This window comes from Silene latifolia, unplaced genomic scaffold (genome assembly GCF_048544455.1).
Source record: "Silene latifolia isolate original U9 population unplaced genomic scaffold, ASM4854445v1 scaffold_119, whole genome shotgun sequence".
Lineage (NCBI taxonomy): Eukaryota > Viridiplantae > Streptophyta > Magnoliopsida > Caryophyllales > Caryophyllaceae > Silene > Silene latifolia.
In genome coordinates this window covers 356,237-499,688 of record NW_027413127.1, presented here as the reverse complement: position 1 = coordinate 499,688, position 143,452 = coordinate 356,237, and the positions used below count along the sequence as shown (strand labels likewise).

Sequence of the window (143,452 nt, the reverse complement as noted above, 5' to 3'; positions counted from 1 at the left end):
ACTTTATATGTGATTTCCGGAGAATTTTGTTCGGGAACCCCGAAATCCCGAAAAACCGTGTATTATACACTTCTATTTCACCGCCCCGTTCGGAAGGTCGTGCGGACCTGTTTCTTTTTCTCCTATATTTCAATCACGCGTCCGAGCTCATTTCAGAAATCAACCTGTTCGATTTCAGAATCAACTTTGTTCGATTTCAGCCTCAAATAACGAGCTTTAACACATTTTCACGATAATCAGAGTTTCTGGCGAATCTTTGGTTTGTACACCGGCACCCCCAAATGTCTTCCGTTGGTGCTCAAACTTTGCGTGGCCGCTTTATCTGACTCGAGGAACTTTCTATATGATTTCCGGAGAATTTTGTTCCGGGACCCCGGATTCCCGAAAAACCGTGTATTATACCCTTCAATTTCAGCCGTTCGGAAGGTCGTACCGGACCCTGTTTCTTTTTCTCCCTGTTTTTCAATCACGCGTCCGAACTCATTTCAGGAATCAACCAGTTAAATTTCAGGAATCAACCTGTTCGATTACAGCCTTAAATAACGAGCTTTAACACATTTTTCACGATAATCCGAGTTTCGGCGAATGCTAGTTTTTTACACACCGGCACCCCCAAATGTCTTCCGTTGGTGCTCAAACTTTGCGTGGCCGCTTTATCTGACCCGAGACACTTTATATGTGATTTCCGGAAAATTTTGTTCCGGGACCCCGAAATCCCGAAAAACCGTGTATTATACATTTCAATTTGAGCCGTTCGGAACGTCGTACCGGACCCTGTTTCTTTTTTGCCATGTTTTTCAATCACGCGTCTGAGCTCATTTCAGGAATCAACCTGTTCGATGTCAGGAATCAACCTATTCGATTTCAGCCTCAAATAACGAGCTTTAACACATTTTTCACGATAATCCGAGTTTCGGCGAATGCTAGTTTGTGGTACACCGGCACCCCCAAATGTCTTCCGTTGGTGCTCAAACTTTGCGTGACCGCTTTATCTGACCCGAGGAACTTTCTACGGGATTTCGGAGAATTTTGTTCCGGGACACCGGAATCCCGAAAAACCGTGTATTATACACTTCAATTTCGGCCGTTCGGAAGGTCGTAAATGGGACCTGTTTCTTTTTCTCCTTCTTTTTCAATCACGCGTCCGAGCTCATTTCAGGAATCCACCTGTTCGATTTCCACCTCAAATAACGAGTTTTAACACATTTTTCACGATAATCAGAGTTTGTGAATGATGGTTTGTGGCACACCGGCACCCCCAAATGACTTCCGTTGGTGCTAAAACTTTGCGTGGCCGCTTTATCTGACCGAGGAACTTTCTATGTGATTTCCGGAGAATTTTGTTCCGGGACCCCGAAATCCCGAAACCGTGTATTACATTTCAATTTCAAGTAGTTCGGAAGGTCGTGGGACCACCCTGTTTTTTTTCCGTGTTTTTCAATCACGCGTCCGAGCTCCTTTCAGAATCAACCTGTTCGATGTCGGAATAAACTGTTCGATTTCAGCCTCAAATAACGAGCTTTAACACATTTTTCACGATAATCCGAGTTTTTGGAATGCTAGTTTGTGGCACACCGGCACCCCCAAATGTCTTCCGTTGGTGCTCAAACTTTGCGTGGCCGCTTTATCGACCCGAGGACGGGATTTCCGGAGAATTTTGTTCGGGACCCGGAATCCCGAAAACCGTGTATTATACACTTCAATTTCAATTTGATTCGGAAGGTCGTCTAGGACCTGTTTCTTTTTCTCCCTGTTTTTCAATCACGCGTCCGAGCTCATTTCGAGAATCAACTTTGATTTCACCTCAAAAAACGAGCTTTAACACATTTTTCACAATAATCCGGAGTTTCGGGGAATCTTTGGTTTGTGGCACACCGCACACCCCAAATGACTTCCGTTGGTGCTCAAACTTTGCGTGGCCGCTTTATCGACTGAGGAACTTTCTATGTGATTTCCGGAGAATTTTGTTCCGGACCGGAATCCAAAACCGTGTATTATACACTTCAATTTCGAATTCGGAAGGTCGTCGGACCACCTGTTTCTTTTTCTCCCTCTTTTTCAATCACGCGTCCGAGCTCATTTCAGCAATCAACCTGTTCGATTTCAGCCTCATATAACGAGCTTTAACGCATTTTTCACGATAATCCGAGTTTCGGCGAATGCTGGTTTGTGGCACACCGACACCCCCAAATGTCTTCCGTTGGTGCTCAAACTTTGCGTGGCCGTTTTATCTGACCCGAGGAACTTTCTATGTGATTTCCGGAGAATTTTGTTCCGGGACTCCGGAATCCCGAAAAACCGTGTATTATACACTTCTATTTCAGTCGTTCGGAAGGTCGTACCGGACCCTGTTTCTTTTTCTCCCTGTTTTTCAATCACGCGACCGAGCTCAATTAAGAAATCAACCTGTTCGATTTCGGAATCAACTTTGTTCGATTTCAACCTCAAATAACGAGCTTTAACACATTTTCACGATAATCCGGAGTTTCGGCGAATCTTTGGTTTGTGGCACACGGCACCCCCAAATGTCTTCCGTTGGTGCTCAAACTTTGCGTGGCCGCTTTATCTGACTCGAGGAACTTTCTATATGATTTCCGGAGAATTTTGTTCCGGGACCCCGGATTCCCGAAAAACCGTGTATTATACACTTCAATTTCAGCCGTTCGGAAGGTCGTACCGGACCCTGTTTCTTTTTCTCCCTGTTTTTCAATCACGCGACCGAGCTCAATTCAGAAATCAACCTGTTCGATTTCAGGAATCAACCTGTTCGATTTCAGCCTCAAATAACGAGCTTTAACACATTTTCACGATAATCCGAGTTTGGCGAATGCTTTGGTTTGTGGCACACCGGCACCCCCAAATGTCTTCCGTTGGTGCTCAAACTTTGCGTGGCCGCTTTATCTGACTCGAGGAACTTTCTATATGATTTCCGGAGAATTTTGTTCCGGGACCCCGGATTCCCGAAAAACCGTGTATATACACTTCAATTTCGGCCGTTCTGAAGGTCGTACCGGACCCTGTTTCTTTTTCTCCTTGTTTTTCAATCACGCGTCTGAGCTCATTTCAGGAATCAACCTGTTCGATTTCAGCCACAAATAACGAGCTTTAACACATTTAACGATAATCCGCGTTTCGGCGAATGCTGGTTTGTGGCACACCAGCACCCCCAAATGTCTTCCGTTGGTGCTCAAACTTTGCGTTGCCGCTTTATCTGACCCGAGGAACTTTCTATGTGATTTCCGGAGAATTTTGTTCCGGGACCCTGGAATCCCAAAAAAACCGTGTATTATACACTTCAATTTCAGCCGTTCGGAAGGTCGTACCGGACCCTGATTCTTTTTCTCCCTATTTTTAAATCACGCGTCCGAGCTCATTTCAGGAATCAACCTGTTCGATTTCAAGAATCAACCTCTTCGATTTCAGCCTTAACTAACGAGCTTTAACACATTTTTCACGATAATCCGAGTTTCGGCGAATGCTGATTTGTGGAACACCGGCACCCGCAAATATCTTCCGTTGGTGCTCAAATTTTGCGTGGCCGTTTTATCTGACCCAGAGAACTTTCTATGTGATTTCCGGAGAATTTTGTTCCGGCACCCTGTAATCCCGAAAAACCGTGTATTATACACTTCAATTTGAGCCGTTCGGGAGGTCATACCGGACCCAATTTCTTTTTCTCCCGGTTTTTCAATCACGCGTCCGAGGTCATTTCAGAAGTTAACCTATTCGATTAAGCCTCAAATAACGAGCATTAATTCATTTTTGAGGATTATCCGAGGTTCGACAAATGCTGGTTTATGGCATACCGGCACCTCCAAATGTCTTCCGTTGCTACTCGAATTTTGCGTGGCCGCTTTATCTGACCCGAGGAACTTTCTATGTGATTTCCGGAGAATTTTGTTCCGGGACCCTGGAATCCCGAAAAACCGTGTATTATACACTTCAATTTGAGCCGTTCGGGAGGTCGTACTGGATCCAGTTTCTTTTTCTCTCGATTAATCAATCACGCCTCCGAGGTCATTTCAGGAGTTAACCTATCCGATTCATCCTCAAATAACGAGCATTAAACGAGCATTAATCCATTTTTTACGATTATCCAAGTTTCGACGAAAGCTGGTTTATGGCATACCGGCACCCCCAAATGTCTTCCGTTGCTACTCAAATTTTGCGTGGCCGCTTTATCTGACCCGAGTAACTTTTTATGTGATTTCTGGAGAATGTTCCGGGACACTGGATTCCCGAAAAAACGTGTATACACTTCAATTTGAGCCGTTCATGAGGTCGTACCGGACCCAGTTTCTTTTTCTCCCGGTTTTTCAATCACGCGTTCGAGGTCATTTCAGGAATTAACCAAACCAATTCAGCCTCAATTAACGAGCATTAAACGAGCATTAATCCATTTTTCACGATAATCCGGGGTTCGACGAATGCTAGTTTGTGGCATACCGACACCCTCAAATGTCTTCCGTTGCTACTCAAATTTTGCGTGGCCGCTTTATCTGACCCGAGGAACTTTCTATGTGATTTCCGGAAAATTTTGTTCCGGGACCCCGGAATCCCGAAAAACCGTGTATTATACACTTCAATTTCAGCCGTTCGGAAGGTCGTACCGGACCCTGATTCTTTTTCTCCCTATTTTTCAATCACGCGTCCGAGCTCATTTCAGGAATCAACCTGTTCGATTTCAAGAATCAACCTCTTCGATTTCAGCCTTAAATAACGAGGTTTAACACATTTTTCACGATAATCCGAGTTTCGGCGAATGCTGGTTTGTGGCACACTGGCACCCGCAAATGTCTTCCGTTGGTGCTCAAATTTTGCGTGGCCGTTTTATCTGATCCGGGGAACATTCTATGTGATTTCCGGAGAATTTTGTTCCGGCACCCTGGAATCCCGAAAAACCGTGTATTATACACTTCAATTTGAGCCGTTCGGGAGGTCGTACTGGACCCAGTTTCTTTTTCTCCCGGTTTTTCAATCACGCGTCCGAGGTCATTTCAGAAGTTAACCTATTCGATTAAGCCTCAAAGAACAAGCATTAATTCATTTTTGAGGATTATCCGAGGTTCGACAAATGCTGGTTTATGGCATACCGGCACCTCCAAATGTCTCTTGTTGCTACTCGAAGTTTGTGTGGCCGCTTTATCTGACCCGAGGAACTTTCTATGTGATTTCCGGAGAATTTTGTTCCGGGACCCTGGAATCTTGAAAAACCGTGTATTATACACTTCAATTTGAGCCATTCGGGAGGTCGTACTGGACCCAGTATCTTTTTCTCTCGATTAATCAATCACGCCTCCGAGGTCATTTCAGGAGTTAACCTATCCGATTCATCCTCAAATAACGAGCATTAAACGAGCATTAATCCATTTTTCACGATTATCCGAGTTTCGACGAATGCTGGTTTATGGCATACCGGCATCCCCAAATGTCTTCCGTTGCTACTCAAATTTTGCGTGGCCGCTTTATCTGACCCGGGTAACTTTTTATGTGATTTCCGGAGAATGTTCCGGGACACTGGAATCCCGAAAAAACGTGTATACACTTCAATTTGAGCCGTTCATGAGGTCGTACCGGACCCAGTTTCTTTTTCTCCCGGTTTTTCAATCACGCGTTCGAGATCATTTTAGGAATTAACCAATCCAATTCAGCCTCAAATAACGAGCATTAAACGAGCATTAATCCATTTTCACGATAATCCGAGGTTCGACGAATGTTGGTTTATGGCATACCGGCACCCCCAAATGTCTTCCGTTGCTACTCAAATTTTGCGTGGCTGCTTTATTTGACCCGAGGAACTTTTTATGTAATTTCCGGAGAATTTCGTTCCGGGACCCTGGAATCTCGAAAAACCACGTATTATACACTTCAATTTGAGCCGTTCGGGAGGTCGTACCGGACCCAGTTTCTTTTTCTCCCGGTTTTTTAATCACGCGTCCGAGGTCATTTCAGGAGTTAACCTATTCGATTGAGCCTCAAATAATGAGCATTAAACGAGCATTAATCCATTTTTTTCGATTATCCAAGGTTCGACGAATGCTGGTTTACGGCATAACGGCACCCCCAAATGTCTTCTGTTGCTACTCAAATTTTGCATGGCCGCTATATCTGACCCGAGGAACTTTCTATGTGATTTCCGGAGAATTTTGTTCCGGGACCCTGGAATCTCGAAAAACCGTGTATTATACATTTCAATTTGAGTCGTTCAGGAGGTCGTACCGGACCCAATTTCTTTTTCTCCCGGTTTTTCAATCACGCGTCCGAGGTAATTTAAGGAGTTTACCTATTCGATTCAGCCTCAAATAACGAGCATTAAACGAGCATTAATCCAATTTTCACGATTATCCGAGATTCGACGAATGTTGCTTTATGGCATACCAGCACCCCCAAATGTCTTCCGTTGCCACTCAAATTTTGCGTGGCCGCTTTATCTGACCCGAGGAAATTTCTATGTGATTTCCGGAGAGTTTTGTTCCGGGACCCTGGAATCCCGAAAAACCGTGTATTACACTTCAATTTGAGCCGTTTGGGAGGTCGTACCGGACCCAGTTTCTTTTTCTCTCGGTTTTTCAATCACCCGTCCGAGCTCATTTCAGGAGTTAACCTATTCGATTCAGCCTCAAATAACGAGCATTAAACGAGCATTAATCCATTTTTCACGATTATCCGAGGTTCGACGAATGCTGGTTTATGGCATACCGGCACCCTCAAATGTCTTCCGTTGCTACTTAAATTTTGCGTGGCCGCTTTATCTGACCCGAGAAACTTTCTATGTGATTTCCGGAGAATTTTGTTCCGAGACCCTAGAATCCCGAAAAACCGTGTATTATACACTTTAATTTGCGCCATTCGGGAGGTCGTACCGGACCCAGTTTTTTTTTCTCCCGGTTTTTAAATCACGCGTCCGAGTTTATTTCAGGAGTTAACCTGTTCGATTCAGCCTCAAATAACGAGCATTAAACGTGCATTAATCCATTTTTCACGATTATCCGAGGTTCGACAAATGCTGGTTTATGGCATACCGGCACCCCCAAATGTCTTCCGTTGCTACTCAAATTTTGCGTGGCCGCTTTATCTGACCCGAGGAACTTTCTATGTGATTTCCGGAGAATTTTGTTTCTGGACCCTAGAATCCCGAAAAACCGTGTATTATACACTTTAATTTGAGTCGTTCGGGAGGTCGTACCGGACCCAGTTTCTTTTACTCCCGGTTTTTTAATCACACGTTTGAGGTCATTTGAGGTATTAACGTATTCGATTCAGCCTCAAATAACGAGCATTAAATGAGCATTAATCTATTTTTCACGATTATCCGAGGTTCGACGAATGCTAGTTTATGGCATACCGGCACCCCCAAATGTCTTCCGTTTCTACTCAAATTTTGCGTGGCCGCTTTATCTGACCCGAGGAAGTTTCTATGTGATTTCCGGAGAATTTTGTTCTGGGACCCTAGAATCCCGAAAAACCGTGTATTATACACTTTAATTTGCGCCGTTCGTGAGGTCGTACCGGACCCAATTTTTTTTTCTCCTGGTTTTTAAATCATGCGTCCGAGTTTATTTCATAAGTTAACCTATTCGATTCAGCCTCAAATAACGAGTATTAAACGAGCATTAATCCATTTTTCACGATTATCCGAGGTTCGACAAATGCTGGTTTATGGCATACCGGCACCCCCAAATGTCTTCCGTTGCTACTCAAATTTTGCGTGGCCCCTTTATCTGACCCGAGGAACTTTCTATGTGATTTCCGGAGATTTTATTCCGGGACCCTAGAATCCCGAAAAACCGTGTATTATACACTTTAATTTGAGCCGTTCAGGAGGTCGTACTGGACCCATTTTCTTTTTCTCCCGGTTTTTAAATCACGCTTCCGAGTTCATTTCAGGAGTTAACCTATTCGATTCAGCCTCAAATAACGAGCATTAATCCATGTTTCACGATTATCCGAGGTTCGACGAATGCTGGTTTATGGCATACCGGCAACCCCAAAGGTCTTCCGTTGCTACTCAAATTTCGCATGGCTGCTTTATCTGACCCGAGGAACTTTCTATGTTATTTCCGGAGAATTTTGTTCCGAGACTCTCGAATCCCAAAAAACCGTGTATTATACACTTCAATTTGAGCTGTTCGGGAGGTCGTACCGGACCCAGTTTCTTTTTCTCCCGGTTTTTTGATCACGCGTCCGAGATCATTTCAGGAGTTAACCTATTCGATTCAGCCTCAAATAACGAGCATTAATCCATTTTTCGTGATTATCCGAGTTTCGACGAATGCTGGTTTATGGCATACCGGCAACCCCAAAGGTCTTCCATTGCTACTCAAATTTTGCATGGTCGCTTTATCTGACCCGAGGAACTTTCTATGTTATTTCCGGAGAATTTTGTTCCGGTACCGTGAAATCCCGAAAAACCGTGTATTATACACTTAAATTTGAGCCGTTCGGGAGGTCGTACCGGACCCATTTTCTTTTTCTCCCGGTTTTTCAATCACGCGTCCGAGGTCATTTCAGGAGTTCACCTATTCAATTCAGCCTCAAATAACGAGCATTAAACGAGCATTAATCCATTTTTCATGATTATCCGAGGTTCGACGCATGTTGGTTTATGGCATACCGGAACCCCCAAATGTCTTCCGTTGCTACTCAAATTTTGCGTGGCCTCTCTTTATCTGACCCGAGAAACTTTTTATGTGATTTCCGAAGAATTTTGTTCCGGGACCAAACCGTGTATTATACACTTCAATTTGAGCCGTTCGGGAGGTCGTACCGGACCCAGTTTCTTTTTTCTCCCGGTTTTTCAATCACGCGTCCGAGGTCATTTCAGGAGTTAACCTATTCGATTGAGCCTCAAATAACGAGCATTAAACGATCATTAATCTATTTTTTTCGATTATCCAAGGTTCGACGAATGCTGGTTTACGGCATAACGGCAACCCCAAATGTCTTCCGTTGAAAAAGAACATTCATTAATTTTTTTCTTCCTCGTCGACACTCAAATTTTGCATGGCCGCTATATCTGACCCGAGGAACTTTCTATGTGATTTCCGGAGAATTTTGTTCCGGGACCCTAGAATCCCGAAAAACCGTGTATTATACACTTCAATTTGAGTCGTTCTGGAGATCGTACCGGACCCAGTTTCTTTTACTCCCGGTTTTTCAATCACACGTTCGAGGTCATTTCAGGTATTAACGTATTCGATTCAGCCTCAAATAATGAGCATTAAACGAGCATTAATCCATTTTTCACGATTATCCGAGGTTCGATGAATGCTAGTTTATGGCATACCGACACCCTCAAATGTCTTCCGTTGCCACTCAAATTTTGCGCGGCCGCTTTATCTGACCCGAGGAACTTTCTATGTGATTTCCGAAGAATTTTGTTCCGGGACACAAGCTCCAACAATACCGGCACCCCCAAACGTCTTCCTTTGCTACTCAAATTTATCGTGGCCTCTTTATCTGACCCGAGGAACTTTCTTTGTGATTTCCGGAGAATTTTGTTCCGGGACCCTGAAATCCCGAAAAACCGTGTATTATACACTTCAATTTGAGCCGTTCGGGTGGTCGTACCGGACCGAGTTTCTTTTTCTCCCGGTTTTTCAATCACGCGTCCGGGGTCATTTCAGGAGTTAACCTATTCGATTCAGCCTCAAATAACGAGCATTAATCCATTTTTCATGATTATCCGAGGTTCGACGCATGTTGGTTTATGTCATACCGGCACCCCCAAATGTCTTCCGTTGCTACTCAAAGTTTGCGTGGCCGATTTATCTGACCCGAGGAACTTTCTATGTTATTTACGGAGAATTTTGTTCCGGGACCCCGGAATCCCGAAAAACCGTGTATTATACATTTCAATTTGAGCCGTTCGGGAGGTTGTACCGGACCCAGTTTCTTTTTTCTCCCGGTTTTTCAATCACGCGTCCGAGGTCATTTCAGGAGTTAACCTATTCGATTGAGCCTCAAATAACGAGCATTAAACGATCATTAATCCATTTTTTTCGATTATCCGAGGGTTCGACGAATGCTGGTTTACGGCATAACGGCACCCCCAAATGTCTTCTGTTGCTACTCAAATTTTGCATGGCCGCTATATCTGACCCGAGGAACTTTCTATGTGATTTCCGGAGAATTTTGTTCCGGGACCCTGGAATCTCGAAAAACCGTGTATTATACACTTCAATTTGAGCCGTTCGGGTGCTCGTATCGGACCCAGTTTCTTTTTCTCCCGGTTTTTCAATCACGCGTCCGAGGTAATTTAAGGAGTTTACCTATTCGATTCAGTCTCAAATAACTAGTATTAAACGAGCATTAATCCATTTTTCACGATTATCCGAGATTCGACGAATGTTGGTTTATGGCATACCAGCAACCACAAATGTCTTCCGTTGCCACTCAAATTTTGCGTGGCCGCTTTATCTGACCAGAGGAACTTTCTATGTGATTTCCGGAGAATTTTGTTCCGGGACCCTGGAATCCCGAAAAACCGTGTATTACACTTCAATTTGAGCCGTTTGGGAGGTCGTACCGGACCCAGTTTCTTTTTCTCCCGGTTTTTCAATCACCCGTCCGAGGTCATTTCAGGAGTTAACCTATTCGATACAGCCTCAAATAACGAGCATTAAACGAGCATTAATCCATTTTTCACGATTATCCGAGGTTCGACGAATGCTGGTTTATGGCATACCGGCACCCCCAAATGTCTTCCGTTGCAACTCAAAGTTTGCGCGGCCGATTTATCTGACCCGAGGAACTTTCTATGTGATTTACGGAGAATTTTGTTCCGGACCCCCGAATCCCGAAAAACCGTGTATTATACACTTCAATTTGAGCCGTTCGGGAGGTCGTACCAGGCCCAGTTTTTTTTCTCCCGGTGTTTAAATCACACGTCCGAGTTTATTTCAGGAGTTAACCTGTTTGATTCAGCCTCAAATAACGAGCATTAAACGAGCATTAATCCATTTTTCACGATTATCCGAGGTTCGACGAATGCTGGTTTATGGCATACCGCCACCCTCAAATGTCTTCCGTTGCTACTCAAATTTTGCGTGGCCGCTTTATCTGACCCAAAGAACTTTCTATGTGATTTCTGGAGAATTTTGTTCCGGGACCCTAGAATCCCGAAAAACCGTGTATTATACACTTCAATTTGAGTCGTTCGGGAGATCGAACCGGACCCAGTTTCTTTTACTCCCGGTTTTTCAATCACACGTTCGAGGTCATTTCAGGTATTAACGTATTCGATTCAGCCTCAAATAACGAGCATTAAACGAGCATTAATCCATTTTTCACGATTATCCGAGGTTCGACGAAAGCTAGTTTATGGCATACCGGCACCCTCAAATGTCTTCCGTTGCTACTCAAATTTTGCGCGGCCGCTTTATCTGACCCGAGGAACTTTCTATGTGATTTCCGAAGAATTTTGTTCCAGGACCCTAGAATCCCGAAAAACCGTGTATTATACACTTTAATTTGCGCCGTTCGGGAGGTCGTGCCGGACCCAGTTTCTTTTTCTCCCGGTTTTTAGATCACGCGTCCGAGTTCATTACAGGAGTTAACCTATTCGATTCAGCCTCAAATAACGAGCATTAAACGAGCATTAATCCATTTTTCACGATTATCCGAGGTTCGACAAATGTTGGTTTATGGCATACCGGCACCCCCAAATGTCTTCTATTGCTACTCAAATTTTGCGTGGCCGCTTTATCTGACCCGAGGAACTTTCTATGTGATTTCCGGAGAATTTTTTTCCGGGACCCTAGAATCCCGAAAAACCGTGTATTATACACTATAATTTGAGCCGTTCAGGAGGTCGTACCGGACCCGGTTTCTTTTTCTCCCGGTTTTTTAATCACGCGTCCGAGGTCATTTCAGGAGTTAACCTATTCGATTCAGCCTCAAATAACGAGCATTAGTCCATTTTTCACGCTTATCCGAGGTTCGACGAATGCTGGTTTATGGCATACCGGAAACCCCAAAGGTCTTCTATTGCTACTCAAATTTTGCATGGCCGCTTTATCTGACCCGAGGAACTTTCTATGTTATTTCCGTAGAATTTTGTTCCGGGACCCTGGAATCCCGAAAAACCGTGTATTATACACTTCAATTTGAGCCGTTCGGGAGGTCGTACCGGACCCAGTTTCTTTCTATCCCGGTTTTTTGATCATGCGTCCGAGGTCATTTCAGGAGTTAACCTATTCGATTCAGCCTCAAATAACGAGCATTAATCCATTTTTCGCGATTATCCGAGGTTCGACGAATGCTGGTTTATGGCATACCGGGAACCCCAAAGGTCTTCCGTTGCTACTCAAATTTTGCATGGCCACTTTATCTGACCCGAGGAACTTTCTATGTTATTTCCGGAGAATTTTGTTCCGGGACCCTGGATTCCCGAAAAACCGTGTATTATACACTTAAATTTTAGCCGTTCGGGAGGTCGTACCGGACCCGTTTTCTTTTTCTCCCGGTTTTTCAATCACGCGTCCGAGGTCATTTCAGGAGTTTACCTATTTGATTCAGCCTCAAATAACGAGCATTAAACGAGTATTAATCCATTTTTCACGATTATCCGAGATTCGACGAATGCTGGTTTATGGCATACCGGCACCCCCAAACGTCTTCCTTTGCTACTCAAATTTTTTGTGGCCTCTTTATCTGACCCGAGGAACTTTCTTTGTGATTTCCGGAGAATTTTGTTCCGGGACCCTGGAATCCCGAAAAATCGTGTATTATTACACTTCAATTTGAGCCGTTCGGGAGGTCATACCGGACCCAGTTTCTTTTTCTCCCCGTTTTTCAATCACACGCCCGAGGTCATTTCAGGGGTTAACCTATTCGATTCAGCCTCAAATAACGAGCATTAAACGAGTATTAATCCATTTTTCACGATTATCCGAGGTTCGACGAATGCTGGTTTATGGCATACCGGCACCCCCAAACGTCTTCCTTTGCTACTCAAATTTTTTGTGGCCTCTTTATCTGACCCGAGGAACTTTCTTTGTGATTTCCGGAGAATTTTGTTCCGGGACCCTGAAATCCCGAAAAACCGTGTATTTATACACTTCAATTTGAGCCGTTCGGGTGGTCGTACCGGACCGAGTTTCTTTTTCTCCCGGTTTTTCAATCACGCGTCCGAGATCATTTCAGGAGTTAACCTATTCGATTCAGCCTGAAATAACGAGCATTAAACGAGCATTAATCCATTTTTCATGATTATCCGAGGTTCGATGCATGTTGGTTTATGGCATACCGGCACCCCCAAATGTCTTCCGTTGCTACTCAAATTTTGCGTGGCCGCTTTATCTGACCCGAGAAACTTTTTATGTGATTTCCGAAGAATTTTGTTCCGGGACCAAACCGTGTATTATACACTTCAATTTGAGCCGTTCGGGAGGTCGTACCGGACCCAGTTTCTTTTTTCTCCCGGTTTTTCAATCACGTGTCCGAGGTCATTTCAGGAGTTAACCTATTCGATTCAACCTCAAATAATGAGTTTTGTTTTAAAGGATCTGAACTATATTGTACACATTTAAACATAAAAAAAAATACTTTTATACAAGTCATAAAAATTACACATAAACTCGGATAAATGTATAGTGGTTGTACAATACGAATTATACAACTAGGGTCTGAGAGTATAGTAGTATTTGTGGACCAAATACTCAATTTTTTTCTTAGATCATTTTATTTTCATGAACGAAATGTAAAAGTAAATTCGTTTAAAAAGGTTGTAAAAAATGTAAATTATAATATGGGTAAATTGATAACTTATACCTTATAGAACACTACTTTCCAAATCTTATACTATTAGGCCCGCTTAGTATTATCTCGTTATGGGCTTGGCTTTAATGCCAACCCTAATTTCGTATGTTGTATAAATACATCGCTTATTATGAATGAAAGAGATACTTAATTTTCCCAATACTATCTGATTCTTAGCATGGTATCAGGAGACATAAAACACAAACCCTCGAAATTAAAATCCTAAAATACTTGCCTGCAGCCGCCATGGTTAACGGCGACGGTAAATCTTCAGGGTCGCCTGGTCCGCCCCCCGAGAAGATCGATCCTTCTTCTCCTTATTATATTGGAAACCACGATAAACCCGGTGAGTTTATTACTACTGCACGTCTTAAACTTAATAATTTTGATGAATGGGCACATGATGTTAGAATTGCCCTCAAAGCTCGACGCAAGTACGTGTTTGTGGATGGCACCATAAAGGAACCGGCTGCTCCGTGTACTCCCTCAGACTGGGAAACGATCCATTCCATGCTTGTTTCATGGCTTACTAATATCATTGATCCCGAGGTAAAGACTCTTCTCCCGCGTTTTGAGAATGCTAGGCTATTGTGGGAAGAGCTCCATGAGCGATTTGAGGTTGTTGATGGACCTCGAATTCAGCAGATAAAGCGGGCTTTACGTGACTGTACCCAGACGGACTATGTCTGTTGCAGTCTATTATGGTAAATTATGTCAATTGTGGGATGAATTAGATAAATATGAACCCATAATTACCTGTAAGTGTGATGATGGTGTTGTTGGTAAGCGTCACCTTAAACGACGCGAGTCTGAGCGCCTTCACCAGTTTCTACTTGGTCTCTTACCAGGGCCGTATGGTACCATACGCTCTGTTTTGCTCGCACAATCGCCTCTTCTAACTGTGAACCGTGCTTTTCATTTGCTTAGTCAGGAGGAGAATGTTAAGGACGAGGCTCGTATTGGTTCTACGCCGCCTGTCACTTCCGAAATTGCTTCGTTTTCTGTACATCCTTCACCACGTTCCGGTGCTTCTGGAAATTTTCATGGCTCTGCTTCTCGGCCATCTTCTTCTACACAGTCACTTCGCCCGTCATCTGAGCTAACTCGGACAGAACGTCAACAATTGCGTTGCACTAATTGCAATAAAAAGGGACACAATCGTGGGATGTGTTTTGATCTGATGGATGAAATCCCGGATTGGTGGTACGAGCTTAAAGGCATTAATCCACCCAACCGTCATGGGACTCCTCGACGTGCACCATCCACTCAAGGCCGGGGTGGAGTCAGGGGGGGGTCTACTAGTGGCGTAAAAGGTGAAGCTAGCCACGCTGTTTCCACCCCTTCGGGTGCGGCTGGATCATCCACGCCTCAGGTTACCGTTTATGGCACTCCTACTCACACCTTCTCGGGTAAGTGGCTTATTGATTCGGGTTGTTCGCATCACGTAACAGGAGCGTTGGAGAACTTGCTAGATATCCGGACCATTCCCAGTCGAGTGGTTGGGCTGCCGGATGGGACACAAGTTCACGCCTCCCAAGTCGGTCGCGCTGACCTTACTTCAAAAATATCTCTTGACCCTGTTTTATATGTTCCGCAATTACGTTGTAACTTAATTTCGGCTTCGCAATTGTGTGATGCGTTGGATTGTGAATTTCTTACTAATTCCAGTACTTGTCTCATTCAGGACCGATGTACGAGAACGGTGATTGGCAAGAGTGACCGGCTGGATGGACTCTACTACCTACGACAAGAACCACGCATAATCACGAGTACTATAGGCATTACTTCGAGTTTTAGTTTATGGCATAACCGGTTGGGGCATCCCTCCGGAAAAATAATTAAGTTGCTTCCTTTTGTTAGTCGTAAAAGTAAGGACACGTTGCCCAAACCCTGTGAGGTTTGTCATCGTGCGAAACATTCTCGTAATACATTCCCGTTGAGCAATAATAAAAGTGGTTCTATGTTTGAACTTGTGCATTGTGATCTATGGGGTCCGTATGATCCACCGTCCTCTAGTCGTGCTCGTTACTTTCTTACCATAGTTGACGATTTTTCTAGAGGAGTATGGATTTATTTATTGTCTAATAAAACGGAAGTGTATGAAAAATTTCTTAATTTCCTTGCTATGATCAAGCGTCAATTTTCCTCCGACGTAAAAATTGTCAGAAGCGATAACGGTACTGAATTCCATTGTTTACAATCATATTTTGCCAAGACGGGTATTCTTTTTCATAGCTCATGTGTTGGCACCCCTCAGCAAAATGGGCGTGTTGAACGGAAACACCAACACTTGCTTAATGTAGCTAGGGCTCTTCGTTTTCAGGCCGGGTTGCCTATTAAATTTTGGGGTGAATGCGCCCTTGCTGCAGCCTACCTAATTAATCGAACTCCGTCTGTGCTCTTACATGGAAAAACGCCCTATGAAGCTCTCTTTGGTACGCCTCCCCCATATGATCATTTACGTGTATTTGGGTCTCTTTGCTTTGCCCACAATCAGCGTGCCAAGGGCGACAAGTTCGCTAGTCGCAGTCGTAAGTGTGTATTTCTTGGTTATCCGTCTGGTAAAAAGGGGTGGTATCTCTATGACATGGAACGGCATGAGTTTTTTGCTTCTCGTGACGTTATATTTTATGAGGAGCAATTTCCGTACCTTACTCCTCAGCAGCCGGGTAATACTCTTCAGAATGATATGATGTTTCCTCATGATGATGTTGTTAATGATCACAGTGATACGGATGTGCCCGTAGCCACTGAAACGCCCGCTGCCGACACATCTGATGAGCCAGACCCGATTGTTGCTTCACCACGTGAGAACCCGGTTGATGATGCCTCGTCACCTGTCCCCCCACCCGTGACTGATCCGGCAGCCAGCAGTAATATGGGGCGAGGATATCGTGAAAAAATACCGAACTCAAATTTGCGTGATTATGTCGTTGGTACAACTATTCGTGGTAGTCGTTCATCCACCGCTTCTCATGTCACCTTGTCATCTCCAATCTCAGGTAAACCTTACCCACTTGCTAATTATGTTACTTGTGATAAATTTTCTGCCGATTATAAGGTTTTTTTAGCTGCTACCATGGCACACAAAGAGCCTGTATCGTACAAAGAAGCCGTTAAGGACGCGGGGTGGCGTGCGGCTATGGATGCGGAAATGAAAGCCTTATCTGACAATGGAACATGGACTTTAGTGACTTTACCTCCGGGGAAACGAGCTCTTGGCAGTAAATGGCTATATAAAATCAAATACAAATCAGACTCTACCATTGAACGGCTTAAAGCAAGACTTGTTGTCTTTGGTAATCATCAAACGGAAGGTATCGACTATGCTGAAACTTTCGCTCCTGTCGTTAAAATGACCACTGTTCGCACCTTTCTTGCCCTCGCCGCCTCCAAAAATTGGGTCCTCCATCAGATGGATGTGCATAATGCCTTTTTGCATGGCGATCTACATGAAGAGGTCTATATGAAGCTCCCTCCTGGGTTTCACTCGGACACCCCTGGTCTCGTTTGTCGCCTTAAGAAGTCTTTGTATGGGCTTAAGCAGGCACCTATCTAGGTGTTGGTTCGCTAAGCTGACTGATGCCTTGAAGAAGTATGGGTTTGTTCAAAGTCAGTCTGACTATTCCTTGTTCACTTACACTAAGGGTTCGATTCAGGTTAATACTCTTGTGTATGTGGATGATTTAATTATCTCATCTAATGATTCCGCTGCTCTTGCTACTTTCAAGACCTACCTTAATACCTGCTTTCATATGAAAGACTTGGGTCCCCTCAAGTACTTTCTGGGTTTGGAGGTTGCGCGTAATGAGACCGACATTTTCCTATGTCAGAGAAAATATGCGCTCGATATTGTGGCCAAGGCTGGTATGTTAGGATGTAAGCCTTGCGCTACACCTTTGGAGCAGAATCATCGTTTGGGTGCTACTACTCCCAGTCCCGCGCTTGTGGATGTGGAGTCTTACCGACGCCTTGTGGGTCGTCTTGTCTACCTTGCGGTTACGCGTCCTGATTTGACGCATGCTGTTCATATCCTTTCTCAACATATGCAATCTCCCCGACAAATACATTGGGACGCTGCTTTACGTACTGTCCGTTATTTAAAAGGCACTCCCGGGCAAGGTATTCATTTTCGTTCTGATTCGGATTTATCTCTTACTGGATGGTGTGACTCCGATCTGGGTACTTGTCCCGATTCTCGTCGGTCCCTTACTGGCTGGCTTGTGTTTCTTGGTTCCTCCCTTGTGTCCTGGAAGACCAAGAAACAGCCGACTGTGTCGTTATCTTCTGCTGAGGCCGAGTATCGTGCTCTAGCGGCTATTACTTGCGAAATAAAATGGCTGGAAGGATTATTGCTCTCGTTGGGTGTTCTGCATCCAAAAGCAGTCTCGGTGTTCTGTGACAGTCAGTCTGCTTTGGATATTGCTCACAACCCCGTCTTTCATGAGCGTACTAAGCATATCGAAATTCATCTTCACTTTGTGCGTGATGCTATTAAGGAGGGACTTATTACCACTTCTCATATTTCTACTGTTCACCAGTTGGCCGATGTTTTTACAAAGGCTCTCGCTGCTACTCGTTTTACTACTTTGGTTAGCAAGTTGGGCACTCTTAATCCGTATGCTCCAACTTGAGGGGGGGTATTAGGCCCGTCATCTTATTAGTATTATCTCGTTATGGGCTTGGCTTTAATGCCAACCCTAATTTCGTATGTTGTATAAATACATCGCTTATTATGAATGAAAGAGATACTTAATTTTCCCAATACTATCTGATTCTTAGCATATACCTAACATAATTGTTTTTCAAAACTTATAGCACAAATGTCCAAATCTGATAAACTTAATATCAACTGGCAAATCCTATGAGAAAAACTAGAGAAAAAACAATCTTTTTAAAAAGAGAATTATGATCTACAAAACAATACTTCAATTCCCTAATATTAACACTCAAAATAGATATCTATAAAACATTGTACCCTAATATCCATCTTGATATTTTATTTTCTCAAACACTTAAAATAGATATGAAAATTAACATAAATGTGCATACTCCATAATGTATATATACTCCGTATTAAGATGATAGTACTACACCACAATACAAATTTAAACTTGAACAAATACTAGAGATAAAATTCGAAAAATGAGTTATTTAAGCGATATTATGATCACCCTCCTATTAATAATTTGTCTCGCATTCGAACCATCTTATGGTGAGGAGAAAATAAAAGTTTATTTTTCAAATAAGATGAGTAAAACACTTCAAGTTGAATGTGTAGAAAATGGGCAAAAAACTTTACCACACAAGTCACTTAAAAAAGACGAACATTGTGAATTTAAGGTTCAAGAAAAGTTATCTGATAAGAGTCATAAGACGGAGTTAAAATGTACAGCAAGTTGTTCTTACGGAAGCGTAAGAAATTTTATAGCATATTCGAATAATGGTAAATTTACCGATGAATGTCCTGATAAAACATGTGTATGGGTAGCTAAAGATGATGGAATGCATTTGCTTTTTTCAGTCAGTGAACACCTCAACAGGAAGAATTTGAAGCATGCTTGGGCTTCGACTTCGGGTGGCCATGTTTAGACGGGTGCGATCGTTGTATGATGCGATAGCTAAAAAATGACTATTCTATAGTAATAAATGGTGATCATTACTTTATATCAAAAAGTGACCACTATTAAGAAGTTTTATATATAAAAAATTTAAGGTGGTCACGTTTATACATAGAATGAAAACTTTTACTTTAAAAATATTACTTTTTAAGTGGTCACATCGTACAACGATCTTATATTGTAATATGTATTAATAAATAAATAAATCATTCCCAGATTACTGGGAGGGTATATTATATACTCCGTAGTAGTCTATGCTGTTTTATAATGTTAAAAACAATAAATAAAAATATTATTATCACTTAATGTGTGTATAATCGTAAAATATGATGACCTCTAAATTCACTACGCTAGCTTTAGTAACACAAATAGGATTATACATCCAGTTGTACCATAAACATTGTACAACCAAAGTATAAGAATCCGAGCTTATATATATTTTTTCTGAGCTAATTCAAAGTTCATGTTTTAAATGTATAAATGGATGAGTTCAATACTTTCTAATAAAGCTCATACGTAGTATTATTTAACATAAAGCTCGGATACCTTAAAGCCCAAATTTTACACTGTACAACATATACAACTGGTTATATAATTCATGAATTGCTTTAGTAAGCATATGAAAATGTTGTGGGGGCATTGAGAAGTACAAATACTACTATTTCATCAGTTGTATAATAAGTACTGTACAACCACAATATATTTATTCGAATTTACGTGTACTTTTTTTTTGAGTTTTTCTAAAAATTATTTTTTTATATTTAAGTGGTTGATATCAAATACTTTACAATATAACTCAGATTCTTTAAAATAAAACTCGAAAACTTTAGAATGGAGCTCGGATTTTACACCATACAACCGATGGCATAGTATATTAATTGAGAAGCAGAAGGGAGAACGCAAGGAACGATAATGAAGGGCAATTTACTTTCGTATTTAACTTTGGGTTATTTCATTGGAATAATCCATCCTATACCCCCTCTTCGCAGATTAATATATATATCCTCGTGTTTAACTGAGAATAATCTCATCTTTGACGTCATTTAACTTATACTGATCCCTTGGAAGGGATACCTGTAAAACACGGTTACAATTACCTTTTCTCTTGAACTATTTCATTTGAACGAGAAACTAAAACATTACTCAACATCTTCATCCCCTTCATCAATCAAGAACCCTAAATTATTTTTCACGTGATTCCTTAGCACTTCTTCATACTTCATCCTCCATTAACACTAACATTTCATCACCAGTTCTTCATCCTCCATTACAACCATAGCATTTAACACTCAACCAAAGCAAGAAATGTGATAAATCGATACCTATTTACACTCAATCCAAGATGATTGGCGTTTGACGATAAATCTCCAACATCCACAAATGTAGGTTAAGTTGATTTGGTCAGTTGCTCCATTATCTTGACCCGTCATGGGAGATTGCTCAACATTGACTGCAGAATGATGTCTTCGATTATAAAAATTGAAATTGGAATCACACTCGTAACACACCCTACACTTTGATCCGGCATCCAAAAATCCTTAGACACATTGGTTGACTTGTTTTTCCGACTACCCCAAAATTTCACTCTAACACCCCTACTTCTTACCCGACCAAGGTAATTGGGAGATGTTACCATCTCGATTTTCCGAGGCAGTGAAATCGGAATTAAAATTAAGAACTTCATTTAATAAATGACAAGTTTAGTTATTACAAACATAAACTAATGAATAAAATACAACTCATGGCCACTATACTCATCTAACCAATTCAACTATACTCGTCTCGTGACTCGTCAAGCTCGTCCCGTCTCCCGCGCGCAATCCAAACAACCTGTACTTAACCTGCTCCCCATATGATCGAAAATATCATATGGATCGACACAGGCCACCCCGAATATAGGTGACAATTACACAGACACACAAACATCAGTTTCAATAAACAAATAAAGTGCGACACGACTCAAATGTGTGAATATGCAACATGACGAGGGGTATGAATAACACGCTATCAAACATCTACCACTACCACAGTATCGGGACACGCCCAGGTATACTGACAACTACACTGGTACCAGGACACGGCCAGACATACCAACAACAACAAACAGGTACCGGGACACGCCCAGACGTACCGGGTTCGGAATCCAACTGGATCCCCTACTAGACGTCGTGTCTCAACCATACGAGTCCCTCTGTGACTGAAGCCATTAATGTTCACATCCCCCTTGGAGTGGGAAGCTCCAAGAGGCGACTCAAGCGTAAGACGGTCTCATAACCGTCTTACGTCCCCTCAACAACAACACATCCTCCACATACATAATAATAACCAATACATGAAATACAACCCAACATATCATAATCATCCTCTTAATGATGCAATTAACACTAAACATGTTATAATGCAAATGTCCTAATTATGTGAGACTAATTACAACATCAACATTGTAATACCTCATAGTCCCTACACCCTTTTGTTAATTTTTTTTTAAATCATTTTTAGAAAAAAAATATAAATAGTAAAACGAGTTTTCTAACATGGGCGACCCGAAAGCTCGACATGAAATTTAAGTTAGTGAAGTTAAAGTTAAGGGGGTTGTGAAATTGTGAGTTGCGACTCATTTATGTGACTAGGTAGTCTAAGTTGGTGTGGATTTCAGAACACACGGAATATATCGAATTAAGGTTGAATTTTTCAACACAAAATTGATAAGAATGAGTTATTTATCTAAATTGATCACAATATGTTGGTTTAACTCCATAATCCAACCAATTTGCTTAAAAAATAATGTTTTTTTTGTCTTTTCAGGTAAATATACATAATTTTGTTGGATGAACTACATAATCCAACCAATCTACTTAAAAATAAGAAAATTATTTGTCATTTTTAGGTTATTAAGGTTAAAAATGTTTATATTAGGGTTTGAACTCTAGTCATTTGTTTGCAATAGGAAGTTAGAACCTACTCTACCACTTCAACAAGTTAATTATATAGTTATTAAATGTTAATTATCTTATTGAATTGGGGTTTTAAGACACAAATAAGATTATACATCCAGTTGTATCATAAGCATTGTACCAAGTATAAGAATCCGAGCTTATATGTATTCTTTCTGAGTTAATTCAAAGTTCATGTTTTTATTGTGTAAATGGATGAACTCAATACTTTCTAATAAAGCTCATATTCTTTAACATAAAGTTCAGATAATTTATCACAAAGCTCAGATTCGACACCGTACAACATATACAACTGGCTGTATAATCCATGAATTGGTTTTAAGACCATTAAACATGGCATGCCACCAGACCAACTACAATAATAGACTATACCACCAGTTGCATTACAACTGGTGGCTTAGAATTCGAGTTTTGTACTAATTAAAGTGTTCCGGGTGTAATTCCGGAGCAGGATTTGTTACCACGTAAGCTTGGTGAATGATGACTTTGCTTGACTCTTCCTTTCGGCCTCTCCTGAAACAATGAACAAACTGAGAGCTCGGCTTCGTACCGAGCGTACTCACTCCGACGCTCAAGTCAGTAAACTTAAAGGGATTAAGTTGTGTGTTACTTGGCAAAGTATATTGTAGAGAGATAAGGGAGTTTATACCAGATTTATAGTGAGTATTAGGGTGAATTGTGGATCATTGGATCGTTTTCTCAATGAGGATTGAGGAGTATTTATAGACTTTCACCTTTTGTCACGTAGTGGCCAAGTGGCAGAGCAGGTGGAAAGACTGTTCTACCCTCGGCCGAGGGACCCATGGCGGGCCGGGGCCGGCTGGTTGACTCCATGCCGAGGGACTTGGATGTGAGTCTGATATGCCTCCCGGTGGCTAGTTCTTGAGCCGAGACCAATGACAGCCGACAGGATGCGTCGGTTAGGCTGTCTAATACGTTGACTTGCTGTGGATGTCTTTGACCTTGCTCAATATGTTGACTCGGTCAGCGGGTGCAGAATATGCCCCATCAATTTGCCCCCAGCGTAGTCTATGTCGTGGTATGGACCTTCGATGAGTGTTGAGCGTATTCTGCGCAAGAAAAATTTCTTCCCCGGCTTCTTCTTCCTCGACTTGGTTCTGTTCAGGCCGTACCGTATCCCCCCTCCACATGGATGTGTAATGGACATCAAATGTGGAAAAGAAAATGGCGTTGGCTGAGACCGAGGTTGTGAGTGCCGTGTGCTTTTGATTGCCCCCGGCCGGTGCTGCCAAGCTTGGTTGAACAGCGGGCCGTTTGGCAAGTAGATACCAAGGAGCGTGTTTGAAGAAGATACGTCGATTGGCATTCTGTCAAGGAGCGTGTTGAAGAAGATTTGTAACTGTATGTCGATTGACATTCCATGGCTGCATGCTTGACACGTGGCTCGGTGTTGATTGGTTGACGCTTCATGGGCTTTACCCTGATTGGTCCGTTTCCTGGGCTTTGCTCTATAAATAGAGCAGTTAGCCCCTTAATTTTCCGCACAAATTTCATTTTCTCAAAAAATTTCTTCTCTCTAGCTTTCTTCGAAGAAACTTCTCTCTAGTCTTCAAAGCGTTACTCGGCGTAACACTTTTCCAAGGTAAACAAACAAATTTTTCAACTTTTATTTGTTAAGTATTTGTTGTCATGTCTTCTGCTGATGCTGGACCCAGTCTTCAAAGCGTAACACTTTTCCAAGGTAAACAAACAAATTTCGAGTTTTATTTTAAAGAATCTGAGTCATACTGTAAAGTTTCTGAACTCACATACTTAAACATAAAAAAATTAAACTTTTAAACAAGTCATAAAAATTACACATAAGCTCGGATAGATGTGTAGTGGTTATAATGCTAATTATACAACTGGAGGTATAATAGTATTTGTAGACCAAATATTCAAATTTTTTTTCTTAGATTATTTTATTTTCATGAACGAAATGTAAAAGTAAACTCATTTAAGAAGGTTGTAAAAATGTAAATTATAATATGGATAAATTGATAACTTATACCTTAAAGAACACTACTTTCCAAATATTATACCTAAGATAATTGTTTTTCAAAACTTATACCTCAAATGTCCAAATCTGATAAACTTGATACCAACGGGCAAATCATGTGAGAAAAATTAGGGGAAAAACAATCTTTTTTAAAATAAAATTATGATCTACAAAACAATACTTCTATTCCCTAATATTAACACTCAAAATAGATATCTATAAAACATTGTTCCCTAATATCCATCTTGATATTTTATTTTCTCAAACACTTGAAATAGATATGAAAATTAACATAAATGTGCATATTACTTAAGTATATACTCCATAATGTATTTATATTTTAAGATGATATGGGTACACTACACCACAATACAAATCTAAACTTGAACAAATACTAAAGATAAAATTCAAAAAATGAGTTATCTGAGCGACATTATGATCACCCTTCTACTAATAATTTGTCTCGCATTCGAACCATCTTATGGTGGTAGCAGCAGCAGTAGCAGTAGTAGTGATAGTGATCATGATGAGATAATAAATGTTTTTTTTGCAAATAAGATGAATGAGACACTTAACGTTAAATGTATAAAAAATGGTAAAAAAACTTTTCCACTCAGGACACTTGCACCAAACGGACATTGTGAATTTAAGATCAATGGAAAGTTTTTTAGTGAGACGAAGTTACACTGTACAACAAGTTGTTCTAGAGGAAGCACAACTTTTTTAGCATTTTCGGATAATAATAAGCCTGAATTTGATACCAGTGAATGTCCAGATGAAACATGTTATTGGGTAGCTAAAGATGATGGAATGCATTTGCTTCTTTCAGTGGGTGAGCATGTTCGCAGGAAAAATTTGAAGCATTCTTGGGGTCAGACTTCAGGTGGCCATGTTTAGACGAGTGCGACTGTTGTATGGTGCGATAGCTAAAAAATGATTATTTTATGGTAATAAATAGTGTCATTTTATGTCAATAAGTGTCCATTATTAAGAAGTCGTTTGTTTATTAAAAAGGAATGTAAGGTGGACACTTTTACACATAAAATGATACTTTTATTTTACTTTAAAAATGTTATTTTTTAATTGGTCACACCGTACAACAATTTTGTATTGTAATATTATTATTAATGAATAAATCATTCTCAAATTAATGGGAGTGTATATTATTATATACTCAATAGTAGTCTATGGTGTTTTATAAAGTTAAAATAAGAAATGAAATATTAGCCTAATTCGTCCTTATTCTCTTAAACACAAACTTAACTATCTTAGTGTGTGTTTGGCCTACCTTGTAAAAGTATTTTTGGACTCAAAAATACTTTTTGGCCAAACACATCATTTTCTAAAAGTTAAACAAAAAAATTCTCAAAAGCTAAAATCCATATTTTTGATCATAGAAATAGAAGCAACAATCTGTTGCTTCTGCTTTTGAATAACACTTTTGAAAAATTAAGCTTGATAAACAAAAACCTATTTTTGAGAATCGAGGCCAAACATACTCTCTCAAAAGAAAACTAAGCATTTTAGCAACCAATCCTCCCATCCCAATATTTAAAGTGATGAAAAACTGAGTACACCCGATTAAAAAGCGACACCTATCCAAAAAAAAAAAAAAAAAAAAAAAAAACCATCCAGATACACCAATTTTGCTCACTCTAGCCTAGACCTGGCAAACGAGTCAATCAGATCGGGTTCCGACCTGGTCAGATCTGGTCCGGTCAATTTGGGGTTTGCTGGCTTTGGGCCGGGTTATTTCGTGCGGGTCATTTTCGCGTCGACTATTATCAAGTTTTTCATTGCAAAAATAAATATTCGGGTTAAGTTTGAGTCTTGAGTTCATATGTCGGATCGAATATAAGTCGGGTTATTCGGATCTCAATTTTGCCAAGTCTAGCCTATAGACCAAACAAGACTACATGACAAGTCTACATTAAGAAACTGCCAAAACTATAGTACAAATAAATGGTAAAATTTGACCAACAAAATCTGCAAATTCTACAACCGTTGATGACCCAAAAATTCCACAAAAAAGTGACTGTTCATAAAGTTATGGCATGCAATTCTGCTCTTTATTCACATCAAATTCCTATTCTTCTGCAACCATTTATTCAAATCTACATCCCGCCACCACTTTTTTACCTACTGTAGAAACTACAATTCTAACATTCAAAATTTATTTACCTACTTTTTTTGCCGTTTATGGGTAAATTATTTAATGCAAATGCTACATCTACTTTGTCCTAAAATTATTGTCATGCTACTATTCTTTTCCACCCCCTCTATAAAGTATAAAACCTATAGGTAAAAAAGTTCCACTAATACGTACGGAGTAAATTTATTGAGTTATACGATTATAAGAATATTAATTCGCTAATTGACCTCGGTTGTTACTTTAAACCTTTGTTTGGGATGATTCCTTTATTAAAAATATTGATTAAGTGGCGTTCATTACAAATCGTCTAATCATTGTTTTATACAATCCGACTCAACTCAAATTCGGTTTTTAAATCACGTGTCATGAGTCTAACAACCCCAAATTTTTAAGTTAATCCACAAATTGGAGACGTGGAATTTAGTGGTTAAAATTTGGATGAAAATTCCTATGATTTCAAGTTCACAACCTTTTTAAAGTAGTATTAGAGGGGTTATTATTTAGGGTGATGCTCATTCATGTACGAGTTTTACTCTTTCATGGACATAAATGACCATAATACCTTTTTTGTTTTAATGATTTTCATTTTAATACCCTTCTCTCATTCTCTCTCTATCTCTTTCATTTACTCTTTACCATCCAACCACCACAACCCGTTAGCCACCATTCACCACCCTTACTGCTGCCTCCATTATACCACCAACCGTCTTGACAACCTCCTCAGACAATTAAAAAAAGAAATACTCCCTCTGTCCCGGTCATTTGTTGTCCTTTTCCATTTTTGGGTGTCTCAGTCATTTGTTGTCCTTTCTATTTTAAGAATGAACTTGATGAGTAGTTTGATCATTCTCATTCAATTTGTTCCACTTGTCATTTAGTTATTGACCCTTTTCTCTTTCATTGGTCTTTGTGCCAAAACGAAAGGACAATAATTGACCGGGACGGAGGGAGTACAAAACATTAAAAAAAAAAAAAAAAAAAAAACCAAAATGAAAAACGAAAAAATCAAACAAGCAAAAGGAGTAAGGCAGTAACATTGTGTTCAATCTATTCATGGTCTGCCGCCGGAAAGTACTCTATACTCTTCTATGGCCGTCCCTCACGCAAATGTCGGAACAATTTAAACAAACCCTAAATTAATTAGGGTAAATCAATTCTATAATTTGATACTTTTATAATATAATTGATAAAATTAAGAATTAGAATTATTACTCGATCGATACGAGAATTACCATCCATAATTGTGTAATTTGACGGATTTGACTAATTTTGTGGATTCGATTAAATTTGTGAGGGAGAAAATTAGAGAGTTTTTTTGTTTTGTTTCTAGGCAAAGGGCATGCTATGGAAAAATAATGAAAAAAAGTCCATGAAAGAGTAAAACTCGTCCATGAATGAGCAACTACGATTATTTATGGCCATCGCTATGCCTTCTATATTTCGAACATGTCCTGTCGTTAGTCACAATAACTGACAAATTTGATCCATCCCGACAAAACCCCCAAAAAATTAATAGCCCAAAACCGACCCGACCCGACCCATTTGCAACCCCATACCCTATATGACCCGGTGACCAGTGAGTGAGTGACTCAAACCTAACCCGACCGAATACGAACCTGACCCAATATTGACTTAATTATTGATGACCAGACAATTATTAAACTTAATATTAATCAAACTGAAAGTGATTGAAATTCATTTAGTGTTTAGTTTGATATGTATTGCTTATTATTAAAAAGTTGAAGCAATGCGATAAAGTAACTAGACTCGATAATGACCCAATCAAACCCGACCCAACCCGGCACACCAAGCAACCCAAATAACCCGATCTGATAATGACTTGGCCCAAATCCAACTCAACCTAAAACAAGACTAAGTGATATAACCTTGCCCAAACCAAGTCTGACTGACCCGATTACCACCTCTAAAATAGTGAAATGTCTTTGTCATAACAAATTATCAACTTACTTTGACCACCCTCTCTTTCACAATTCACAGTTTCACACTTGACACATTCTTTTACTGATCCAACATAATCTTTACTTTATCATTCTTTGCCCCCTTTATATCACTACACATTCATTCAAATTCCTCTTTTTCCCCTTCTTTGCTTTTTCTTCTTCCGGTTTATTCCATGCCTTTTCCTTTACTTACAACAGCTTGAATTTCAACAACACTCCAAAATAAATAAATAAATAAATTAAAAAAACCAAGAAAAAATTATTCTTTCATTTTCTTCTTTCAAAAAAAATGAAGTTTAGTCCATCTTCATCTACTTCTTTCAGTCCAAATTTCTGCACCAATAAAGGCAATGGATTGAGTTGTTTTTCCGGGTTTTTGAGTCGAATTCTCGGCTCAAAAACCCCACCAACTTACCCTTCTGACTTCGAAAACCATGAAGAATTCTCTAAGATTGAGAAACTCGTAGACGGTTCGGCTACACCCAATTTAGTTGCTAGGCTAATGGGGTTGGAATTCATGCCGGAGTTAAGTTCAAATGATGATCAGAAAAGTTGGAATTCGATATTCCGAAGTAAATCAATGGATTCTGGGAATTTCAGAGACGGAACAGAGAAGATGCAGGGGCAAACCGGGCAAGTCGGGCAACACAGAAGGGTAAAAACATCGTTTTCGTTCCGAGAAACGCAGAATTTCTTTGAACTTGAAGGTGATGATTTCTTAGTTCTAAATTTCGATGTTAAATCTTGTAAAAAGAAGAAAAAAGTTTCGAACTTTGGCGAATCGAAGACGGCGAAACGCAGGGGAAAACAGAGGATAAACAGAGAAGAACAGAGGAAAAACAGAGTGTTTACTGATGAAGAGAGGGTTAGTTTGGGGATTTCACCTCAAATTAGTCAAAGTTATAAACTTTCTCCGTTTAGAGATAGGATTAGTGTCACGAAAACCGAGGAAGACGGAATTAAGGTGAGGAAGAAGAAAATGAAGGAGAATTGTTTGGAATTGAGTAAAGGTGAAGTAGAGTGTGAGTTAGATAATTCGAGTCCGGTTTCTGTTCTTGATGACAGTGAATTTATCAGTGATGCTGAAGTTACAGTGTCAAGTAATTCAGGTAAATTTTAGTTCATTTAACTGCACTTTATATTAACGATAATTTTTGTATAAAACCGTTTTACACAAGAATTTCTAGAACTCACAATTTTTGTCGTGTCCTAGTTGGTCGAAACAACTTTTGACCCAAATTTAATCATGGGTTATTCAGAAAAAGTCCATCTGTGTTTAAAAACCGGGAAATGTTGCATACATGTGACGCCTTTATTTCGCTATGGTCTATAGACGAGGGAATTTGAGGCACCGGGTTAATGCTGTAGACCTTTAGTCGATTTCTTAAGGTCTACAGCATTAACCTAGGAAATGTGTAATCATGTATGCAACATTTACCGGGTTTTATATATTATTGCGGTAGACCTTTAGTCGATTTCTTAAGGTGCATCTATGTTTAAAAACCGGGAAATGTTTCATATATGTGACACCTTTATTTCGCTATAGTAAGTCTATAGACGAGGGAATTTGAGGCACCGGGTTAATGCTGTAGACCTTTAGTCGATTTCTTTAAGGTCTACAGCATTAACCCGGAAAATGTGTAATCATGTATGCAACATTTCCCGGGTTTTATCTATTAATGCTGTAGACCTTTAGTCGATTTCTTTAAGGTGCATCTATGTTTTAAAACCGGGAAATGTTGCATGAATGATTACATGACACCTTCATTTTCGCTATAGACGAGAGCATTTGAGGCACCGGGTTAATGTTTTAGACCTATAGCCGATTTCTTAAGGTAATTTTTCGTATTTCTTAACAGAAGAAGACGCGAAATCAAGAGGATCGGAGTGTGACAGCAAAGAACTGTCGTCTACTAGTAACGGAAGCTCGAATTTGGATGATACTGAAAGGGAAAAACAAGGAAATGAAGAACAAAAAGGCGGATTAAAAAGACGAGATTACAAAAAACATGAAAACGCCGAGATGGTGAGAAGAGTTTGCAGGTTAGCTGAAATCGATTTTAGTAATTCAAACTGGAAGTATAGAAGAATGTTTAGAGCTGAAGAAATAGATTATTTTGGATTACATTTCAGTCAATTGATCTTTGATCAGTTAATTAATGAGTTAGTAGATCAGTTTTTCGAGATTTAATGGTGGAAATTAATTAGTTATCGTCTTATTTTGTAATAACTTAATTCCGTCTTGTTACTCTTGTACATTATTATAAATATAATGAAATATACATATTAATTGGTCTCTTATAAGACGGTTTTACATACTACGAGTAGTCAAGTAAGAATCATCACTACCATTTTGGTTTTACACTGAACAAATTTATCGGTTAAACTAACATCTGCCCGATTTACAATCACATGTAAATAACAAGTCTTCATAGTTTTTCCTTCCCACTGGTTTTAAGGAATGATTCATGTCAGTCGACTCCAAATCATTTTGGTATTAAGACTTGATGTTGTTATTGTCGTCTTCTAACAATAGGAAAGCAATTAAGAGACAAAATCATTCTTAAAAAATATATCTTGAGGACCATATATTTTTTTTCTTTTGCAAGTACTTATTTTGATTTCATGGGATGCTTCATTTACCAGCATGCCTTTGAACTTTGATATATACTGTTGGTCTCTAGCTCATATAGTAGCCACTAATGAATAATGATGAATGTTCCTCAAGTTTGCATGCGTAATTATCTAGTACACAGTTAATTTTAACCATCTGTGAAAAAATTATTCCAATATTAATCCTTAATCATCCTCGAGTTAATACGAGATAAGCAGGTTAGATGCACGCAATCAGGGGCGTCTTAAAGTAAATGAAGGCCCGGTGCACCACAAAAAAAACGAGGCTTCAGATATAAATGTATAAGTGTACTACACGTTGAGGTTTATATTGAATTTTATTAGTAAAGCTTATAAATTCGGTGGTCAAAACTGGAGGCCCGGTTCCGCCGCCCGGGGTATTAGACGCCCCTGTACGCAATCTTGCCCAAGCGATAATTTTCACATATGACGTTTCTAAGACCGTCAATAGTATATATATATATCACTAATGAATGCTCATTACTAACCGGATATATAAGTTATCTTAAATCCGTTTCACACTTACAACCGTCTTGAATACAAGAAAAGTGGTTTGAGCCATTCACTAGTGTACAAAAGTGGCCTTGTTGGGTGCTCACCTAAACACTTAACAAATTAATGCTGTTTTCACTGTCAAAACAACTTTTGCATGCTTTAGACTTTAAGTTACTGCTTGCCTTTAACTTTTTTAACATCAAAGAAACAACTGCAATCCTAAACTTATTTGGAATCAAGTGTATGATAAACAAGGACAACTTTTAAAGGTAGACAAAGAGAACAAGTATAACAAATTTAAGACCTTGCATTCTCTTATACCAAGATGTCTAGATTCAAGATTGTATCTTCCCTACTCGAATGACGAACGACAAGTCTGATAAATGAGGAGCTGGTTTTGTGTAAAACGGTTTTATACTAAATTAGTGTAAAATCATTACATTAAAGACAAATATACCCGTCACAAAACATTGGTAGCTAATAAGAGACAGTCCGTATCATTGAAGACGGCCACTATCCGTCACAAGCTGAAGACGGATAGTGGCCCTCTCACAAAATGCAAGTGGGAGGGTAAGTGGGAGTATCCATTTCCCCCCACTTGCACTATCCATTTACATTTTGTGAGAGGGACACTATCCGTCTTCAGCTTGTGACGGATAGTGTCCGTCTTCAGCTTGTGACGGATAGTGTCCGTCTTCAATGAGAATTTGTGAATAAGAGAAGTTAATAAGGGGATGTCTAGGTAAAATGTAAGGTGAGTGTAAAACCGCCTTACATAAGAATTATTGTTAAAAATAATGGATACGATTCAAGACAACTTGAGGCTTCAGATCGAGTACTAGTGTTCAATTGTTCATGAGCGGTACTTATACTTAGACCTGGCAAATCGGGTCAACGGGTCGCGTTCGGGTTGGGCCAATTCGGGTCGGGTCGGGTCATTTCGGGTTTCTAAAATATTCGGGTTAGTTCGGGTCGGGTCGGGTCATTTCGGGTTTATTGGCCGGGTTGTTTCGGGTCAAGCGGATCGGGTCTTTCGGGTCGGGTCATTTTCGGGTCAATGATTAAGAAGGAAAAAGGCATTTCAAGTCTTTTGGGGCCAATTAAAGTTATGTTTTGTCGGGTCATCTGCGGGTTGGGTAGTTTCGGGTCGGGTCATTTCGAGTCGGGTTAATACGGGTCTATGAAAGCTCGGGTCATTTTCGGGTCGGGTCGGGTTAATTCGGGTTTCGGGTGTCGCTCGGGTCAATTTCGGGTCTCGGGTCAACCTTTTCGGGTTGGGTCAATCGGGTCGGGTTGATTTTGCCAGGTCTACTTATACTGCCCATTGGACCCGGCCTTTTCGGATGGCAAAAAAAGCCGGAAAGAACAATGCATTTCAGACATTTACAGGGGCCGGGAGTCGGACTGGCCGGTTATCAAACCCGAGCTCATATTTGATCATCTCATTGGATATACCCGTCTTAAATGAGAATTTATGAGAACTGATATTACGGGGAACCGAGGAAGCTGACTGATCAGTGATCACTACCATCTGACACCGTCTTTTCGGATTATAATTCATCTCTTAGTCTCCTGTCTTTCTGTATACCAAAAGAAGGAAACAATAAAGCCCCTATGTAAAGAATACTCTTACAAATCCTAATCATTTTGTATAATAAAATAACCGTTCTACATAAGACTAATTGTTTACGCAAAATTAGCCCGATTCCCTTCCTTTTTTCCTTACCCTTTTGTTCCAATGACGGGTTTGATCGAAACACAATCGTAATTTGAATCATTCAGAAACATTCTCTCTATTATAGGAAAATACTACGTAAACCCGACTGTTTTATCCCTTTATAGTCAGACTATCAGATGTATGCAGCCTTACCCTTTTGCTAGACTGCTAGCAACACAAAGAGCTGTTTCCGAATGACAGTATATTTTTTCTAAATAATTTGTGGGGAAAATTCATGTTCGTGCATGCAACTATAAATCATCCAATTAATTATATTAATCTCAACTACTTGACCATTTCTACACTACTAATGATGGTTGTTAAATATTTAATTAAATAATTAATCATAAAAATACATTCATAGTTGGTATCCTTTCCTAAGAACAACCTGCAGATAAACAAGGTTTATTTGACTAATACTCCTGTCTGCTGTCTGCTGTCTGCTGTCTGCATTAATCATTTGCTTCATTCTTTTGTTCTTCTTCATTAATGGGTCTTCACTCAACTCTTTCCTTTTCCTTTTCCTTTTCGCTTCTTCGATCATTCTTCGCTTTCTTGCTTCCTTAAAACATTCCATGAGGATCACATCCATATATGTTTCCTGTTTCGTGAATAATGTCGTTTTTCTTGCAGTTTTTTCACTGCTAACAAAGGTTACTGGCCTTGGCTCGTCCTCTACGATTGCTGTCACCTACGGTTCTAACTCCGTCTGTAGAATTCTCGTTGAAAATTCTTCGCAAAGTATCCAATGTTTCCAAGGAGACAGAACATTTTCCGTCTTGCCAAATATCTCATTCGACAGACTAGCCGGTGGGAAGAATATGTTCTGTGGATTGACTTCAGATGGTGCTGATATCTTCTGTTGGGATAACTTAACTTCTCGAGTCGAGAATATATATCACAACCCTCTTTCCACATTGACTGATCTAACTGTCGGAAATGATCGCGTCTGTGCATTACAGGCTAAAACCAGCATTATCCAATGCTGGAAAAGAGGATTCTCGGGTCGGCCTGTATTTCTACAGCCTGAGGGAGAGACAGCTTTCCTGAGCATCACATCTGGTGACGGGTTTTCCTGTGGGATAGCGAGGGAAGATAAAACTGTCTTGTGTTGGGGTGAAAACGGAATAGGAGACTCTATCGAGGCTCAATTTTGGAATATGTCAATGTTGAGCGTAGTTGCAGGGAAATCGCATGTCTGCGGGATTTCTGTGTCTGGTATATTAATATGTAAAGGGAAAAATGATGCAGGACAACTGAATATCCCTTCAGTTTCAAACACCCCTTTTTACTATTCTGCCCTTGCTCTCGGCGGGGCCTACACCTGTGGGCTGACGAGAAGTAATGGCTCGGTAGTTTGTTGGGGTAGGGGCGGTGTTGCAGGGAATGTACCAGCTGTCTCGTTCGTCTCCATAGTTGGTGCCTTAGATTTTACATGTGGGTTGAGAACTGATAACTTCACAATTTTGTGTTGGGGTTCGGGTTGGTCTGTGATTCCCGGTCCATTACAGGTCGGGCGTAGGATGGGATCTCGCGTAAAATACTCGGAATTTGCAGGTCCCGGAATCTCACCTATGCCATCACCTGTTTCAGTATCATTACCACTAGCAGAGAAAGATTACAGGCCGTTTTGGGCATATGAGGTATTTGGGATAGTCGGAATGCTGTCTGGGTTTTGCGCGCTATGTTACTTCATATACCTGAGAAAAACGCGCTCACGAGAGAAAACGGTGAAGGAGGTAGTTAAGGCAAAGGAGCTTACTTCCATTGGTAGTAAATCAAGCGTGGATTATTCACCTTTCATAGAAAGCAATCCGTCTAGCGCGCCTCAGTCAAGATCGTCATCAATCACTCAGTTAAGCTCTTTAGCTTCAGGACGAGAGAGGAATTGGGAGAACGCATTCAAACATGTTGAGAAAGCCGAGGTATTCACCCTAACGGAGTTAGCTCGTGCGACAAGGAACTTCTCCTTGGAGAACAAGATTGGGAGAGGGAGTTTCGGGACTGTGTATAGAGGTAAACTCCCTGATAATCGCGAGGTTGCTGTCAAAAGGGAAATAATTTGCAGAACAAAGGAGAGGGAGTATGCTTTTGAGTCGGAATTGACCTTGTTGTCTAGGGTTCATCACAAGCATTTGGTGAGTTTAGTCGGGTTTTGTGAAGAAAACAGTGAGAGGCTTTTGGTGTATGAGTTTATGGCAAATGGTGCCTTACATGATATGTTGCATAACAGTCCGAGAAATGAGAACGCTTGTCTCGATTCTTGGAAAATTAGAATTAAAATCGCGTTGGATGCTGCAAGAGGGATTGAATATCTCCATAACTACGCGGTTCCACCTATAATCCACCGAGATATCAAAACCTCAAATATACTTTTAGACGGGAATTGGGTTGGGAGAGTCTCGGATTTTGGGTTGTCCCTTAAGGGACCTGAGAGCGAGGAAGGGAGTATGTCAATCAAAGCGGTTGGGACAGTCGGGTACATTGATCCTGAGTACTATCTGCTCAAGGTCTTGACCACTAAAAGTGATGTCTATGGTTTCGGAGTTGTTTTATTGGAACTTTTAACAGGGAAAAAGGCTTTGTTTAAGGAAAGCGAAGGGAATGGGCCGACAGGGGTAGTAGAGTATGCGGGACCCTTCATCGTTGCAGGGGAAGTGCGGAAAGTGCTGGATAAGCGAGTAGTACAGCCGGTGATGAATGAGGCTGAGGCCGTTGAGCTTGTCGCGTACACTGCAATGATGTGTGTCAATTTGGAAGGAAAAGAGCGGCCAACGATGTCTGATGTTGTTTCTAACTTGGAGCGGGCGTTAGCTCTCTGTACTGGCAGCTCCGGTACATTCTCTCCGAATTTTTATTCCTTCAATTAGGAATGAAGGAGTTGCCTAGACTTGTTTTGGTAGTCTGTAAGTTTTTACTTTCAGGATATTTTTTCTTTTTATCTTAGTTTGTATTTTGTGATGGTACAAAACAAATCGGTTTTAGTCTTGATCCGGATTCATTGTCTTAGCCATGGATGCTGTAGTAACATTCAAAACTCTTGCAAATCTGTCAGACAATGTGGTTGCATTATGCTTAGACCTGCCAAAAGCACCCCGACCCAATTGACCCGGCCCGAAAAACTGACCCGAGACCCAAAGTGGCCTGAAAACCCGAATTGACCCGAGCTTTCTAGACCCGTAAATGACCCGATCTGAAACCACCAAAACCGAAAATGACCCGACAAAATATTATTCTAATTGAACCGAAAAGACTTGAAATGACTATTTCTCTATTATTCATTGACCCGAAAATGACCCGACCCGTTTGACCCGAAACAGACCCGACCAACAAACCCGAAACCCGAAACCCGAAATGACCCGTCCCGACCCGAATTAACCCGAAATCAATGAGAGACCCGGCCTGAACTGGCCCGACCTGAACCTGACCCGTTGACCCTTTTTGCCAGGTCTAAATTTATGCTGCATTACTGCTTAAATTTACAGAAACTACAGAATGCACAAGAGAAGTTTTCATCAAATGAGTTCTTATCATTGAATTAGTTGTTCAGAATCGAACCGACATTATACACATTTAATTAGTTGTTCAACATTATACAAATACAATCAAGTTGGATAGCAAACTAGCTGAAGATCATCTAGACATCTACAGTACAAAACCTTTTTCACATTGTGTATCTAAGTATGATTTTAATGTCTAAAATACATAATAGTAACCTCAGATGAACTGAAACTGTATGAGTAATTTTACATACTTGTATTTCCGTCCTTTTTTGTCGTACAAGGGAATTGCTCGAATACCACTGCGCAATTCTGACACTGGCAAGCAAGTTTGACCTCCAAAATCATGTCTTCCACTCATGTTATAGTCCCGAACTTCAATTCTCAAAAGTGCGAGTTCAGGCACTGTTAATGGGAACTCGAACTCTCTGTTCCATGTCGGAATCCATTCATCCTCCATAGGCTTTGTCTTTACCTTCTTATTATCAGCTGGCACTCCTAATATTTGAAGCTAGCCAAAAAAAAAAAAAAAAAAAAAAAAAAAAAAAAAAAAAAAACTTTCTCAGTATAATGCAAAAACCCTGTGAGTACTGTACGAGACAGTCTTACACGTGAGAACAACCTAAATCCGTATTTATTCTTCATTTAATTATTTACTGAGATCTTTTAGCATCTGACCTTAGCAAAGAAATCGGGTGGTGAGAATGCATCAAAATGGGTGCGCCTGAATTCCAAATGCCATCCGTCTCCCATGTATACCTTCACCTGTTTATCAGTACAAAGATTATAAAGATGGCAAAACACACATTTGCTTGTGAAAAAGACCTAGTAGTAGACGAACCACTGACCTTCAACGTTTTCTTGACTTGGCGACTTATGTTTGGGTTAAAAACCCCGTTTTTGGGACTGGCATTCAAAAGCAAATCTGGCTTTTTCACATAACCACACCCTCCATTGGCTCTGAACATTCCTTGCATGATCCAAAGGTATTTTCCGTAGCCCTGTAGTGTACAGAATGCAGAAATCAGAAATGACTGTCAGCATATAATACTCGTCAACATTAATCTATTGCCTTAAACATGCCCGACTAAGGCACATGCAATATTTTTCTGATGTAAGAAGTGCAGAACTACAGAAGTGAGAGATGTAAACCTGCATATTGAAAGCAACCATTTGAACACCATGTGTCCATCCGAGGAGAGGATTGTAATTTGAAGATAAAATTCGCGTACCCTTTGGGTATACTCTGAGTAAATTCGTCTGAGTAAACCTACAGGAAATGAAGCAAAGAGATACGTCTCAAGGTCAGTGAGTCATCTTACGTTATTCCATAATCTCTAAAGCCGAAGAACTGTATTTACTGACCGAATGATATCAGGTCCATGAGTTTTGATAGCATTCTGAAGTTTTTGCTCTCCAAGGCTCAAACGAGCCGCTCTCTTAGAATCACCTCTCAGCAAGTTAGCCAATCCACCTTTTCCCTTGACCTTATGAACTGAAATCAAGTCTCTATACTCGGAAACCGATCCCTCTTCCTCTTCTTCCTCCATCTCATTTTGCTGCTAAAACGGTTTTTATTAATATCCATTTGACAGAATTTAAACATCGAAAAATTCAGGCAACAAGGACATTAAGCTAACCTTGTCCTGTATAAGAACTTCTTTTCTCTTTGTGAACCCACCTCCATTTCCTATTGATTTTCCAGATATATTTACACAACGATACACCTTTTGCTCATTGTTTTCTTCTTCTTTGAGATTGTCAAAGGATTCTTTCGGTGGTTTGGTTGATATCAAAATCTTCCTCTTTAATGATTCAGGTGAAGGGAATTCCTGGAAATCCATGCTTGGGAACAGCATATCTCCAAATGTTTTAGTGACCATCTGAATTACACGGAAGATCGAGTTAACATTGTTAGACCTAACAAAACTGACTCGATCCAAATTGACCCGATATGAACTAAAAGACCATCCAATCTGACTTAATCAGACCAGAAATGCCTCATTTTACACAAAAACCTTCATACCCGCGACTCAAAAGTGACCTGATTGACCCGACAGTAGCTGATGACTCATATATAACCGTACCCAACCGGCCCAAACCACCATTGACTCTACCCGAGATGACTAATATACAATAAAAACATTTTAACCATGACCCCAAAAAGGACCCGATTGACCCGACTAATAATTATTGACCTGAAAATGACCAAACTGAACTAGAGTAGAATGAATCTGCCAGGTCTAGTTACAGGTTACGAAACAGTGGACGACTGACCTGAGCAACTTTAGCCTGAAGCAAAGCGTCTAAGTGATCTTCAAAAGTAATAATAACAGGATACTCCGAAGCATAAAAAGCATTTTCCTTAATTGCCTCCAAACACTTGATTAATTCTACTGGTGAAGTCATAGTCCTGTAATGTTTACAGTAAGTTCACATTCACTTACAGTAACTCAAAAAAATCCTCGGAAATTAAGTAGGAAATGAAGAGGCATACCCTCCATGAAAAACTTCTACATCATTCTTTTTAGAGTTAGGCCATAAATCAAGCTCGATGACCCTTACACCGGTCCTCAACGCCTTCACGATTGGATCGATGCTGCTGTCACTGCTCAACTGATTGCCAGTCAAGTAGGAATTATGCCCTGTGTATAAGAAGTAATGAGCCAATGGGGATGTCATGTCCTGGTGCACCTGTAAACATGAACATAGAATATGTTCAGAAATCAGAATTAGTGTAAACTCGCGACAAAATCTCTGTTGATGTTTAAACATCATATGTAGACAGTCACAAAGGTACTGAAAAATAAGGGCATCTCAGTACCACCCAGCGGCACTATCTCACAGCTGTCTCGATGTTTTCATTATTAAATTCTCGATGAACCATTCTTGCACAATATTACAGACACGGATCTCTGAGGCATTAGGGCAATGTCGATGTTACATGAAAATAATGTACTAAAATGTGTAATCAGAAAGAAGGAAAGAATAAAGATGTTACCCCAAGAGAAGCAAGAGGAGAGTTCAAGTCACCAAAAAGAAACCTAAAAAAGTGATCAAGATGAAGGCCTCTCCTATGGAAAACATGTAGATGCTTAAGACTCTGCAAAATAGCTTGAGCATCATCGACTGTCGCCTCGTCTTCTCCTTGAAACTCCACCAGAAACTTATGCAGTTGTTCTACTGTCATCACTCCATTCTCTGAATACTGATTAAACAAGTTCACAACGTCGATAGGAGGCTCAGCTATGTTCAGCTTGAACATCTTCCTAAAACAAAAACAAAACCCAAATGCCTGTTTCGACATTCTTTTACTCCGTAAATCTTATCTTATCAACTCTTGAAAACATAGACCAGAAAACAGTTAGATGATATTCTGAAACATGTTTCAGAGTTCTTATATTATTTGCATTTTCGGAATAATCTTTTTTGCTAAGAAAGAATAAATTCTTCTTGTGTCTTAATCTCATTTTGTTTTTTATTCATCATTGGTCACATTTGTTATTGTTCTTATTGTATGATTAAATCTGAAATTATTGAATACAAAAATCCTGATATTTTTTTCCATGAAAACTGAAAAGACACGGTTCAGATAAAGTGTAGGAGATTCCCACTATGGTCTTCCACTCTTCCTTTTGATGTCTTTGTTTTTTATTAATCAATCTTTTATATGAAGAGAATTTTCCATGAAACCCACATCAACAAAAATAAATAACATTTACGCCCTATTTTGCATGTCGCGTCTTTTTCAGAAAACCCGTCATGCAAAATGAGTTGTCTTACACTCTTACCCGTTTCATAGTCCTATACGACAAATAGGGTATAGCGATTTATTTAGCATTATTTAAAAACGATCCAGTTCAAACCGAGAAAGGCGCTTTAGATTGTATACCCGGAAAGTGTTGATCTCGTATTCTCGTACAAAGATCATTGAAAAATAAAGTGTGAATTCAAGAATTAAAGACAACAAAATAAGAAATACAAAGTAGCCTAAAACTAGGGCATGTGTTAGATCATGCAGTCTTAACTTAGTTTATTTTTAGTCAAATAGATCTGAGAATGCATATTTCCTGGAAATTTTCAATACTTTGGTGCAACTACTCTGTTAGATTATTGTGCAACAAAATAGAGAACCACTATTAACATCAACAAACATGAAATTGTGGGTTCAAAACCGACCCCGTGCAGATGTCAACTAGCTTAGTTAGTAAAACATAAGAGGTGGTACTCATAACCTGGGTTCAAATCCCGTCAGCATCAAAATTGACCTTTTGGGTTGTGGCTCCCTTTAAACCCAAAAAAAAAAAAAAGAAAAAAAAAAATTGCATGAGTGCCATTGAGAGTGATGTAAAAGACGCGTTGGGGACTATACTCGCAGACTCCCAGTACCGCACTTGAGAGAGTGCAGGAATCAATCATATAAGTGTAATAATCACGACTCAAATAGAAGCACCCGAAAAATAAGACTCAAATATTTGTATCAGACAGTCTTGTATGTGAGATCAACCATTAATCTAAAAAATTGAATTGAGGATTAAATAAACATTTTGATTGCTCTTATAGGTGAGACCTTCTCGTACAAAACTCGTTTGTAATTTGTAAAGATAAAGTTACAATGATAAATTTCGCTATGTAAAAGAAAGTCAAAAACCGGTTAAACCAGCATTCGAAAATTCTGCTTCAACTCAGCAACTGTGATTTGCTCACTGCCCATAATTTTGCATCAGTGCAAAATACAATTCTATGATCTACAGCTATCCTAAACAACATGAGTATAACTCCATACTTGCAATGTGGAGCGTAAACTGTCAACTTGGCAAGACATGTTACAGATCCAACAACCTTATTATATGCTATCTCCTGCACATCGTCTGGTTTTTCTGGTGTAAATCTATTTATTGTGGGACTTAAGTTTGTCTCATGATATCATTACTCACCTTTTCCTTCAGCTTTTTCCACCGACTGAGGATCTTGCCGTCATTATTAGGCATGGCACATGGCGGTGATGGTGAAAGAGATGTGGCCGACTGTTCAAGAAACTGCCTTAGCTTTGGTTCAGCAAAACAAAGCAAAGATTCGGCACAAACTTCCTGTGCTGAAGGAGGTGCTAGTGGCTTGAAATCAAGTAACTTTGCATACTCTGTTATTAGATGATACATGTAATCGTATACACGGTCCATGTTCAACGAATCCATGAAATCTTGACCCGCTTGACCCATAGCCTCAGCCTGCTCCAACAAAATTTCCGGGATCATTCACATGCCCTCAGTGGGTCTAGTGAGTCTTGTATGAGACAGTTTCACCTATGTGTGCTCATTAATTTATAGAATTAATGGGTTGATCTCACATGTAGGACAATCTGTTGTAAGTTTTTGTAATATGGGTCTAAATTTAAGCAAAACTTCGGTAAGACAGCCATACTCATACGGTAGTATCACATCCATACGGTAGCGTAAAGTGAGAATTTAAGGTGCAGTTCATCCCACGCCTTAAAATTTTACACCTCCCTATTTGTAGCTAGATTTATATACCAAACAAGCTGATAATACTGAAGGAAGAAACATTTTACCTCAGAAGGATGCGCGTTACCCCAGTCAACAGCGCTCCTTATATTTCTACATAGATCAAAAGGTGGCACAGGCCAATAGTTTTTCGTGGGGAACAGACCACGGCTGAAAAAATCTTCATATTGAGGAGTTATCAGCAGTGTAAGAGAGCCACATGACACAATATACTTCAGGCTCACTGACCAGGCATAACCTTCAGCATAAATTTTATACCTGGAGATAGTTAACAGTTAAGCATCACTGCACCAGTGAGGCAGTAACCAGTGTCGGCGTGTTGCCCTTAATTTTTCTAGCACAGGCATCTTCTCGATATTTGTTTCCATTTCCAACCACGCTAAAGATTCACTAGTCTAGGTTTTGGATTATAATATAATAGAGCAAATTGGCTGGCTAAATTGGTCACACCTCTTTTTATTGTGTAAGTCATCACCTAGGTAGCACCAAAACGGACACGGATACGGACACGGACACGGACACGTCACGGACACGTGACACGGCATCCCATGAAATTTAGGACACGGGACACGTTATTTAAATTTAATAAAATATATATTTTGTAGTTATATATGTGTGATTTTATTTTTGAAAAAGTATTTGATATTAAATTTAAATAAATGAAGGTAAAATTTGACGTTAAATATAACTTATTCTCATTTCTAAAACCAAAAACCAACTTATAATCAATCTATTTCGACATCTCATTACTTGTCTAAAGAACATCATTTGCCGACCAAATTCAACCATATAACAATTCACGTCATTTACCTTAAATTCAACTTTCCGTTTGAAGATGTGTCCAAATACCATGGACACGGCTCAAAATACCATGGACACGCGTCGGACACGTGCCCAAATAAAAGATGAAAGTTAGACACGGCTTGACGTGTGTCCGACGAGTGTCGTGTCCGACACGGGAACACCGATTAAGAGGAGTGTCCGTGCAACCTAGGTCATCACTCATAAATGCAATTCAGGACTTAATTTTTATTACGGGTCATCTCAAAACATATTATGTATCTTAAAGATGGGTAAATTTGAACCCCTTCTACCCAACCAGTTGTGGGAACACTCGCGACACTAGGGTAACATCGTTGTTACCGTGGCATCTTCTCAACTCTTTGTTGTTTATGTATCATCATACTTGCATCACACAAGGAATTTCTATAGCTTCAAGGGAAATCACCAACTGGTACACCAGCATATGATTGGTGCAACGAGTTTGAAACACAAGAAGCCGATTGCATTTTAGGTGAGCAATAAAATTTTACTTGTGCCAACTAGATGTCAGTCTGAACAATTTTATGGAACCATTTCAGTGTTATGTTCCGAGTTTGTGTTTGGTAAATTATGCAGCTTTCCTAGAGACTGAATCTCATTGAATACTTCTACCGTCACAAAATTCTCATTTGTGTGTGTGTGTGTGTGTGTGTTTGGAGTGGGGCCATGGGGTCGGCATGGAGAGAAGCACTCTATCTCAGAATGGCCATATTGTTTCTAGAAGGAATATAATCAGTATATACCTATGTTTGCACTGGTTAGATAGCTTTGACTGCATGTACCCAGCTCTCGCTTCCTCTCCCCAGTCCTGTAGAATGTGATGGAACTTTTAGATGGTGTGTTGAACAGGCTACTGTTGTTAAGAAAAAACAAAAGTAAGAACATTTATTGGTATTCCACCTGACGGAGGATTTGTGCTCTCCATTCCTTGGTATCATTACATTGCAGTAACTCTGAACGAAGTGGAGACGCGACATCCGGGTTTCCTTTCCAGTAAGCGTAAGGCCATTTCTCGCTCCAACTCTTAGAGTGCGAACCCTTTTTAATATCTCTGAACTCTGTATCCCAAGGTCCTATGTTCACCTCTGGCCTGAAAGGCACATGTAAGTGCAAAACTAGTTTGATTTCAAATAAGAATAGAATAGTTAACATTGGAATACTATTGGAGTCAATGGAGTACTATAAATTTGGGAGGCAGTAATAAACAAGGACAACAGCTACATGACCGAGAAAAATGATTGCTAGTTACCCTCCCTAGAAACACAGGGCTAAAAAACAGAACTACATGAAAAGATCTGTCAACTAAGTTACGTCCGATTTTTTTAGAAAGCACCAGATAACATCTTTGGGTCATCTTACAGTCAGTAGCTGTTTCATACTCAATCTTTTAGCCATAGGAATAAACCAATTCTAGCCATGAAGTTGTCGAGTTGGGAGGTGAAACGGGATACAGTGTAAAAACTAAATCCCTATGGAAAGATATAGAGAGAGCAATGAGCTCGCTTTCGATTTATTAGTCAGATGGAATATGCTATAATCTTATCTACGAGCCACGAGTTCCACCTACTGGGAGGCACTGCATAAAATGTCAATTTCATATGACAGCAGGCACTGCCAAGCTTCTGTGAAACAGTGCTAATAAATATACGTAACAACTGCAACCAAACACCTTAAAGTGAAATTATGTAAGAAACTTACCAACCCCAGAAAGACCAATCAGGAAACGGGATGTCGAAATGCTGGTTGGTCGTGCAGTACCGGAAAAGAGGCAAAGGTCTAGAGCTATGCTCAGTCTTGTTAATTGCAGGCTTGTCCATACAATCAAACATGAGATCAACATCAGGGACCATGCCAGGATACCGTTTAAGAAGCTGTAATAACCCCCATACAGTAAACATCACTCTACTCTGCACACAAGCATAATACATGTCGATAAACAAACGGCCCCCAACTATTATAACCCGAAAAGCAGCATAATCCTTAGCTTCCATCAAATGGTCGAAACTTATCCTGCTGTGAGACCATGGCTCCAAATCATGGTGGATCCATCTGAAGAATTCTGGGCACGAGATCAGTTTGGATGGGTCAAGTAATGGAGGGATGGGATACGCATAAGAGCGACACTGAAAATACTGACATTGTAAGATTTTGGTTGCTCGGGAATAGCTTGTTCCTTCATCTAGGATTTTTGGCTCAAACAAATGCCATGGTGTGGGTTTTAAGTTGTGTCCAGCAACAGTTTTGGTTTGGTATGCAAAATCACTAACCTGTCATACAACAAATACACCATCTGATCAAATAGTGCATTAACAATAAACTTCTATCATCCTAACTACCATAAGGAAATAATCATATTAACATCCATATAACTCATGGTGATCATCCACGTTACTCCGACAAATCAAACACAACTGTAAATCAATACATGATCAGATATCACAAACTTTCTATAAGACGACCTTACACATGAGTCCAACACATTAACTAACCCTTACAGGTATATGCATTGGTCTTGCATATAAGATCATCTTACTTAAAAGTCAATTAGCAAAACCGGCAACTACCCACATCGTAATAGTCAAAAATAAAACTACCCATCTACCTAAACTTCTATCAACCTAGCTGCCTAACGAAACAATCATATTAATACCAATGTAGCTCATAGTCATAGGGGACATGCACGTCACTCCTACAAATCAAACACTACTACTAATCAATATATGATCAGAATTACTGCAAACCTTCTATAAGACGACCTTACACATGAATCCAACCCATTAACCCTTACAAATATACGCATTTGTCTTACATGTAAGATCATCTCATTCAAAAGGCGATTAACAAAACCGGCAACTACCCACCTCCTAACTATCAAAAACAAAACAAGCCACCTCCCTACATTTCTAAACAGCTCAAAATTCTACAAACCCCTATAACATATTTGGCGAAATGCCTCAGTGAACAAAAATCTCAAATAACAAAACCGACAACTACCCACCTCGTAATAGTCAAAAATAAAACTACCCATCTCCTAATTTGTTACCCGACAGTAAACAACTCAAAATCTACCTAAACTTCTATCAACCTAGCTGCCTAATGAAACAATCATATTAATGCCCAATACCAATGTAGCTCATAGCCATAGGGACATGCACACCACTCCTACAAATCAAACACTACTACTAATCAATATATGATCAGAATTACTGCAAACCTTCTATAAGACGACCTTACACATGAATCCAACCCATTAACCCTTACAAATATACGCATTTGTCTTACGTATAAGATCATCTCATTCAAAAGGCGATTAACAAAACCGGCAACTACCCACCTCCTAATTATCAAAAACAAACCAACCCACCTACCTACATTTCTAAACAGCTCAAAATTCTACAAAGCCCTATAAGATGTTCGACGAAATGCCTCAGTATAAGAGCATCTTATTCAAAAGTCGATTAACAAAACCGACAACTACCCACCTCCTAATTATCAAAAGCAAAACAACCCACCTGCCTACATTCCTAACACAATTCAAAATTCTACCATTCCCTATAACCTGTTCGACGAAATGCCTCAACGAACCAAAATCCCGAAACAACAATCGCAAACATAACCATCGAAAAACAACGCAAAATTGTTATCCAAAATGCAAACCTTAAGAAAAAAGAGGGCAGCAAGAGAAAGAAAAGCCAATAAACAAACAAAAGGGTAAAGATATGGAGGAGAACGATGAATCCCAGAATTGCCATGGTGATTGAATTTAGACCTAAATCCCATGAGAAATCAAACAACAAAGATAAAACTTTGTTAAGGGTAAAATCATAGTGACCACACAACAACAAAATTGTCATAATTTTCGGGTAATTTTTGTTAACTAACGTATCGGATCTTTCCCTAATTAGTTTGATTGGATTGTATTGTATTGAAATGAGTGTGTTATAAATTGGTTCGAGTACGATCGAGACAACCACAAATTATAAAATAAGACGGTTTTATGGGTGTCTTTCTTTGGCTATACGTGGACGTGGTAAGGTTCATCTGCTGTTTGTTGCATGGGAATTTGAGGGACTGAGGAAGTGTCTCCTGTTCCCTTTTTCCGTATTTAAGTTTAATTCGGTTTAGTTCGGTTTAATTTAGATTGTTTAACTTATTTTTATTTTTGAGTTTAATTCAATTCAGTTTATTTCAATTTTTAGTTTTAATCTACAAGAATAAGATTACCTGAACTTGAGACAACTTTAGCTTTTGTTTGAAAGGTCTCGAAATGTTCTAAATAAACTCAAGCTTAGTTTTAATCTAGTTGAATCTGAAGCTTTAGTTTTTATTAAGATTGAGGGTAATTCAAGGTATTTAGTGAACGAAATGTAAAGTTGAGGATTCAGAATAATTATATGAAAGTTAATTTTGAGGAATTTTTTCAAAATGTTTTTTTTCTTTTCAATTTAACAAACCGACATTCCCTTTAATTTAATTAGTCATTTATATTTTTATTCTTTTGTAAAAATGTACTTCAATCAAAAATAGTCAAAACAAAACTGGTGCACTGAAAGATAGTATTTCGTGTTATATATAAACCACTCGTTACCTGCGCTTTCAATGTATTTTTCTTGGCAAAATGTTTTTTTAGTTCCGGTATGATAAAATTCTCGACTATCTGTAGATGATATGATAGTTAAAATGATGTACTAAACCAGTAGAAAATTACACTTATAAAATCATTGAAGATCAGAATACTAGATCTTTTGCTAGCTTAAACAACATTATATAGTCAGCTTAAATGCTTAATCACCCTTACACCAAAAATATTCTCCTCACTTGCTTGATCTTCCTACGGCAAATCGGACAAATACCCGCTTCTTCCGCAATTCTGTACATCAATTACACATGTTAATCGCCTATAACTATTTAAATTCCGCTTCCTATAGGTTCAGTTCAGTTAAATTCATTATACTGTCGTAAAATCGAAACAAAATCATCATTCTAATAACTTTTGCAAGTTTGCAACATGTCGCAGCTTTTGGTAGGGTGCGGTCTTGAGACCACGTAACTTTTGAAACATGTCGTACCAGTACTAAAAACATATAAGTACCTATCGGGATATTTTGATTAATCAATTTGATGGTACCTTTAAAATTTCGACCCTCTAATTATTTTAGCCACGCCACAATCCGAAAAAATAAGGGGTGATAATGAAATATGGAGTAATATTTACCTTGAACCACAGTTGAAACAAGCAGCAGAATGTCCACAAGGAATAAAAAAACAATCCTTAGGGGCATCAAAGCAAATGGCACATAAGTGAGAGTTTTTGCTATTAGATCCTCCAACTTTTGTACTTTTGCCTTCAAGCCCTCCCTCCGTATTCCTCTCCTCCTCATCATCTTCGTCGTCACAAGGCGAATCATAAGGCGATCCCATACTAGAGCTTTGGTCACTCTTGGGGGAAACTAATGGTTCTCTCTCGGGTGCAATTTCCCTTGTTTGGTTTCCCGTGTCATATATAATGTCCGATTGGTATTTGTCACATAGTCGGAACATTACTATTATAAACACTGTTATAATACCTGCTTGTCATAATGAAATATGTTACTCCGTATTAATTTAAATACAATTCTTAACGCAATTTTTATTATAAAGTACTTCAATTGGAGGGAGCCTAAATTAGGCATTAGGGTAATGTCAGAGGTAGACTAGGCAACCGAGTCATTTCAGATGGATCATTTTCGGTTCACTGGTGACAACGGATTCATAGGGCTTGAATTGGGTCGTAACTAGGTTTTTTTTTTTGTGATGACCAAGAGTATCCCTACCGACAGCTGGGCAATCTCCTTCGGGGTACTGAAGGCAATTTAATGGGTTGACCCCTCCCAAGTTTGACTTTTTTTTTTTCTTTTTTCGAGTACTAGGTTTTTTGAAAGGTCTAATTCAACGCGATTCTAGAAAGAAGCATAAGCCTTACCTGATCCGATACAATATGTGAGCCATTGAGGTCCAAATGAGACTTCAAAGTAAAAATCAGCGTCTACGCCGACCTGTATACAGTTACACAGAAAATGTTACATTGCATTCATTGTACTCGAAAAAATGAGCAGAATCAAAGGTCAGATTAAGATTTAAGTTAATCACCTGTCCTGGCCCGGGAGTAGTTAATATAGCCACATTCGGCTTCAGAAACTTAACCTTGAAGCTACAGGCTCGACTGCGTAAATCACACTTAAAATCGGCACTGCTGGTATTATACAGCAGAGACTGTATTGTAATGTTCAGGTTTACCTGTCATATAATGAGAATACTAATGAGATTCGCTGCTGATCGGAAGTGCATACCGACCAGCAACTCAGCAACTGACTGAAGGACCCGTATTAGAAAATTACCTCAACTGCATTCGAGTTCAAGTTTCCAACTGCGATGTAGTAAACGTCAGGGTATGTAATGTGCTGAGTGATACTGCCACTTTCTGCTTAGGGTTTTCGACATAAATTAAATCAGGAAAAAAATATTGAAATTATCGAAAAATTTAAACAATCGGCAGACGGCAATACCATATATAATGTTCCAGGAGAGAGTTGTATTAGGATAGGAAGGATCATCCAACCACAGGGCTAAATTTTCTCTACCTGCAGAAATTATGACAGCAAACTGATACGATATGGTATGATACTTATACACTTCATTTTACGCTAAAACGCGGAAATTGTTTCAGTACCTTGAGCAATTACAAGAGACAAGGGATTAAAATTAGGCAATTGAACATCATATTGTATTTCAACTGTTGAACCGGCATTTAGGTAATATGCCCATTCCTGTAATCACAAAAATCGATGTTAACAGATCGACTTCTGGTATCCAATAAACTAAACTTAGCAAGTCTTATTGAAGACGGGCATATCTGTCACAAGCTGAAGACGGGTCAAGTAATACCCAAGTGGGTAGATAAGACAATACCCACTTGGGTATTACTTGACCCGTCTTCACAACAGCGTGACGATATGCCCGTCTTCAATGAGAATTTGTGAAACTAAACCGAGGCTAAGCTTGTAAATGCTGATTACTCTGTGGAAGCCGGGGTGTACAGATGCATTGTGGATTGCAGACCAGGTAGTTTCGAGATCTAGTGAAGGAGACTTATGAAATCCGTACAAAATAGGTCCCGGTGCTTGATTATCGACTTCTTGTGCCTATATACTCGAACAAATTTGGCATTACTTTACATTTTAGCATATTACATAAATTTAAGAACAAATTAAAAGCAAGTCACCTTAATTGAACGCGCAAACAAAGGATTTGCTCCGATAAAATAAGAGGAATTCGGCCCCAGCTGTAAATCGAATGATCCATAGAAGCCCAGCACCAGAATCATGCAAGCTGTTGAAGAGCAAAACACGTAATTTCATCTCATAAACGTACACTACAAGAAAATATGATTCGGGCGACTGAAAACAGTCGCCAAGGTAAAATTGGCGACTAAAACTGGTCGCCCAGTGTCCAGTCGCTGGCCTTAGTCGCCTAAAGGAATTCGGGCGACATAAATCAGTCGCCATTATTTATAGATGCTCGAAATCAGAATTCTTGTAGTCGTAGAGACCAAAAAGCAAACGTAATGAATTGACTAGAACGGAAAATGTACTAACCAAAGGACCAGAAACTGAGAATCACAATAGTACAAGCCCAAGCCTCAGTTGCGACTTCAGTGGACCGAAAACTCAAAAACCGTCTCTGAACCCTTTGTAACACACGAAAAGGAATCCAACGAAACTCCTGATGCTCTTCCTCAACACTACTACCATTCAGTACTACAGCTACAGCATTGTCTGTTACTACCTGCTGAACTGAAGCATTATCGGAACCAGAAGGCGAAACACAATGTCCCACTTCATTGTTACATGCCATACAAGGCAGTTCATTATGTTGGCTCTCGCTTTGTTCTTCCATTTTTAAAGAAATATAGTGATTAAATTAAATTTCTTTAATTTTCACCGCGTAATTTTATGAAATTAAGATGATAAACTGAGAATTAAGGTTTAATGAAGACTGATATGAGGAAAGAGTGATAACAAACAGTCTACAGTTCAGTTACAAGAATGGTAGTTGGAGAATGTTAGTTGGATTCTATACTGTACACCTTATTCTCTAAGACAAGAATTTATGTTTCATTTATATTTTAAAATTTAATTTACATTATTACACGTTTTTTTGAAAAATAGCGTTTTCAAAGACGGTTTTATTTTTCTCGCACATACTGACATACATACGGAAAAATGAGATTTAACATTAATACCGAGTTTTGGCGTTTTGGTAAAACTCTCTGACTCTCTCACATGTAGTAGAATGTGAGCCGACCTATTTTTCTCAATTAGTCTTACTATAGACGGATATATCCGTCTATGATAAAAGACGGGTCAAATATTCTTAAAGTGGTGATATTTTTGGGCCCCATCATACAACTTGTTGCTTGTCTTATGCTTACAGTGGGTGGACATTTGGCTCGTCTATAACTATAAACGGATACTCCCTCCATTCAACTCCACTTTGCATATTTCTCTTTTGTACACTATTCACCAGCGGACATTCAACTTCAATTTTCTCTCGATACATAAGTTAAAATATATTCATGTGGTATCTTATTTGATTCGTCTTTAAAAGTACATTAAAAATATCTAACTTTTATAATTTTTGCAAATACGTAGCTAAAGATATTTACCGCGTAAAAGTCGCGTTGGCAAACGTGATAAAGCAAACATGTAAAGTAGAGTTGAATAGAGGGAGTATCTTTTATCTATAAGAGCCAAAATGAAGAATTGAAAACTCGGTTTCACAAGGGTCAACTTCAAACAAGTATATCTCGAGTTATAGACCTCGTATCGATGCAAGGCCAAGTGGAGATGAAAGCTTGTGATCTTAGCTTTCCAACGGTAGGTCACACGCCTTATTTGTCCAAGAAACGAAGGAGATATGACTCTCGCAAAAACGCGCTGCAAGGCTGAAATGCGCAGGCTGCGCTTTATACTGTTTAAAGTCTCGTGATTCTCTAATTTGAAGACCCAATTTTGCCTTAACTTAAAGCCAAGAGCCAAAGGTATAAATACCCGCATTATGAGATCTTAGAGACAGTCTCCTTACCACCAAACACATCATCTATCATTCAACAATCAAACTTGTATGTTAAGTAGGAATTTGATATTATGAAGATAAAGGTGTAACCTTTATTTTGGGATTTTGATGCTAATTTGTCGACAAATTACTTGTTTAATAGGTTAATTCTAGCATTTACGACAACCGGTATTTTCCTATCACACATCTTATTCTCTCTATGAGAAATAATAAAACCCTACCTGGTGTACTAGCATACAAATATTTTCTTATATTGCTAGATATTATTGTGTAATTTGATTGCCCTCTTTATTTTAATTCTGATTTTTAACATGCATTTCTTTATTTATGTTTATATTTAATTCTGATTTTTAACATGCATATGATCCTGAAGGAATTTGTTCTTTAAAATCGTTTTAAGTACCGACAAATCCCTTCAGTGTCTACATTGTGTATGTGAGAGGATAATACTGAAACTCAATGTTATCACTGACGCCCTATCATTATCCTTTATTTATTTATTCTTATTTTGGTGTATTAAGATTGTGACTAATTTTATACCTACCAACTTGTCAGCTTCTTAAAACGAAATGTAGGATCAAACCCCATCAACATCAAACTAAAAATAGTGAAGTTAGTTTATAAAGTTAGGTAATGTGGTACTCATGAACTCGGTTCAAACCTGTCAACATTAAAATCGTCTTTGTAACTCTTTTTACACTAAAGAAAAAATATTCACACGCAAAATTAAATTTTCACATATTAAACCCTCTTATTATTTATTTCAAGATACGTCACCGGTACAAAACTTTGACAAATAGTGAGAGGGGTACATGACTAGCATGAGAGTGCAGCTCCATAACACACCAGCTCATCAAGTTAACATAAAATTATTCAGTTAGTCTTGCTGAAGACGCGCGAATCGGAGCAAGTGACGGATAATGTCACTCACAAAACGAATATGGGGGACAAGGTAGGGGCACCCCCATGTGCTTCCCTCTCTCCTCTATTTGGGTCATTTGTGAAAGGAAATGGTATCCGTCACTCCAAAGTGACGGATACGTGCCGTCTTCAATGAGATTTTGTGAAGATTATTATTCGTATTGGTTGCCAACTTGCTATGAAGAAAATCACTTGAAACGTACAATTAAGCTACACCACTAATCTACTCCCAAATACTATTATTATTCAATAAGTCTTGTTTTAGACGGATTTATTTTCAGACCAGAAAATGTCACAATTTTTTTAATAAAATGTAACCATTTAATGACAAAATGTTATAACTCATTTTTTATCCTGAAAATAATGGTAACATTTTATCTTAAAATAACTATATTTGGTCTGTCGTATAATAACCCGTCTAAAATAAGAATTCGCGATTATTATTTTTATTATTTCTACAGAAATTGTGTAACCGTGTTTCTGTTGATAGACTTGGACTTATATTAACTATTCAGTAAGTTCGTCATCTTACAGCTAGAAGATTAATTAAATAATGGAGATAATGTTTTTTTAAATTAACCAAGCAAGGACATTGCCTTTAGATTGTCTGGGTTTAGAATGACAGTAGAATTTAGTGATCGATAACTTCTTAAATTTGCGTAATCTATCAGGAATTCAGGATATGTGGTAGGTGACGGATTCAGGATTTGTGATTAGGAGGATAAAGATTTTAAGAGGGCGAATTGCTAATAAAGAAAATATTCAGGAAAAAAAAAGGCCGAAAAGTTTAGCTAAAGGGGATTGCACATGCTAGCCCCCTCGCTCCACAACTAGGGTTAGATGATAGTGCTTTGATAGTGTACCCCCTCGCTCCACTAAGTAACGATAAAATCCTACTACTCCGTATATACTAAGAGAATAAAACTTTTTTAAAGCTTTCTCTCCAAAGTGTTCAAGCTTATATATGGAAACAAATTAAATTTTCACTTATTAAACTAGTTTTCCACTTAAAATAATCTTTTCATCATTAAACTTAAAAATATACTATTTTAACAAAAATAAAACAAAATTGGTATAAAATTATAATCTATAGATATAAATTGTAGTATCTCTTATTATTAACTTCGTGACGAAAAAAGAATTTATTAAAATAATTTGAGGTAGTTAAAATATTTTCATAAAAAACACACTTCATGGAATTACTTAATTCTTTGATTAATTTTAAGATTAATTATTTTTTATAAAAATTCATGAGATAAATCTAAAATCTATAGGTAATACAGTACTGTATTTACCGCATTTTCGCGGGATCTAAACTAGTGACTTAACAATATGTCATCACTTAAAATGATCCAACATCATTTAATTAAGACAAGTTATTTTACAAGAAAGAATAACGAGCCAAAAAAAAAAAAAAAGTAATGCGATAACAGATAAGACACCTGATAGATGAATTATCTCAATCAAAACCTTAAGGTGATGGTTGAGGCTTAACTATTAGGAGTATATTTATATCCTATCATGCCCCCTCACTCGAGTGTCCATTGAGCTCAAAGAGTGGTTAGTGATAGATAAATCATCTCAACCAAAACGTTAAGGTGATGGTTGAGGCCCAACTATTATAAATTTTCTTATTACGCTCCCTCATTCAAATGCCCATTGGGCTTGAAGAGTGGTTGGTTGTACACCGGCTCCCCCGTACTGGCTCTGATACCATGATAGGTGAACCAACTCAACCAAAACCTTAAGGTGATGGTTGAGGCACAACTATTATAAATATTCATATTAGTTAGTGCATAGGCTATGGTACCATGAGGCGCTGATACCATGATATATAAACCATCTCAACCAAAATCTTAAGGTGATGATTGAGACTCAACTATTATATTTATATCCTATCAACGTCATTGGAGGTTGGAGATCTGCACTTTAAACAACTTCATAAAACATTGTACTCCATTTTATCTTAATATTATTATATATGGCTAATACTTGGACATCATCAATGATGTCACATAATTAATACATACAATTAGAGTAATAGACCCTTAATTAATTAGCTCTCCTACCAAAAAGAATACCATATGTAATTAACAAGTACTGTAGCTGCCATGGAAGCTTCATACCGATACCGTGTCGAAAGGCGTCAGGTGATTAACTTAATAAAGTGCAATTAGAACCACTTGATTAATCTTTAATCATACTTAACTAACATGTTGCATGCTCATGTTAGGACCAACAACAAATGAGCTAGTAGAAGCTGTCCTATAATGACAAGCCATAAGTACTCAGAAATTAAAGATTAAAGTGTTAAGTACCCTTAAGTATAGATCAAACTGTCCCACAAAGTACTCCAAAAGTCTTAAAAAAGTTAAATCATTTATGAACAATTATGGGATTATTTTCATATTTTGTCTTTTCTTCATGTACGGTATCTGCTATTTAAACATGACAAGCTTGCAAGGGACCTCTATTACTCAAAATGTTGGCCTTTATTACTCAAATGAGACCACACTTTATAACAACATTACTCTAATACCTCACCTGTAAATTACGAGGTGAGGAGGGTCAGATATACACAGCCTTATCCATGTATTAGCAACACAAAATGACATTTTGAATGACCCAATATGAAAATTACGTCAAGAAAATCGCATTTAGTAACCACTTCACAATAATAATAAAGGGTAACCAGTTTAGTAAAAGTCATTGAATAACGAGTCTTTGGCTTCATAGTAGCCTGCTTTTAGTTTTTGTGTCCTATATGAATATGATGCAATCCCCTCAAAATGCGGTTATAAACCGCCTCAAACTATGGCAGGCACGAGTAAGGGTACCTCGTCTCGCCCCGGTTACATCCCTACTTAGTTTTTGTAAAGAATATTATTATACTTTAGGGGTTTGCTAGGTAATATTTGGTCAACTAAGAAGTTGACTACCAAGTTGTACTTTGTGAATGATTAAAAAGAGTTCACACTAATAATTAACTAATCATCAATTCATCACAGTCCAGATTCACGTGAATACTTCTCACGTAAACTGCAAGCTTGCATAAATCCCTAGAAAACTCCTCTAAAATAATAAAAAAAGCCACAACTTAATAATGATTTAGATTTAAATTAAGGAATATGAAATGATGCCACCAGGTATACCAAAATGAGATGGTGTATCAGGGGATACCTAATCTCGAAACCACCCTTTCACACGCAACATGTTGGGAGACCACTAAAATGATTGGCCTACATAAGGACATGTGAGAGGGTGGTACCGAGATTGAGTACCATCCTCTGATACTCTTATCATTGTCTTCTAAATAATGTGTTGGCATTCTTTAAATAAAATACTATTACTAGTAGGCTCATAAAAAAATCAGGTGTGTTTGCCTACATATATGCATCCTACTACCAGCAAACCAATACAATTAAATCTCATCCCACAAAGTCAAAAACACAACCCATAAACCTCTTAAAATGGCCCTGAAAAAATCCAACAAAAATCACAAACGATCTTCGACGAAGCGAGTGGCCGCCATTTTTGGCGTCACAGGGCTTGTCGGAAGAGAGCTTGCTCGACAATTGAGCTCTAAATACTCATGGAAGGTGTATGGTATAGCTAGAAGAGGGGAACAACAAAGTTCCGTCCAAGAAAAGAATGGCAATTACCATTTCATTTCTTGTGATCTTCTTGATCCTGTCCAAACCCGAAAAAAGTTGTCTTTATTGGAAGACGTGACCCATGTTTATTGGGTCACTTGGGCTAGCCAATACCCTCTTGATAGCCCGGAATGCTGTGAGCAAAACAGGGCTATGCTGTCAAATGCACTGGATGCAATCCTTCCGAATGCACGGTCTTTGAAGCATGTTTCGCTCCAGACGGGAATGAAGCATTATGTTTCATTACGAGGTTTGGTCGAAAAGGGACATACTTCAATCTATGATGAAGAATGTCCTAGAGCTTCTACAGGGAATAATTTCTATTATGTCCAAGAAGACTTGTTAAAGGAGAGGCTTGGAGAGTATAATGTAGCGTGGTCGGTCCAAAGGCCGGGATTAATTACAGGGTGTTCAACTAAGACGACGTATAATTTTATGGGTTGTCTTTGTATATATGCAAGTATATGCAAGGAACTGAATCTCCCTTTTGTGTTTGGAGGGTCAAGGGAGTGTTGGGAAGAGACTTGTATAGATATCTCAGACGCTCGATTAGTCGCCCAACAGCATGTATGGGCTTCTACAAATGACGGAATATCATCGGCTGAAGGTCAGGCCTTTAATGCCTTAAATGGGGGTTGCTTTACATGGGAGGAAATATGGGATTTGATAGGGAAGAAATTTGGGCTACAAGTTCCGGAAAATATGTTTTCAGACGAGTTTTTGTATTCCACGGCTATGGCGGATAAGGCCGGAGATTGGAGGGAGATTGTAAAGAAGAGAGGGTTGGTGGAGACGAAGATGGATGATTTGGCTAACTGGGTGTTTTTGGATATGTTGTTTAGGTGCCCATTGAAGCTACTGGGAACGCGAGCAAAAGCGGATCAAATGGGGTTCAGAAAGAGGTATACAGCACTAGAATCAATATCATATTGGATAGATGAAATGAGAAATGAGAAATTGATACCTTAGAAGGGGTAGAAAATGGGAGAGATCAAAGCTTCCGGGTTTCAGCCTTTTCTGAGTTTGCATATAACTCACAGAAGCCAGTTCGGGTTTCGATTTTCCTTCTGAAATGTTCATACAGACTGTTTTTCTTCAACTCTGCCAAGAAAAATAAGGACTAATTGTAATTTGCAGTATTTTAGTACTAAAAAAATGTAAACCAAGTCTTCTAAAAATAAATGTTACTGTACTATAATTGAAATACATACCCAGAAATAAGCAATAGCGCGCGATTTTTGTAGATTCCTGTAATTTCACCTTGTCTCTCTTCAACGCCCACTCTTCTCCGATACTGAAGAAATCAGACAGAAACCAATATGAACAGAAAAAGCACAAGGACCACTGAAAAAGCGTGGCTCGTACCTTAAAAACCTAAGCTCATTGCATCCAATGCTCTCGGCTATAGCGAGGCACGATGGTCTGGTGAAAGTTACAAAATATTAACAGTAAAAAATGCTTAAGTGACCCAACAAAGAACAAGGCAATATCCATCAAGGAAAAGTTGTAAACTTATGTTCAAGTGCATTAGTTACAATGTTAACAGCACCAGCCTCTACCGCTTATCCTAACAAAAAGTGTGCTACGGTAGGCCTACCCTTCTAACCTCAACTTCTCTTTAACCCAAAAACGCAACTATTAACTACACCGTACATCACATTTATGTATAGATCATCGAGTTTTCGTTTTTATGGAAGCAACAGATTTTGTCTTCGACATCTTTCCCTTTTTAGCACTGAAGGATTCGTCTTCAGAATCATCACTGTCACCCCCAAACTTCTTTTTTGATTTTTTGTCGCCCTTTCCACACGTAATAATTGTTCTCCTTTCATCACTCTGCACAGCCTCCGATTTATCCTTAGGCCTCCATATGAACAGAGACCTGAAAATAACACCAATGAAATGATTCACAAACTGCTCTTTTCAAAATACATGACAAGATCAATAAAACAATAATATCGGAGAGCCTCAAAGGCCCACGTCCATGGAAGGAAAAGGGGTCGAATGTACATACTCGTACTCTCGTTTGTCGCCAGAAATAAACTGTTTCCAAATGACCCATATCAACTATCGACGACTTTTACTTGACAAAATAACAAACACGGACAGTATAGCTAGTGATTTTGTTTTATTACACACGCGCGCGCACACACACACATAAGTATATAACAACTAAGAATACCAAAATGACAGTTAATTGTAAATAGTAAAACCTAACACCCTTTTGGTTTATTTTCATTTCTTTTTCTTACCAAAAATGATATCTCACACTTGTTACAGCTTAAAACAGAAAGTAGGGAGAGAACTCACCTTGAACTACCAGATGCCAAAACATCATCTTTAGGATGCAACTTATTCACAGGAGTGATAGTTGTGATATTAGGGTCAAGCACCTCAGCAACTAACTGCCCTGTGCTGACATCTATAAAATCAATGGGATGGAGCGCAATGCCATTGTAATTCTCACTGATGTACCGTCCAATGACAGCCAGAGATTCTGTGGTATCCTGCGCAGATGAAAAGAGAGTTTTAAGATCTCCTATAAATGCTAGATTGGACGATGAATGCAATTTTAATTCTTAAAAAGGTAAACCTTTGGATCCCATTCAGCCCGAAAACCAGTTAAATGTCGGTTGAAATCATGGCTGTGTACAATTTCTCGGCTTGGTGACTCCATATTGCCATAGATTGAGTCCCAAACACGAATACGATTATCTTGTGCAGTAGTTAGAATTTTGCTCCCTGTATGTGGGGAAAAATACGCAGAATTCACTACACGGCGATGTGCAAGATCAGCAAATGAAGACCCGGCTTCCAACCGCCGTATATCCCATAAACGAGCCTGTAGAAAGCAACAAGATTAATATCTAACCCAAATACGCTGAAAGATGGGAAAAACCAAAACAGAAAATAGAGAAAAAAAGATTACATAGTGATCGTTCCCACAGCTCAGGAGAACATCTGGTTGGACAGGATTACAGTGCAGTCCAACAACCTTACTACCCTTTTTGTGAATCAAGATAGCCTCGCCTACTTGTTTCTTGGTACGTGCATCCAACCTAGGGGTATGGTTGAATATCAATCAATACAGATCTGTTTATTCAAGTTTATGTGAAAGATATGCAAAGAACACTAAAACCATTCTTCCCATTTCACGTTACTGCAAACAAATCATGCATTCGAAAAGCAGTTTAAACTAAAATTACCCTTCCTATTTCTTTTCTGTAGACTAAAATTAGTCTTGCACTTGTGGTCTTATCCAGCGCGAATGCTGACTACACTAAATGGTTTACACCAAAAATATAATAGTCAGCTCAGCATTAAGCTTTAAGCAGATTTCCGCAAAACTTTGTCCACAATGAATATGACAAGCCAAAAACAAGGCAACCTGCATAAGGGTATCCATATTTAAGAAGGCATGTGTTGAGGTTTCAATATGTGTGTGAGGCATTGTCCCACATCGGTAGAAAAATAGTGAAGGGAGTAGCTTATCAGTAAGTGGACTACTCCTCCTATCACCAATTGGTAGTAGGATGGAACTTCACTTGCTTGTGGGTCGGTCTCATGCACCTATTTCTATAAGCCCGCTGCAGAGGACTCAACAGCACGTTTTCTAAGTCAACAAACTCCCACTAGAGTGTGATTTTGTGATATTAGTGAAAGTGATAATAGCATTATCATTGCCCTTTAAGAGAGCAGAATATCACTACATATTCATGATTAGAGCGGCCATATGAGATTCTCACAAGATAACAGGAAGGAAATCCCGAAAAGGTTCCTCAATCAGATATACTTCAAAGTTCAAACAATCAATGACAAGATTGCTCATTAACCATAGATGCATTATTGGCGTGCTGTCCTCGTCCAACTGAACTGCTAAGCATACTTACATGTACAGAAAGCCAAAGTTATCTGAAACCAGAATTAGCCCTTTCTCTGAGTGAATATCCAGTCCATACAGCATCTTCCACTTGTTTGGCCCCTACATAACAACATAGAGTACCTGTTAACGAATCAATACCACTCAAGCCTGCCAACCAAGAACACAGGATAAGAGCTCGTCAGAGGGTAAAATTATTATAAAGTATAAACCTGCCAGCCATCAGGATTGAGGTCCATCAATGACTCAGAAATACCAGTCTCTAAGTCAGTATAACTAGCAGTTCCATCAGATGATGCACCAAAAACAGCTCCATCATTAACGGTGCTAAACCTGATTGACGAAAAATTACTGTCAGATATTTCACTCCAAAACAGTTCATCTGGAATCCGACAAATAGGAGTCCTCTAGTTTCAGCCTCCAAAATATAGAAGCGAAATTTAGCCAGACGGACTAAAAATCTTACCTCATACTGTTGAGTAGGCAAGAGTGAATATTCCCATAAACAGTCTTCTCAGATACCTTATCAAAATCCCAAACTCCAAGTTGTCCTTTCTGAGAAAATAAAGGGGGGAAGCATAGCCAAATCAAGATATTTAGATACCAACCATGCTAACCAAACAAATAATTTTCAAATGAAGCAGCAAATGAGTACAACCTTATCCCCGGATAAAAGAATATTGTTATTTGTGGGATGAAACTCCAGACAAGTCACTCGTCTACTATGATATCTGATAACGCCACAGGTCACTTGATCAGGGATCAGGTATTCTGGCTTAATCTAAGTTGAAACCAAGGGAAAAGTAAGATAAACAGATGATCAGGCTAGGTAAGGATTAAATGCAAAGACAATTGCACACTGAAGTCACTGAACTAATTGTAAGTCCACTAAAACACTTTACAACAAAACCGAAATGTCCCACCAAAGAAGACATAAAAGAGGTTGGTCGACTTACAGCAGGAACATGGGGTCTTAGCTGGCGTTCAAAGATATAATTCACTGAATGTTGAGTGCTTCTTCGAGGTGCTGGAATAACACCATGCTCCATAGCAACTCGATGAGGACAAAACATTGTTGTATGGCCTTCGTCACCAGAACCGATAGTTACGAGTCATATCAGAGACATTAGTGTTGTACTGACCACAAAATCTCTTTCGAATACCAAAAAGAACTTCCAACGAATTGAAAGTAGGAAAGGGAAAAAAAAAAAAAAAAAAAAAAAAAAAAAAAAAAAAAAAAGCATTGCATGCCGTATCATATAGCAAAGCAACGTGCATAAGACAAATCAAATTTTAGACTAGTACCATTGTAACAGTACAAAAAGGTTAATAACCTAGTAGGAAAATCGTGATTAAAGGGTGATGATTTGGCTAGAGAAAGTCATTCCTCTTCCATGGACATTGGATGCATTACAGAAAAAACCCATGTCATTTCAACCAGGAAAACTCTGGAATAGTCCACAGTGACAGTGGCATTATGAGCCCCAATTTAAACGGAATAATGACGATAGGGATGATCTATTTGCGCAAAAACAAAGATGAAACTGCAATCTTTTTATGATATGAAGGGAGGATCTCTTAAAGTGAGTACATATTCTATAACCGAAATGTGATCGCCCTTAATTGCAACTAGACCACAAATTTAACACGTCTGATAAAGATCTCACCTAGCACCACAGCATATATATACTCTATATATGTACTCTCATCCTTATACTCATAACCACATAAATCAACTTCCGTCAAAATTCAGACCCTTGATGGCTTGATGACCGTGATCAGAATATAAAAGGCAACAATAGTTTGCAACATCATCATTCACTTCTATAAGTCACTAGCTTACCAATTAATAAAATTTATCCCATTCCACCAATAAGTCAAGTCGTTCATGCCCATAATGATCCTCGCAATCAATTAGCTCCTACAGAACGAGTGATACAACCACAACCTTACCTCCAATGCTTCAAGCACTTCCACAAATACTAATGTAAGGGGTCAAATACTAGACAGCCTTAATCCTATCTTAACAGCACATAGAAATCGTTTCTACATGCCCCAAAACAAAATTTACGTCAAGAATTGCATCGAATAATTACTAATCCACATCAAAAGAAGCTTGATCAGTTTAGTCAGCCATTTTGCTTCAACCCATCCTAATATAGAACTAAATAATTGACTTTGGGTGCATTAGAAATGGCTCCTGCTGAACAAACTATAAGACTACGAATTACATAACTATGTACCAATCACAACTTCCAAAATGTGATGCTATAACACACTGATAAAGTTGAGAAATCCAAAAACAAAACATACCGGGCAATTTACATAGGAAACAAGGTTTCATAGGACAATCAATGTAAGTAGCCCCTTGAAATCCCGCTTGATGTCCCCGCTTCTTACACACCTACAGTGACGAAACCAGAATTTATAGTTACCCCAACAAATTTTTCAACAAGCAAATTAGTAATACAATAACGTAAACTAAAAAAAAAAAAATTGAAACTTTTGCACTACCTCCGCTTCAATCATTTATTTACCTTTTTTATTCTATAAGCGTGGTAATTTAATCAAAGGCAGACAAATAATTGGGACGACAATAATATATAGTTACCCAACAAAAATCTTCTCCCATCAAATTAGTAATGCAATAATGTAAACTAGAAAATAAAAATTGAAACTTTCATACTCATTTATTTACCTTTTTTATTCTATAAGCGGGGTAATTTAATCAAAGGTAGACAAATAATTGCGACAACGGGTGTACAATTAAACTAAAAAGCTTCAAACTTTTTGAGCGCCCCAGCTAGCCCTCTAGTTCCGCCACTAAACCCCTAACTAAAAATACGCGTATTTTGAAAAACGTAAACAATTAAATGAAACGACAAAGTATTAATTCAAAAAGGAACATACTTTACAAACATTTGCAAGTGAAATTGTAATTGGTTTTTTCTCCTTTTTCTTAATTTCTTCAACAATCTCTTCTTCTTCTTCTTTTTCATTAACAATTTCTTCTTCAAATTCATCTTCTACTAATTCTTCATCATCTGAAGAGCTTTGTTGAGGATCTTCATCGTCTTCTTCTTCAATTATGAATTTTGGCGAAACTGCCCTTCTTGTTCTCGGAGGCATTTTGGTCAATTCACTTTCCAACACACTGAATATGTAAATTAGTCTTGTGTGAGACGGTTTTACATTAGTCGGCACACTTTTTTTGAATCGGATTGGTTAAAAATGGGAGGGGGCAGTGAAGGAGTGTTGGGGTTAATTTGAGGGAATGTGTACCGCCTTTGCTTTGGGAACTGTGAAGTTTTGCCGTTGTGGTGAGTTGACTGTTTTACCCTTTTGTGTTGGGTGAGTTTGGGCGGTTATGTGAGGGGTATTTTGGGGATTTTTGAGGTTGAATTGGCGGGAGATTACGTGGCTTTCTGATTGCCGTATACATTTACAACTACCAGTGGGGTTTGTAGTTTGTACGGCGCCCTAGTGTTGCGATCGAACGACGTCGTTTTTAGCGTGCTTTTGTTATGCATTGTAATTGAGAGTTGAGCCACTAATGGGTAGGTTTGGCAAAACACAAAATTTCATTGAAGACGGTGATATCTGTCACAAAATTTCATTTCCTCTCACAAAATACCCATGAGAGGTGAGTGGGGGGAGCACATGGGAGGTGTCCCACCTTGTCCCCTCTCCCTTTTTATGAGAGGTCTTCAGCTTGTAACGGGATTAGCCCGTTACAGGCAAGACACTTTGTTGGCAAAATTGACCCATCTTGAATAATTCATTCAATTGACCCGAGGACTTAAACATGATTCGAATTCGAATTCGAATGATCCGATCCTATATGACTTAAATGTTTGATATTGGGAATTTATCTTTGACTCTAAATAACTTGATAATAATCGACTTGAGAATTACCCGAACTCAAATTAACCGGAGTCGAATTCTATTAAACTGAAAATGACCCGCCCCGAAAAAACTCAGCAGTAAAATGTCCAGTGTTGATGTAGGCTCTAGTCGATGCAAGTATATATTTTATATCTGTAGCCTCTAGTTGATGCATGTATGACCTAATATAGAATAGTAGAATGAGTTATTTGTTTGCTTTAATCTTGCATTGATCCCCAAATTCTTCTTATGTTCACATCAAACTAAATCACTTTCTATCCATTTCAATTTAAGCCAATTCTTTATTCTTCATTCAATTTTTTGAGCATTTAATCAACCTCAGATAATCAAAATTTTATCAACCTCATTTAATAGCAAAATAGGATTATATCATCTATTCTCTCTCAAGAAACTCTCTCTAAAAACCCTAGCCTCCATCATACTCCGTATTATACAAGGGGCTTCATCGATTATCAATCGATCGATGGTAAGCCCCGAAATTATTTCAAATTTCAATCAATAATATGCATATCTATTTTCTATTCAATAAAAGTCTCCCTTTTGGTGAGAATCGTTTTTCCGTCCCTTATTTCAGGGTTTTTCCATTTATTCGTGGGGTTAGTTTCATCAGTAATATAGTCAAGAGTACTTCGTTGATGGTTTGCAGCGTGTTCTTTCAAAGGGTAAAAGTAATTTGTCAACGATCTTTAGAACCAGTCAGAGGTAAATTTTATCTCATAAATCAAACGAATGATCCCCTCAAAAGCTACATGAAGATAGCGATAATATGACGAGCCCAATTGTCAGATGCTGTTTTGAGATCCCTAGTTTATAAGAAAATTATTTTTCTTTGGTTTCCATTACATTTGTTTTCGATTATTATTATTCTTTGTAAGTGTCGTATGACGTTCTATTAATGAATTGATCTTTTCTCTCAAAAAAAAAAAAAAAAAAAATAGGATAAATTATAGTGTGAGGTAATAAGTTGTATTTAAACATTTTATATCTTCTATATTTGTGTTTAATTTGGGAAGTCAAAACTAAATTATACATAAATCAATGCAATTAATGTATATATTAAATTTTTTTCTCATTTAATTCCTTAAATACAACCCATTGAGTTGTATTTATTATTTCCCTAAATTATATAATCACTCCAAAAATAATCACACATTCCAAACTTGCAACAAACTAAATTTTCAATAAACAATACTTAGGTGACTTTCACTCTATTTAAAAACTCCTCATGACAGTATACTAATGGTGTGAATTACTAAAGGATTCCTCCTTTAATTTGGACAAATTAGAATTAGAAACTACCATCGAAAATTTTGTCCATCATAATTTAACAAGTCCTTGTTTTAGTCAAAAGAAAACTTTTCTTAATTTGTTATGTTACCATTAATTAGGTTTTTTTTCTTTTTGAAATTGGATCCCTAAATATACAATTGAAACATGTTCATAGAATATACGTTGACAGGTCGTATTATTAAGTGTAAGTTTGGAATAGACATGAATGAACTTTAGTGTGAGAACAAGCTTTAGAAAAGTATTTTGTAAAACAATTTTATTATTTATTTTTTATTATTATTTATTTTTATTTTTTTTGCTGACGAGGGGTTGAATCCCTCCGGGCACATGCAATACCCTGCAAACCACGTGTGCCATGTAAGACATCCTTTAGGATGACAGGTAACCGCAGCACTCCCGTGTAGGGAGTCGAACCCGGGACCTCTCAATTCGTTGTCATTGCAACGCTTTGATTCTCTCTACTTTACATTAAGCAACAATTTTATTATTGCTTAATGTAAAGTAGAGAGAAATCGAGAATCATATGAGAGCTACTATACTCTACCTAGTCTAGAATGGTTTCATCCTAAAGGGGGAAGTTTTATTCTAAAACTTTTCAATGGAACCCGGTTGATTTTTTTTTTTTTTTTTTTTTTTTAATTGTCTCACGAAACGTGCACATAGTCGCATTACAATAGCGGAGAAGGGTGATTCATACCTGGGACCTATTATCCACAATACATCCGTCTTAACCCGGTTGAATTTGTGTCGTGGAATATTTTTCCTCTGGATACTTTAACCGGATTAATATATAATTCTAACATAATATTAGAACTTATGAGTACTTATGATGGTTTAAATTAAGTTCGATGAACTCAAAACTTGCCCAACAAAACAGCTTAAATAACCTGCCCAACAAAACAGCTTAAATAACCTATTTGATTATAATCTATCACTTCAACATTTACAAAAATGAAAGAACCGAATACTTATGAATCAAAGAGTTACTTTTCATATACGGAGTATCATTTATGATGAAATTTTCACAAGTTGAAGTGAACTATCCATTTTTTCCTTTGATTACAATACTGTTCACAAAGAATTAAAAAGGCAAACAAATGATTAAGATAAAAGAAGTATAATCATATTATGTACAATAGCTAATATCGACACTTGTAGAAAATCGTCTTAGTATATATTCATATCCGTAGGCTCTAACCAATGCATGTTTGTCCTAATTTAGAATGAATTACGGAGTATTTGATCTAAATTCCTTTTACATTCACATCAAATTAAATCACTTTCTATCCATTTCAATTAAAATTCAATTTATTTGAATAATCTCTCCTAAAATTTTATCAACCTCAATTAATAACTAAATAGGATAAAATTATAAAAATCACACTCCAAGATAACCATACATTCAAGCTTGCAACAAACTAAATTTTCAATCAACAATGCTTTCTTAGCACCAACTTATGAGCATTTTGGAAGACGTGGCTTTCATTCTATTATAATACTCCACGTGGCAGTATACTAATGGTGAATTACTAAAGGATGCCTCCTTTGATTGGACAAATTAGATATAACCTTTGAAAATTGAGTCCCATCATAATTTAACAAGTCCTTGTTTAATCAATAATTAAGAAACTAATTTATTTTATTTGTTGTGTTACCATTAGTTTTTTTTAAAGAAATTGGAGCCCTACATATACAATCTAATAATATGTTCATAGAATGTATACACGATAACAGTTCATATTAAATATAGGTTTGGAATAAATATGAGTCAAATTTAATGTACATGCCTTAGAGAAACAGGTTTGAGATAGGTAATAACTTGAACTTTTGTAAATTTTCAAAAATACAATTGTAAATACTCAATTGCCTTGTGCATCGATATGATTATGGGCTCGATTTTAACTAGCAGGACGCTCAAAAGACCTATTAACGACCCTAATCATAACGTAATACAATTGTAACTTAGATATTTTAAGGTAGTCTTACTTAAAAGCATCTTTTTTTTTGGTGTAAATCGGGGTGTCCATCGTCGACAACAGTGTATAATCCCTTCGCCGCGTCTTAAACTCACAACTTAAAATGGTATAAGTCGATCGTAAATAAAATTCACATATTTTGAGTTGTTTTACACGATAACTTGTGTAAAATGAGTTTTCTGTAACCATTATTTAAGAGTTTTTTTTTCTTTTAACCACTACAGTGATCTATTTGACACAGTGATCGTGTAAAACCGCCTCACAGAAGACCAACTAAATAACATTTTTGTATTAATTTTTTTATGGAAAATGATAAATACAACCCAATCAACCTATTGGGTTGTATTTAAGCAACTAAAAAAGGAAATAAATACTTAATAACAGCATTAATTGCATTTTCATGTGTAATTTCTTCTCTAATTTCTAAATTAATACCAAATTTAGAAGGGTATTAAATACTTAAATACAACCCGGTGAGTGTATTTATCATTTTCCTTTTTTTATTTATTAGCACTATAAAAAGAGCTTTAAATGGCGGCAAACCTAACTAACTTTCTCCAAAACCAAACTAACCTCCCAAAATTAGAAACTTCTCCACACCCAAAAAAAAAAAACGTTTCGATAATGTTCACCTTACAACTCTCCCACACCACACCTTTCCCTCACCCAAAATCCACCCTCAAAACCCGGTCCACAACCCCACTCTACATACAAATAAACCCGGCTCACCCGGCCCCACACCCAAGACTATCCCAAAAACTTCCTCTAGCCACCACAAACGCAGGGGCCGTGGCGGTGGAGGAGCAGGAGCAGGAGGAGGAGTTGCCAGAAGGGCTACAACGAGACGCGATGCCACGCCACGTGGCGGTGATAATGGATGGGAATGTGAGGTGGGCCCGGCAACGAGGTTTGCCTGGAGGAGCAGGGCATGAAGCAGGGGTGAGGTCGTTAAGGAAGTTGGTTGAGTTGTGTTGTAGATGGGGTATTAAGGTTCTTACTGTTTTTGCCTTTTCTTATGATAATTGGGTTCGTCCTAAGGTTTGTCTTTTTTCCCGTCTTTTCGTTTTTCGCGATAAAATGTCTGGTGTAAGGCGGTTTTACAATAACTTATTTAAAATCATCGTTCATATTAATGCTCAGTGACTACTTTTACAATATCTTCTGTAAAACCGTCTTTCAGTTACCAAGATAGGCACATTAAAAAGTTTAGTGACTAGTTTTATAAAGGTAGTTATGTAAACCAGATGTTGTTTTCGGCGGCTTTACGGTTATGTTATTGTAAAACGGCCTTACACAAGTTGTTGTCTTTCGCAAAAACTTAAATAATGAGTACTTGGACAATGATTATATTTTACGTATTTTATTATATGATTCACTTAATGATATTTACGATAACACTCTTTTGTATATATGCATGCAACGGTTTTACATTTGACGAAGGAAATTCTCAAAATTAAGCTATCATTTGCCCTTATTTTATTTCTATACCATCCAATTTACTTCGAATTATTAATAAACGTTTACGTCAGACATATAAGAACGAGTCAATTTTTAATATGTTTGTGTTACATGTTACTAATATTATTGGGATTATTATAGGTTAATCTTTGCCGTAGAATTAGTGGCTATATCCCGTATTTTGAAGCTAGTTATTAATTGTGAGATATCTGTTACTCATTAAGTTACTGAGAGACCATTTTGTTTACCTGATTATATGTGGTAGTTATTAACGAGCTTCTTGGCTTTGATTACAAGTGCAGGTGGAGGTCGAATTTCTAATGAGCTTATTCGAGAAAGGAATTAAATCCGAAATAGAAAACTTTAAAAGGTATATACTCCGTAATTTTCTATATCTTTTTTCTCGACATTTACTGTGCAATACGTATTTCGAGTATACTAACGTAATTAGCCAAAGTTACGCGACCAACAAATCGACTGATGTCAACTTTTCTTAGAGAGTATTTACCCTTAATTTATGTAAATATATACGGATTATCGACATAAAATGTAAAACTAATGGATAAATTCGATGCCATTACGGAATATTCGAACATAACTATCAAGGTTCACCTTCAATATAATCCTTAGATGTATAATTCAGGAATTTTTTCTGGTTAGTTTTTATTTGGTTTTAGCTCAAGTTACGTAGACAAATAAAAATGCTCATCATATTAAATCTTCCTAAGCTATTATGTCATTTTCTTGCTTCTACATGTCAAATTGTAATGTGGACTGTTCTATAACATTAGATTTTATCCACAAATTCTTGTTTAAGACAGATATATTCGCCTTAAACAATAAAACGTGTCAAGTAGATAGATGAAACAAAAAAAACATAACGTTTAAGAAATGACACATTCTTGTCCTAGCTACATATACCTATGTGGCTTATAAGAAAGTATTTCACCCGTTTTACGGATATGACTGTATTAAGGGAGACCAACTGAATTTTACAAGTGTAAGACAAAATCCCATTTGTATGTTGCATAATATTTCATTTTCCAATTAACTTTATCCTCTCAAAATTCTTAAATCCTCAAATTTTTTATCCATCATTGTCAAAATATGAAATTTCTAGAAGACGGTCGAGTCTGAAAGGGTCGAAATCGACTATTTTGTGATACATTTTCATGATTCGGCCAGTATCGTCGTCATTAGTCCTTTGTCGATAAGCGACACTCGACTAATAGTCTAATAGAAATGTTTTCCCTAATATTCCGCAATTATTTCAACCTTGCATTGTCAAAATACGATGGAATAAAGCAAAATGTCTCGTAATAATCGTTTAATGGTTAAACAGGGAAGGAATTCGGATATCAATAATCGGAGACTCGTCGAAACTTCCTACATCCTTACAGAAATTAATATCAGAAGCAGAAGAAACAACAAAGAACAACACAAGACTACAATTAATCGTAGCAGTAAGTTACAGCGGAAAATACGACATTATCCAAGCCTGCAGAAACATAGCACAAAAGGCGAAAGATGGTCTTGTAAAAGTCGAAGAAATTGACGAGGAATTAATCGAACAAGAACTCGAGACCAACTGTACAGAGTACCCTTACCCTGATTTGCTTATAAGAACAAGTGGTGAGCTTAGAGTTAGTAACTTCCTGTTATGGCAACTGGCTTATACTGAACTTTTTTTTGTACGCGCGCTTTGGCCTGATTTCGGCCAGGATGAGTTTGTCGAGGCATTGTCTTCGTTTCAACAGAGGAGTAGACGGTATGGTGGTCGTGATTTTCAGGTTGAAGACGGTAAATCAAGTGATTAGACATGGAAATTACGGAGTTTTGCTTGAGATGTTGTATCTAACCTATACCATAGTTACATTCTTATGTATATACAATACATTTATACAAGTTTCAGTGGCGGATCCAGGAAAATTTCTTTCCGGGGCCCTGATTAATATTAAAAACTATTTATACATTAAAGTTATAAATTTATTTTCTTAGCGTGAAATTTAGATAAAATATGCAAAAAGAATGTTTTCCAGTGTCCCTGGACCCTGGAATGTTGTACATAGATCCATTGGATGTTCACTCGAAAAGAAAAAAAAAAAGATCCACCGGGCAGAAGGGAGAGAGTTTTATTGATATGTGAGGAGTTTTTCAGATTACAGATTCAGACGGTATGATAAGCATGACTACTTGGGAGAGGCTTAGAGAGTTTATAGTTTATATAATACTCTCTAAGACCTACTACAGAATGACCTAATAAGGCCCAAGACAGATCCTAGCCCGATAACAGATACGACTACCGTTTAGGTTTGGGGGCGTTGCCCCCGAAACCCATCGGGGATCACGTTGCGTCCCCGAACCCTTGAACCATTGAACCAGGGCGCTTCGCCCCTGGACCCAGACTCGCTAACCAGTCAGCGAGACCCCCGCATAGTCATTCGAAGTGGCGACTAACAGAATCAAGGCACAAACCCAGCAACATCATTTCTATGTGATTTACAGTAAGGGAGCAAGAGCCTTTAAATTTCGACAAGACGGTGTCAGGAACAATACAACACCTTTCAAAGTTCAAACTGCATATACACAAATTGATACTGTATTCTTTATTACTGATTACTGAACTTTATGTAGTCATTTTTCGAATATGGTGAAAGTTTTTGGTTTCTTAGGTCTTGAGCTTCTTTGTAACTTCAGCTAGATATTTGCCTTGGTAAAATGCTAGCTCAAGTTCCAGTTCACTTGGTTGTCGCGAACCATCTCCTGCAAATGTACCAGCTCCGTATGAAGATCCACCTTTCACCTCGTCCATTTTAAACATTCTTTCGCCAAAGGTATATCCTAGCGGAACATATAGCATTCCGTGGTGAGCCAACTGTGTTATAGCGGTAAAGCTGTTCAATCCAAGCCATCAAAAAACTTATATGAGACGGTCTTACATGTAAATCTATTCAGATTGTTTCCGTATAATAAATTTCAGAAAGTTTTAATCTTTTTCCGAAAACAAATGCATTGCATTGGAACAGTAGAGGAACTTACGCGGAATTCTCCTGGCCGCCTCCATAGAAGCCGGTACTCCAGAAGATTCCTGCAGGTTTACCAGCCAGTGACTGAGAAGAACATATCTTATCAGTGGATGCAAAGAAGGCTAGAAATTGAGCAGGCATCATCCCAAATCGAGACGGAAACCCGAATAGAAACCCATCTGCCTCTACTAGTTGTTCTGCCTTAATTTCTGCAACATCAGTTGGTTTTTCAGGTGCTTTCATTTTGTGCAGTACACTTTCTGGTAATGTCTCAGGAATCTGTTTCAGAAAAATCATCACATTCACATATCCATCTGTGCTTTACCAACCGTGGCGGTCTGGCGGAGCCAGGATTTGCCGTTAAGAGGGCAAAAATCTCAGCAGAGACGAACAGGTAATGCCATAAGATGAACTAAATTTTAAAAAAAAAAATCAACTAAAATTATCGAAATTTTCATTTTTCAATGGGAGTATTAATCGGGGATTTTTCAAATTTCTCCTCGCATATTTGGTCAAAATGTAGTGAATTGGACCAAACGGAGAAAGAACTACAAAAAAAAAAAAAAAAAAAAAAAAGGGAAAAATAAATTAATTGAAATTATGAAAAAAAAATACCAGCCACAAAGATGGTTCAACACCTTCAACAGAACTAGCTCCTCTATACACTTCACGAGCCATAGTTTCAACATGCCCATGTAAAGAGTAATACCTGCATAAACACGGGTTTACTCACTCCGTCTCAGTCATTTATTTATCGTTAATTACTGCTCACTAAAAAAAAAATTAAAAGGTAAATAAATGATTAGAACAAACGGACCACTATTCGCGTTAATTTTACATAACCCAATAAGCATACTTAACCTTTGTATTAGCAACACAAATTAAAAATGATGTTTCTGAATGACTGAGATGAAAATTGCATCGAGAACTGCATTAAATGACGGGTATTTCACATAAAATGAAACCCAGTGTACCAACTTTAGTGAGCTATTCTCAATCATAATTCAGAACTAAAGAGTAATCCATATTTTACTCCGATCCCATGCAAATATCTACCAATCTTCAATTTTCAAGGATTTCATTAATACAATTTCTCGACGCAATTTTCATTCTCGTCACTGGATGCATACAACTTACAAGAAGCTTACACTATGTAGACTTTAACGGAAGACATTGTTTGAGGTGTGTAAGACTGCAATAATGTTGCAATAACAATTGATTTTTGTGGTGATCCTATTTTATTATTTTATTATTATTATTATTATTTTATTATTAATTTCATTTGTTAGAAGGTACGTACATCTATCTACATACCTTTAACATGAGATGCGTGTTAATCTAAACAAATTGTGAGTTGTGACATAGAGAAGAGGACAAGTCTATGATTGATCTAGTTTTGGGACTTTTTTTTTTTTTTTTTTTTTTTTTTTGAGACAATAATGAACTTCATTTATAACGTAAAAACAGTGCATACAAAGTACATATAAATTCAGCCAGTTGCCAAGCTAACTGACCAGTGAACATACAGACGAAGGAAACTACGAATTGTGCTCAAAAAGTGGCGCAATTCGATTGGTACTGACTTTGATGAGGCCAGAACAGAAGTTAATTTTTTTGAAGTAACTTTGAAAGCAACAGAAGGTTGCGAAGCTGAGTGAGCTCTATACATAGAGCGAAGTAGACCTTGTGTTGATGCTGCAAAAACCGTGGGTGCACGCACATGTTGAACAACATGAGTGCCAGAGAGCGTATCCCAAGAAGAGATGATGTAATGATCCCGACGAGTTGCCCTGCATACAGGAATAAAGTAAGTCACCGCAGAGACAGGCAAGGCACAGTCTAATCTCGGTAAAGACAGTTTGGAGGTAGCTGCAGAAAACGAAGACCAAAGTACAGTCAGCTGAGAATGAGATGCAAGAAGGTAGTCAGAGAGATTTAAAATCTGAAGCGGATTGACACTGCAATTGTCAAAAACTACCGAGTTGCGAGTCATCCAAATGGCCTTAATAATACATAGGAAGCGAAGAAGGCACTTATCTGCAGAATCCGTGATCCTGTGAAAATAGGTAATAAAGTCAGCAATCCAGCGTTGCAACGAAACAGCAGGATTAGCTACAGAATTAATGCCAAGAGCCGACGACAGCCAAACATGTCTAGAAACAGTACAAGATCGAAAATAAAAATAGCCTTAGACAAAATGTAGTCGGATTAAACTTATTTAGCGAAATGGGGTTTAATTTGTAAGAAATACGTTATTTGACATATTTCAAGAAGGCGACATATTATCTCTTACTAGAATTATGGTGTTTTCGTTTTCGTGACTCAAAATTATTCATGTGAACGGAAGAAGTAGATTTTAGCGAATTTAATTGGGAAAGTTATTGAAATTATTCGTGTGCCAAACATGACCAATTAATGTATTATACAACCGGTTGTATATACAACTTTTTAAGTGTTGTAGAGCTTTGTTACAAAGTTGTCGAGCTCTATTAACAACATTATCGAGTTATGATACAAAGTTGTTGAAACTTACTGCAGGAATAATTATTAAGCCTCAATAACTTCGTAAAATAAATTTCAATAACTTGTAAAATAACTTAACAACTTTGTGTCAGAGCTCAATAACTTTGACGCGGTTGTATATAGCTATTATACAACTAGTTGTAGGATAATATTTGTGAAACATGACACCTAATTTGTAAACCTTAGCAAACCGTCACAAACACAACTTAATCAGCTTTTGTGTAATTCTATAATTAGTAAGGTCTTTCTCTACAACGTGCAATTGTCAGCTAGTTTAATTGGTAAATTTACAGACAAGCAATATTGATATCTGAAACGAAAGGATCGGTATATTACAACCCACCTCACTAAGTTGTCTAAGCAGAAAAAAAAAAAAGGCATTTTTACACAGCAATAGAAAAGACACCATTTTACAATAAATTCACAGAAAAACGAAAAAAATAAAAATAAAAAAAAATTGAAAGTATATACTCCGTATTAACTATCATAAGAAATCTTATCAAGAAATGAAGACTCAGCAAGGTCAATGGCCCGAGCAACCACATGAGCCTCACTCTGGCATTCTTGGGCTACATCTCTCGGGTCACTATCTGCAACGATGGATGCTCCAGCTTGTATATGGGCGACCCATTCTCGTCGATTCTTTGGGTTCTTGTAGGATAACAAAGTGTCAAAATTATTCCCAGTCGGAAACACTATGGTTCTTGGGGAAAGGGCAATGTCCATGTTTCCTGAAAATGAAATGCTGCCAATTCCTCCTCCATATAGGCCGCGTCTGTTTACCTCGAGCTCATCTATTAATTCAATTGCTTTAATCTGTATAATAATAATAATCATTAGCAGAAGGATTAGGAGCTAAATTATAAGCGTTATACCGTTTGAGAAGAAATGTTTAAAAGATTCGACCTTTGGTGCGCCTGTAACTGATTCTGGAGGTAATGCAGTTTGTAAAGTATTCCACCAGGTTGAACCTACATCAGTAACCTGCAGAAGAGCAAAATCGTAAAATATATTTTAGATGTTTCTTCGAGTAATGATGCATTTTGCATAACATTGGGTGTAAGATGTATGCAGATTTACGTGCTGAAAACACAGGAATTATTAATGGATGATATGTGATGAACATTGTGGCTAAATAGAGTCAATCGACCATTATTTTAATTTAAAAGAACGAAAAATACTCGATTCAGCAGGACTGATACTAAATAGATTGAAACTTTTTGGGTTTTTACTTTCTTAATCTTAAGCAGCATGGTTTTTGAAATGCTGATGATTTCTGAACGCGATCATGAGCATCGTCCTTTAATGACTTTACGACTAACCCAAGTGGCGTCTGCTTCTTATGCAGTATGATAATCGATAAGTATATGATCCTTAATTTCTGATAAAGAATATGTGAATCAGATTCGCAAGGGAAAAGGAAGAGGGATGGCAAACCTTTCTAACAGTTTTCGCCAAATCGGCAAACACAGTCTGCCCATTGTAATGCTTTACACCATTGAAAACCTGCTTTCCCAGCACACCCTTCTCTAGTCTCCCCGCTCCGTTTACACGTCCATTATGAGTTCCATTAACAATTTTTCTCTGCTAAAGTAAAATCCAGATTATAAGAAACGAATGCTTACCCTGAATAATAAAAATTTCCGAAATTAAGCAGAGCTGTTTGACATCTCAGTTATTACCTTTGGCTCAACATGTGTGAGGGTTTCATGACTTGAAGCAACAAGAACAGACCCTCTAACCTGATATATTATGAAAAAAATGAAGTTACATATGCAATTAGCCATAATAACGCGTATATTTTTTTTTTTTTGTTTGGCAAAAAGGGATTCACAAGGGATATTGTACATTAGTATTGGATACGGGTTTTAACCGTGGTAATACTACTGTAGTATCCCTCCAACTGATTTGACCAGTTAAGCAACCTGATATTTGCACGAAAATAGAAATTGTATGTAAGGAACTTACTTGTAAATATGCCATGAAAGGACTTGGATTCGCAATACTTAACGTCCTATAAACTTCAAATGGATCTGAAAACGTCCTCCTTTCAAACCTCTGACTTAAGGATAGCTGTTGTATGTCACCAGTCATAATATGCTCCTTTGCAGTGTATATGGCTTTTTCATACGTTTCACTACTGTCTCTGCTCAGAATCTCACCTTTAAAACGTCGTTTATGGCCATCGCATTCAATTGAACCAGCAGACAGCCGTGGACTGAAAGCAGTAGAAAGAAGACAAGATTATTAGTTGAGTAGAGTGACAGAGTGAATCACATATGGTGACGGCTTTTTCAGATGGTGACGGCTTCTTACTTGACTATATCATAGACCTTGGATAGCAAGGACTGTAGGCGGTTCATTCCGTTTTCTATTGCTTCCTCTGTTGATGAAAATCGATCCAATTGAACCCAGTGAATCACATATATTTTCTGAATTTACAGGAGTTTAGAATAATTATGATGAGTGAAACACAAATGAAAGAACACCATTCAAAGCATAATGTATGACAGGTTTGCTTCAAGACTTGTACCCAGTGCCGTGAAGGCTACACCGATAGCAGGGTAAAGGGTTTGCTGTAAGATAATATGCTTTCTGTTGAAAGCTTTGTTACTCCGATACTTCACTTAGTTGCCGTATTCCGTATCCGATACGTATTTTGTCGGATACGATACGACAATTTGATACATTTTAGATCAAAATATTGAAAATTTCTCACAAAATAGCCGTATCAGGTACTCCGATACGTATTTTTCCGGATACGAGTAGACGAGTCTGAGTAACATAGGTTGAAAGTACATAGAGGCTGTTTTTAGATGAGCCCTACCAAAAATTGCATGGGAAATTGATGAGCCTTCGGCTCTACTGGAAATAAAAAATATATGAGCTAAGCAATTAAGCATCAGGCTAAAGTGGCACCTTTTCGATGTGATCAAACACAAGGACATCGTCATAAAGACCAAGGTATACATCTGGGAGGTTCCTATCATCTACCGGAGCATTTGAAAATGTAAGCCTTTTCTCTCCATAACGTACCGTGTCATAAGAAAAGTATCCCACCCATCCACCTGGTGCAATGACGACAGTCAGCTAAGGACGGTACGAGGTATCAGTAATCAAGCTTGGAAAAAAGCGATGCTGGGAAAATTGACATACCACAAAACACTTCGGGAAGATCATCCATTTGTCGCGGATTAAACTTTTCCGTGATTCTTTGAGCAATCATCATTGGTTCATCCGAATGCTCTTGTGTCCTCCAGCCTTCTAGATGATTCATTATCGTCACTGAATTCTCCATAGCTATGATCTCCATTGCAGGATTAGCTCCAATCACACTATATCTTCCCTACACGAATTGATTAAGAGAGCTAAATTTATTTGTAAGCACACGTAAAAGGGGTTATAGGCTAAAAAGGCACACTAGGATAACAACAGAACCCCACAGCCTCAGAGGTCCGTCTATACAACAAGGCAGCAGGATCAAATGTATGCAACCTTTCATGTTTCGGAGGACACGCCATTTCGTCAACCAAACTCGTACTTCACAATTTAAGAAGCCAATTTGCTTCACTTCATCATACTCCAAAAGCAAAACATAGTGACTTTTTAAATTGATACTGAGGGATAAGAAAAGAACTACGAGTAAGATTTGAGCTCTTACAACAGTTGGAGTATCCGCTTCAAACTCAACGGACTCAAACAGAAAACTGGGAGTTTCGTGATCATCTTCATTCACTAAGCAGCGATATGCAAGCACAGGAGTCAACTGATCAGCATATATGCATTGATATAACGGAGTCAAGTTCCCATGTTTTGATGCGTCCACAAACTTGGCTGATTGGTTCACTGTATAGAAGACATATGGAAATATGGAATTAGTTAATGCCAGTAAAGTTCCGAAATTGGAGTTAAGTGGCAATTATTAATTCTCCTAACATAACCAAATATAGTATATACCCTAAAACAATATAAAACAACAAAAGAAACTGACAATGTTCCCTTTAAGTAACACCATTTCACACTATGAAACCGAACACGTTTTCTTGTCCTTCTAATAACTACAGTAGCATAAACATCATTGCTCGGACTCTTCATTTTTCACTTCAGTGCCCATCTCACACTTGACTTTCGGACATGGCTAAAAGCATTAAAAACTCGAAAAAAAAAAAAAAAAAAAAAAGAAACGCACACCCATTTTAGATGGTTTACCTTGTGAGCTAGAGCAGAGAACAGCGGAAACAGCAAAACGTCCAGGGTGAAAACGTGGACGGTAACTGAGACAGGTTGATAGCATTGTACAACCAGACTGTACCGACTGTGACCATCGGAGAGATGGCGACATCCAAGGCAAGGTTGCAGCTGCCATTGATTATTAGTGGGATAAACAGAGAAGACAATGAAGAGTGGACACTACAGGGAACGTAACGCGGCATTAAAAACCAAATAATCCACCTGAAGTCACCTGTAATCTATCATCTTCCCAACCTCTCAAGATATATTGAACACTTTACAGTGAGTCATATACTTGTCATTTCAGTAACAGCACGCTTTAAATGCTGCCAATAATATGGCTTCTGTGAAGAGTGGATATGTATGGGCCTTATTGCCTTAAATTCTCCATGTGGGTATTTGTTGACAAATTGACATTAATCATCGCTCGCTTTTAGTGAAATTTAAACAAAAATATGCACACAATAATTATATGAAAACGTGAAAATGTAAACAGTATAAAGGATAAAAGCTTTTGAAGCAATAGTTAAGAGACTTTTCTAAGTGCAAATGGGGAACTGAAAATTGACAAAAGCAGTTGATAATGACACCCACTTCGAGAGAACGCCTTATTCGACTATTCGTAAAAACCTTTCGTTAAAACCAAAGATATAGGTACCTTAACTCCACGTTGTCCTCAAATGTCCCCGCTTATGTCGAAGATCAGGAGGTTGACTGCACAAAGCTTTCTCCATGTGCTATAAAGAGGCTATTTATGTAGACCACAATGAAAGATTCGTCAAAAATTAAATTGAACTGATGCTTTACCGTGTAAGAAGTACGTACGTCTAATAAGTTGTTACGCTTTATTCCATCATAGTCCAAAGTTAAAGAATAGTGAATCTTTAACTTCAATGGAGATGGAAATGGAAATTGAAAGAATAACGCCAAAATAAATAGAAAAGGAAGAAAGAGTTTTTCCGGTCAACAAATCACAGTGTTGCGCCGGAAACTGTTGTAATCACCTGTAGGAAGAAAATGAACATTAACAATAACTACTAACAACAAATTTACACACATCATCATCATCTAATATAATAACAAGGCATTCGATCACCTACTACATGGCTACATGATTACGGTCAGCTACAGTGATCATCAGCATACAAGCTAATTATAGGGATACAGAGATACAAGACTAAGACTAATAACTCCCACATAGCGAGTGACCTAGTACAGTACAGTACATCAAGACTAAGACTAATAACTCCCACATAACGCAAGACCTAGTACAGTGCGTCAATACTCTAATATTTATGTTACATTCTACATTTCTAGCCATAGGTACACCATACTACGCTAAAAGTTCCAGCTACTACAGAGACTCTGAGGTAATGTTCTGGAACAATTCCGGAAGATGAGCATTAGTAAGTTTAGTCCTCTTGTTAATCTCTCTCTTCTTCTTTTTCGGTTTAGATTTGGAGGACATGCCTTGAATCTGTGCAGCAGCCCTTCTCTCAGCTGTGTTGGTAGCGGGTTTCATACCATTCTTCTGAAGGTCCTTCTCGATATCAAGCATATCACGAGGAAGCTCAATGCTTCTGAAAAACTGTTTGAGATCGTCATCCACTTTTATGGGCACCTTTGGGTCATTGGGATAGACGATATCCTCTTGCGAGTCAATGTTTGAAAGCAGCCAAACTTTTCGCTCGGCTTTCAAAGTCTGTGAGAAACAAATACGTCATTTACTATTTCGCTACACTACAGGAATGTAAGGGAAAGAATTAGAAACGACGTTGGAGCTTATAAGTGATTAATGCGTGTTTTATTTATTTATTAACCCTATTAAATACGGCAGTATTTGCAATATAAACAGCCGAAAAGCCCTCAGTTTCCTCATTGTAAAACCAATTGTACTTTACAAATCCGAGCCAAATTTGTACGGAGTACTTGTTAATGCCAAATAATGACATAAAAGTGTTGTTGTCTTCCATTGATGAAGAAAAATTTCTATGTTTAACTCTCATCCCCCCACCACCAAAGATGACTAAGGCATAACTTAATCAAACCAGATTCATATCTGAACAACCGTACATGCCAAGGGCCCAGACAATATGACTGGAAAGAATTTAAAGGTATTCCTCATCTGAACTGACATGGAACTTGGAAGTAAGCACAAACTAATTAAGTTGTCCCCGCAACTTTTAGAAAAAAATGATCTATTAACTCACCAAAGGGTGTTCCAGCTGATCTATTCAGAATCAATACTGGCGGATAAAAGAAGAATCTTGAACTGTTTTCCTTAATTAACACTCAATAGGGAAGATACATAAGCCCAAGTAGGGCTTAAACAGAGGCAGAGTATGTTCTTGCAGTACTAATTACTAAAATAGTCCTCACTCCTCCCCCATCAAAGAGTCACAGGTCTCAAAGAGTGGTCGAAAAAATATACATAAATGTCTCAAAGAGTCACAGGTCTCGTGAAGAGTGGTCGAAAAAATAGCTCTTCAGCCCTGCCTTAATAATAATTGATAGAAAATTAACTAAATTGAGAAAGTAAATGAGAATGTAATTACCTGCAAGTCCTCCATCACATTAGGATAAGCATCTTTTAGATCAATAACTGCCATTCCCTCTGGGAACTTCCGTATTAGCACGAGGAGCTGCTCTTTATTCTTGACTTCATATTTTGCCTACACACAATCAAGGAAACAAAGCCATGGAAAAGACAAAGTACACAGATTATTTCATTCAAAGGAACATTACATAAATCGACTGAACATCTGATAATATATAACTTCATTCATTGATGGCTACCTTGTAAGAGAAATGAGTTCCATCATAGTGCACCTTGGGGTTGTTCCGGAGACTTTCAAAGACAGCTTTATTTGCACTCACATCGACAAAGCAAGCATCATTAATTTGCTGTGGAGTCAATGCTTCCCTCCTCTGCAAACAACACAATGATATTACACTGTACAATCAACCAACATGTATAGCTATCGCCAAAAGTAAACGAGCAATCAAAAGTCAAAAGTGACAAACCTCTAGCAGCAGGTAAATCACACGCTTTATTTGAGCTCCAACGGGAGATTTCCTTATGCTGTTAATAATCTGGAGCCTTTCTGTATCATCTGAGAATTTGCCAGTGGGAGCAGGAGGCCGCAAACTCAAGGAAGATGGCACATTTGACGGAGTTGCTTTATGTGAGGAGGTCTTATGAGAGGCCTTTGTTGATGCTTGTTTAGCAGAAGCGATGCTAGAAAGGGTTGATAAACACTTTTCTTGCTGTTTTCGGAATTTCTCTAAAGTTTCTTGAAGTGCCATCTGTGCAAAACTATCTGCATTCAACATGAACGATAAAAATATGACTGGCACAGAAAATGGACATTCTACAAGAAATCCAGTCAAGACAAAATGATGCATGGTGGTCATCACATGGAAATGGAAGATAGTTTATCTACTTGATTACTACAGCTAAATAGGATATGGTAATTAACTAATTATCATAAATCTGGGCAGCCAACAAGCACATAGACTCAGAATGTCAAAATTTCGATTGGAAATTCAAAATCAGCTCGCACTTCTATGTCACTGGGTGTACAAACAACACATTCTGCTTTTGCTTCCGAAGAAAAAGGAACAAAACTAGCATCTAGATCAGGATTACGCCAAAGATTCATTTGGAAAAGGTCTGGATCTATAAGAAAGTAGCATACCCTTTCTAAGAAGATTTATCACATACAGGGTTTTAGACTCTTAGGCTTGTGCCAATGGGCTTGTGGGACTGCTATTGAGAGCCCGCGATGTTCTAGACTTCTAGGTGGTTTCTCACTCAACCTTTACAACCGCTTGGAAGGTAGCCGTAGAAGTGAAGCCTACCGCCCCGCCCCAGATAGAGCAGGGCGAACTTATACTCCTTCTGCCCTCTAATAGAGTTCCTACTTGTGCGGGCAAATGTATTAAAAAGCCAAGTCAACATGTGGACGAAAATGAAAGTAGAGGAAAGATGATCAATCACGATGACCACAAATAACATACAAAACAGACATTCCAAGTATGAACTTTCAATGTGGACATCCCAAAAGGAAAGTAGTAATTTAGTGGACAGAGGGAGTATAAGATTAAGGTAGCTTTTCAAAGTGATATGTTACTCGAAAAATCATAAGAGATGGAAGTTAACAGAAGTGACTCGAAGAAGAAAGTGTGCACTTTTTGGTCCTAACTCTGTGACACAAGTGAGTTACCAAATCTTGATAAAAAGAAACTAAAGAGCAAAAGTATTGCTACCAAAAAGCGAAATGACTCATACCCCACACAATACAAGTGGTATCAGCATTCAGGTCAAGGTATTATTGATTAAAAAACAAAACTATTTGGATTCGGTCAGTGTTGAAGTCATGTGCAATGAAAATCGCTCGTCCATAAATAAGTATGTGGTACGTGACTCATATACACATTGACAAGCTTAAATGTGGAGTATATTACATTAGCATGTTTGGACAAGCACAATTAATGTTTAGTCTAGTACTCTAGCTGCAATCTTTCTCTTTTAGTTAAGTTGGTTAAAATGACTTAAATTTGACATAATTATCACGATAAATGGCTAGCCAGGTCAGATGGTGTTACTTGTTTACAATTAAAAGTGCCCCAACTACGAAAATAATCTCAAATCAGAACTGTACGGAAACGTCAAGAAGTAAGGTGAGCAAAATTCCGAGCCCTAATGAAAGTCGAAACACACAGCGCAAACCATCAAATGTGCCCATACTGCCAAATTGTCATCTACAAGAATCTCTAGCTGAACTGAATGCACAGACCATTTCACTTGTGCACAGCTCAAGCACCGAAAATGAGTAAGAACTCTAACCACTATTAGATTAACTACAGACGGATTACTACTTTATTAATATCTATATTTTACGCCTGTATTTTCAAATTAGAGAAACTCAATCTTCGTAATTCTTTGTAAGTAACCTTCGTTCACTCAGCTCAAGGTCACACCAAAATATACGATTTTGGTATCCCAAGATTTACCGACCTAGCTGTCAAGTCTCTAATTACAAAAATCACCATGGTCAACGTAATCATACTATCTATCAGTGGTGGAGCTAGGGGGGCTAGCAGGGGCGGTCGCCCCCCGGCGGATGAAAACTTTGAAATTTTTAGTTCCCGAGTTCAAATCCTGGCTCCGTCACTGCTATTTACCCGTGCCAAATAACCAACCTTTATGCAAACAGATTACATACTTAGGGTTATACAACCATAACTCTTATTTTCTTCGCCTCGCTAAAATTCAAAACATGTCAAAATTAAACTTCCACAATACACAGTGATTAAACTATAAGCTCAGCACTTGTAATATCACAAACAAGCAAAGCTAATAATTTCAACACGATTCGCCAAAAACACAAATTATCCTGTGAGACCGTTGTACGAGACCTTCTACATCTCATTAATTGCTATCAAAGGTAAACAAATGATTAAGAACCGAGGCAGTACACTGTACAACGGTCTTACACGATAATTACTACGCGGAAATAGCGAAATTCATCGATAAAACATAATTTAAACTCAAGAACAACAAATAATAACGTGAGAAACGTAATTAATCAACTAACAAGAGTAATTAAATTGCAAGAAAATAACAAAATCGGAAAAGAGAGTGAAAACCCTAACTAACCTTGAGTTGAACAGAGGAAAGTTGAATTGAAGTTGGAGACAAAATTAGGGTTTAAAGAAGTGAAAATTGGGGGTTTTTGAAGAATAATTGAGGGTTTGAGTAATTAAGCGGGAGGAAATTAGGGGAAATTAAAGAGGGAATAGCAAAGAAATACGCGTAACAGGATTTTGTAAAAGCTGTTGAAAGAGTAAAGTATTTTAGTAGTCGTTTTTTAGGCGGAATTGAGTGAAAACGTGAAGGCTCACGTAATTTCTATTTTTTGGACCTTAAATTGAGTAGGTCTTCTGAAAGACGGTCTTTTAATAAGTTTATTAGGAGACTATTTTATAATTTTAAAAAAATAATAATAAAAATAGGTACCGTTATTGTGTAAATAGGTACGAAAAACTATGTCACGGTCAATAACAAAAGAGTCACGAAATACAAATGAAACAGTACGGAAAACTGGTCTCTTAATAACTTATCGGAAAAATTTAGTGTACTCGAGGAACTTGAATTTATGTGGGGAATGACGTGTAACGTTTTCTAAAGCAAATATTGACTTTTTACTTTTTTTTTTTTTTTTTAACTTATTTCTACAAAAAGGCGTATGATTCTACAAGTTTATCATAAGGTTTTGTATATTTGGATTCTGTTAGTAAAGCTACGAGAAATTATACGGAATTCATCATTGACTTTAAGTATGTGTTTGGCCTAGTTTGTAATAATGTTTTTGGATTCAAAAACACTTTTTGGCCAAACACATTGTTTTCTAAAAGTTAAACAAAAATTTTCAAAAGCTAAAAATTCATATTTTTGTCCATAAAAATAGAAGCAGCTATTTGTTGTTTCTGCTTTTGAAAAACACTTTTGAAAAATTAAGCTTGAAAAATAAAAAGTCATTTTTGAGAATCAAGGCCAAACATGCTCTAAGTAGTGGCGGAGCCAAGGCATTAAAGGGTGAAGAATTTCACCAGAGACGAATGACTTTTTTTTTTTTTTTTTTTGACAACAAGCAATGAATACCTTATATTATTTCAAACTTCGAAAATTATCTGAGTCTTTTCATTGTCTAAGAAAGATGAGCACCCCTCCTAGCTCCGTTAAGAGGTGATTAAGCATTTTTATACCATACTACCTCATTATATGTTTTGTTTTTTCTTTCTTTTTTTCACTCTATTAAACAACACATAAAATTAACCATTTTTTACCCCTCAAAAAAAAAAAAAAATATAACCATTTTTTTACCAGATTGCCATACTGGTTAGTTTCAGCTCTTGAGCACAAATCCAGTTTTCTTTCAACATTTATTCTCGCTTAGCCTCAAACATGGCTCACGCCAACAAATACAATCATTTAACTGCAACTTTGCTTGCAATTTTATTGGGGTCACAAGTTCTTGAGTATACAATATGGATTACTATTTCATTCAGTCTAACGACAATCTGACATTCCGAGTACAACACAATTACGATCCATTTTGGACCCGCCATCTTCACTACTCGATACACTCACTATGCAAGAAAACATAACAGAGGAGAAATAATTTTTCATCCTACTGAACTATGTAAACTATGTAATTACAACATGGTGATACTACCTGAGGTTCTCAATTGGCTATAGCAAGGTAGAACTCGGGTTTTCTGGACACGCTGTTTCTAAAGGATATTTGCAAGGACCGGGTAGAAAAGAGTTAGCGGAAAAACCTCCTTGAAAAGTCCTATTCTTTGTCCAAGAAAGACGACTCAGCAAGATCAATAGCACGAGCAAGGCCAGCAGCCTTGTTCTCGCATTCTTTCTGTTCATCGTCAGGGTTGCTATCGGCAACAATGCCTGCCCCAGCTTGGAGGTGCGCCACCCATTCTCGTCTCTTGTTAACATTTTTATAAGAGTACATGGTGTCATATCGAGTTGCGGTGGAGAATACCATTGTTCTCAAGGCAAGAGCTATATCCATGTCGCCTGTGAATGAGATGCCACCGAATCCTCCACTGTAGGGTCCCCGTCTTGTGACTTCAAGCTCGTCTATCAGTTCCATAGCTTTAACCTATGGAAGAGGTGACAACAGGTATGAAGTGAGTCTCCGATAAACGGAAAGAAACCAAAAGAATCGTCGTGGGACACCGGAAAGCTAAATTATTTTGGCCATTTTTCCATCATTGTGCTAAAATCAAAAACTTTGTACGAGTATAAATTTCGTATAATACGGGAGTACTATACTTCAAATATTCGAAAGGACCCTCCATACAAAAAATTTTCTGGAACCGCGCTGTTAAGAATGTGAATTACCTTGGGCGCTCCACTAACTGTCCCAACAGGTAATGCGGCACGTAAAGCATCCCAGCTCGTTAGATCATCAAGAAGTTCCCCGGTCACCTGCAAAAGTAAGTAAAAAGGCAGATAAGAATCTAAGACCGTGCAGACTGTTGAATTCTTAAACGCCATATCCTTCAATTAGGCATCTTTAAATCATTTAAGTCAGCTAGGTAATTAATATTCTTCCTCACTCTGCGTCTCTGCTAGACGCGAATTAATATCATATCCTTTTCTAACTAGAAAAATCGAAATTAATTAACCAAGGATTCAAGAAATGATGCAAAAAGAATCATGATTCATCACAATCTTATTATCATATATCTCTATGCCTAAACTTTCGGATGGGGTGTAAATGTATCTAACAGACAAAAATATTTCTCTAAGTTTATCGTCCTCCTCCAAACGACATCTAAAATTTGCAGTAAAGAAACGTTCGAAACTTGTCTTCCTCTATCATATACAAATGCAGTCACTAAAATGCAATGTTAATGTTACATCATATGTAAGACGGGACTTGAACTCCCTTCAGCTTCAGCCTTCTAACTAAACCCTAGTAACAAAAAATTATGGAACAGCAAAATTCCTTCCTTGATAACAAAGAAAAGAAAATACAACTTACAGTGGAGCTGATATGCATCACATGGGAATATCTCTCAATATTCATAAGCTTTTCAACCTTCACAGAACCAAATTTCGAGACCTGCATGGAAGAGGCATTGGTCAGAACCCCAAATTACCATCATTGTCAAAACGAAACCAGATAAAAATGACAAAAATCAAAAATTAAGTAAACCACCCGTTATTTGTCCTTACCACGACAAAGGAAGTCGTTTAAAATGAGAAGAAATATTGCAGTAACATTGAAAAAGAGCCTACCTTTCCGACGTCATTCCTCCCCAGATCAACCAGCATGATGTGCTCAGCACATTGCTTTTGATCGTTCAAAAGTTGTTCTTCCATCATGATATCTTCTTTAGGCGTTTTTCCTCTTCTACAAGTACCGGCAAGAGGTCTATTAGTCACTTTCCCCTGCAATAACACACAAGCTTAAAAATCTTGAATATAATCATAAAATTGCCCTGCATTAGACAATTATTACCCAGTACACCATAATAATAAAATTAAAAAAAAAAAAAAAAAAAAAAAATTGCACCAAAAATTACATTTGACGGCACACCACAATTAATTAAGTACTCTGTATATAACAGATTGGATACATATGATCTTCAAATGCCAAATAAATAAAAATAGGTGGGAGTTTTGTGTCAAGTAGACGACGCAGATTAATTAATTAAGAAAAAGTGCAACAACCACCACCTGATGCTAATGACAAATTACCTTTTTGACACGGGTGAGAATTTCAGGACTTGAAGCAACCAAAATACAACCTCGGGCCTGAGATTTTGCATATACATGATAGGTAAGTTTGAAAGAGGATTGAAAAGAAGATCGAAATAAGATACTAAAGACCAACACACAAAAAATGCATACCTGCAGATATGCCATATAGGGACTTGGATTAACAATTCTTAGTGCCCTATAGACTTCAAATGGATCAGCAAATGTCCGTCTCTCAAAACGTTGACTTAGTACAATTTGAAAGATGTCACCAGCCAAGATATGCTCCTTAGCTTCCAAAACGGCATCTTTGTATTGTTCTTTTGACATACTTGACACCTTCAAGTCATTGCCGAAGTGACTTGTTTGAAGCTTTATAGAGCCAGATATCAACTTGGGGCTGAAACAGTGAAATTCTCCAAAGTTCAGGCGAAAAACAAAACTTGCATGAAGGTTAATAATATGACACAAAGGTTTCGAGTTCTCACGTGTCGATATCGTGCACTCTGGACAGCAAAGAATCAAGGTGTTTCATTCCATCTCTATATGCCGCCTCTGTGGAAGAATAGCGATCCAAGCGGACCCAGTGTATCACATATGCTTTCTGCCATTACAAGAAAACAAAATTTGTAAGGCTTTATCGGAAAGGTATTCCTGAGTACATCAGACCTCAAGTTTCACATAATAGATGTTCTCTAATATCAACGTTTTCTATCTGCTTATTGCGACCAAGTAACCTGTTATCTGAGCAAGCAGACACTGTCACTTCCGACATCATTTTAGATTCAAGTCTTAGAGTTTCTCAATGCATAACATTAGTGAAAAAATATATGCCGCCATTACCACCGCGCGCATTAAAAGAAAGATTGAAAAGAAAGCTTGTGCTGTAAGTCTGTAAAGCATATGCAGAAATGGTAAACAGCATTGCTTCAAATACCTTTTCTACATTATCGAACACAATAACATCGTCGTACAAGCCCAAGTGAACATCAGGAAGGCCTCTGTCATCTTGAGGTGCGCCTGAAAAGGGAAGTTTCTTCTTCTCCACGTAACGAACTGTATCATAAGAGAAGTAACCAACCCATCCACCTGACCAAGCCATAAAACAAAATCAGAACATATGTTTCTGTTCAAACAGTCAGGATAACTATCACTGCTGCAAATGATACAAAACACGGGAAGACTCTAAGAGAATACCAAATGGGAACATCACTGCTGAAAGTGATAGAACCATTATAATTCCATGCATAAGTATTAGAACACATTGCAGAAGAACCAATTCACTTCATTCATTAAAAATGGCTAGCGCAATGTTCCGACACAACGACTCGTTAAAACAAAAATGATAATGTCAACACGACTTAACGTTCAGTGTATTATTTTCATGGGCATGTAACAGACAACAACAAGCTTATCATGATAATCACGAATTAATTCACATATCTGACAACTATAAATGTCGTAGCAAACATTGATCATGAAATGCAGAGTTCTTGGTTAAAATGACTACGGTCAGCTGACAGGATTAAGCACGTGAGCCAGTAAAATACAGACATGTTAACCATGTATGAATGTGTATCATTCTCCATATGTCCCTCTGTAAACGTAGAGATTGAAGCCTATAAGCGAGTTGCAAGCAATTAAATAGCGACAAAGTTCAACAAATGTAACAGAGTTGTCATAAATGTATGAGATGTGATAACAAACCAATAATAGATTATTTCATAAATGGGACAGGCATACCAGCATGTCAGAACAAAGAATTGAATGATTCAATATATTAATATACCAGAATCAATGCAGTTCAGACAATCCTAAATGCAAAATCAACAAAACAAACACAAAAACATCAAAATCAGAAGCCAGAAAAGACTGTACTAATCACATTTAAGGCATATCGCGATTTGCAAAATAAAAAGACTCCTATGGTAGTGCGAAATTTCACTTTGGCTGCGTGCCAAGTGTCGACACGACACTCCTTCCAGAATGACTTTTCATTTCATAACAGAAACATAATATTTGTTCATAAGACAGCCGTGTGTGTCTGACACTCTGACACAGGCTCGCACCCAGCACCTGGAGCCAAGTCTGAGTAGCACACAATGATTGTATAGCTTAAACTCATTAATACAGTACAGCAGATTCATCCCTGAATTGGCTCAACAAGAACCATTATAGGCAAAATAGATACTCCTGAATCCTTACATAAACAAACTAACTAAACCCGAAAATGGCGGCCATGCAACTAAGATGAACCTTCAGAAGCAGTTATTAGCATTTCATGGAAAATGCTTCCCTGATACGTAATCCTAGACCTAATGTGTAAATCAAGTTCTATCTAGACAACACAAAGGGTGAGGAATCATTATTTACTAGTATAGTTATTGCACATTTGTCAAGTAGTAAAGTATAACTAAAGTATACAAAATAAAATCAGTATCTTCTCACCACAGAACGCATCAGGAAGCTCATCAATCAACTGCGGCTTCCAATCCTCCATAATCTTCTTGGGGACCGACATTGGATCCTCCACAAGCTCCTCCGTCATCTTCCCTTCAAGGTGATCCATTACTGTCACCAAATTTTCCTTTGCCACAATCTCCATGCTCGGTTGAGCTCCAACAACACTATATCTTCCCTACAAGCCCATCCATATAAAACAGATCAATTTCTTATTCTGGCTACAGAAACACGGCATAATTAAGCAGCATAAAACCTTTGCATATCCTTGTATCATACATCAGAATCACATTTACGTAAAATGAAACCACTAAGAAGTTAGCCAATCCATATTCTTCCACAAAAGCAGGAAGAGTCTTTAGATGCACTCCTGAGTTTTGAGCACTCGAATTTGGTCTTACAAACGGGTTCAAAGGGTCAGAATATATACTTCAAACTCATCGTTACACTATAATTGCATGTGATTAAAAGCTCCACAAATTTGACTTATCTAAACTTAAGTAACAAAATGAGGCCAACTTCACATAAATTATACAGTACTTATCTATTGTCAGAATAATATCTAAAACTAATACTTATTCAACTTAAAAAATAGTACTTATTCAAACGGAGTCAAAATTGAACTAATTATAAGTCAAAAATAATCGTAATCATTATCTTCAACACACTACCTCCAAAAAATACAGAACACACATAAAGAATGCATGCAACCAGAAATTCAATCGGCTCTACAAATTTGACTTGAATAATAATTAATAAACTACAACAAATGAAATTAATTCAAAAATCCACAACACATAATATAATCAAAGAAAAACACCCTGAGTAAATAAATGACGGTTTTACAATAACTTACTACTGAACGGCTTAACAAGATACCATTTGTAAATAATAATGCATGCAATCACAAGTTCAGTTAGCACTATGAATTTGACTTAGCAATAAAAAACTACAACGAACAAAATTCAATTCAAACATTCACAACACATCATATAATTAAGGAAAAACACCGGTAGGAAAAATGACGGTTTTACAGTAACGTATTGACACATGAAATATTCAAGTAAGATTAGAATCATACACAACTCGAATTCTTTCCAGGTTCAACCGACTCGAAAAGAAAACTCGGCGCTTCTCTGTCATCTTCCTTTACTAAACACCGGTAAGCGAGCACCGGCGTCAAATGATCGGAGAATATACACTTGTACAACGGTATCAAATTCCCTTTCTTAGCAGCCTCATTGAACTCCGCCGGACTATCCACTACATTCGTCAATCAATCAATCAACCAATCAGTCAACGCAATAAGTAATCTAACAACTTGAAAATGACACAATTCAACTAATTCAAAAAAAAATATTGCTTCTATCTCAATCATTTGTCTACTTTTGATTAAAATCGCTTCCTCTATCTCAATCGCTTAGTTACATTTATTTTAATCACCTTAAAAGGAAATGTCACTTCCGTCTCAATCATTTGTTTACTTTTGATTAAAATCGCCTCCTCTATCTCAATCGTTTAGTTACATTTATTCCGAATCACCTCAAGAAAATGTCACTCATTTGTTTAATTTTGATTAAAATCACTTCCTCTATCTCATTCGTTTATGTACATTTATTTCAAATCATTTGTTTACTTTTGTAAAATCACTTCTGATTCTGTATCAATCATTTATTTACATTTGATTAAAATCACTTCCTCTATCTCGGTAGTTCATTCACATTTATTTAGAATCATTTTAAAAAGATATCACTTCCGTCTCAATCATTTGTTTACATTTGATTAAACTCAATTCCAGTATCATTCGTTTAAAATCGCCTCGAAAAAATAAAGCAAAATAATTAACCGAGTAATTTATTTACTTTTATCAGTCATTTGTTTACATTTCTTGAAAATGACAACCGTGGCGTAAAAAAAAATTAACAATTGACTGAGACGGAAGGAGTAATAAGTAAGAATAAGAAACGAACCGAGAGACGACGGAGTCGAGAGAGTAGGAGAATAGCATTGAACAGGAAGAACATCACGGCGACGACGAAGAGAGACAGCGCCACGGCGATGAGAGAGAGTGTGGCGGACGGTTGCGGCGGAGGAGAGCGAAGGAATGTGACGGCGGTTGTGACGGTGAGGAGAGAGAAAATGGGAGGAAGAAGTGAGAGATGACGTCAGAGCTTCCATTTTTGAGGTAAGCGAGGAAGAAGTTGTGTTGGAGTTTACACAAGAGAGAGTGATGTGAGCGCAGACAATGAGGAATGAAGAAGGGAGAGAAAGGGGATTGTGAAGATTAAATCTGACAACGTGAAAAGAGGGGTGGTACTTGGTAGGATTTTATAGGGGTGTATTTGAGGGGTATTTTAGTCATTTGGATAATTTGGGGGATTTTTACGTTAATTATGTTTTGCAGTCGGTCTTTCTTAAGATGACATATCCTCATAATAACGTAAGATGAAAACGGCTTAAATAGGACACCTATTTTGGATCACATTCACATTGGATAGATGAGAATCATGGGACGAGCTTTTTTTGTTAGTACCTATCACCTAGGCATTCTGCGTTTATGTTCATTTGAACTATTTTATGTTTAGGATAATTAAGCATATCAATTAGTCTCACTATAGACGGATATATTCGACTAAATTGAAAGACGAGTCAAATATGCTTAAAGTGGTGATATTTTTTGGCCTCACCATGCAACTTGTTGTTTGTCTTATGCTTAGTAGTTGGATATTTGGCCCGTCTATAAATATAAACGGATATCTTCCGTCTATAATGAGATTTTATGTAAGCATATTTTAAACACAACATTATGTTTTCTTAAGTAGTAGGGAGTATTTGGGTGTAATCTTATGGATTTCACTCCATATTAGTTCGATTTTATTCTGTTTTTTTTTTCTATTTTGTTTCTTGTTTTTATTCAACTTTGTATCTAATTTTAATGAGATGTATGGAATTCAATCGAACGGAAGAACTAGTTATTAATAATTCACCACGCTGCAATTTTTTCAATTTTTTAGTAATAACTTGTAATTTCACCACTGTTTAAGAGCGTTGAGTAAATCATACATCGGGAAAGTAAGTATATTCATACTTTAAAAGGACAAATTGACCACTATTTAAGAGCGTTGGGTAAATCAATGAAGATCTTCTATTTATTAAAGTGCACATCGAATAACTCATAAAACGACATATTTCAAGATAGAGTCGTTAATTAACGAACATTTTTTTCGAAGTCACCGCTCCATATTACTCGGTATCTATTGTATTCTTTTGTCGACTATAACAAACATATTATCATTAAATTCGTAAGACGGTCTCATATTAAATATCATGAAAGATTCTTGGGTACACCGGGTGTACCACGTCATCGTACACCCTAACCAGTAAGATCATTAGAACTACTCAAACTCTCCACAAAAAATGAAGCAAGATCTATGTGAAATATAATTAAAGGTTTATCATTGTTTAAGGTGTACGATAATCTTGTACACCCGGTGTACCCAAGAATTTTTCAAATATCATTACAAAGTACTTTAATTGTTTTAGGATGTATATTTCCAAACCATTTCCTAAGAAATTTACCATTTTGAGTGTGGGGTAGGTGAGGATACATAGTGTTGTGTTGTCAAACTACACAAATTTTATATTAATCCATCTTAAGTTTAAGACGGGTCAAATATACTTATGTGGAATGAATAAATCAAAAGCAAAATACATGGAACAAATAAAAGATTTGTCATATACACACATATAAAATGTTATTTAACCCGTCTTAAGCAATACCTTTGTCTTAAGTAACCCTTGTTGGTCAAACTAATCCAAATTTGACATTCTACTTTGTTTAGCTCTTGAGTTTATTTGAGAATAAATAAAGGAAAAATGAGGTAAGAAATCGGTCCAAATTTGGCAGCGTTTCTAATCTTCTACGGAGTATGTGTTGTTCGGTTTTGCCGTTACTACTTTCTCCGCGACTTCGGGGTATAGTCAGTGTATTTACGGAGTGTTTTCTTTGCTTTTGAGTTTGACTTTTGTTTGGTTGTTAATCAATCGCTCCTGCTTATAAACTTATTTCAGTTGATATCGAGACTCGATATTATATTTTCATATACTATTACGTAGAATTCATCGTTTAAGACCATCTCCAAGCATAAGGTCGAGTTAATCAGATCACCAATATTTTTCCTCTTAATCACACCTTAATTATCTTGACCCACTTTCAGTCTTTCACCCTCTCAAACAAAAGGTCACGACATAGGTCACCAATTCAATCATTTTCCACTCTACAGCCAATGAAAGAGTGTCACTTACCGGGTCACCATACTCAACCAAAGGTCACTTCCCTTTGTTTTGATGGTTGTCCTTTTTTTTATTTACAGCTAATGAGAGAGTATCACCTACCGGGTCACCATACTCAACCAAAGGTGACTTCCCTCTGTTTTGATGATTGTCTTTTTTTTTTCCGGCCAATAAGAGAGTGTCACCTATCGGCTCACCAACAAGGTCACCAACTCAACTCAAGGTCACCAATTGACCCTGAGTAATTCAAGGTGTAATACTACGGTTTTATGAGCCTCTGGGTACTCTATCGAGTAAGGGTGTTTTGGTTTTTAAAACAGTTTGTGTCTGTAGGGTACTCGATCGAGTAGCCTTGGTACTCGATCGAGTAGAGCGGCACTCGATCGAGTATGTTGGGCACTCGATCGAGTGGCTCGGTTTACGGGTAATGTTTTGTCGGGTTTTGTTAATAATGCGAATAGGTATATATAACTTTCTGTCATCATCATTAAACACTTTTATTAAACCTAATCACTTCAAAAGAGATTTCAAACTACGCTCTTCGCATCTTTCGCATTATTGACAAATCCCGGAGCTTGAGAGGTCGGAATTCATCATCCTTTACATTCTTGTGATCCTTGTGTCGAGGGTAAGATCTACGTACCGATTTTATAGTATTTTATTAAGTTTGTTTAAACCCTAATTTGGGGGATTGGGGTCTTTGTTAGTTTTTATGATTGTTAGTAATTATGTGATCATATGTTAGGAGGAGGATTCGTAGAGGAGGCTTTTTGATAACAGCCGTTGAGATCGTCTGATTGTATTGCATTCCAGGTAGGGTTTCCCTACTCAGTATTAGTCACATGATGTGTTGGTTGTGCTTTGCGATTGTTGAGCTTTATCGTACGAGTATTGTGACAGTTGTTGGGTTTGATTGCTGATTAGTAGTTGTGATTGATTGTATCTGTCTGTGTTCTTCGGGGTGCGTCCCTGGCTGAGTGGAGTCACTTGCGGGAGTGGATTCACGCTCATGATTCGCCTTCTGTGGAACCCGCCACAGAAGGGATGTGCACATTAATGGATTTGGGTTTATCGCTCGACGGAGATGAGCGGGGCTTAGGTGGGAACGATCATGCGGTCCCCCATCGCGCGAGGAGTAACCGGTTGTGATGGGTACTCAGCGGGGCTACACACTTTAGTGTGTAGTCAGTATTGTGGAGTTGGTGATGGAGTTCGGGGTTTATCTGTGACGATTGAGTTGTGTTGTGTGTTGTTTTATCGAGTTATGTAAATTGTGTGATTAGTACTAACCCCGTTTAATTGTTTTAAAAACTGTGGTGATCCATTCGGGGATGGTGAGTAGTTGTTGAGCAAGTATGAGTCGAGATACATGGGATAGCTGGGACGTGTCGCCACCAGATGATAGAGTCTTCCGCTGTAGTTTGGTAGTTTTAGACAGTTGTTTTGAGGTCATGTAAACCGTATTTTGGCAGTTGGTTTCGAATTGTATTTATTCACTTAAACTTTATACTATTTAAAAGTTGTTTCTTTATTGTCTTTTTATTATCATTGCCTCGGAAAACCGAGATGGTAACAGCTTTATACCTGAGTGGTCCTAGTAAGGCACTTGGAGTATGGGGGTGTCACACAAGGTCACCAAAATTATCTCATTAATCCTAATTTAAGGTGTCATTAAGGTGACTCAACAAGGTCACAACTCAGTCGGTGACCTTGCTTGGTGATGGTCTAATGAACGTTACATTTTATATGTGAGAAGATTGTACTGAAACCCAATATCATCGGCTATGCCATCTTATTTTCTTTTATATGTATTAAATTTTAAATTTGTTTGTTTTGTTATTATCTTTTGCGACTAATATAAGTATGATAAGAAGTTCGTTTTCTAATTGCAAGCACCAATAAAAATTGGCAAAAACTATCGAGTATATGAAATGTATATTTCACTTGTCCTAATCATTTGTTTACTTATTTCAAGTTATGATGTATCAATCACTTGCTTATCATTATCATTATATTTTGGGAATGCTATTGATAGCTAATGTGATCATTCAAATAATTTCAATCCACTCGTTATATAATACAGAGTAATTAACTACGATTAGTCTTCTCCTCTTTTTTTAGTGTGTAAAAAACAAAAGTAAATAGATGACCGGATTAGAAGGAGTAACAAATGAGGATTATTGAGAAAGGAAAATGTATTTTGATTAAAGGAGAACATAAAGTCACTTGGGTCAAATATGGGGTGGAGAACGTTTTAGAGGAAACACAATTGTATGTTTAAACAATAAATAAATAAATAAATAAAATTTTGGAGAAATTTTTATATATGATTGATGTCATACAATATAAAACGGGATTAAATTATAACTACTCAACATGTAAACAACGAAATATTTGTGCGTGACTTTTATTATTGTTATTTTTTATAAGCTCACTTTTCTCATTTTATTTACAAGTTATTGAATTGATCTCACTCTCAAGTAAACAAGATTAAAAATATATATATAGTGCAAAAATTAATACAAGTATCTAAAAAAGAAGATCATCTTTTGTGAGTATTATTTGGTCTGCTTGACGTTGCATAAATGTTCTTTAACTAGTGACAAGTCTTTAAGACGTGGGTAATAAGCCGGTAATATTTACATCGAAATATGAGGAAGTCAGTCTCGTGTAAAATGGTTTACAATATCATATTATAAAACAATATAACGAATGATCTTAATATTATTATTAGAAAAGTGATGTTGGTGGAAGTTATTTTAGTTAGAATTTTTAGGTAAAATACTTATTTGATTTTATAATAATGTTATAAAACGGTTTTTTTTCTAATGTGTGCCCTAAGGGCACACATTAATAACCTAAATATGGTAAGATTTGCAAGAGATTCTCACTAATTATGGTAAAAATGAGTTTATACTTGAATACTTGATGAGAATCTCTTGCAAATTTTACCACATTTAGGTTATTAATGTGTGCCCTTATGGCACACGTTAAAAAAACCCTTATATAAGAATTGTTGTCGAAACATATCCATGTACACTCCATGGTAGAGGATCATGCAGCATGTATCACGTTTCTTACTTACTGCAATGCAACAGTGACACTTATTCTTTCAATTCAACTTTTTTGTTCTCATTATTGTATTAGGTTAAAAGTAGAAAAATCAAAAAAACTGAAAGAAAAAAAAGTACTCCCTACCTGACTCCACAAAATATCATTATAGACGGCACATATCCGTCTATAACTAAAGACGGGTCAAATACAATACCACATTCCTAATAGGACAAGCAACAAGTGGGGTGGTAGGGGCTAAAAATGTCATTACTTTCAAGCTATTTGACCCGTCTTTAGCTATAGACGGATATATCCGTCTACAGCAAGACTAGCTGACCTGACTCGGGAGAAGTATTATTCTCGGTGACCTGGCGATTGACTCGACTCAAATAACCCCGAGTTGTACCGACCCGACACCTGAACTGTGAACCCGAGCATGACACATAATCCAAATTATCCCGAACAAATATGATCCAACATGAATGTTTATTGTTGCAAACTTGCCGTTATCGTAAAAAAAAAAAAACTTGTTATTTTTAGACTTGAAAGGCGGAAAATAACTCACCCCGAAATAACCTGAATCAACTCAATCAGACCCAAATTCTTTCAAATCCAAAAATCACCTTATCCGGGCTTTCCGATCCAATTTGGTTCGAATCGGGAAAAATCAAGTGTGAATCAGAAACCATAATCCTTAAAAAGTTTGTATCGGTTGGACTGGAATTTTAATCCCGATTCCGGTCCGGTACACCCCTAGTCCCCATGAGACTTGGCAAACATGTCACTTCTATCCGGTGTTGGATCAGATTAAATCGGTTCGATATCATTTGGAGATAACTTAGTTTTGGTTTCAATTTGATTTAGTTTGAATCCAAATCTAATCGGTTTGTCATATCCAGGACTTTTAATACTTTGCTTGTGGTAGTGAATTAGTGACCCATCGAACGTTGGTTACACAATAGATGTAAATCACGTGGCCAACATGAATGTGGTGACTAGTTTATTAAAAATATCGGTAAGTAATAAGGGTTATATTTAAGAAGCTATAAAAGGAAATATATACTTAATATTTGTATTAATTATATTGAGTAATATGTAATTTAATTCTTAATTTCCAAGTTAATACTGAGTATATATTAAAGATATTAAATGTTTAAATACAATTTAAAACTATTCATAATTAATTATTTAATTTAAAATAAACAAAAGTGATACTTCAATCATACTGAACCAGCCAACGATAGCCTGCTATAAATAGCCATCCACTCACGACTATTTAATTGATAAACATTGCCATAATTTGACCCTTTTTTATCACGGCCTTTGATAGTACTATATCCAAACCAAAATGATCCCTACTTTTAGTGACGGCGAGTCTTATTTGTGACGGTCACATGTATTCTATTAATATTAAGTTTTAGGCTCTGTTTGACATGACACTTTATGTAGTTTATTTGACCAAAATAACTTATTTGTTTAAAATTTCAGCTACGTGATTTTTGTGCAGTGTTTGACAAGTAACTTATTTGTCCAAATAAGTTACCTTAAATAAAATGCTACCTAGTACCTAGAGTAGCATTTGAGATTTCAGATACCTGAAATAGGTCATTTTCCATGTTTTACCCTTCAATCTATAATATTAAATACTTATTATATCCTTTCACGTCATTTTACCAAAAATCAGCTAATTTGCCAACCATTTTTTTATAGAATCAGTTACCTTAACAGCTCTTAATTTTTAGTTACCTTATCAGCTAACTTTTTCGGCGTAGAATCTGAGTTTTGTAATAAAATATCCGAGTTTTATTTTAAATAATATGAACTTTATTAGAAAGTATCTGAGTTCATCCATTTACATATTAAAAATATAAATTTTTAATTAGCTCAGAAAAAATACACATAAACTCAAATATTTATGCCTTGATTATACAATAATTATATATAACTGGATTTATAATACTATTTGGGGTGTTTAGGGTTGAATCAATAATTATCAAGTGTAAAGAAATAAGTCAATAATAATAGGCAAACTACGAGTGTACGTAATTGGCGGCGGTAAAGGACATGACCATATGGTAGCTCACTACTATAAACGTCTTAATTAGTACTCCCTCCGTTCCAGTGAGATGTTTACACTTCCTTTATTTTGTGAGGAGAAAATAAAGGAAGTGTAAACATATCACTGGAACAGAGGGAGTATACAATTATCTTTTAAATTAGGTTGACAATTTAATGTAATTTCATTTAGTTTGGGTCCTATCTTATTACATTATATATCCGTTAAATTAGATTTATATAAGAATTAGCGATTTCCTTTTAGCTTTGATGTTCAATGTATCCCGTGTTTCTTAAAATTTTCATGATATTGAACGATATATTTGGAACTTTTGAAAACAAAAATGAGTTGTCTAATTCAATGAATATGCACACTTTCAGATTGCATTAGATTATATTTGCAATTTAATACTCCATATTACTTTCATTTTGTTTGATCCTATAAGATTTTATTATCATATCGATTATCTTTAAGCTTTGATGTCCAATGTATCCCGTGTTTCTTAAAATTTTTGTGATATAGAGTGATATTTGGAACTTCTGAAAATAGAAATGAGTCATTTAATTCAGTAACACTTTTGAACATAAAATGAAATAAAATTACTAATTTTTACTTCCTTCGTTTCATTCATTTTTTCCTTTATCATGCTATTCTTTGTGAGGTATAGTGTAAACAAATGTTTGAAATAGATGAATTACATCCAAAGAAACAGAGAAAATTATATTCCGAAACGGATTTGGGACTATTGGACTATACGTATTAGAATTAAATAAGTAAAGTAATCAACCGTGGATTGATTCTAAAGTCATAGTCTACTTTTATGTTCTTTCAAAGCAACATTTTCATGTGTAGTACGTATAATATAAGAGTGAAGGACTTAAATTCAATGAAGATATCTTATGAAATGGATACGACTCCTTCTAACATAAATACCTCTTAATTTACAAAAAAAAATTACTTCTCTGTCCTAGTAAATATTTTACATTTGTTTTATTTTATAAGAGGAAAATAAAAAAAAGTATAATTGTGACTATTGATTGTACTAACAAAATTTTAAAACTTAAATCAAAATAAATTCACCTCTTCGAAATGAAACATTATACACAGTATACTTACTAAGAGAAAGAGCGATTAAAGGGAAAAAAACCAATATATTAGCTATCCATAAGGACCCCGACCAATCCCTCGACCAACCTTACACAAGTATGTTTAATTTTAAGAAATGTAAAATGTAAAATGTGAAAAGGCAATATGCACGACGTGTGATGGATTGATGAACAAGTAATTTCTATATACCTAAAATGGAATGTAAAAAAATAACTGAAGCACATAAATAAATAAAAACTTAAAATTTGCTGGCAGAAAAATAACTTTTATTTATTGATATTAGTTTATCACAATAAAAATAAAAATCAAACAACTACTTATTTTCCTTATTCTAACGTCTCATTTTTCATGACCTTCTTATGCATTACTAGAGGTGACAACCGGGTTGGTCGGGCCTGGCTTGGATCGAAAATAAGGCTTTGTTCTTTTGAACTTAATTTCAGCTCATTTCAGTTTAGTTCAGCTCTTCTCTTTACAAATTAAACTCTTACTTCATTTCAGTTCAGTTCCATTAAGTTCAATTCAGCTCTATTTAGTTCAGTTTAACTCCATTAAATTCAGTTCAGACAGTTTCAGTCCTAAAGAACATAGTCTTAAGAGAATTACTCACTTTTTATACCAAGCCCATGGGATAAAATAGCAAGAAGAAGTGTAAAGAACAAGAATTATTGAAACTAGTACCGGTAGGCCCTCAATCGAGGACCAAAGTGTTACTACGATCAATTGGTGAACAATACCTAGCCCATAGTCTTTACTTGATCCAGGATATGTGTTAGTTAAGATCCTAACGAGTCATGTCAAGGGAGAACCAACCTTACAACCTTCCTATTATTTGTTAGAAAAAGAATTTTATCTAACACACATCCTGGATCAAGAAAAGACTCTGGATATCCTGCAAGCCATTGCTACACCCATTTCATTAGGAATGAAAGTTTCATAAGGGAACTGCAGTAGGCATTCTCTTTTTAGATTTTATATACTTTGGATCGATTGTATCGGGTTCGGGTAATAGCCGATCAACATACCATGGGGGGTTGAGTCGCGTTCGGATCAATTAATATGACAGCTAGCTTTTCGATCATGTCATTATCCGGTTTAATACTTTATCTTAGTACTTCAATAGTCAAAATAATCAATTTAGTTTTTGACCATTATTTGGTTTAATTACTTTGTTATTAAGTTAAACATATCAACCCAACTCGTAAATCGCTTTTACTTGGATCAACATCAATCTTAATAATCAGACCATCAATCTTATCATATCTATATCAGGTCAAATTCACATCAGTTGATTCAAGTTCAGGCTTATGATCATCGGGTTGTATCGATTGTCCAAATACAAACAGATCGAAGCGGGTCAATTTTGGTTTCTACATCTTCAAATTCTACCAAATCAATTTTCGAACTGATTGAGTCAAATTTGTCAGATCGAGTCAAGTTTACCCAATAAAACTAGACCTGGCAAAAGCAACCCGACCCGATTGACCCGACCCGAAAAGACTGACCCGAGACCCCAAACTTGAAATGACTTTTTCTCTCTTATTCATTGACCCGAACATGATCCGACCCGAAACAACCCGACCCGCTTAACCCGAAACAGACCCGACCAACAACCCGAAATCCGAAATGACCAGTCCCAACCCGAATTAACCCAAAATCAATGAGAGACCCGACCCGACTTGACCCGACCCAAACCCGACTCGTTGACCCGTTTTGCCAGGTCAGATTGAGTCAGATTTGTCAGATCGGGTCAAGTTTACCCAATAAAACCATGATCTCCTATTATTTGGGGGTAAATCCACATCAACAACTATTCATTGGGCCAATTAACCCCAAACTTCTCCCCCACAAGTCCACAAGTCCACAACCTTGGTCTCCACGGTATAACAATAATTGAACAAAAACAAAAGATCTCCTGAAAAATCACCTTCCAAATCTCAACCGTCCAAATCACTTTCTTCCCTATAAAAACCCCAGTAAAAAAATAACACAACCCCACAACACAATCATAAAACCCTAATCTCCATTTTTTAACCCTAGTTTTCATTTTTTACCTCAACAACAATGGCCATCAAAAAATCTGCTTTAGGCGGTAAACAAGGTAAAACTAAGATGGAAAAGAAGGAAATTTACAGCGACAAATTACGTGGTTTACTGGATGATTACTCTAAAGTTCTGATCGTCCATGTCGATAATGTCGGGTCGAACCAGCTTCAACAAATCCGAACCGGGTTACGTGGCGATTCCGTCGTTCTTATGGGGAAGAATACTCTGATGAAGCGTGCTATAAATGAACATATCAAGAAAACTGGGAATTCTAATCTTAAACAGCTTGAACAACTTCTTAAGGTTAAATAATTTTCACTTTTTTTTTTTTTAATTTTTTTGATAATTTTTTTGTGTTATTTTGTTGTTTGTGTTGTACGGTACGGAATTTTGTACTTTTGATTCTTTATATGATGTGATGTTTGTCATTTCGGCCCACGTTAGAAAACCCGTTTATTTTATTTTGTATTTTGGAATTATGGGGATATAATCATTTTTTTTTGAGTTTTAAGATCCAAAGTTTGAGTCTTTCTTTTTGTGTAATTTTGTTTAATTAAATTATGATTTTATTATGGAATTATGGGATATAATCATTTTTTTTTGGTTTTAAGATCCAAAGTTTGAGTCTTTCTTAATGATATTATTATGGAATTATGGGATTTAATCTGTTTTTTTTTTTTTGGGTTTATGATCCAAAGTTTGAGTCTTTATTTTTGTGTAATTTTTTGAACTAAATTATGGGATACAATCATGTTTTTTTCACCTTTTTATGATCTAAAGGTTTAATTTTGTTGAATTAAATTATAATATTATTATGGAATTATGGGATATAATAATGTTTTATTTTTAATCTAAAGTTTGAGTCTTTATTTTTGTGTAATTTTTTTGAATTAAATTATGGGATAAAATCATGTTTTTTTCACCTTTTTAGGATCTAAAGGTTTAATTTTGTTGAATTAAATTAAGATATTAATATGGAATTATGGAATTTAATTACGGAATTATGGGATATAATAGTGTTTTTTTTCTCATTTTTTTTGTGTGATTTTGTTTAATTAAATTATGATTTGTTGTGTAGGGAAATGTTGGACTGATCTTCACAAAGGGTGATCTGAAGGAAATCAGAGAGGAGATTGCCAAATACAAGGTAGTATACCCTTTTGATTTTGTGGTATTTAGATGGTCTCGAATTTCGGTACGACCCTCTCACTATCCATTGGACTTATGTAAGGACATGTGAGAAGGTGGTATACCGAAATCTTCTATGTTCATTGATGCTTGAATTGAAATCTGTTTATGATCTAGCAATTTTTTGCATTAAACATGTGACAATGTGATCATTTATGTGTTTGATACAGTAGATTTTTGGGTATTAATTGTAGATTTGTGGGTATTAATTTTGTGTTAATGATTTAGCTATTAATGTTTCAATTTAAAGGACAAAATATTGATTAATATAACATGGTAATTGTATCGACAATTAGTCTCGCTATATCCGTCTATTGCTATAGACGGGTTAAATACAACGAAATTAGTGACATTTTTTGCCCCCACCCTACTTGTTGTTTGTCCTATTAGGAAAGTGGTATTGTATTTGACCCCTCTTTCATTATAGACGGATATTATCCGTCTATAATGAGAATTTGTATCGACTAGGAAGTACTCCGTATCAATGTTTGAACCTTGGATGACATTAATGTTAGGGTGGCACTATAACCATTTGCCCATGGTACTACGCGTATCGATTGTTAATAAAATCGATTTTTTTGTACTTATGTTAATTATTTGCGGACCTACAAAATCATATATGGTCCAAATGTTATTTAATGAAGGTAAATACATACTATAACATTAATTATTGATCATTTTGAATCATAATTATTTCATTATGGTTAATCTAAAGATAACTTATAAATATTTACGACGTAGTATTAATTATTGTTGTGTACATGACACCATATATAGAAATTTGCATTTTGTTGATTAATTATTACGAACACATTAATTAGGAGTTTTATTTATACAATTCTTGATCATGATCTAATAAATAAAATAAAATGGTGTTGCATAAATATAGGTTGGAGCCCCTGCTCGTGTTGGCCTTGTTGCTCCAGTTGATGTGGTGATTCCAGTTGGTAACACTGGCCTCGACCCGTCTCAGACCTCTTTCTTTCAGGTATATCATCGCCCTCTATATTACTCATACTCGTCTATTTATATCTCTTCTATTTTCCAATTTTTACTGTTAAACTTAAATCCTGAGAACGTTTCTACAATTATATTTGGATGTCCTGTCGAACTTAGTACAAGTAATAAATTTGGTCGCGCTTCTTTTTGTTATAAATTACTCCTAGTAACCAATTATTATCTCGAGTATTATCTACTTAATCACATTAATATCTCGAGTATTATCTACTCCCTACGTCCCAGTCATTTGTTCAACCTGTCGATTTTTCTTAGGTCCTGAACATCCCAACCAAGATCAACAAAGGAACAGTCGAAATCATCACACCAGTGGACTTAATCAAGAAGGGAGACAAAGTGGGATCATCAGAAGCGAGTCTACTAACAAAGCTTAACATCAAGCCGTTCTCATATGGGCTGGTTGTTCAGAAAGTTTATGAAGACGGATCAGTATACAGTCCTGAAGTTCTGGACTTAACCGAGGATGATCTTGCTGCTAAGTTCGCTGCTGGTCTCTCAAATGTCGTTGCTGTCACTTTAGGTCTCTCATACCCAAGCCTTGTTGCTGTTCCTCACATGATCATTAATGGTTATAAGAATGTTTTGAGTGTTGCTGTTGCTACTGAGTACTCTTTCCCTCTGGCTGAGAAAGTTAAGGAATACCTCAAGGTTTGTGTCTTCTGTCGTATATGCGCAAATTTACTTAGTCACATTTTATGGACATGAATCGGAATTTGAACATCGTTGGGGTGTCTCCTCAGAATTTGAGGTGTGCGACGGTTCTAAAGGATGATTCATGTTAGCCGACCCCAAATCATTTTGGGATTAAGGCTCTGATGATGTTGTTGTGTTGTCGTAGATGTTTGCTGATAAGATTTTGTGTAGGCTCTCAATTTAAATTTTAAGTTTTTATAAAAGAAATCCGGACTTCGATTTTTAAAACCTACTCCTTCCTATTCCCGATAACTGTCCTATTGTCCATTTTCGTCTATTCACATAACTGTCCCATTGTCCCGTTTTTGTAATGTTTTTTCTTACATAATGACTATACTACCCTTGATACCTTTCATTATTTACAACCCAACGAACCCTTACCCCATCCTATTAGTACTTTTCATTGTTCATTTCCGTCTATTCACTTTCTTAATTTTTGTGTCATTTCAACAATTGGACAGTTATTCGGAATATGAGGGAGTATAGGTTTACTTTCATTTTGGGATTTAATCATATTGATGTTGTTGTTGTTGTTGTTATGGTTTGCTGATAAAATCATGCATTATAGTTTCTGAGTCGAAATGCGTGTTTGATGAAATGTAGGACCCAAGCAAGTTTGCTGTAGCTGCAGCTCCTGAGGCGGTTACAGGTGGTGGTAGTGCTGCTGCTCCCGCAAAGGAGGAAACGAAGGAGGAAGTAGCTGAAGAGTCGGACGAAGAATGTATGATGAACTTGTTTGATGACTGAGCTTCAGATTATTAGTTGTTGGATTTGGTTACACGCCTCGTTACTGTGTTAGCATAAATACGTCTTTGAGACTTATGACAGTATGACGTGCTTTTAGCTTTTATCTCTCGCTATGTTATGAGTTATGACTCTGTATTGAGCTTAATCTACGACTTTAGCAGCTTCGTACTGAATTGATCTTGCTGTTTTCTTTAGTCCCTTGCCTTGGTTCGGTATGAGTCGTATGGCACTCTTACAAAAAAGACGTGATGAGGTTTCAATGTTCGAGACTTTTGAGTACAGGGCATTGGTTACCATACGCTGTACTCAAACTCTCGGACATTGAAAACAAATAGCATCTTATTTTCGTTGGTATTTTTGTACCTGATCTGGTAGAATGGTTATCCTGTATTGTTCATTCAAGTTCATTGGGGTTCGTTAATGCAAGCAGAGTAGCTGATTGGGTATATTGGATTAGATCGAGTCAATTTTGTCTGGTCTACTTTCCGAGTTTCAAGAGTTCGAGTTGTTCTCTGTCCACACACCAACTACGGCAACTAGACAAGTCTAGTACAATAATTGACATTTGTTAAATCTGGAAATCAGGCATGGGCATTTTTGATGTCATTTCTTATTGATATGGTATAAATATGGAACGAGATGTCGGAGTTCAAATGTGCGAGTACATAAACGGATTTGATCTGTGTTCCGTAAAATATATGAGATGATAGTTCAGTATCGGGTTTCCTAGTCCCTCTTTTTTCCAATTTTCAAGCCCGGAGTTGGGGACTTGGGGATGCTGTACTCTGCAATTGGAGAACCTGCACTGCAATCCGTCTTGCTCAAATCTGTCACCTACGCCAAATGTAGAAGGAATTTTTAGAACTCACATCACAACAATATTACCCAATGCATCCAGCCCTCAAGTGCCGCCAACTCATCAAAACTTAATAGGAAACACAGATTTTATATCTATAGACGATTCACTATAAAAATTTCGACAAGAATTGCACCGACTGTATTTAATTTAGAAAAAAGTGCAAATACTTGAGGTGACAGTTCCTGACTCCATTAGAGATGCCGACACAGAACAAAGGTGTCATACCTGGGGGTTTTATGGCCTCGGACTGCTTAAATTTGAACTTCGCAGATGTTTGGGAAACTGAATGATGTTCATCACTGAAGGAAGTTACGGAATAAACGAACTGCCTGCAATATTCAGAGTAGAATGAGCATTTCCATGGATTAAAGCAACCCCAAAATAAAATGCAAGATTGTTTGTGATGGTTAGCCAGGATAGTGATAGACCTGTAGTGCAAAGGTCACATCTGCTGCATCAACTTTCAAGCTTACTTTTTCGCCTTTTTGAGACCTAACAAGTTTCAACAGCCCCTGTGTAACCAAACCCAAATTATAAATTATTGCAGAAAGACACAAAACACTGAAGTTCATTGCAGAAAGATTTTCACCTGGTCATATAAAGCTTTGCACATACTCGACAGCTCAAAAATGCCTACTGAACGCAGTTTAGCAGATTTGCATATAGCTTCATAAGATTTATTCAGCTGTGGCCATTTAACCGCCATAAATTAGAAACATTCAAGTACTGCTTCCATATCTAGTATTGATGAGCACCCTAAACGCATAAAAGATTTACCTCTGCAACAGTTGGCTCCTTCCTACTTTCTCGCGATAGCTTAACTGCTGAGCAAAGAATGATCTGTTGCAACAAGTCAAAAAAATAAGAGAAACTATGTAGCCACTGGATTCATATGCTAAGTGCCTAACTATACGTGTTGGAGCGCATGACTTAAACCACCATTGGGCCATTGTTACATTAAACCCTAACTGTCACATGCTATAAGATCATTTCTTAGGGTTCTGCCAAAAATGAGTGACAGCTTTAATAAAATTGTGAATAAGATCATCAAAGTTACCTGCTGATGTTGAGGAAGAAACTGAATGGTCTCTACTACAGGGGATCTATAGGTCTTCGACAAAGCAAGTGCCATATGATGGATTTGTACCTGTGACAAGGAAAGGTGACGGTCATATCTACCCATGTACAAGATGGACTGTGTTTGTAAGATAAGGAAATAACTAAGCTTTCACAGTTAAAACTAAACATGACGCTCAGTATTAAAAACTGAAAAGTGCTCATCTAAAGCTACTGAAGACTAGGTGACAATTTGAACGTGTAAAACTATCCTACTGCATATCAGAATGTTGCACTACGCTAACGACTTCACAACAGTGAGAGCACAATAAGAGCAGCCAGCCACAAAAGAGTCAGTTTTATCAAATTGTGCCGTTCTTTATCTCAGATGAATTTGAGTGACAGTATGACACACTACAGAAAATAGCGTGAGACATCAGAGTCAAAAGACTATTTGAGGACTTACAACACCTATCTCTCGAAAAACTGGAGCTGCGGGAATATTTTCTTGGTCAGAGGAAACATCTTCAGCAGATGATATATTGACATCACTGGCAGTTTCTTTCATCTCGGATTCTAACACCTCAATCGCACTCCTAATGGAAAGAAAAATAAATAATAATGAGAATCATGCCTCAGATGTGCCATAGTTAGGTACTTGAGTGAGTCAATTACTTTTATTACAAAAAATCGCCTTAAAGTCAGAACTTAAAACAAATGGCAGGCAAACCACATATGTTCTGTAATTTGCTTAAGCAACTCGTATACTCACTTTCTCTAAATCAATTTTTTTTTTTTTTTTTTTTCATTTTTAAATGCTGCAAGATAAAGATGACAAACTGTTAGTTGCGATATACGGAAGAGTCAGAAAATGTGTTACATACCGGCACACACACAGCGCTTTTCTCATATCTCCAGATGCAGCAGCAACTTTCTTTCATCAAAACGTATATTTCAGATAAATTTTTAAGCAGCCAGCACTTCTATATGTATCAATAAGACTAGGCTTAAGAAGAGAAATCTTATGTGAAGTCTAGAAAATGTTCTATCCGGGAACTGACTAGTCCCTACCTTAGCTACATCTTTTGGCAACTGGTGAGTTACATTTAACAGTACAATTTGTAGTTAAGAGTTTCACGTCTGACATGAAATAGCTAGGGGTGAGCTCCGTATGTGCCAAGAAAAAAAAAATACAGGAAGTCAGAAGACTTACTCTTGAGCAAAGCTCCAAGGCTTGAGGTTGAAAGACCTGATATGGAAGTGCCTGCTCGGAAAACATAGAATGGTGTTAAGAAAATTGTCTGAGCTTCTCCAAGGCTTTTGAACCTTTGCTGATGATTAAAATTTGGCGCGCACAAAAGAACGCACTAACCATAAGCCTCTCCTGAAGAATCCTTTGAATTTGGTCTTTTGTATAAGCACGAAATGTTAACACTGCGGGTTTGCCTGGCACCAGAGTATTAATTAATCAGAAAGACATGGGCAAGTGACTGCATCATATAAAATAGGGTCCATTACATGCCAGTGACTCCGTTGGCCATGGATGACATAATTCTCATTCTACAAACATACAGCAGTCCGCTCAGTGCATAGATCTGAACACTAGATGAGCAATGAGACTTGTAAACAAAGAGCATTGTCATGAAAGATAAGAGCTTACAGTTCAATGACTGCAATCTAGGAAGAAACCGTTCAGCTAGATCTATTGCATTAGCGATTCCTGAAACAAGTCAAACAGCATGAGAACAATCTGGCAAACTTAAAGCGATCTGGAACATTAAAAAGTTTAGTACAAACATGCAAGCAAATTAAAGACTCTCAACAAAGATGTAATTTCAACAATACCTATTAGGATACATCTTGAGAATGGCATCATAGTAAGCATAAATAGCTCGTGCAGCACTTCACGATCACTCGTGATAAGGTAGTCAAGCTCATCAATAATTAACACCCTGATGCAATAAATTAAAGGAACAGATTTGAGCATACATTTTTACATGTTCATGTACAAGATCACAAGTAACCAAGTAAGCCTCTTACAGCATCTTCTTATCTGGCAACTGCCCTTCTTGTGCATATAGATTTTGTATGTGCTTCAGGGCAGTCGTCGAACCATTGAGTTTTCTCTTTGGTTGTATATGCTGAAGTATCTGCACACGAGAAATACATAAACATTTCATAAGAAATGTCTAACAAGGAAAATCTAAAAAGCAAGACATTTTTGGACAAGCATCATACCTTTGTGAAGATTTCAGACGACTTGGTTAAAGAAGTACAATTCATATACACGACATTTGGCTGTTGTACATTTATCTGCTAGGAGGAAAAAAACATGCCGAAAATGAGCACAATGCAAGATTTTGCAGCTAAGACCTTGACGCGAACAAATTGAGCAAATAGTTTAGAATTTCAGCCATAAGGTGAGATTTCATCCTAAAATCACTGGACGATTTACGATTATAGGGGCAGTCCACCGTATTAGAAACTCGTCTTAGTGCCTCAACAGTCTACGTCTACCCGATGTTGGACAATGCTTCATATATTTAAAACTTCAACATAATCCCAACATTCGTAAAGCATAATTAGATGAACACACATAGTAAGTTGAACCATATACATCACAATTATTGAAACAACATTCAAATCTATAACTGTTCTAAGCATTTGGATTGATTTGCCACAAAATAAACCTAGAGAAACAAAATAAACATATGAATTCAGGGAATGCTGTAGAATAAGCTCACCTCAGTAGACCAACTAAACAAAGTTTGCTTAACTTTGTCCATAACCATAGTCTTTCCGGTACCAGGACACCCGCATACATACAAACTGCCCGATTTCTCCTTCTCTACACTGCCTTTGCAAAAGTCTAGAACCTTCTTCAGCTCTTCTTCTCTACACACCACACTACAAGGTGGAGTCGAAACATGCAATGCCTCTTTCACCTTTTTCATCTGCTCCGCGTCTGTGTATTTCACATATCATATCCCCAAACATCACTACTTAATATCCAACGACAACAACATTACCTCAATACCTCAAAGGCAATCGTAAACTTAAGGCAAGCGGAATCAAAATATACATATTTTTCCAAATGAGCCGAAAATTAAATTGCATTAAAAATCGTATCAAATGACTTCTAACTTCTTACAAAAACAAGGTAGTTAGTATACTGAGTTATTCTGCCTTACAACATCATAACTCGAACAATCCGTATATTTCACATATCGAATCAACAACAGCAACAACATGACCTCAATACATCAAATGCAACTGCATATCATATCGAATCAAATGATTTATACTTCTTATAAATGCGCAACTAGCTTCTTGAGTTGTTCAGTATTATTAATTCATCATAGGCTGAACTAAAAGATAACGAGTCTTTGGCTCCATTAAAAGCGGAAATACTAATTCAATTCAAAAAAGAAATTTAACTCCTACGCATCATTTGTTTAACTTTAATTAAGACCTCTCTCACAAAAATAATAAAAAAATAATAAAAACGTAAACAATTGACTGAGACGGACGCGAAGTACCTCTAGGATTCCATTTCGGCTTAGGAAATAAATTATCGGAAGATTTCTTAAGCGGCGATCTGCTCATCGTTACCAATTTCTCATTGAATTCCTTGTCAATTGAATCAATTCCCTACAATTTGAACAGAATAAACATCATTATACATCATTATTTCCAATTAAATCAAAAAAATTGAAAATAAATGGACAACACTAAAGTAACTAACAATAGAAGGAGATGTTGGAGTACTGTTGATACACCGTCGAGGAGACTTCCATGTCGCTGGAGAAATAGACGGAATTTCATCGTCGACGGTAGAATTCGATCTCAGCCGCCTCTTCGGCGGCGTTGTTAAGCTGATTTTATCGATGACTGTGTCGCCGGAAAATGCTGACCTGGCGTGTGTAGGTATGGGCCCTATGGCAGGCATTTTTAGTGACGGTAATTATTGTGTGAGACGGTTTTATCCTCTAAAATGTGGTTAGAGAGAGAAAGCGATAGTTGTTTAATGATGAGTGAAGATTGGCGGGACAATTCGAAAGTGGAGAGAGATTGGTGAGGGACATTTTGGCGCCAAAATGCGATTAGATTCTTTCCTTTTATATTTGTTCCTATAATCCGTCAATCCGATTGCTTCCTCATCGGAATTTAGTGGACCGGAATTGATATTAAAAATCCCGGTTCGATCTCCGGTCCACCATTTTCTAACATTCCGGTCCGGTCTAGGACTGGTATTTTTCGATAAATGGGTTGTAAATGTCTGATCTAGTGGGTGTTTATTACCATTCATTTGTAGTTTTAATTCTGCATTATGAAGGCCTTAATTTGTTAGAATTAATGGTTTTAATTAGCTTGTTAAGTCTATCTTTAGGAGTCTTTTGAGTTGTCTAAAAACGTTGGTCTCAATAGGCTATTTATAGTCTTGAAGGTTGTAATTTTTATTCATTTTATTCATTCAAAAATGAGAAGAAAAGATTAAGAAAAGAAAACTTGTGTTTTTTTTTATTGTTTTGGGAGTGTAGTTTACATACCAAAATTCAGTTAGTTTTCGACGCGATTCGAGTCTAACTAGATTGTTTCTCAATAGGTTTTGAGTTCAGTCAACCCCATTGACAAATGATAGGTCTAGTTTGTCAAATATCCTTACAAATCAGATCGGGTCGTACCTAGTACGTTCAGATCTTGTTTGTTCTTTCTTTGTTTCCGCTGCACTCATACGAGTTTTATTCTCTCGAGTAAAATTCGTATCAACTTGCATCGAGTTCGGGTATGAATGGATCGGGTTTGGATTTGGTTCGAGTTTTCCAATAGTGGATATGGATATGGATATGGGTTTTTAAATAGTGGATCGGGAATGGATTTTTAAAGAGTGGGTTTGGATCGAATTGTTTCCTTCGGTTTGGGTCATAATTGTCATCCCTAATGGCAACTCGAGCTCTCGGAACTTGGAAACGTAGGCCTGGCAAAATCGACTCGGTCTAATCCGCTATGCCGAATCAGGACTTGATAATGAAAATAAGACGCTATGAGATTTCAATGCTCAGGAATTCCGAGTAGTGGTTTAATTGGCACAGTTTATTAGCTAGATTAAATTGACAATCAAGCATTGTATTGTCTATTATAGTACCGAGTAGATCTTAAGAGGACGCTAGCTGCTCCTTTTATTCCTCGGATTTCGTCGAGAAATGAAACAGCATATACAAATACAACCGAGGAACTCAGGGAGAAAACAGTTGCTTATGACAAAGCTTTCCTTTGTGCTCATCTGAAACATGCGGAGTAAAAATTAAACAATATTACCGCAATTTCCTCGAGTGCTTTCCAAATGTTGGCGGTGTAAGAGCAACTCCAATGGATAGCTACAATCTCTTGTAGCTTGGATTTCCGTCTCATCATTTCAAGCAATCATGTTTTCTGACTACAAAGTCGTTTAGTGATAAACTACAATACCATGTAGCCTGTATGGGTCACACAAGTTAAATTACTATTTTAACTTTAATTTTATTCAATTTTTACACTATTATTCAAAGCATTCAATTTCAAGCATGTAGCTTGTGCAAGCTACATTAGCTTTCAAGCATACATTACTTTTTCTTCCCCAATGGTTATGTTGTAGCTAGGTAATTTATGTAAATTGCAAGCAGGTCCAAAAATTGTACCATTGGAGTTGCTCTAAGGGGATCGAATGCAAGAAATCTTACCCTTGTAGATACATAAATCATTAATTTGCATCAAACTACAATTATTTGACAATAGTACATTGCAACAAGTGGGAAAAAGAACAGCACAAATTCTCATTTAAGACCGTTTAAGACGGTGACAGATACTTCGTTTAAGCTAGACTTATGATCAGACATCTAACTATTTAAGACAACTCTAAAAGCCGGATGACGCATGCGGTATCATAATCTAAAACACAGATTAAATAGTTCAGAAACGCATTAAACATAATTTCACATACAACACCAACAATTAATACCAAGTATTGTCCATATCCTATTAGTCAAGTACATCTAAATAATAATAGATCTCGTCACGCACATAATCACGGAAAATCCTTTCGGTAATTCCATCCACTATTAGTGTATGCTTAATCCACCTTGAAAGAATCTTACCATCTTCTCCAAACACAATGAGTTGATTCCCAAAATAACCCTCATTTCGGAACAAGAAGTTGCCAGGCACCGCAGCTTTGATAGCAGCTTCGTCAGGCATCATAGGCCACGGCATCTTTGCTAGATCAACATGGCGATGACATCCGACTTCATCATCCAAAGGAATAAACACAACTTCACAGCCTTTGGCCCGAAATTCAGGATAAAGCTTCATCAACAGGCGGCATAGGTGACCACCGTCTGTTGATAAACCAACCCAGTCAAGGTATAGGATCAATTTCTTGCCTTTGATTGCGGAATGAGTCATATTAGAACGTTTACCATTGCGAATCAGACAAGTGCGTTTCTTACAGCTACCTTTAAACAATGAAGACAGGGTAAGTGACTTGAGAGTGGTGACCCGTTGCTCCAGGACTGCGCTTCTTGTAAAAGGATACGCACTGATTCCGATTCTCTGTATGACAGCCCGTCCCTCCATGTCCCCGGAGGATTTGCAATTAGGTGGCAAAATGATCAACTTCTCTACATCCCATAGGTCACAGAAGGCACGCCACAGCCTGAAGCAAACCTTGTTGTCAAAGGGAAAAATAAACCACGACTTTATATCATAACGCTTCAAAAGCTCAGTGACTTTATCATAGTACAATCTTGGTTCCTCAAAGTAAGGCATGCATACGAGCACTACCTCAAGCTCCTGGTTGTTTTCTATGCATTGTTTATAGACTTCGCTAAGTTGCTTCATGAAATTTCCAGTAAGGCATAGGTACAAGGCGACGTGCTTCTTACTCAGCTCTGAGACGGGCAAGGATAGATGATTGTCAAATGTCGAGAGCACACGAGAGGGGTCGCATAGCAGAAAATCCTTATGCAGTGACAGAGGTTGATCTAAGACATCCCTGTTAATAGAATCGGGCAAAACTTTAGACCCGCGCTCCCACCTACTCTTATAGAACAGATCTAACCTGATCTTCAACACTTTATCTTCCGCAAAAATGTCCTCGACATCTCTGGTAAGCCACTCAAATCCAAATCTTAAAATTTTCATAGGAATCCCACGGTAGGGTAAAATCAGTCCGGCGGGATCAACCACAATGATAGAAGTATCAACATCGGCGGCACACTTGGTGTTAATGAAGGAGCATACAGAATTACGGGTGTCCAAGTCAGGGTAAGGTATTGCAAGGCAAGGTAACGTCGATAAGAAATTGTCGAAACGAAGCTTTTCCTTTTTATTTCGTTTAACAGTGACAGAGACGACCATCTCAAAACCAGATTGAGATAGCTCAGGATATGCCTCTATCACGAAACGCCAAAAGGGTACCGAGTCTTGAGGACTGGGGGAAGGCAAGGAGACAGCGCAGATAATCAAGTGTTTTCCTCTGACGATATTTAAACTAACAAATTCACCATTCGATCTTACCAAGTAATTTGTCTTACCATTATTCGAAAGAAAGGACATCACATCTAAATGCTCCGACGAGACAGTAACTTTACTATTTTCACTCACATCAAACCTAGACTTCTTCAATGGAGGCTCAACAAAATCACATCTTTTCAAACCAGGTAATTCCTTTGAGGTAGACATCTCTAATCTATATACTCCGTAATAATTTAACAATAAATAACCAAATTAAATTAAATAATAAATAATTATTACATGCAAATCCTAACCTTAATTTTGCTCCTGATTATAATTGCATTCTGTGTGTGTATATGATGGAACCAGTCTAGGGTTTAGATATACGATACGATTTTATTATACGTGTCCGGTCCGATATTCATAGGAATAGTTATAATAGTTGGGCCTCAACCATCACCTTAAGGTTTTGGTTGAGTTGGTTCATCTATAATAGGATTTCAATTATATGGATTTCCGTATATCCGATACGAATATCCGGACATACGATAAGGTTATATACCGTGTTCCTGTAAAAGAAAGCTTCTTAGCACCAAGGCTCTTAATTTTGTCGACAATATAATCAATCAGGATAACACAGTCTTTAATCTTCAATCTGCCAGCTGTTATAGGAACTCATAGGTATTTAAAAGGTAGTGTCCCTTCTATAAGCAATATTTCTTCCTTCAATCCATTGCTCACTCCATTAAAGTATGCACATGATTTCTGAGGGTTCATCTTCAACCCAGATGCATTAGAGAGAACAGAAAAGTAGGCCCTCAACAACAGCACCATTGACTGAGCATCTCCTTTGCAGAACATTACCAAATCATCTGCAAACACGAGATGAGTTAATTTCATTTGCTTATACAGAGGATGGTAATTCTGCTCAAATATTCCATGCACAAAGTGAATAATAGAGTAGACATGGGATCTCCTTGTCTTAAACCCCTCTTGCCATGAAAAAAACCAAAAGTTTCTCCATTGACAGCCAAACTGAAAGCAGCGCTAGTAGACCTGTCAAACAGGTTGAGCGGGTAGGATCTCGGGTCGCTTCATACGGTTCGAGTTAGGGTAAGAATACGGGTCAAAAAATAATTTCTAACATCTTTTTTAAAAATTAATTAAAAAAATATATTTTTAAAAACGTAAAACGTATTTAAAATTAATATTTTAATAATTCTCAACGTTTACATTAATTATATTGTCATAATTAGTATAATAAAGTTTTTTTAATAATTATTTTATTATTAAATATTACAAAAGTTCTATAAAATTGATTTTTTAGTTTTATTTGTAATTTTAAGTATTAAAAAAATAATTTTTTAACTATTTTTTCAAATATAATATATAAATATTAATAATTTAATAAAATTCTTCCTTTACCTTTGACCCAATGGATCGATCCGTTTGGGTCGAGTCTCGACCCTAAAATAACGGGTCATTTCGGGTTCGGATCAAACGGGTCGTATGTCGAAAAAACCGGGTTTGTGACCCGAAAAAAATGGGTCGGGTTTTTGGGCTGGGTCGAGTTTTGACAGGTCTAAGCACTAGTTATACATTCCATCACCAAGTGTTTACACTGAACAGGGAAATTCAAGGCCTCAAGAATTTCTCCCATGAACTTCCAGCTGACTGAATCACAAGCCTTTACTAAATCATCTTAAACATACATCTACGAGAGCAAGACTGTCTATTGTACATTCTCACCAAGTCTTGACACACCATGATGTTCTCAATTATGCTCCTCCCTCTAATAAATCAACCTTGATTCTTACTTATCAGATATTCAGATCAGGCAAGACCTTGGATAATCTGTTGCATATGAGTTTAGAAATGCATTTATATAACACATTGCAACATGCAATGGGCCTGAACTGAGTGACTGAAGTATTTGCTATGATTTATTTACACCATTTATCCTCTTTATTCTTATGCATTTTGACTCTGTTTGAGACGGTTTTGTGTGTGTCTTACCTTACATTTTGTACCTTGATTCCCTAGTCTATGATATCATGTCCGTCTTGCAGGAATTGGGGCAGAAATACAGGAATTGGAGCAAGGGAGACGGATCGAGAAGATAGCATGAAGAAAGGAGGAAGAAATGCTAAGGAGAGGTTCCCAGCTGATAGGCCGGAAGCCGGTTAGTCGGCTGGGAGCCCTCCACGCCTTGGCCAAGTGAAGAAGAATGAAGAAGTTACAGGGAACTCCCAGCCGGGCTGCCGGGTCATATTGGGTAGGCATTCTCGATTGTCAATTCGGATGCTGGGTTTGGTGTGGGTCGGGTTATTTGGGGCCGTTCATTCTGACTGGGGCAGTTTTAACAAGTCTACTTCTCATGTGAAAAGAACATAATTTATTTTCCCGATACATTTCTTACTATTACAGTACATTTTCACACTATTTTCAAATCGCCCTTGTCTAAAACCAAAACAACAAACAGTAAAGTTATCCTCTCAACGAGATAACCTCTCAAACTTATCAAATTTTTCTATGTAAACTCTAATTCAATTGTAGAACAATTTTAGTTTCATTATTTATAAATTAAACATTTGAAACAATGTTGTTTTTCGCTTTCTTTAGCATTTCGCTTGTTTATCAAGGTTGGGGTATATACTTATTACTTATTACTAGTATGGATCCCGCGCATACATGCGCGGTATTCATAGTTATTTTACTTTATAATGTATTATTTAAGATTTAAAATTGACGTACTATTAATTTTTCATATTTTAATATGTGGATAAAAAATTGAAATGGAAAATTAATTAAAAGAATTAAGTAAATTCATGAAATGTATATTTTAATAAAAAATTTCATCACAAAACTAATGATTACAATTTATAATTTTCTCAAATAATTTTAAAGATTTTTTTGTAAAGAAATTAATAATATAAGTTCATAATTTTTTTATACGAATTAAATACTCGTACTTGGTAAAAAAAATTATGCGAAAGTAATAATATCAAATTTTTCGGTTTTTCATATACGAATTTTAGATTTATACTATTTTTGTTTTATTTTTAAATTAAAAGATTATAATTTAATTAAAAAAATATAATGATTAAAGATTATATCTTAACTAAAAGATAATAATTTAATAAAAATAGAGTTTTGTTTCCTTATTTAGCCAACTTCCTTTGAGGGAAAACTATTGAAATTTTTTATTCTCTTATAGTAGTAAATAAAGGGGAATGCAAGTTGAAAAAATATTATCTCCTTTTTAAATGTCATAGAATTATTTATTATATGAAATAAATAAGTATGGCCTAGTCAAAAATAGGATATAATGAAGCCCAAAGCCCAATATAGAGCAACTCATTTAGGCGGGAAAACTTGAGAATCTCTTATTCTTTTAGTTTAAGGGGGATTAGGGTTTGGTTTCATGATTAGGTAAAATTATTAACGATTGAATTGGGTTATGCACACTGCAGTCAAGCACCATAATGTCCATTATTAAACATTAATAGAGATGCTTATATTGGTTAGGCCATTCTCATTTTCTGTTCAGATTAATTGTTATAACTAACTATAACAAACCTAAAGTATATTTTAATAGAAAGTTAATAGGTAATTAAGATAAAAAATTTAAGAAGTTGACATAAGATAATTAAAACCTGTTTTGAAACATTTTTATGTTACAAAACCTTGGTATTTCCGCCTCTCCTATTTTTTCACTATGTAGGAAGCGGATATGACATCTCCATCTTCTTTTTGTCTATTTACTCTCCAAAGGATTACTCCGTATTTGCTTATTAGATCACATTAAAGATCAGAGTTTTATTACGAATCAAGAAGACGTTATATACCGTTGGACAAAATTAGAGGCCATTAATATTTGTAAGATTTAACTACGAGTATTGTCTATTGAAAGACATAAATTAAACACAAATTCTTACTTTAGACGGACATTATCCGTATAAAGTGAGACTAATTGTAAATTCTTGTGATAATTTGTACTGTATGCGATATGGGGAAGAGGAGTTATCGTACTTCACGTGATTCTGCATGTATGTCATACATACGCATGAGTATTACGTAATCCATACAGTTGAAACATCATAAATATGATGCCCATGATGTCTTTCACTGGATAGTACCTAAAGCGGTCCGTATTCTCTTCATTACTCTCTTTTCTTCATTACCTTTCATTATCTTTCAATGGTCCAAATTTTGTTCAGAAATCATCCAATGATCAGTGTTTTGACGAAATGAATAGAGTATAGTAATAATTTTATAATTTTATATTATGAGTAATAAATCATCAATTATTTCAATTTTTGAAATAATGGAGAGAATCCTCACTTTTACCTGGCCTAAAGGTAGGGTGTTTTTATAGGGAAAGAAAAACAATACGGAGTATGTAATACATCTCTGGATTCTTTCGGTCTTTCCCCCTGTCATTGACCAAGAGTCCTTAAATTATTGGTACGTATATCGGTACATGTCATTGTATCATTGATGATCAACAATGGTCCTTAATTTGATGACATCCCGTACTATTGTACTAGTACTATGGAGCATAAGAATCTTTAACAAAGGATGTGGGGTACGCATGCGATGTCAATCGTAGAAAAGACCTCACGTGTACTTTGTTATACGAGTCTTATTTTTCGTAATTTTCTTCTTTGTTGGTTTTTGGTTTTAAATGGAGATCTTATATTAGTAAATTACACTAGTCAATTGGTGGTATTTCTAAATCACAAATTCTCATTTATGGTAATATTCCGTCAAAAGCTTATAACCTCTCATATAGAGTAAGTAGTGAAATGGGAGATCGAGCAAGTGGGAGGACTGTGGAGCTTGTGAGAGGTCACAAATATGATAATGGGGTATGATTGGGAATGTTGTGAAGTGAAAAATGATTGGGTTGATGATCTAAGTCGCGACCTTCTGCTTGAAATGGTGAAAATGGGTCAAGGTTAATAAAGTGAGATTAAGAATAAAATCGGGTTGTGACCTAGTTAGCGTGACCACTGTTTGGGGATGGTCTAATCAATCGATAGAGATTTGTACCTCTTTAGTCTGGCATTGTGCAATTGTTGTTGGTGAAGAGTAAATGAGGTTCTCATAGGTAATGTAATTTAGGACCACATACGTTTAAACTTTCTAATTACCAAAAATGAATGGTCAAAGCTGGTGAGGACCAAAATAGTAATAGCACCAAATAGGCAAATATTACTAATTGTGAGCTTATATGGGATAAATGCATCTGATTTACCCTTTACTCTTGCAAGCTAAGGCTCCTTTAATGCATTTATAAACCATCCAATGTGGGTGAGCAACGGTAACTCTACTTCTCGTGTATAAAAAAAGAGTGCAAGAATAATAGACTCAATTATAATTTGAAATTTTCATGAACATGTTTTTTATAAACAAATTAAAATCATAATATCGCTAATTTCACAGGTTTAAAAAAGCTAGTACATGTGATTTCTATTGTCAAAAGAAGTAAATAAATAATAGTGAGGAGGTACATGTCATTGGTTGTATACTTGTATCAACGATCCATAACGTATACCATACTACCATGCATGTGAGTTTTGTAATCAGAAGGTAAATACTCCGTAATAAACAAATAAAAGCGAGGGAGTTTATGTCATGGGGTTTATCTTTATACCATACTCAACTTACAACTTTGCTAAGATTTTGATAGATTATTAATAATTTTGGGTGAGTCTTGTTTTAAGATTTACCAAATTATTGTATCAAAACTACCAATAATCTTATCCTAAGTATGAAAAATTATAAAATTTTGATATTTTTAAGGTAGTCTATCTCTCATAATTACATTTTGTATTATATATTGAAAATTATTTTAAAGATTCTCTTTCTTTAAAAGTATAGTGTCCAAAAAGTAAAATACAATAAATGAGAAATTCCACGTCATTTTTTTTTTTACTAAAAGAAGTACATGTCATTTATCAACATCATGCCATAGTGCCATACATTGATACATGTGATTTCTTAATCTCATGTATGTCTCATTTTGATAAATATTACGGAGTACTACCCTAAAGCCAAACATGATCCCGTTCTCCACACAAAGCCCACTGATGACAATCGACTCCAAGGTTACACGATCTTCGTAGCTCCGGTGTTGATGAAAGTTCGATTTTTGAGTTGCCAAAAGAGTGGATGCAATTGTGATTGTGAGCGCAGTTATTAAACACAAAAAGGCATGCGGTCGAAAGTTTAAAACAAGCAATAATCTTGTATTGTTGTTAACTTGTTATTAATGAGATGTAAAGTGTATGACAAATGATTGAATGTAATCTGAATTTCATATCATAAAATTGTGTTTTGTACAATGAACTTATATGGGTATATATAGTAATTATAAATCGACCTAACTAACTAAGGTTAAGTAATCGTTAACTAACCCTAATCTTAGGCATAACTAACTCTGGTTGTTAAAACTAACTATAACTAACCTAGAGTATATTTATTTCAATACAAAGTTAATAGGTAATTATAAAAAAAATTTAAGAAGTCGACATAAGAAAATTAAAACTTGTTTTGAAACATTTTTATCTTACAAAACCTTGATATTTCCGCCTCTCCTATTTTTCCACTATGTAGGAAGCGGATATGACATCTCCATCTTCTTTTTGTCAATTTACTCTCCAAAGGATTACTCTGTATTTGCTTATTAGATCACATTAAAGATCAGAGTTTTATTATGAATCAAGAAGACGTTATATACCGTTGGACAAAATTAGAGGCCATTAATATTTGTAAGACTTTTAACTACGAGTATTGTCTATATAAAGAGATAAATTAAACACAAATTCTTACTTTAGACGGATAACTAATTGAAAATTAAAGGACTCCATAGCTCTTAATTCTCTGGTGCTAATTCGTACTGTATGCGATATAGGGAAGAGGAGTAATCGTACTTCACGTGATTCTGCATGTATGTCATACATACGCAGGAGTATTACGTAATCCATACAGTTGAAACATCATAAATATGATGCCCTTAATCTCTTTCATTGGATAGTACCTAAAGCGGGTCCCGTATTTTCTCCATTACTCTCTTTCCTTCATTACCTTTCAATGATCCCAATTTTGTTCGGAAACAATCCAATGGTCAGTGTTTTGACGAAATGTATAGAGTATAATAATTTATAATTTTATATTAGGAATAATAAATCATCCATTATTTCAATTTTTGAAATAATGGAGAGAATCCTCATTTTTACATGGCCTAAAGGTTGGGTATTTTTATAAGGAAAGAAAAACCATATGTAATACATCTCTGGATTCTTTCGGTCTTTTCCCCTATCATTGACCAAGAGTCCTTAAATTATTGGTACGTACATCGGTACATGTCATTGTATCATTGATGATCAACAATGGTCCTTAATTTGATGACATCCCGTACTGATGTACTAGTACTATGGAGCATAAGAATCTTTAACAAAGGATGTGGGATACGCATGCGATGTCAATCGTAGAAAAGACCTCTTGTGTACTTTGTTGTACGAGTCTTATTTTTTGTAATTTTCTTCTTTGTTGGTTTTTGGCTTTAAATGGAGATCTTCTATTAGTAATTTACACTAGTCAATTGGTGGTATTTCTAAATCACAAATTCTCATTTATGGTAATATTCCGTCACAAGCTTGTAACCTCTCATATAGAGTAAGTAGTGAAATGGGAGATCGAGCAAGTGGGAGGACTTTGGAGCTTGTGAGAGGTCACAAATATGATAATGGGGTATGATTGGGAATGTTGTGAAGTGAAAATGATTGGGTTGATGACCTAAGTCGCGACCTTCTGCTTGAAATGGTGAAAATGGGTCAAGGTTAATAAAGTGAGATTAAGAATAAAATCAGGTTGTGACCTAGTTAGCGTGACCACTGTTTAGGGATGGTCTAATCAATCGATAGAGATTTGTATCTCTTTAGTCTGGCATTGTGCAATTGTTGTTGGTGAAGAGTAAATGATGTTCTCATAGGTAATGTAATTTAGGACCACATACGTTTAAACTTTCTAATTACCAAAAATGAATGGTCAAAGATGGTGAGGACCAAACAAGTAATAGCACTAAATAGGCAAATATTACTAATTGTGAGCTTATATGGGATAAATGCATCTGATTTACCCTTTACTCTTGCAAGCTAAGGCTCCTTTAATGCATATATAAACCATCCAATGTGGGTGAGCAACGGTAACTCTACTTCTCGTGTATAAAAAAGAGTGCAAGAATAATAGAATCAATTATAATTTGAAATTTTCATGAACATGTTTTTTATAAACAAATTAAAATCATAATATCGCTAATTTCACGGGTTTAAAAAAACTAGTACATGTGATTTCTATTGTCAAAAGAAGTAAATAAATAATAGTGAGGAGGTACATGTCATTGGTTGTATACTTGTATCAACGATCCATAACGTATACCATACTACCATGCATGTGAGTTCTGTAATCAGAAGGTAAATACTCCGTAATAAACAAATAAAAGCGAGGGAGTTTATGTCATGGGGTTTATCTTTATACCATACTCAACTTACAACTTTGCTAAGATTTTGATAGATTATTAATAATTTTGGGTGAGTCTTGTTTTAAGATTTACCAAATTATTGTATCAAAACTACCAATAATCTTATCCTAAGTATGAAAAATTATAAAATTTTGATATTTTTAAGGTAGTCTATCTCTCATAATTAAATTTTGTATTATATATTGAAAATTATTTTAAAGATTCTCTTTCTTTAAAAGTATAGTGTCCAAAAAGTAAAATACAATAAATGAGAAATTCAACGTCATTTTTTTTTTTTTACAAAAAGAAGTACATGTCATTTATCAACATCATGCCATAGTGCCATACATTAATACATGTGATTTCTTAACCTCATGTATGTCTCATTTTGATAAATATTACGGAGTACTACCCTAAAGCCAAACATGTTCCCGTTCTCCACACAAGGCCCACTGATGACAATCGACTCCAAGGTTACACGATCTTCGTAGCTCCGGTGTTTATGAAAGTTCGATTTTTGAGTTGCCAAAGAGTGGATGCAATTGTGATTGTGAGCGCAATTATTAAACACAAAAAGGCATGCGGTCGAAAGTTTAAAACAAGCATGCAATAATCTTGTATTGTTGTTAACTTGTTATTAATGAGATGTAAAGTGTATGACAAATGATTGAATGTCATCTGAATTTCATATCATAAAATTGTGTTTTGTACAATGAACTTATATGGGTATATATAGTAATTATAAATCGACCTAACTAACTAAGGTTAAGTAATCGTTAACTAACCCTAATCTTAGGCATAACTAACTCTGGTTGTTAAAACTAACTATAACTAACCTAGAGTATATTTATTTCAATACAAAGTTAATAGGTAATTATAAAAAAAATTTAAGAAGTCGACATAAGAAAATTAAAACTTGTTTTGAAACATTTTTATCTTACAAAACCTTGATATTTCCGCCTCTCCTATTTTTCCACTATGTAGGAAGCGGATATGACATCTCCATCTTCTTTTTGTCAATTTACTCTCCAAAGGATTACTCCGTATTTGCTTATTAGATCACATTAAAGATCAGAGTTTTATTATGAATCAAGAAGACGTTATATACCGTTGGACAAAATTAGAGGCCATTAATATTTGTAAGACTTTTAACTACGAGTATTGTCTATTGAAAGAGATAAATTAAACACAAATTCTTACTTTAGACGGATAACTAATTGAAAATTAAAGGACTCCATAGCTCTTAATTCTCTGGTGCTAATTCGTACTGTATGCGATAAATACCTTCATCTTTGGGTGATTCAAGATAAATACATTGCCTGGATTTTGAATTAAGTTTGGCTCGTCCTTTGGAATGTGGACGAATGCGCGACAACCAAATACCTTCAGGTGATCATAAGATATCTTCTTTCCCGACCATACTTCATCTGGAATGCCTCTATTTAAAGAGTTTGATGGCGAGAGATTGATAATATCAATAGTAGTCTTCGCAACTTCTCCCCAATATGAGTTTGGGAGTTTTGCATGAGATAACATACATCGAACTCTTTCACAAATAGTCCGGTTTATTCTTTCAGCTATGCCAGCTATGCCCCATTTAGCTGAGGTGTCTTTGGAGGAGTCTTTTCTAGTCGAATGCCAAAAGACTTGCAATAATCTTCAAATAGACCACAATATTCACCACCATTATCGTTGCTGCTAAAAAGTGGGTCCTCCATCAAATAGACTTTTACAATGCTTTTCTCCACGGTGACCTCAACGAAGAAGTCTATATGACACCTCCACCCGGTTTTCATCCATCCACGGCCGGCAAAGTTTGTCGTCTAAGAAAGTCACTATACGGACTCCGTCAAGCTCCTCGTTGTTGGTACGCTAAACTAGCTTCCGCTCTCCTAAAGTATGGCTACAAACAATGTCCCTATGATCACTCTTTAGTTTCTATCTCTCGTCCCAACACCGAGGTACACATTCTGGTCTACGTGGATGATTTGGTAATTTGCGGGAACAATCCCGACTTTATTTCACAATTCAAGCAATACTTGAGCCAATGTTTTTATATGAAAGATTTGGGAGTGCTTAAATACTTCCTTGGCCTTGAGATCGCTCGAAAAACTCCGGAATTTTTCTTTCCCAACGCAAGTACGCTCTAGATATCTTAACCGAGACGGGTCTTCTCGGCACCAAACCAGCCCCTACACCAATGGAACAAAATCATAAGCTTGCTCTTTCCACGGCCGAGCTCATGCGTGACCCACAATCCTACCGTCGTCTCGTCGGTCGCCTTGTTTATCTAACAATTACCCGACCAGAGCTCACATACTCGGTACATATTCTTACTCAATTTATACATACTCCTACAGACGACCATTGGAAAGCCGCTTTCAAAGTCGTTCAATATAAAAAGAAATCACCCGGGCAAGGCATTCTCCTACACTCCGACAGTGACTTATGGCTCAATGCCTATTGTGATGCCGACCATGCTACCTTGTCTTCTTGGGATCCTCCCCGATTTCTTGGAAAACCAAGAAACAAGTCACGGTGTCCTTGTCCTATGCCGAATTCGAGTATCGTGCCATGGCCTTTACTGTTCGTGAACTTAAATGGCTCAAAGGTCTCCTTCAATCTCTTGGCATACAACACGACAACCCTATTAAACTCAAGTGAGACAACCAATCCGCCCTTTACATTGCACGCAATCTGGTTTTCCACGAGCGAACCAAACACATTGAGATTGATTGCCACTTTATCCGCGATGAAATACAAAACGGCGTCATAGCCTCTAGCTATGTCCACACTAAGTCCCAACTCGCGGATATTTTTACCAAAGCTCTGGGACGGGAATCATTTGAAGACCTTCTCTCCAAGTTTGGTGTCTCGACTCCTCACACTCCAACTTGCGGGGGGGTATTAACGAGCCATTGAAGGCAGCTCCATAAGAGTCGTTGGCTCTGCTTCCAAATAAGGCTCTACATTATTTGCCTCCCATAATTAGAGGTGTAAATATTTCTATCGTAAATACCTTATTCTTTAGCTTCTATAAATATAATAGAATAAACCCATGTAAAATAAGTTCAGAGAATTAATTCATCTATTAAGTTTACCATAACATTTCTATCATTCATATCTTTAACACTAAATGACATGTGGATCAAATTGAGTGTGAATGAATAAATTGTTCACCAAATGCATACATAAAATAGAAAGGACAACAAATGTCCGGGGACGGAAGGAGTAAAAAATAGGACGGATTCAATAACTCTTAAAGCCCATTTCTTAAAGAAAAGTTGGTTATTTAGAATAAAGTAGTTAATCCCTGAGATCTTATCTATGAATTTGGGTTAGAAATTATTTTAGTAGATATTATTATATAATCCCTCCGTTTTGATTAATTGTTTTCCTTTACTTTTGACACATATATTAAGGAAAATAGAGGGGACCAATTACTAAATGACAAGTGAGACAAACTGAGTGTGAATGGTCAAATTACTCATCAATTTTATTTTTAAAATAAAAAAGATAACAATTAACTGATACACCCCCAAAATAGAATAAGGCAGCAAATAACTGGGAGAGGGGGAGAAGAACATAAGAATTTGAGTAGGAAATACTAATACTACAGATAGGTATTCTTATGTGAGTTTGGTCAATGTACACTTTGATTAGAATTGAAAAGCAACTCAAATGAGGTATACCATATTAAATTAGAGGAATAACATACATCATGCATCATGGTATACAAATTATTTGATTATAAATAAAATTACCTAATGTATGTGACTAGCATATGAATTTCCATTTATTTTATGGAGTCTAATTTTATATACAGATTATATACCCATTGAGGCTCTAAACAAGCTCAATCGCATATGCATGGACATTACTAGCGTCCGGACGGACATTCTACCTATAATACATTAATACTCTGTGGTAAATATAAGCAACTATTTTTTTTTTTTTTGAATTCCTAAGAGCGGGATTAAACTTCCGAATAAAATGATCAATGCTACTAGGAATATATCCTTCCCAACTTTTCCTACCAACATAAATACTAGGCATATGATCAGGTGAGAAATACGAGTACACCTATTAAAAAATAAAATAAAATGCAATTTTTGGTGATGTTACTATTACATCATTTAGTAGATGACATTGTTTTAAATACGGTTAGGTGACGTATCATCGAAGAAAAGAAAAGAAAATACATGCAAATAAAAGAAAATAAGGAAACAATACCAATAATGTATGTTCACCAACATAAACACGGAATACATGCAAAAAAAAAAAGAAAATAAGAACAATGGAACATACATTGACGTTGCTATCATCAAAGGATGCACTTCTAATACGACTTCCTGCGTCTGGGTTGCCGAATCGATGAACAACAGTATCATCACGAATCACTAATACACAAAAGATTCGATGTATCTCATTAAACTCAAATGGTCAAATAAATGGCTAAACGAAATATAGAAAGAAAAAATGATAAGCAATCCAAACAAAATTATAATTGAAAATAAAAATTACGGTTGACACCACCAGAAGCATCAGTAGCAAAAGCAAGATATGCCATTGTGAATGACTACGACTAGCTGCAAATAAATCCAAACAAAAACAGAATGGTTATTCGTACAATGTTAATAAGATACTAAATAATTAGGTTCAATCATCAACATAAACTCAATTTTTTCTTTATCGCAGAACTTTTAAAGATGATGACTAAAGCAAATTTACATCATGTTTAGCTCTCAACCACTACAGAATGATGCTCCCCAGTTACCATTACTCTTCTAAATTCACATATTTATGGTTAGTTTTTTTTATGAATAGTTTTTTTTATGGTTAGTTTTTTTTTTTTTTTTTTTTTTTTTTTTTTTTTTTTATATATTTCATTTATTTTTCTAAATTCCTAATTTAGATTCAACGATTTTAGGGATTGATTAAAGGAATTTAGGAATTACTTTTTTTTTTTTTCTGATTTAGTAATTTTTTTTATATTTGATTTATTTTTCAAAAAAATGTAATTATTTAAACCCTAATTTTATTCGAATAATCAATTCCTAATTAAATTCTATTAATAAAACTGATGAATCCTTATACAAATAATCAAAATCGTTCAACAGCGAGTAAGCCAAAATTGATGAATTCTTATACAATAGTACAATTGATGAATTCTTATACAAATAATCAATGCCTAATTAAATTCTATTAATAAAATTGTTGAACCCTAATTCAATTAATGAGCAAATCGTTCAATCAATTGATGATGAACCCTAATTCAATTCGTGAAATTGGATGAAATCTTGTTAGTAAGGTTCGAACACGCGTTGCATTAGAAGGGATCGGAGATAGTTTTTGCAAGTATACTGGTAACCAATTAAGTTAGGGGGATCAACCGAAATCTAATCAATTTCATTTCGTTATATAACTTCTTAATTAATCTTAACTTATAAAAAGCCAAACTTTCCTAATATATTGCTCTAATTTTCGCCCATCATTGTTTCCTTTATGGTTTTTTTGCATGTTTGTTATCTATGTAAATAAATAAACGAATGTACAATGGATGACTTATATACAAGTTAAGAAGACAAAGTTAAACCGTAGGATTACAAGTAGCCGTATGATACATGACTTAGAGTATAAGACAACCATTGTTTTGCAACTTTATTAAATACTTTCACTTTGAATTGTAACTTGATTCTTGTAATGTGATTTTATTATCACATAACTAATTTTATTACCCGTGAAATTCACGGGGTTAGCTACGTTGTCACGGTGGTAGTGTTATACATGACCGGATTAACGATAACACTGGGCTCTACAGACAAAACGGAACCGTAAAAAAAAAATTATTAACCAATATGTATATTGTCATAATATATCATCAAAATATATTTATTGTTATGTATATGGTCACAAGTTACTAAACTTTTGCCACAGTTGATTATTATTTTGTCACGAATATTGCTACGTTTGTTAGTGTTTTGCAACGATTATTGTTATTATTTTTTTCTATTTTTTTTTTATTATTTTGCTCCTTCCGTCTCGGTCATTTTTCTACATTTTATTGTTATTTCATTATAAACGATTGATCTATGTAATTAATTCAACCTAAAAGAAATTTTTCAATAGAAATTTCTATATTTTTGTTTGCGAACTATAATTCAAGGTAGATTGAATGTTAACATTATTTTGAAATAATACTGTAGAACTATAAGAAACAATGTAGAAGTTAAGAAATGAGAAGTTACAGTATGGTTTTAAATATTGCACATAATCTTATTTATATAATTCTGTAATTCTGTAGATCAGGACTTTCGACACACGCACAAATGATGGTCCAAACTCAATCCCAATCAACATAGCACCGGGGACGCCGATAACTGTACTCCGAATGGATAATAATGGTAACATCGTTTATTTCGGCACCGGTTCTGGACATATGGGTCATGTTGATATTCGTCATCAAGGAGGAGGTGCATATTTTGTGGAGCAACCTCCAATAAGTGGAAGTATCAGATCGATTGCAAAACATCCGCACCAGCCGTTATTGGCATCCTCTGGTATGCATTTGTTTCCGTGTAGGAAAATTCTCTCGAATCTTTTAGCATAACGTTTTTTGTTTATTGATGTTTATCTAAAAATCTTTTTTACTTAACAGGGTTGGATGGTTATTTTTGTGTCTGGGATATAAACGCTAACAACCGGTCTTCAATGGTACCTGTAGGACACATGCTAACAAGCGTGTTCTTTAGGAAGGTTTAAAAATGAAGGTGCGTTACTTGAACTTTGTATACGATTTAGCAAAGTATTTTGATTTGGAAAATGAGATAGTGTATAAAGCATTAGGGGAAATAAGTAAATAACATACAAAATATTGGTAATAGGTACTTATATGCTATCATTTAATAAGGTGTATAAGGCATTACAAGACCGTTTTAACGGTTTTATATTACATGATACTACTGGTTTTTCTCTCTAGCTTGGTACTTCTGCTTGTTTAAATCGTTCTATGGTTTTACACGGGTGTTTTGTATACTGTATGTTATTTACATATTTCCCCTAATACCCCTGTAATGAGACGGTTCTGTTACTACCATAATTTAAGGTAGTGTTTTGAGTTTCTCTAATGAGGGGTTTTCCAGAAGCTTAGTGAAAAACCGCCTTCAAATGACGTTTTGCTTGTCTGCCTGTGTATATTCTCTTTCTAATAATCGGCTCTTGTTGTTTTGTATCAGATAATGTTGTTGGTCTGATTGTGAATCCTGAAGGAGAAATGAAAGGTACTACGGAGAATATATATTAGTCTTCTACGCCCTTTTCGCCCTAAGCCATCTAACCTAATGAATATCGTTTTTTTGTGGACATGATCGGCTATAATAGGACCAGTGTGTTGATCTCTGGCTGAGGATAACCAACGCTGTTGTTTAACTACTATTTTTTGATATATAGCTTTAAACTCTAAATTTGTCTGAACGACTTGTTAATTGTGGTGAATTTAAGGGGATATCTGGTCTTGTATGTTATTGTGAAATACTATGTTATCACTTTCTATAATACTCGCATTGCGCTGATATAATTCTTAATGCTTGAAATACATTAATTACTTAATTCTCCATAGCATAATGCTTATTAGATTTCCTGTGAAAACATTAGCTATAAACTTGGTCTATAAAATACCCATCACTGATAGTGGTCCGACTGGCTCTCGGTATTGGTGGCCAACAATCGAAGGTGTTTTTACGGTCCGACTGACTCTTGGTATTGTTTTGAAGAGGAAGCACTTGACCCGTTATTAATTCTCTCAGGCCTGTCCAGCTTTGTTTCTGATTACCGTGAGTATGCTAAACAAGTTTTCGCTAAGCAACCTGTGTTGATACCTAGGTCCCCGAATAGATGGACTCCTCCTCCAGAAGGTGATTAAATATTAAAATAATTGTTAGAATGTGATGCGCAGGTTGGGAACCCAAAGTAGCAGAGGCTGTTGCTGCTTCATATGGCATCGGAATTGCTAGCTCTTTAAATATTTTTTTAGCTCTTTAAATATTTGTAGTAGGATTACAAGTCGTCACCTTAATAAGGTGGATATCTCTCACTATTAATAATGGTTTTCTTATCTCACAAAGAGGATAACTCTCACAATAATAAACTAATTATTGTGGATTAATAATATATTTTGTGTTTTTGTGATTGACGATATGAACTTTCTAATGCTCGTATTTATAGGTGATCATAGTAGAGTAACCTATGCTTCCTTAAAAGCTCAAATGAATGTTATTTCTCATACATTCCTTCAACTAAGGAGTTTTACGTATTGGAGAATGAACGCATGTAGCTTTTTCATTCAATAGAGAAGTTTCATAGCATAGAAACATCTTGTATTTAATTCATGTGTTAATTACCTCAATTAAAGAGAGAATAACCCAACAAATCTCCCCCTTATCGACTTAATTGATGGGCAACTCCACACCGAAACCATCACAACAATCATCGAACTTCTTTGTTGATATGGTATTGGTCATCATGTCGGACCAATTGTCATCAGTGTGAACTTTATCAAGTTGAAACTTCTTTTCTTCTAACACATCTCAAATCTAATGATATCGAATATCGATGTGTTTGTATGTTGAATGGTAGGCTGGATTTTTAGCTAAATGAATAGCACTTTGATTATCACAAAGTATAACATATTCTTCTTGCTTTTGACCAAGTTCTAGCAAGAAATTTTTCAGCCATAACATTTCTTACAAGCTTCGGCGGCTGCAATATACTCGGCCTTGGTAGTTGACAATACAACACATTTTGCAGTTTAGACTGCCCTGCAAAAGTAGTCAAATAACCTGATGTCGATTTTCTGGAGTCAACATCGCCTGCGATGTCTGCATCACAATAACCTTTTAGCAAAGGTTCGCCTTTTCCAAAACATAAGCATCTATTGCTCGATCCCTGGAGATATCTAAATATCAATTTCACAGCGGACCAATGTTCCTTTTCAGGATTAGATAAATGGCGACTAACTACCCCGCATAAGCAATGTCAGGTCTTATACATATCATGGCATAGATTAGACTGCCAACAGCGAAAAATTAAGGGACATTCTGCATCTCGAATATAATCTTTCATCCTCACTAACGGGACTTTGCTTCTTACTGAGTTTGATATGTCCAAGAAGTGGCATACTAACCGGTTTGGCATTGTTCATCTTGAATTTCTCAAGGACTTTCGCAATATATCTCACTTGGGATAGCCATGAGAGTTTCTTCTCTCTGTCACGAATAACTTTTATCCCAAGGATCTGTCTCGCCGGTCTCAAATCTTTCATAGCAAAGAATTTGCTTAGAGCTTTCTTGAGCGATGCAATTTTCAGCTTATCTTGCCCAACAAATAACATATCATCAACATAAAATAATAGTATGATGAAATCACCACTTGCGTACATCTTCATGAAAACACAATGATATGTCTGTGTTTTGGTAAAACCATGCTCGGTCATGAAGGAATCAAATTTCTTATACCATTGACGTGGTGCTTCCTTTAAACCATAAAGACTTTTGTTAAGACGGCATACGAGATTTTCTTGACCTGGCTCTTCGAATCCCTCGGGTTGCTTCATATAAATCTCCTCGTTAAGAGCTTCATGTAAGAATGCAGTTTTCACATCGAGTTGCTTAATCTCCAAATCTAGACTAGCATCTAGACCCATTACAACTCCGATGGATGACATCTTCAGAACAGGGGAAAATATCTCATCAAAATCAATCCCCTTTTTATGATTGCATCCCTTAACAACAATTCGAGCTTTGTATCAAGGCTTAGGATTGTTCTCTTCATTTTTGAGCTTGAACCCCCATTTACATCTCAACGCTCGTTTTCCTTTAGGTAACTCTACTAGATCATAATTATAATTCTCATGCAAGGATTGCATTTCTTCTTGCATAGCTTTCTCCCATTCTTCTTTATGATCGCTGGTTAGTACCTCTCGATAATGCTGAGGCTCCCCCGCTCAACGATAAGCTCATACTCTTCTTCACTATATCTAGTGGATGGACGTCGTTCTCTACTGCCACGCCATGGTTCAGGTTGAACCTGTGTATTTATATCATCTGCTTCAAATTGTTCAGCATTCTGATCATGATTTTGTTCTCTTTATTCTCTCCCTACATCATCTGGTACCATAGAGAATGGTGAAGAATTATCACGAACAATAATATGAGGCTAAGACTTCTCAGACTCCTTCAGGTTTTTTATTGTTTGATCCTCGAAAAATACAACATCTCGGCTTCTCACGACCTTTCTTTTGACTAGATCCCATAATCTATAGCCAAATTCATCTTTGGGTGAGTCAAGATAAATACATTGCCTGGATTTTGAATTAAGTTTGGCTCGTCCTTTGGAATGTGGACGAATGCGCGACAACCAAATACCTTCAGGTGATCATAAGATATCTTCTTTCCCGACCATACTTTATCTGGAATGCCTCTATTTAAAGAGTTTGATGGCGAGAGATTGATAATATCAATAGTAGTCTTCACAACTTCTCCCCAATATGAGTTTGGGAGTTTTGCATGAGATAACATACATCGAACTCTTTCACAAATAGTCCGGTTCATTCTTTCAGCTATGCCAGCTATGCCCCATTTAGCTAAGGTGTCTTCGGAGGAGTCTTTTCTAGTTGAATGCCAAAAGACTTACAATAATCTTCAAATGGACCACGATATTCACCACCATTATCGTTGCTGCTAAAAAGTGGGTCCTCCATCAAATAGACGTTCACAATGCTTTACTCCACGGTGACCTCAACGAAGAAATATATATGACACCTCCACCCGGTTTTCATCCATCCACGGCCGGCAAGGTTTGTCGTCTAAGAAAGTCACTATACGGACTCCGTCAAGCTCCTCGTTGTTGGTACGCTAAACTAGCTTCCGCTCTCCTAAAGTATGGCTTCAAACAATGTCCCTATGATCACTCTTTAGTTTCTATCTCTCGTCCCAACACCGAGGTACACATTCTGGTCTACGTGGATGATTTGTTAATTTGCGGGAACAACCCCGACTTTATTTCACAATTCAAGCAATACTTGAGCCAATGTTTTTATATGAAAGATTTGGGAGTGCTTAAATACTTCCTTGGCCTTGAGATCGCTCGCAACAACTCCGGAATTTTTCTTTCCCAACTCAAGTAAGCTCTAGATATCTTAACCGAGACGGGTCTTCTCGGTACCAAACCAGCCCCTACACCAATGGAACAAAATCATAAGCTTGCTCTTTCCACGGCCGAGCTCATGCGTGACCCACAATCCTACCGTCGTCTCGTCGGTCGCCTTGTTTATCTAACAATTACCCGGCCAGAGCTCACATACTCGGTACATATTCTTGCTCAATTTATACATGCTCCTACCGACGACCATTGGAAAGCCGCTCTCAAAGTCGTTCAATATATAAAGAAATCACCCGGGCAAGGCATTCTCCTACACTCCGACAGTGACTTATGGCTCAATTCCTATTATGATGCCGACCATGCTACCTTGTCTTCTTGGGCTCATCCCCGATTTCTTGGAAAACCAAGAAACAAGTCACGGTGTCCTTGTCCTATGCCGAATTCGAGTATCGTGCCATGGCCTTTACTGTTCGTGAACTTAAATGGCTCAAAGGTCTCCTTCAATCTCTTGGCATACAATACGACAACCCTATTCAACTCAAGTGAGACAACCAATCCGCCCTTTACATTGCACGCAATCTGGTTTTCCACGAGCGAACCAAACACATTGAGATTGATTGCCACTTTATCCGCGATGAAATACAAAACGGCGTCATAGCCCCTAGCTATGTCCACACTAAGTCCCAACTCGCGGATATTTTTACCAAAGCTCTGGGACGGGAATCATTTGAAGACCTTCTCTCCAAGTTTGGTGTCTCGACTCCTCACACTCCAACTTGCGGGGGGGTATTAACGAGCCATTGAAGGCAGCTCCATAAGAGTCGTTGGCTCTGCTTCCAAATAAGGCTCTACATTATTTGCCTCCCATAATTAGAGGTGTAAATATTTCTACCGTAAATACCTTATTCTTTAGCTTCTATAAATATAATAGAATAAACCCATGTAAAATAAGTTCAGAGAATTAATTCATCTATTAAGTTTACCATAACATTTCTATCATTCATATCTTTAACACTAAATGACATGTGGATCAAATTGAGTGTGAATGAATAAATTGTTCACCAAATGCATACATAAAATAGAAAGGACAACAAATGTCTGGGACGGAAGGAGTAAAAAATAGGACGGATTCAATAACTCTTAAAGCCCATTTCTTAAAGAAAAGTTGGTTATTTAGAATAAAGTAGTTAATCCCTGAGATCTTATCTATGAATTTGGGTTAGAAATTATTTTAGTAGATATTATTATATAATCCCTCCGTTTTGATTAATTGTTTTCCTTTACTTTTGACACATATATTAAGGAAAATAGAGGGGACCAATTACTAAATGACAAATGAGACAAACTGAGTGTGAATGGTCAAATTACTCATCAATTTTATTTTTAAAATAAAAAAGATAACAATTAACTGATACACCCCCAAAATAGAATAAGGCAGCAAATAACTGGGAGAGGGGGAGAAGAACATAAGAATTTGAGTAGGAAATACTAATACTACAGATAGGTATTCTTATGTGAGTTTGGTCAATGTACACTTTGATTAGAATTGAAAAGCAACTCAAATGAGGTATACCATATTAAATTAGAGGAATAACATACATCATGCATCATGGTATACAAATTATTTGATTATAAATAAAATTACCTAATGTATGTGACTAGCATATGAATTTCCATTTATTTTATGGAGTCTAATTTTATATACAGATTATATACCCATTGAGGCTCTAAACAAGCTCAATCGCATATGCATGGACATTACTAGCGTCCGGACGGACATTCTACCTATAATACATTAATACTCTGTGGTAAATATAAGCAACTATTTTTTTTTTTTTTGAATTCCTAAGAGCGGGATTAAACTTCCGAATAAAATGATCAATGCTACTAGGAATATATCCTTCCCAACTTTTCCTACCAACATAAATACTAGGCATATGATCAGGTGAGAAATACGAGTACACCTATTAAAAAATAAAATAAAATGCAATTTTTGGTGATGTTACTATTACATCATTTAGTAGATGACATTGTTTTAAATACGGTTAGGTGACGTATCATCGAAGAAAAGAAAAGAAAATACATGCAAATAAAAGAAAATAAGGAAACAATACCAATAATGTATGTTCACCAACATAAACACGGAATACATGCAAAAAAAAAAAGAAAATAAGAACAATGGAACATACATTGACGTTGCTATCATCAAAGGATGCACTTCTAATACGACTTCCTGCGTCTGGGTTGCCGAATCGATGAACAACAGTATCATCACGAATCACTAATACACAAAAGATTCGATGTATCTCATTAAACTCAAATGGTCAAATAAATGGCTAAACGAAATATAGAAAGAAAAAATGATAAGCAATCCAAACAAAATTATAATTGAAAATAAAAATTACGGTTGACACCACCAGAAGCATCAGTAGCAAAAGCAAGATATGCCATTGTGAATGACTACGACTAGCTGCAAATAAATCCAAACAAAAACAGAATGGTTATTCGTACAATGTTAATAAGATACTAAATAATTAGGTTCAATCATCAACATAAACTCAATTTTTTCTTTATCGCAGAACTTTTAAAGATGATGACTAAAGCAAATTTACATCATGTTTAGCTCTCAACCACTACAGAATGATGCTCCCCAGTTACCATTACTCTTCTAAATTCACATATTTATGGTTAGTTTTTTTTATGAATAGTTTTTTTTTATGGTTAGTTTTTTTTTTTTTTTTTTTTTTTATATTTCATTTATTTTTCTAAATTCCCAATTTAGATTCAACGTTTTTTTCTATTTTTAAGTAATTGACTAAATTTAAATGGAAACAAAATAAATCAAATAAGTAAATAAAACTAACCATAAATTAATTAACTATGTATGCAAAATGACTAATCTAAGCCTAAATTAATCTAACCTAGCTAACTATTGTTTGCCACATGTCACATAGCTATTAGTTTGTGTACAAAAAATTTGTACACAATGTGTATGTGTATCCTTTTCCACCAAACCCCTTCCTCTTTAATAATTTTATACTTGTTTCACCAACCAACCGTAGTGGTTATCATTCATATCAACTAATGGATAAAAACATAGTACTCTATGAAGTATGAACAATACTAAATTGAATAATAGGAAACTAGTATAGGCCCCGTGCAATGCATGCACGGTGTTTATAGAATTTTACATTTTAGTATGTTATATTTATAGAGTGTAAACTGACAATTCATTATTTTTAAACGTTTTTCATCATTGTGTTTTGATTTAGGAGAAAAAAAAATTTAAGTAATAATCATAACATGAAATGTGTATTTTAATGAAAAAAAAGTTTTTACACAGATTTAATAATATTGTTTTATCAAGAACGAAATTTTTATCATCAAAAAACCTAGAAGCAAATTTTAAATAGTGAACTATATTGAAATAGAAAAGAAAATACCATATTTACTAAATCAATAGGCGAAACTCCAACTTTTCTCGCCTAAAACATATTTCCTAGAATAGTGTTTGGTATTTTTAACATATACTGTATGTGTAGACATGACAAGTTATAAATGAATATAATCTTTTATATTTAAATATGGATTTTTCTAACATGTGCCCTTAAGACACATGATAATAAGCCCAAGTAGGGAAGAAATCTTAAAATTATTAAACTAATTATGGTAAATATGAGTTTAAACCCTAATTTATCATGAATATTCTCAATAATATTTACCTAATTAGCTTATTATCATGTGCCCTAAGGGCACATGTTAGAAAATCCGTTTAACTATTTATAACATTTAATATTTTACATTCTATACAAATTTATCTGTGATATTTTTAGGATAAGCAAATTCTTTTTTTAAATAACTTATTGATAAAAATTTAATGACTTTTTGTGATAAAAAGTTGCCGCTAATAAATATGGTATTAGTAAAATAATTGTTAAAATTAATTGACTTTTTATGATAAAAATTTGCATCTAAAAACATATGTTATTAATAAATATTTGTAAATTAACCTCATTAATTTCTCGGTAAAAATTCAAAAAAAGTACTCATTTTACTATTTCTTACGATTTAAATTTTTTGTTTATTTCTCTAATCAAAATACATTAAGGAGAAACATGAAAAATAAGTTAATTGTCAATTTAAATTCTATAAATAATACTCCCTCATATTCATAATAATTCTCCCCCTTTCCTTTTTCATCTATTCATATAACTCTCCCCATTTTCTTATTTAGTAAAATTTTATATTTATCTTAATCACCTCACCCCACAATGTGGGAATTATCTGTATGCATCCCTTTAACTTTAAGGATTATAACGAATTTATTGTGATGATAACTAGTCATAAAATAAATTGCATAAACAAAAATAGAGAATGAATAAGAAATAACCTTCGGTCCTAGCTAATAAGGCCTATGATCAATATCGCAATGATATTCTCCTATCAGTTGCACCCAAGATGATATGAGATATGCCCTTGTTCTTTTTCTAGAATCGATCCCCAATTAACTGATTAATTTTTAGGTTTTGTGTTTTTCTTTGATGAGAGGAGGCAAGGTTAGAATTAGGTTAGAAATATTCACCTCTTCATCTCCCTTTAACCGTGTATTAGGAGTGATTAGGGTAGAATTTTCTCTTCCTATTATTCGGCCCATATTAACCGAAATTAGAGAGATTAATTTCTCTTTTTCGGTTTTTCTACTTACCCAAAATAAGGAGATTAAATCTTCTTATTTTGGTAGTATGCAAAATGTATAAAATGTATTAAATATAAATTGTCATTTATATTATTCCGCATTAACAAGTCTACACACAACAGCTTGCGGTTGATTTATTAATACGGGTCAATAATAATTTATTATGACAATATCGTATAATTATCATTTGCTGATTAAATATAACCGATTACATTTAATTACGAATTAACATATTAATTCGTCCAAGATAACATTATATACATTAATTAAATATAACTTATTATATTCAATTTACGAATTGACAGTTAATTCGTCTCAACTAATATTATTTAATCTGCATTAAATAATTGTCTTATCAACACATTGACTAACTGTTTAGTCATATAAGGCATCAATGTGATTACATATCCATAACCACATCTCTCAAACACATCCTTTAGGTGTGACTTTTAGGGACCAGTTGATCACCGCCATCTGTATGATAATAACGTCAAACTTTCTAGCAAGCCAACCGTTATTAGGTAATCGTTAATCAACTGTTAAAATACGAAGTATACCCTTGTGAACCTGTAAGAGATTTACAAATGTTATCACACTAATTTATGGAGGACACAAGCTCCAACAAACTCCCACTTGTCCTCACAAGTGTATGTGCGATAACCGATTCTCATATCCTAAAATTTCTCCCACTCAATGTAAAACAATTTGCAAAATCCGTATTCACAAAGGTCGTATTTTACAAGTGATCTGTATCAAGAGTGGTTTCCCCGACTAGAGAGTAACTTAACTGATAAACGAATCATCATTCGAGCATGGCCATGCATTTCAGTTACAACTCCTCGAGTGGCCCTGAGAAATAACTATACCTGATAAGGGTTGGATATTTTCCTCAACTCGAATCCTGCAGATGTAAGCACAGTATGAAATGACCCAGAAAAAATCTACTTAGCCTCCATTTACGGCAAACCGTGAGAAAGAAACCAAAGTGACCCAAAAACTGCCTTAATCTCAAGAGACAGTCGATAGTCAAAAGAATCGACTCTAGGAACACAATGGACGTCCAATCCACGACCTGGCACCGAATGACTTTAAACATTTAGGACTCCATTATGTTGTCACAAAAATTTGTCCTACGAGGTATCGTTATAATCTCGTATTTGTGAACGATCAGTCAACTGTTTGACTTATGGCTCGTTGAACCCACCATCAATCGACTGCACAATATAATAGCCAGAGTTATCAGCTCATTTAGGCGATTACTGACCAAAACAAATATAATGTAATTCAGTTCACTTTGTGGCGTTCAATGTTGTCAGTACAATCCACATGAAAAACAAAATATTATATATAAAACGATGAAGTTATAAATATTATATGAAAAAGATAATGTATCAAATCCATAATCAACTACTACAACTCAGGAACACGTTTAATTCCCATGGAAATAACGTGCCCTACATGCTTATCATAATTCAACGGTTTAGTGAGAGGGTGAGAGGGTCCGCGATGTTATCATCCGAAGCTATCTTGTCAATCACTATCTCTTCTTGCTCCACGTAATCACGGATCAGGTGAGCTTTCCGATGTACATGTCTAGACTTGTTGCTAGATTTTGGCTCCTTAGCCTGGAAGATGGCACCTCTATTGTCACAATAGATGGTGATCGGGTCATTCGAACTAGGAACTATCGCAAGTCCTTGTAAGAATTGACGCATCCATATAGCTTCCTTTGTTGCCTCCGAAGCAACATAGTACTCGGATTCAGTGGTAGAATCTGCTACAACACTTTGTTTGGAACTCTTCCAGCTGACTGCAGCACCATTAAGAGTGAAGACGAACCCGGACTGAGATTTTGAATCATCTCGATCCGTTTGGAAGCTAGCATCTGCGTAACCGATTGCGTATAACTTAGTATCTCCTTCATAAGTCAATACCCAATCCTTAGTCCTCCGTAGGTACTTGAGGATGTATTTAACAGCTATCCAGTGTCTTTTACCTGGATTGCCTTGGTACCGACTCGTCATACTCAATGCATATGCCACGTCTGGACGTGTGCATATCATGACATACATGATCGATCCTATTGCAGATGCATAAGGAATACGACTCATGCGTTCAACCCCTTCAGGCGTCGTGGGTGACTGAGACTTGCTCAACTGCATCCCAGACGTCATTGGAAGGTTCCCCTTCTTGGAGTTGGTCATGCTGATCCTCTCAAGAATCTTATCCAAATAAGACTTCTGACTAAGTGATAACGTCCGTCGTGATCTATCTCGGTAGATACGGATTCCCAAAATGTGTTGTGCCTCACCCATATCTTTCATCTGGAAATGGTTCTTCAACCATCCTTTAACTGAAGATAAGAGAGGAATGTCATTCCCAATCAAGAGTATGTCATCGACATACAATATCAAGAAAACAATCTTGCTCCCACTCGACTTGATGTAAACCATACTCTTTTATCACCCGGTCGAAACGATGATTCCAACTCCGAGAAGCTTGCTTAAGTCCATAAATGGAACGCTTAAGCTTGCATACTTTCTTAGGATGTTCAGGATCTATGAAACCTTCTGGTTGCACCATGTACAACTCTTC

General features: G+C 36.9%; 14 protein-coding genes across 18 annotated transcripts; 5 read left to right on the top strand and 9 right to left on the bottom strand.

Moving 5' to 3' along the window:
- The first annotated feature begins 28,600 nt into the window (after window positions 1-28,600).
- Window positions 28,601-30,732, top strand: LOC141637573 (uncharacterized). 2 transcript variants are annotated; one of them, XM_074447079.1, is made up of 2 exons: window positions 28,601-29,557; window positions 30,311-30,732. In XM_074447079.1, exons 1-2 carry the CDS (start codon window positions 28,738-28,740, stop codon window positions 30,637-30,639), a joined length of 1,149 nt encoding a protein of 382 aa, XP_074303180.1. In that variant the 5' UTR covers window positions 28,601-28,737; the 3' UTR covers window positions 30,640-30,732. The 2 variants fall into 2 exon arrangements, with proteins under 2 accessions (XP_074303180.1, XP_074303179.1); XM_074447078.1 differs by having other exon boundaries at window positions 28,610-29,557; window positions 30,308-30,732.
- A 3,137-nt stretch (window positions 30,733-33,869) lies between these two features.
- Window positions 33,870-36,164, top strand: LOC141637541 (putative serine/threonine-protein kinase-like protein CCR3). Its single transcript, XM_074447028.1, has one exon. The coding sequence runs from the start codon at window positions 33,870-33,872 to the stop codon at window positions 36,162-36,164; it is 2,295 nt and encodes a 764-aa protein (XP_074303129.1).
- A 778-nt stretch (window positions 36,165-36,942) lies between these two features.
- Window positions 36,943-40,472, bottom strand: LOC141637483 (phosphoinositide phospholipase C 2-like). Its single transcript, XM_074446951.1, has 9 exons — window positions 39,796-40,472; window positions 39,292-39,488; window positions 39,072-39,207; window positions 38,435-38,677; window positions 38,160-38,353; window positions 37,947-38,064; window positions 37,643-37,795; window positions 37,473-37,559; window positions 36,943-37,305 (listed from the first exon to the last, which is right to left on the bottom strand). Exons 1-9 carry the CDS (start codon window positions 40,099-40,101, stop codon window positions 37,012-37,014), a joined length of 1,728 nt encoding a protein of 575 aa, XP_074303052.1. The 5' UTR covers window positions 40,102-40,472; the 3' UTR covers window positions 36,943-37,011.
- An 849-nt stretch (window positions 40,473-41,321) lies between these two features.
- On the bottom strand, window positions 41,322-47,006 carry LOC141637493 (uncharacterized). Its single transcript, XM_074446960.1, has 6 exons — window positions 46,796-47,006; window positions 44,837-45,405; window positions 44,039-44,228; window positions 43,882-43,946; window positions 42,364-42,574; window positions 41,322-42,022 (listed from the first exon to the last, which is right to left on the bottom strand). The coding sequence occupies exons 1-6, from the start codon at window positions 46,916-46,918 to the stop codon at window positions 41,702-41,704; spliced, it is 1,479 nt and encodes a 492-aa protein (XP_074303061.1). The 5' UTR covers window positions 46,919-47,006; the 3' UTR covers window positions 41,322-41,701.
- Window positions 47,007-47,822: 816 nt separating this feature from the next.
- LOC141637540 (E3 ubiquitin-protein ligase APD2-like) lies at window positions 47,823-51,073 on the bottom strand. The gene is given in 10 exon segments (XM_074447027.1): window positions 47,823-48,008; window positions 48,354-48,705; window positions 49,101-49,173; window positions 49,268-49,414; window positions 49,516-49,598; window positions 49,684-49,820; window positions 49,823-49,944; window positions 50,194-50,319; window positions 50,400-50,506; window positions 50,773-51,073. Coding segments are annotated over 10 exon segments (1,524 nt in total). The 3' UTR covers window positions 47,823-47,932.
- Window positions 51,074-56,322: 5,249 nt separating this feature from the next.
- On the top strand, window positions 56,323-57,807 carry LOC141637508 ((S)-8-oxocitronellyl enol synthase CYC2-like). Its single transcript, XM_074446982.1, has one exon. It carries the CDS (start codon window positions 56,644-56,646, stop codon window positions 57,793-57,795), a length of 1,152 nt encoding a protein of 383 aa, XP_074303083.1. The 5' UTR covers window positions 56,323-56,643; the 3' UTR covers window positions 57,796-57,807.
- Window positions 57,808-58,211: 404 nt separating this feature from the next.
- Window positions 58,212-63,873, bottom strand: LOC141637558 (protein DAMAGED DNA-BINDING 2-like). Its single transcript, XM_074447057.1, has 11 exons — window positions 63,617-63,873; window positions 63,020-63,110; window positions 61,663-61,790; window positions 61,365-61,487; window positions 61,173-61,261; window positions 60,919-61,039; window positions 60,717-60,808; window positions 59,756-59,885; window positions 59,420-59,668; window positions 59,137-59,333; window positions 58,212-58,708 (listed from the first exon to the last, which is right to left on the bottom strand). The coding sequence occupies exons 1-11, from the start codon at window positions 63,833-63,835 to the stop codon at window positions 58,498-58,500; spliced, it is 1,650 nt and encodes a 549-aa protein (XP_074303158.1). The 5' UTR covers window positions 63,836-63,873; the 3' UTR covers window positions 58,212-58,497.
- Window positions 63,874-68,424: 4,551 nt separating this feature from the next.
- LOC141637494 (dehydrodolichyl diphosphate synthase 2-like) lies at window positions 68,425-71,155 on the top strand. The gene is made up of 3 exons (XM_074446961.1): window positions 68,425-68,916; window positions 69,639-69,706; window positions 70,679-71,155. Exons 1-3 carry the CDS (start codon window positions 68,503-68,505, stop codon window positions 71,151-71,153), a joined length of 957 nt encoding a protein of 318 aa, XP_074303062.1. The 5' UTR covers window positions 68,425-68,502; the 3' UTR covers window positions 71,154-71,155.
- Window positions 71,156-71,790: 635 nt separating this feature from the next.
- On the bottom strand, window positions 71,791-73,631 carry LOC141637492 (putative NAD(P)H dehydrogenase (quinone) FQR1-like 3). The gene is made up of 4 exons (XM_074446959.1): window positions 73,511-73,631; window positions 72,978-73,071; window positions 72,376-72,641; window positions 71,791-72,230 (listed from the first exon to the last, which is right to left on the bottom strand). Exons 1-4 carry the CDS (start codon window positions 73,534-73,536, stop codon window positions 72,005-72,007), a joined length of 612 nt encoding a protein of 203 aa, XP_074303060.1. The 5' UTR covers window positions 73,537-73,631; the 3' UTR covers window positions 71,791-72,004.
- A 1,621-nt stretch (window positions 73,632-75,252) lies between these two features.
- LOC141637511 (anthranilate synthase alpha subunit 2, chloroplastic-like) lies at window positions 75,253-79,618 on the bottom strand. The gene is made up of 10 exons (XM_074446985.1): window positions 79,095-79,618; window positions 78,547-78,731; window positions 78,042-78,231; window positions 77,805-77,953; window positions 77,202-77,317; window positions 76,854-77,103; window positions 76,568-76,627; window positions 76,323-76,469; window positions 75,792-75,869; window positions 75,253-75,701 (listed from the first exon to the last, which is right to left on the bottom strand). Exons 1-10 carry the CDS (start codon window positions 79,249-79,251, stop codon window positions 75,363-75,365), a joined length of 1,671 nt encoding a protein of 556 aa, XP_074303086.1. The 5' UTR covers window positions 79,252-79,618; the 3' UTR covers window positions 75,253-75,362.
- Window positions 79,619-80,202: 584 nt separating this feature from the next.
- LOC141637512 (transcription initiation factor IIE subunit beta-like) lies at window positions 80,203-85,003 on the bottom strand. Of its 2 annotated transcripts, none has more exons than XM_074446988.1 (5): window positions 84,778-85,003; window positions 82,140-82,435; window positions 81,912-82,043; window positions 81,671-81,787; window positions 80,203-80,817 (listed from the first exon to the last, which is right to left on the bottom strand). In XM_074446988.1, the coding sequence occupies exons 2-5, from the start codon at window positions 82,419-82,421 to the stop codon at window positions 80,470-80,472; spliced, it is 879 nt and encodes a 292-aa protein (XP_074303089.1). In that variant the 5' UTR covers window positions 82,422-82,435; window positions 84,778-85,003; the 3' UTR covers window positions 80,203-80,469. The 2 variants fall into 2 exon arrangements, with proteins under 2 accessions (XP_074303089.1, XP_074303087.1); XM_074446986.1 differs by lacking the exon at window positions 84,778-85,003 and adding an exon at window positions 82,814-82,997.
- Window positions 85,004-86,111: 1,108 nt separating this feature from the next.
- On the bottom strand, window positions 86,112-93,159 carry LOC141637510 (anthranilate synthase alpha subunit 2, chloroplastic-like). Of its 2 annotated transcripts, XM_074446984.1 has the most exons (11): window positions 92,841-93,159; window positions 91,952-92,133; window positions 90,859-91,048; window positions 89,348-89,499; window positions 88,899-89,014; window positions 88,564-88,810; window positions 88,411-88,467; window positions 87,949-88,101; window positions 87,692-87,772; window positions 87,046-87,132; window positions 86,112-86,803 (listed from the first exon to the last, which is right to left on the bottom strand). In XM_074446984.1, exons 1-11 carry the CDS (start codon window positions 93,046-93,048, stop codon window positions 86,477-86,479), a joined length of 1,800 nt encoding a protein of 599 aa, XP_074303085.1. In that variant the 5' UTR covers window positions 93,049-93,159; the 3' UTR covers window positions 86,112-86,476. The 2 variants fall into 2 exon arrangements, with proteins under 2 accessions (XP_074303085.1, XP_074303084.1); XM_074446983.1 differs by having other exon boundaries at window positions 88,411-88,810.
- Window positions 93,160-103,343: 10,184 nt separating this feature from the next.
- LOC141637538 (large ribosomal subunit protein uL10-like) lies at window positions 103,344-107,265 on the top strand. Its single transcript, XM_074447025.1, has 5 exons — window positions 103,344-103,729; window positions 104,505-104,573; window positions 105,504-105,602; window positions 105,887-106,279; window positions 106,928-107,265. Exons 1-5 carry the CDS (start codon window positions 103,445-103,447, stop codon window positions 107,069-107,071), a joined length of 990 nt encoding a protein of 329 aa, XP_074303126.1. The 5' UTR covers window positions 103,344-103,444; the 3' UTR covers window positions 107,072-107,265.
- A 370-nt stretch (window positions 107,266-107,635) lies between these two features.
- Window positions 107,636-113,010, bottom strand: LOC141637537 (cell division control protein 6 homolog B-like). 2 transcript variants are annotated; one of them, XM_074447023.1, is made up of 17 exons: window positions 112,732-113,010; window positions 112,526-112,637; window positions 111,731-111,951; window positions 111,225-111,302; window positions 111,027-111,136; window positions 110,832-110,938; window positions 110,647-110,706; window positions 110,359-110,432; window positions 110,200-110,250; window positions 109,871-109,920; window positions 109,453-109,582; window positions 108,988-109,077; window positions 108,708-108,770; window positions 108,520-108,615; window positions 108,359-108,442; window positions 108,156-108,259; window positions 107,636-107,905 (listed from the first exon to the last, which is right to left on the bottom strand). In XM_074447023.1, exons 1-16 carry the CDS (start codon window positions 112,933-112,935, stop codon window positions 108,227-108,229), a joined length of 1,563 nt encoding a protein of 520 aa, XP_074303124.1. In that variant the 5' UTR covers window positions 112,936-113,010; the 3' UTR covers window positions 107,636-107,905; window positions 108,156-108,226. The 2 variants fall into 2 exon arrangements, with proteins under 2 accessions (XP_074303124.1, XP_074303125.1); XM_074447024.1 differs by having other exon boundaries at window positions 111,225-111,299.
- Window positions 113,011-143,452: the final 30,442 nt, after the last annotated feature.

Bases quoted from the DNA above. Each gene is read 5' to 3' on its own strand.
- LOC141637573 (XM_074447078.1), top strand. From the start codon at position 28,738: ATGAAGTTTAGTCCATCTTCATCTACTTCTTTCAGTCCAAATTTCTGC. The intron at 29,558-30,307 runs GTAAATTTTAGT...ATTTCTTAACAG, and splicing joins TACAGTGTCAAGTAATTCAG to AAGAAGACGCGAAATCAAGA.
- LOC141637541 (XM_074447028.1), top strand. From the start codon at position 33,870: ATGAGGATCACATCCATATATGTTTCCTGTTTCGTGAATAATGTCGTT.
- LOC141637483 (XM_074446951.1), bottom strand. From the start codon at position 40,101: ATGTCGAAACAGGCATTTGGGTTTTGTTTTTGTTTTAGGAAGATGTTC. The intron at 39,489-39,795 runs GTAACATCTTTA...TCATGTTTACAG, and splicing joins CTCCTCTTGCTTCTCTTGGG to GTGCACCAGGACATGACATC. The intron at 38,065-38,159 runs GTCAGTAAATAC...CATTTCCTGTAG, and splicing joins CATGGACCTGATATCATTCG to GTTTACTCAGACGAATTTAC.
- LOC141637493 (XM_074446960.1), bottom strand. From the start codon at position 46,918: ATGGGATTTAGGTCTAAATTCAATCACCATGGCAATTCTGGGATTCAT. The intron at 44,229-44,836 runs GTAAGTTTCTTA...TGTGCCTTTCAG, and splicing joins GATTGGTCTTTCTGGGGTTG to GCCAGAGGTGAACATAGGAC. The intron at 42,023-42,363 runs GTAAAATGTTTC...TTGTTGGAGCAG, and splicing joins GTAACGCGCATCCTTCTGAG to GCTGAGGCTATGGGTCAAGC.
- LOC141637508 (XM_074446982.1), top strand. From the start codon at position 56,644: ATGGCCCTGAAAAAATCCAACAAAAATCACAAACGATCTTCGACGAAG.
- LOC141637558 (XM_074447057.1), bottom strand. From the start codon at position 63,835: ATGCCTCCGAGAACAAGAAGGGCAGTTTCGCCAAAATTCATAATTGAA. The intron at 60,809-60,918 runs GTTTATACTTTA...GTTGTTATGTAG, and splicing joins TCAATCCTGATGGCTGGCAG to GGGCCAAACAAGTGGAAGAT. The intron at 59,334-59,419 runs GTTTACCTTTTT...TCATCTGCGCAG, and splicing joins GGGCTGAATGGGATCCAAAG to GATACCACAGAATCTCTGGC.
- LOC141637494 (XM_074446961.1), top strand. From the start codon at position 68,503: ATGTTCACCTTACAACTCTCCCACACCACACCTTTCCCTCACCCAAAA. The intron at 68,917-69,638 runs GTTTGTCTTTTT...TTACAAGTGCAG, and splicing joins ATAATTGGGTTCGTCCTAAG to GTGGAGGTCGAATTTCTAAT. The intron at 69,707-70,678 runs GTATATACTCCG...ATGGTTAAACAG, and splicing joins GAAATAGAAAACTTTAAAAG to GGAAGGAATTCGGATATCAA.
- LOC141637492 (XM_074446959.1), bottom strand. From the start codon at position 73,536: ATGTCTTCCGTTAAAGTCTACATAGT. The intron at 72,642-72,977 runs GTATTTTTTTTT...TTTCTGAAACAG, and splicing joins TTGAACCATCTTTGTGGCTG to ATTCCTGAGACATTACCAGA. The intron at 72,231-72,375 runs GTAAGTTCCTCT...TGGATTGAACAG, and splicing joins GGCGGCCAGGAGAATTCCGC to CTTTACCGCTATAACACAGT.
- LOC141637511 (XM_074446985.1), bottom strand. From the start codon at position 79,251: ATGGCAGCTGCAACCTTGCCTTGGATGTCGCCATCTCTCCGATGGTCA. The intron at 78,732-79,094 runs GTAAACCATCTA...TCTTCTATACAG, and splicing joins TCTCTGCTCTAGCTCACAAG to TGAACCAATCAGCCAAGTTT. The intron at 78,232-78,546 runs GTAAGAGCTCAA...CAATTCGTGTAG, and splicing joins AAGCGGATACTCCAACTGTT to GGAAGATATAGTGTGATTGG.
- LOC141637512 (XM_074446988.1), bottom strand. From the start codon at position 82,421: ATGGCACTTCAAGAAACTTTAGAGAAATTCCGAAAACAGCAAGAAAAG. The intron at 82,044-82,139 runs GTTTGTCACTTT...TGTTGTTTGCAG, and splicing joins TGATTTACCTGCTGCTAGAG to AGGAGGGAAGCATTGACTCC. The intron at 81,788-81,911 runs GTAGCCATCAAT...GATTGTGTGTAG, and splicing joins GAACTCATTTCTCTTACAAG to GCAAAATATGAAGTCAAGAA.
- LOC141637510 (XM_074446983.1), bottom strand. From the start codon at position 93,048: ATGGAAGCTCTGACGTCATCTCTCACTTCTTCCTCCCATTTTCTCTCT. The intron at 91,049-91,951 runs GTATGATTCTAA...ATGGGCTTGTAG, and splicing joins CTGGAAAGAATTCGAGTTGT to GGAAGATATAGTGTTGTTGG. The intron at 87,133-87,691 runs GTAAGTTGTATT...TTACTTTTGCAG, and splicing joins TGATGCATATCAGCTCCACT to GTGACCGGGGAACTTCTTGA.
- LOC141637538 (XM_074447025.1), top strand. From the start codon at position 103,445: ATGGCCATCAAAAAATCTGCTTTAGGCGGTAAACAAGGTAAAACTAAG. The intron at 104,574-105,503 runs GTAGTATACCCT...GCATAAATATAG, and splicing joins AGGAGATTGCCAAATACAAG to GTTGGAGCCCCTGCTCGTGT. The intron at 105,603-105,886 runs GTATATCATCGC...GATTTTTCTTAG, and splicing joins CTCAGACCTCTTTCTTTCAG to GTCCTGAACATCCCAACCAA.
- LOC141637537 (XM_074447023.1), bottom strand. From the start codon at position 112,935: ATGCCTGCCATAGGGCCCATACCTACACACGCCAGGTCAGCATTTTCC. The intron at 109,921-110,199 runs GTAAGTCTTCTG...TTTTGATGAAAG, and splicing joins CCTTGGAGCTTTGCTCAAGA to AAAGTTGCTGCTGCATCTGG. The intron at 108,260-108,358 runs GTCTATCACTAT...TGAATATTGCAG, and splicing joins ATGTGACCTTTGCACTACAG to GCAGTTCGTTTATTCCGTAA.